The sequence below is a fragment of the Mesoplodon mirus genome (assembly GCF_964341445.2).
Source record: "Mesoplodon mirus genome assembly, chromosome: 3".
Taxonomy (NCBI): Eukaryota; Metazoa; Chordata; class Mammalia; order Artiodactyla; family Ziphiidae; genus Mesoplodon; species Mesoplodon mirus.
In genome coordinates, this window is record NC_138978.1 from 123,380,027 (window position 1) to 123,488,509 (window position 108,483).

A 108,483-nucleotide genomic window follows, 5' to 3' on the forward strand; every position below is an offset into this window, starting at 1 on the left:
ATCAATATTCAAGGAAGACATTTAAAATAAAATGAGGGCTTCCCTGGTGGCGCAGTGGTTGAGGGTCAGCCTGCCGATGGAGGGGACACGGGTTCGTGCTCTGTTCCAGGAAGATCCCACATGGCGCGGAGAGGCTAGGCCCGTGAGCCACGGCCGCTGAGCCTGCGTGTCCGGAGCCTATGCTCCACAACGGGAGAGGCCACAACAGTGAGAGGTCCGCGTACCGCAAAAAAGTAATAATAATAAAAAATAAAATGAGTATTTCAAAGACATCCTCAGCTCCAGTGAATTCAGTGGAGAATTTTTTCCAAATACCTCAAAGAACATTCTTATATTATTTCAACTGTACTACAATGTAGAAGAAAATTTTGTATGGCCCAGCCTATTTAATGAGACAAATACAGTTTTGATAGAATTTAATCAAATAAAAACAAATGTATATATTTGCTTATATATACATTTGTTTATATATATATATAACTTTATTACCAAATAGTGAAATTCAAGGACGGTATACTATACAGAAAACTAACCATGAATATTCACTAGAAAAAATGATTACAGAATCATTTCAAAAGATGTTAGAAGGTTATCAGTAAAATTTAACATTTATTCCTGATTAAAATGTTGGAGGAAAAAGCATATAGGAAACTGTAATCATGTTCAGAGAAGCAAGGAAGGGATGCATAAGTCTAGGAAACAATGATAACAACAACTATAACAAAAGCAATAGCAGCAACATTTGAAACCTTGGACAAGAAGTTTGTATTTATATGGTCTAAATAAAGAGACAAACTGGAAGAAATAGTAACATATTTTTTTGGTACAGGACATGATTAAATACCTAAAAAATCCACGGAAGTCAACCAAAACAAAGCAACAGCAGCAACAACAACAAAAAGTCCTAGAAGTAATGAGTTCAGAGTTACAGGGTACAAGATATCGATTTAAAAAAAATCAAATTTAGCCCTAAATATTAGAAAATACAGTACAAAGTGCTTTTATTTACAACAGAACCAGAGCAAATTATACTCAAGATTTAGTGCGTGTGACGTATGGTACTTATTAAAGAAGATTAAAAGCACAATGAGGACTTCCCTGGTGGTCCAGTGGTTAAGACTATGCAGTCCCCATGCAGGGGGCCCGGGTTCAATCCCTGGTCAGGAAACTAGATCCCGCAGGCCACAATTAAAGATCCCATGTGCCGCAAGGAAGATCCTGCACGAGGCAACGAAGATCCCACGTGCCACAACTAAAGATCCCACGTGCCACAACTAAAAAAGATCCCAAGTGCTGCAACTAAGACCTGGCACACCTAAATAAATAAATAAAATTAAAATATTAGGAAAAAAAAAAGCACAATGAGAGTACTAAAAAAAAATACATGGAGGGCTTCCCTGGTGACACAGTGGTTGAGAGTCCGCCTGCCGATGCAGGGGACATGGGTTCGTGCCCCAGGCCGGGAAGATCCCACATGCCGCTGAGCAGCTGGGCCCGTGAGCCATGGCCGCTGAGCCTGCACGTCCAGAGCCTGTTCTCTGCAACGGGAGAGGCCACAACAGTGAGAGGCCTACGTACCACAAAACAAACAAACAAACAAACAAAAACAAACAAACAAAAGAATACATGGAGAGCTAAACTTAACTGCTGTTTGGGAAGACAGAATGTAGTAAAGATAAAAATAAGTTGCTATAAAGAGCCAATCCAGCATCAATTAAAAGCCTCATTGTATTTTTATAAAACATGACATGTTGGTTGTGACATTCTGCAGCAAGTGTGATCAGGCAAGAATATCAGAGTTTTTTATAAGTGATTATGAAGCAAATGAGTAGATAACTGTGATGCTAGCATATTTACCCTAATAGGTTTTAAAACATAGCAGACCAAAATGATGGGTATCAAACCTTATAACATTAAGATACAGCCTGAAAATTCATCATTCAACTTATTTTTAGGAGCTATTTGTGGATGAACCACTCTGTGCTATTCTAAGGGCTGGGTGTAAAGCCGTGAATAAGCCAGAAAAGGTCCCCACTGTCATGGAGAAACAGACAAGAAGTCAACAGATAAATGGGCAGGATAATTTCAGAGGGTAAAAAGTGCAGTCAAGCCAACGAGTGATGGATTGAGGGCTGCGTGTGAGAGTGGCTATTTTGGATTTAGCAATTAAAGAAGGCCTCTCTGAAGAGGTAGACTTTTGAGCTAAGAACTGTGGAACAGAACGGGGTTTCCAAAAATAATTTCACTTGATTTTATGTCAATAAAGTTGCCTTGAGGGATCTCCTATGTTCAAGGCTGGGCTAAATGCTGTTGTCACATAGATGATACATAGAGTAACTTAACAATTTTAACTTTAATTTTAACCTTGCTCTTAGGGATTTTATGATCTACATTAAACACAAAGGCTGGGAGAAAATATTTGTAATGTATATGACAAGGCATTGGAACCCCTTCAAACACATCAATAAGGAAAAGAAAACAATGGAAAATTGGGCAAATGATAAGAATAACAATTCAGAAAAAGGAAAATGAACTCCAGAAAGCCAATAAATATAAGAAAAAAATGCTACCTGGACAATACAGAAATGCAAATTAAAACTGTAAGATACCAAATTTCACCAATTATAATAGGAAAAATGAAAACGGTCAAGGTCATCCAATATAATCAAAGGTGTGGGGAGTGGACATTTTTGCATCTTGTTGCTGGGATATGGATAAGAAGACCTCTTTTGAAGAGCAATTTGGTAGAACATTTTAAGATTTTAAATAAGAGTATCTTATGATTCAGCAACAGGAATCGATTCTACACAAATTGAAGCTCAAGGGCCGAAAGGTACTATATATAAGGATGCCACTGCAGCAGTGTTTTCAGTGGTTGAAAAAAAAAACAGAAAATATCCTGTAAATCCATCCATAGTGAGAATAATTGAATAGACCGCCGTCAATACAGAATATGGCATGCCTTGTGGCCATTAAAAAGCAAATCTTTACATAAATGAAAGGGGAGTTGAATGACGCTGTAAAAGGTAAGACTGTACCTCCTTATAGATACTATTGGTATAAATGTAGAAAAAAGACTGGAAGGATACCCAGCACACTGCCAAAAGCAGTAACATCAGTGGTGGGGAATCTGAGTCTGGGGGGAGAGAAAGTGGGACTTTCCATTTTTATTTGGTACACTTTTAATAGAGAAGAAAAATCTTATCCAATCTATTAAAGAAACAGACTATTATTTGTCCCAGCTGGGAAGAGAAAATTTCTATTTCTGAATACTGAAGGAGGGTTACATCAGCACCAAGATGGATGTTTTCTGATCCAGTCATATTTTTTAAAAGCATGCCAAGCCAAAATGCAATTAAATAAATACCCAAAAATAGAAAGGGAAAATGTATGTTGACATGCATAACTGAAAAAAATGTGTAAATTATAGAAATATACAGCTGCTTCAGATCCTTTTACAGAAGGAGGGAGAGTATAATTTACACGTAAAACATATAAAGTTAATACAGTCAAACCACTTACTGAGATGTCAAAGAAGGTTAATGGAAGAGAGAAATATGTCATACTAAAGTGAGGAAATTCAGGGTTATTACATGAAAAGCGTATTTTTACTCTCACTGAGAAGAGCTGCACATTAAGCTGCAAGTAAGACTTATAATATTTAATTCAAGCTATATATTGAGCACATACTATATAAGTCAGACATCGTGTTTTACATGGAGCACCCTCCTTTAATCCTTACTTTTGCCACCTTACAATGTAGATGGTATCCCCCTTTACCAATGAAGAAAGAGAGGCACAGAGAGGTTAGGTAACTTGCCCAAAGCCACACAGCCAGTAAGCAGAGGAGTCAGGACCCAAAACCCAGGACAGATTCAAAAGTCAAAGATCTGACCTATTCTGCTATCTGATCTCCTACAACCAAAAACTCAAAGTCAATGTCTGTGGGAAGGGCACCTCAGCAAAAGCACACACACACACAGACTGCCTGCTTTATTTTTTGAGTCAGCTATCTAGGGTACCTCTGAGTCTCGGAAGTCAGCAGGACCAGACTGGGACTTTGTTCTAGCCTTGTCATCAGACTGCAGTTCTCTCTGTGGCAGAAACTTCTCCAATCATTCTCAAACCCAGAGACTGAGACTTGTGGATTCTCAGTTAGAACTTTCCTGAGGCCTTTGTGACAACAGGCCTGGTTGTTGCGTTGGTGCTGGAGGGAGCTCCCAGCATGCCCTGAAGCCCACCGCACTTGCCCCCTGCTTAGGGCCCTGCAGCATCTTCATCACTTGGCACGTAGTACTCTCCACACTTCATTTCCTCGACTCCCTCTCTTCACCCCTCTCCTTCCTGTACCTCAGGCCCCAGGCTCCTCTCATCCCTCCGTGCCCTCCTTCCTGACACCTCCTCCTCCCCCATCAAGGGCTTCACTGCTGCCGCCCGCCCACCCTCCCTCTCTCTCTCCTTCAGTCCTCCCCCCGCCTCAGCCATTCTTCCTCTCACTCCTCTCCCCCTCCTTCCTACTGATTCCCTCACACCCCTCACTCTCTTTGCTTTCTTCCCACCAGTTGATCTGGGGCAGCCATATCCAGGGAAAGCCATGGTGCTTGGAGGGAGAAAAGGGACCGTGACACCTCATGAGCAGAATCCAAGCCCAAGACCTAAGGGTACTAAAATGAGTAAAAGAAAGATGAAGAGGGAAAAAAACGAGAGAGATGGAGGACCTGAAGAAGGAAGTGGTCATGGTAAGAACACCCGAAATGGGTGCTGACAAATTGCCCTCCAAAAACCTCTCTCAACCCTCAGGCTTCTAACATCTCACCTTGAAAACTGATCACACAGGCCAGTGCCACGTCTCTTCCCCAAAATGTTTCCCCTAGAAATGATGCATCACCACCTGTCCCTCAACCCGGGCCACCTCTCTTCCCCAAAATGTTTCCCCTAGAAATGATGCATCACCCCCTGTCCCTCAATGACTCTACTGTCCCCTCAGGATGATCACAAATTAACCTTGGATGAGCTGAGCACCAAATATTCTGTGGACCTAACCAAGGTGAGTGAAGGAACTCCCTGAGGGAGGCAGAGGGTCTCCATTCACGACCTTGAGGCTGCCAGGACAAAAGCAGGGCTAGAAATCTAGCCCCTAAATTCAAGGTCAATTCTCTTACCCTTAACCTGCGCCCAGCCAAGGACACACACTCAGAAAAAGATGAAATGCTAACTACCCAAAGAGAGTTCAGGATTAGATGAGAGAATGAGGATGGGTTAGGGCAGCACTTCTCAAACCTTTGTCCTCGGGACCCATCAAGGACCCCAAATCGCTTTTGCTTATATGGGTTACATCTACTTACATTTATCATATTAGAAATTAAAATTGAGAAAATTAAAAAGTATTTCCTAACTCATTTATAAACAACCATTATATAGTAGTACAGATAATATTTTTATGACAAATAACTATGTTTTTCAAAACAAAAAGATATTAGTGGCATTTTACATTTTTGCAAATCTTTTTAATGTCTAGCTTTTTAATAGACGACAGCTAGATTCTCATATATTTTCAGCATTAACGTTATTGTGCTATCATGTGCCCTGTAGCCTTGGGAAAATTCTACAGTATACTTAAGAGAATGAAAGTGACAAAGACAAACAATTTAGTATTATCTGGAAAATTGTTTGACCTTGTGGACCCCGCCTGAAAGGGTCTCAGGACCCCATGGGTCCCCAGACTACACTTTGAGAACTGCTGGTTCAACAGCAAAATCATTTATTACTGCTTTTATCACTATTACTGCTGCTTCTGCTACTATAACCACTAATACAATGACCACAAATAAACTTCAATAAAAGCTCTCAAAATGTAAGTTCCTCTTAGCTCTAGAATTTCTTCATTGGAGGGGCTTGGGATGGCCATCTGGTAACCAAGGAGGCGCATGGGAGACTGTTCCGGTTTTTATTAAAATTGCATGTTTTTCCAGGGGAGGTTGGGGAGTGGCTGATGGGAATTAAGGAGTGTTTTGGGTTTTTTTTTTTACTATCCTCTGGTAGGTTCTACTCTCATTTTCACTAAGAGGAAAAAGCACACAAGCTTATGCACAAGGCTAGAGTGAGGATCTACACATTCATGTTGGATTTAGTTGGTATTTTTTCCTATTTCTAAGTTAAAGAGTCAAAGTGTGGAGGTCCATATGTTATCAACATTATGTATTGTATCTCATCATTCCATCAGCCTGGCACACTATATTATAAATCGTTTATATGTATCTCATTAGAGTTGGCGCTCCATAACGGTAGGGATCATTCTTACTCGCTTTGGCACCCTACCACAGTACAAGGCCCAGGATAGGTGTTCAAAAGATTTGTGAGTCAACCCATAAACTAAAAATTCTTCCTATGTAAAGAGGCTAAATGAGATACTTCTATAATGCAAATTTTAGAATCCCACTTATGTAGGAAGAACTTCCAGGATGACCTTCAGAGAACTAGTCTCTAGACCAGTCTCTATACTTATCCTAGCACAATAAATGGCAGACTTGAGTTTTGAAGCCAGGTTTTCCTTTGTTATAGTTGCTTTTCTTTTCATGGTTCTCCATCCATTCCTATTTCTTTTCCACACAGGGCCATAGCCCTGAAGAGGCACAGGAAATCCTGGCTTGAGATGGACCCAATACACTTAGCCCACCCCCTACTGCTCCAGAATGGGTTAAATTCTGTAAACAACTGTTTGGTGGCTTTTCCCTCCTACTGTGGACTGGTGCCAGTCTCTGCTTTGTGGCCTATGGCATCCAGTTATATTTCCATGAGGACCCTACCAAAGATAATGTGAGTCTGTTCAACTACTACTGCCAAGCCCAGTGTCTGCTTAGCCCTCGATACTCTTCTGCTCAGCAGCCTAGCACTCCTGAAGTCCTCTGGCCCAAATCCCTATACTCCCAGGATTTTCTAAGGACGCTTTTGTCCTTCCTGGTTTCCCTCTTATCTAGATAGCTCCTGATTCAGCTCCCTGAGATATAACGTTCCCCCCAGAAACTTGCTGTCCTTTGATTATCTTCCCAACTGGTCATCAAAGCACTTTGCTGTCCATTCTCTTTCATAGAATTTTAATCTCTTCCTATCCTTCCTCTCCATCTCCCTCAATAGCCACACTCGACCCCATGAATAGCCTTCCTGGAGAGGAAGATATAGGCTTTCTCAGGCCTGGGATTTTGCTGGCCCCTCACTGTAGCTCCGGGTTCCTTAACAAGGAAGCCCAGAGAACTGGGCCAGTCTCAGACTCTTCTCAGCCCCTGTGCTCTCCCAGCGAGTCCCATGGTTTCTTCCACCTGGAAAAACAGCTGTTACCCTTGAAAGCTGACTTTCTGAGGATGAAGAGGAAGAAAAGAACCTACTGATGAGCCCTTTGTTTCCCAACCCTCAGCTGTACCTCGGCATTGTACTAACAGTCATGGTCATCATCACCGGCTGCTTCTCCTATTATCAGGAGGCCAAGAGCTCCAAGATCATGGAATCTTTTAAGAACATGGTACCTCAGGTAAAATTCACGTGGAAGGATATAGTGGGAGGATGTGTAGAATGTAGCCAAATACATGATTTGTATGTCCCCTGTAGAATTATTTCCTACAGTGAGTGAACTGAGTGAGGCTGGTAATGAGGGTGACATTCACTTAGGTTTTACTTTATCAGGCCTTAAAAGTACTCTGAGAAAAACACAATAACATCCATGAAGTGGTCTGGTCTGGAATGCATGATCTGAATCCAATGAGCATAATCTGAAACCCCAAATCTTTTGGGGTTCTATTCCAAAAAGGGGGGGTGGGGCAAAGGGAGGGTGGATTCTTCAAATGTTGATGGCCTTAAAGACAAAGAACAGTGATGGAGTGATCCAGATTAAAGGAGGCTAAAGAGACATGACAGCTAAATGTAATCTCTGACTCTAGACCAAATCCTATGCTGGAGCAGAAAATAATGCTGTAAAAGATATATTGGGTCAATTGACAAAACTGGAATGCAGACAGCAGGTGAAAGTATTGTGTCAATGTGTAATTTACTGAATTTGATAACTGTATTATGGTTATTTAATATCTTAATTCTTGGGAAATGCACATTGAAGTATGTACAATAAAAGATCATGATGTATGTAACTTGCCCTCAAATAGTTCAGGAAAAGATGTATTTACATACACACATATATAGAGACAGGGAACAAATGACAAAGCAAATGGGGTAAAATGCTAACAGATGAATCTGGGTACAGGTTATATGGGTATTCTTGGTACAATTTTTATTCTTGCAACTCTTTTGAAAGTTTAGATTATCTTCAAATAAAACTTTTCTAAAGAACCTGGAAATAATATGACAGTAGAAGGGGGTGCCTAGGCACAGGGCTTGAAAACTTGGAAAGGGATAGGCTCCAAAGTTTCCCAATGACACGATCATGTTCTAGCATTATAGCCCAGGAGCTTCTTCTCCCTTTGGTGTCAACATAACTTAATTCCTTCCTTGGGTAAGAGTTCAGTGGGAAACGTTTTGGTAGAATGAAGTAGGAGTTTGGAGACTATCAGTTTTTGCTGCTAAACAAGCCACCTCAAAACATAGTGGCTCAAAACAATGAACACAGTATTTCTCACAATTCTATGGCTGGGCTGTTCTTCTGATCTGGGCTGACCTTGGCTGGTGCTCGGTGGCCTTGGAAGACTTCATTCAGGTGTCTGGGGCCTCAGCTGAGATGTCATGGACAGCTGGGGCCTCTCTCCTTATCATCTTTCTCCCTCCAGGAGGGTAGCTTGAGCACATTCAATATGGTGGCAGAGGGCAAACCCCAGTGTGCAAGCACTTTCTATGCGCCTGCTTGCACTACATTTGCTAATGTCCTATGGGCCAAAGCAAGCCAACAGCCAAGCCTAAGTGTAGGAATGGAAAGATAGACCTCATAATTTAGTGAGAGGAACATCAAAGGGCCCTGTAGACAGCGATAGTAAGAATTTGCAATGTACCCAAGAGACCTTCGAGAATGATGTGGTGAGTGACAATGTAAGAAAAGGGAATCAGAGGGAAAGAGACCAGGAACTGGATGAGGGGAGCAAAAAGCTTTGGAAATGACCCTACACTATCTTCCCACAGCAAGCTCTAGTAATCCGAGGTGGAGAGAAGATTCAGATCCCTGTACAAGACATGGTGGTAGGAGACCTGGTAGAACTGAAGCGGGGAGACCGGATCCCTGCTGACATCCGGCTTATCTCTTCACAAGGATGTAAGGTGAGGGGATGTGAAACGCTATGGAAGGGGGCCAAATATGGTCTTAGAGCACTGCAGTGACCTGGACTCAGTTCAAAAAAATATGATCTTATTGTTCAGAACCTTGAGAAGTCACAAGTGCAGATTTGAGGTTACAGTGATGTGTAAGTTTATGCTTCTCTCTGTATGTCAATAATGATGATGTTGGTGCTTTTGTTCTATGACCTGTCCTCTCTCCCGTCCCAGATGGACAACTCATCCTTGACAGGAGAGTCAGAGCCCCAATCCCGTTCCTCTGATTTCACCAATGAGAACCCTCTGGAGACCCAAAATATCTGCTTCTTCTCCACCAACTGTGTGGAAGGTGAATATCACATCATAAGTAGCCTAGATTCAAAAGCAAAGATTGAAACAAAGATTTCCAGACCTCTCTGTCTTCTAAGGGCAGTAGGGAAGGTAACAGCCAGTAAATAGTCTATATTCTTCATCCCTCATGAGCTATACAAGCTTTGATGAAAGGTCAAAGCCATCATTTCCACATTTGTACACTGATGATACTAAAAGTCACTACTCCATAGATTTTTATGTGGGTTAAAGGAGATAATACATAATAAAATGCTTAGCGCAAGACCTAACACACTGTAAGTGCCCTATAATTGTAGCTATTTTTATTCTATCTAGTGAATGGACTATGCTCTATGAGCTGAAAATAGCACAGAAGGGAGGAAAATTATTCAGTTCTGCTAGGTCACTCTTCTCCTGAAGTAAGCCCTAACTTCTCACTATCCCAAGAGAGGGTACTGGCATTGGAAATCTGAGTTACCAGAGGTGCCACTCACACCTTTGGCTTTGTTCTTAGAATCTAGGGCATCCTTGAACTGGGAGGCAGTTCTGGCCAAAGTGGTACCAATTGGCTCAATATCATTATGTCAACCTCTCCTTCATCCTTTCTGCTTAAGAAGGCCTGCAAAACTCTCTGGAACACACATGAAAACCATCATTTATGCTTAAGAATAAATATTTGGGTGTCTAAGAAATACCTATTCACGGGCTTCCCTGGTGGCGCAGTGGTTGAGAGTCCGCCTGCCGATGCAGGGGACGCAGGTTCGTGCCCCGGTCCGGGAAGATCCCACATGCCGCGGAGCGGCTGCACCCATGAGCCTGCGCGTCCGGAGCCTGTGCTCTGCAACGGGAGAGGCCACAACAGTGAGAGGCCCGTGTACAGCCAAAAAAAAAAAAGAAAAAAAGAAATAGCTATTCTTTAATTGAATGCCTAGTACGTGTCAAGTGCCACCGAAATCTCTGATTCTAACAAGACTATACAACAGATATTATTCCTATTTTACACATGAAAGACCAAGGTTCAAAGAAATTAAATGCAGCATCCAAGAGCACAACTCAACAAAAAAGAGGAGGGTCAAGGATTCTAATGTAGGTCTGTCTCCAAAGCCCATGCTCTTTCCACAGAACCTCCCCTGGAATAAAGCTTGCTAATGACCCCTCTGGTAATAAAATTATTTAATTTGGAAATAGCTTAAAGGAGTAGAGTGCCATTAAGACTGAAGAAGAATCCAACTAGAAAATAAAGTATATATTTAAAAAAATTTTTTTAACTTGATTGAACAGAAAGATGCAAGTTAGCAAGCCTCCTCCAAAAACATGAGATTCCTATTATTAAATTTGAGGAAGAAATTTGCTCAGATTTGTCCTTCCAAAGTAGGCTTTTCATCAACAAATTATATGCTTCAAATAACAGGGAAAGTGGATGATGGAATTCCATCTAAGAAACAAGGATCTGACTAGAATAGAGAAGACTTTAATAGGAGACTAGAAGGACCCAAGATGTGACCAAGAAGGTGGAGCTAGGTTGAAGGAGCTCTTGACTGTTCAACTGAGGAATCCCTGTGCAATCTGCAAACAGGTAGCATCACTTTAACCTTTATCCTAGTCCCTTGCCTCTCTGCTTTCATCACTGTGGCCCTTGATGGGGCTGCTGGTACAAACATCTCTCTTTGGGTTCTCATGTATCTTCATGCGGGGTAGGGGGAGATGGTAAGCTATTTCTCTGGCATTGCATAGAAGGCGTAGGGAGTCAGTCTAGCCTGGAATATGGGAGGCTTGGCCTTCTTAACCTTCTCCAAGGTTGACATCAACCTTCCCCCTCTCTAGACACATTGGGATTAGTTATTAAATCCTGTCCCTCCAAGCATGGGGAAACTATAACAGAAGGAAGAAAAATGAAGAACTAGATTAAACCATGGCACAAAATGACTATAAGTGACACCATACCCTAACCACCCCTACCCCCTGCCAAAATAAACCCTCTCAGCACCTCTCAATTATTTTAGTATCCTCCTGCTCATCTGCAGAGTGCCTCATACTGTGAGGCGTTCCAGAACCACTCTTCACATAGCAGTGACCTCACTCGTCTGCTGTCGGTCGGAGCAGAACCTGCTCTCAGACTCATAATGCTGAAGGTGACCTTGAAAATGGACTGGCCGCTCCATGCTATGATGTTCGTGGGAGCTGCCAGATTAGAGCTACCCTGCAAGGCATGTGTGTGATTTTCTAGCCATCCTTCTGGAGACCTTAAATTCATCTAAATGGAGAAAAAAGAGAAACAAATATTTGAGTGCCTACTATGTGCCCCACCCTGTTCTAGGCTCTTTTAAAAACATTTAATTCTCACAGCTTTGTAGATGCTTTTACCCCATTTTAAAGATGAGGAAACCTGAGTCTCAGAGAGTTTAAGTAACATGCCCCAGGGTGAACAGCTAAGTACATTGGAAGTTGAACTTCTAGCCCTGAGTCCTTCTGATTTGAAAATAAGTGCTATTTCTATAATATGTTGCTTTTCTGGGTGATTCTGACTGTAACTTTAATGGTAGGAATTTCAGCCATCGTGGTAAAGCAGGAAGAATTATTTTGAGCAAAGAACCTTGTGGGGCCCCTCATTTCAAGCTACAGCCTGGGTGTGTCAAGTTCCCCTTGATTCAGGGGCCATGTTATGGCCTGTGCCACCCAGCAGGGGGCAGACTGGCTCCAGCCAGCAAAACAGGGAAGAGGCTCGGTCAGAGCAGAGTTTCTCAGCTTCCACACTACTGACAATTGTACCGCGTTGTTCTTCGTGGTAGCGGGAGAGGAGGGCTGTCCTGTGAGTTGCAGGATGCCTGGCAGCATCCCTGCTCTCTGCCCGCTAGGTGCCAGTAGCAACCTCAGTCGTGACAACCAAATATGCCTCCAGACCTTGCCAAATGTCTCCTGGGGATGGGGGCGGCAAATTGAGTAGCCCTGGGTTAGAGGATGGGGAGATATTGGAACATAGGATTCTAGCAGAAGGGTAACCACTATTCCTGGGGCTCGAGAAGCTCTTCAGCTGCTGAGGACAAAATAAGAAACATATAGGCAATGGAAGAGATTTAGACTACGCGTAACAAAGACCTTCTTGACAGTGAAGGCAATTAGGCAATAAAATTGGGTATCTCTGGAGAACTGTGAAACCTCTTCAGAGATTTTTCAGATGAGGAGACCTTCACTTGCATAAGCGAAATGTAAAGACAGTAGAACATTATGACCTCTCAGAGGACCTTGAGTTTCCACCTTGTTTTTGACTGTTGACAGTTTTCTCTTTGTGGGAACCAAACCTAACAGCCTTTCCAATTCAGACTTCCCCCTTCATCCACAGGGCCAGCCCGAGGCATCATGATTGCCACAGGGGACTCCACGGTGATGGGCCAAATTGCCTCGCTGACCAAGGTGGAGTGTGGCCCCAGGGCAGACAAACAACCCCAAGGAAATGAAATCACTAGTACCTCTTTCGTGGCTGAACCTCTCCAGTGCAGAGTACTCTGATGCGTATACAAATGTCAAATCACTGAGCTCCCAAGTTACACTGACTTCCTTCGCCCCTATTTTCTGGTGCCTTCTCTCTTTAATGAGAAAAGAAGTGAGTTACGATGCAGAAAGCATAGATTATCAATCACGGGGAGTGAGTTCCAGTCCTGGGTGTACTGGCTGGTGAATCTGGCCAACTCACTGCACTCTGGACCTCAATTTATTCATCAGTTCATAGAAGAAGATTAATTTAGGATTATAGAATCTTACTGGAAAGGACTTCAAAGCCCATATAAATTCAACCTTTCAACCAATGCCGAATACCCTGTATAAAATCTGTAGGAGATGATGATGATTTCTAGTCATGGGAAGCCCACCCCTTTTTATCTGACCTCATTTCATTGTTGGATTGTTCTAGTTAGATTTCATTATGTTGAGCAGACATATGGTTCCCTGTTTGGTCCCAGTCTTCCCATCTGAAGAAATACAAAACAAGTCAATTCTCTCTCTTCTACAAACCTACCCTTTAGATCTTTGACAGTAGCCATTATGTCCCCTCAAACTCTCCAGGGGAGAGGTCGTATAATCCCTTTTCCTTTAGCCCTTCTTCCTGTGGCACGATCTTCAGACCCCTTGTCTTGCTGATCACCTGTTTGGGGTATGCTCTCTTTTATCAATACCCTTCTTAAAATGGAAATGAGAATAATACGCAGGGTGTGGTTAGACTAGCACAAAAACATCAGTACTCATGATATTATGTAAATAAATAATAACTCCATGATTAGAATTCTGTACATAACCGCAGCCTAAGAATTCATTCATTTTTAAAATAACCTTGCCCCACATCTGACTTTCACTGGATTTATGGTCAACAAAAATCTTTTGGTTTAAGTGACTTCTCAAGTCATTTTCAGCGCTGCAACAGTCCTTCTCAGGTTCATCATTCTCTCCTCCCCATTCCTTTTTTAAACTACTGGTACAACCCTTCTCCACACAGAGCATCTTATACCACAGTCAAAGGTTAGCTCTCACCGTGGTCCCTGGAAAGACTGGACTTGAGAAAGAAGTGTGGCTTGAACTTGAATGGAGAAGAGGCTGCAGAATAGAAAAGATGAAAGGATCGAGGGGGAGAGGAATATTCCAGGAGGAATAGGAGATCATTCTCTATGATACCCTGGTAAAGGAAAGCACTCTTCTTTTGAAATTCTGCCATAAAGTACAAACCGAAATCACTTTCCTAATTTCCTTTCCCATAGCTACAGATGGGGTTTCTAAAGACTAGGTGGTAACAAAAGGGAAATAAATATGAGAAATTAGAAGAGCAGTAAAAGCGATCAGATTTCCAAAAACACAAAGCGCTGTGAGCAGCCAAGCTCTCCTCTCCGTTTCCCCTCTCCCCTGGTCACGGCCTTAGGTGTGTCTGACCCCGACAGCCAAGCGCATGGCTCGGAAGAACTGCTTGGTGAAGAACCTGGAGGCGGTGGAGACGCTGGGCTCCACCTCCACCATCTGCTCCGACAAGACGGGCACCCTCACCCAGAACCGCATGACCGTCGCCCACATGTGGTTCGACAGGACCATCTGTGAGGCCGACACCAGCGAAGAACAGACTGGTGACTAGTGGCGTTGGTGGTCGGAGAGTGGAAGGATGTGGGGAATGTGATGAGTAGCTGAGAGGGCGTGGTGAGTCCAGACAGCAAGAAGGTAGCTGAAAAGAGAGAGGAGAGCAGGGAGGTGTGGAGGAGATGAAACGTTGTCTCTGAGAAGCATCTGGGCGCAGAAGGGGTGTGAATAAACTCCTGCTTTAAGCTCTCCTATCCCTGCTGACTGTTCTGTTCTCTCTCCCTAGGGAATTCATTTGCCAAGGGCTCTGATACCTGGTTTATCCTGGCCCGCATCGCTGGCCTCTGCAACCGGGCTGATTTTAAAGCTAATCAGGAGTACCTTCCCATAGCTAAGGTGTCAGGCCCAAGGGAGTAAAGGGTACCTCGGTGTTCAGGGTATAACCTGCCCTCTCCCCTCAATATCTCGTTCCTGACCCTCGGTGATGCCCCCAGCACCCCTCCCCATTCTGTTCCTTTCCTTGACACCGCCGGCAAGCCCAGGTGCCTTGTCTCTCGGACTCATTATACCAACCCCATCCCCGCAGCGGGCAACAGCAGGGGATGCTTCTGAGTCAGCCCTCCTCAAGTACATCGAGCAGTCTTACAGCTCTGTGAAGGAGATGAGAGAGAAAAGCCCCAAGGAGGCAGAAATTCCCTTTAATTCTACCAACAAGTACCAGGCACAGAACCGACAAAGGTAGGAAAATAGCAGTGGGGGATGGGCTTGTCATCTGGGGAAACGAGAGCTTTGCCTTTGCCTTTATGTCTGAGCTGTAGAACAGATACAGTGGATAATCAGCACCCCAATTAGGAGGAAGGGTCACCTTAAGGGAAAGTGGCAAACAGGTAAATGCAGGCATAGGTGATAAAGGAAGAGGCATTCAGTCGTAAGCAGACTTGAGGCTACGCCACTTGTGCAGAGAGCAAGTCATAAAGTGCTCTCTGAAATGTCCATAGGCAGCAAAGGCTGGCAGGGGAAAGTCACTTTAAAGGCCAGCTGGGGAAAGTCACGTTAAAGGCATCTCCGCGGCAGCTGTGAAATTTGCTTCTGCAGAATATGTTGGATTTGCCAGTCACTTCCCTGAGGCATCTTATCTCACTAGTCATCAAATATTTCTTTTCATTCCGTGCCTGCAGTTCTAGCAGCTGCCATCAGGTAGGCAGTCAGGGCTTTCCAGAGTGTTTGCGAAGCTGTTTTCCCAGGGCCATTTTGTCCATGATCCAGGGAGGACTGACAAGGGAAGGAAAAATTGCTGAGGGAGGGACAGTGGTGGCCCTGACAGTAAAATCCATGTGGGATTTTACTGGGACAAGAAACCCAGTACTTCCCTCCCACGTGAGAACCCTGGCACACTTTGAGGAAAGTGTGGAAAGGAGGGAATGGTGGCATCACCATGATGGGAGCTCTAGCAGCTAAGCTTTGACTCATATGGGACAATCATGATTTACTTAGGGTAGTGGAATTCTCCAAATTCATGTACTGCCCTAAAGGTCAGACATCAGGTGTGGGTAACAGAGAAGAAAGTCAACTCCCAAAAGTCAGCTTTGGTTTTGTGTCTTAAAAAACACATAATAGTGCTCACTTCAGCAGCACATACACTAAGACTAGAACAATACAGAGAAGATCATCATGGCCCCCCCATGACAGGCAAATTCATGAGGCGGTCCATACTTTTATATTTGAAAGTTGCTTAAGAGAATAGATCTTAAAAGTTTTTGTCACAAGAAAAAACAATTTTTGTAACTAAAAAAAAAATGCCATAACAGGGCTTCCCTGGCTGCGCAGTGGTTGAGAGTCCGCCTGCCGATGCAGGGGACGCGGGTTCGTGCCCAGGTCTGGGAGGATCCCACATGCCGTGGAGCGGCTGGGCCCGTGAGCCATGGCCGCTGAGCCTGCGCGTCCCGAGCCTGTGCTCCGCAACGGGAGAGGCCACAACAGTGAGAGGCCCGCATACCGCCAAAAAAATAAATAAATAAAAGCCATAACAAAATAACAAAAGCTATATAGATCTTTTTAAACCAAATTATCTATATTTTCACCCTGAATGCTGAACGAGTAAAAGTTAAAGAAACAGATCCATAGTTTTTTGTCTCATCTGACTTTTCATCAGTGTAATAAGATAGGTCCCCTAGGCCCAAACTGCAAACTTATTTCCACTTTTTCCTGACATTTAGTGACCTCACTAACCAGACAGGAATTTTGTGCTTGGCAGGGCCCAATTAAAGCCTTCGACTGGAAAGAATTAGGTACCTCTCCTTCCACAAGATTCAAAATAAAATAAAACATACCCATGACATTTGATGGGACGTCCAACAAAATAGCAACCTTTCCCCCAAATGACAACGTTAGTGCCTTTTCTGAGCTACCGAATATCAAGTTCGAACAGCAAAATCCTTCTCTGTACCAAGTGTGCTCGGCCAGCCTGCAAGCTACCCAGCTCTGGCGGGGCTTGCTTGGGGGGTCCAAGAAAACACCTCTGGCTCCTTTTGCTCCGTACCCAAGAACAACTTGCCTTAGTCAGCTTGTTCTTGGGACAGTCAGAGGCTCCGGTCTGCAAGGGACATCTTAGCCTGGCGGTCGTTTGCAAGGCCTGGTCTCTTTCCGTCTCTGAGATCAAAATGAAAGGAAGAAGTTTCTCTGTTCTGATATTTCCAGATTTCTCCCATCTTTTTCACCTGTAATTTTCTATCAAGATGTGATGTTTCTGTGCTCAAATTACTAGCTTAAGCAGGTCTTGCTGTCATCTCTGAGAATTTCCAATAAATAGTCAACAAATAGGGATTTTTTTGTTGTTGTTTTTTTGCGGTACACGGGCCTCTCACTGTTGTGGCCTCTCCCGTTGAGGAGCACAGGCTCCGGACGCGCAGGCTCAGCGGCCATGGCTCACGGGCCCAGCTGCTCCGCAGCATGTGGGATCTTCCCAGACCGGGGCACGAACCCGTGTCCCCTGCATCGGCAGGCAGACTCTCAACCACTGCGCCACCAGGGAAGCCCAACAAATAGGTTTTAAGTGCTCAGAAAATTTTTTTTAAAAATTTTTACAGCTTTCTGCTTACATGAGTTAAGGTTTTCCCTCTTAACGGCTTAAGCATATTTTAAATATAACAGTTTGGGGCAAGTTTCCAAAGAAGCCATTTTAACCACATTTTACACCCAGGTTTCCCACCCGGCTTCTCCTTGGGCCAGTACAGTCTGGTCCCCTCAGTACCACAAGCTCAATTCCTCTCAATGTGCTGATTTTGTTACCCAACAGGCTACGTAGCAGGAATTTCCTGTCGATCATAAGAGGAAACCCAGAGACAGTTCCTTTTCCCAGATCAGAGATCACAGGATAATGAAAAATGAAACTGATCTTATTTCTCTGTCCTCAAGTTGTCTCCTCAGGTTCTCTTCCTGACTACGCCCTCCCCTCCCCAGCTGAGCCACAGGGACCCCCAACTCACACCGTCGAGCCCCTCTCAGGGGCCGTGCCATGTTTCCAGGAGACATGGGGCTAGAACGACTAACCAGTTTTTGCTCTGTGCTTCACAGTTTTCGATATATTCTATTTTTTCTTTTTTTTTTGGTTTTGAGACGTGTTCTGTTTATTGGAAAAAAAATTCATAAACACAAAATAACAGTACATTCAACATATAAACAAAATTCTTAAAGATGTGATTATACAAATTCTACTGGCAACACTTGGAAAACAGTTTATTCATCAGTCCCAAAAATGAACATAAAAATATAAGAAGCAACCACAGTTCAGTGTCAAACTAAACAAGTCAGAATGCTTAAAGAGTTTGGTAACTCAAAGTGAATAGATAACTTTAGTCTTTTGGGAAAAAATAAAAGACAGCATTAATAGAAACAAAGCAACGATCATAAATTTTAAGTAGACTTCATCACTAAATATGTGATGACAGAGTTAACAAAGAACTTAGAGCATAGGATGGTTAAGAGAGCATGTTCTAAAGTGAGTCTATTTGAGTTCTTTCCTTGACAGCCTCTACTTCCTAGCTGTGTGATTCTGGACACAGCTTAACCTTAATTTTGTCATCTACAAAATAAAGAAATTGATAGTACTACTACAGGGTAGTAGCTGAGAGGATTAAATGACAATTCATGTAAAGCACTTGGAACAGTGGCTGGCACATAGTAAGTGCTCAATAAGTGTTGTTATTACTATTCATCCTAATCCTGTCCTTCAGGCTCAAACAACCATGGTAAAGAACTGTCAGTGTTTTTCAATATATTCTTTACAAATATTATCTTTCTTTTATAAAAACCCAATGAAGTGGGCAACGTAGAACCTTTTACATTTTATCAAAGGAGCTAAAGTTTGGAGAGGTTAAGTGGACTGACCTGAGGTCATAAAGCTAAGAAAGCATTCCTGCTGGCCCTAGAGCACAGGTGGGGTTTTTTTTGTTTGTTTGTTTGTTTTGTGGTACGTGGGCCTCTCACTGCTGCGGCCTCTCCCATTGCAGAGCACAGGCTCCAGACGCGCAGGCTCAGCGGCCATGGCTCACGGGCCCAGCCGCTCCGCGGCATGTGGGATCTTCCCAGACTGGGGCACGAACCCGTGTCCCTTGCATTGGCAGGCGGACTCTCAGCCGCTGCGCCACCAGGGAAGCCCTAGCACAGGTGTTTGACTCTAAGTTTTCTTTCCTGTCTTCTCTGCTGTCTCTGTGGCCCCCTGACTTCTGCTTCTAGCTACCCAGGCAGAGAGGAAGCAGGGAGGGGAGAGTGCCTGGGCTGCCCTTAACGCCAGTCTGGCTGAGAAGATAACAGATTCCTGTGCAAATAATACCAGGCTGGAGGTTCCTGCAAGGGAGGAGGGGTGGGCTCAACCAAAGGTCGGATTTTGCTGGAGGGAGGGGGGCTGCGCTGGTTTAGGGGACAAAGGAAATGGAGGTATGACAGAGCTTGCCTGTTGGCTTTACCCTCAGAAAACTTACCCTTGCTTCTTTGCCCCAAACCTCGCTCTCTCCTCCTATTCTTCTCCTCTCCCTAGATGTCCATCCACCTTCGGGAGGACGGCTCCCAGACCCACGTACTGATGATGAAGGGGACGCCTGAGAGGATCTTGGAGTTTTGCTCTACTTACCTTCTGATAGGGCAGGAGTACCCAATGGATGATGAAATGAAGAAAGCCTTCCAGAATGCCTACTTGGAACCGGGAGGTCTGGGGGAACGCGTGCTAGGTGAGGGGGCTGCGGGAGAAGCCTTTGAAGAGTGGCATCAAAACAGTCATTATTGGGCTTCCCTGGTGGCGCAGTGGTTGAGAGTTCGCCTGCCGTTACAGGGGACACGGGTTTGTGTCCCGGTCTGGGAAGATCCCACATGCCGCGGAGTGGCTAGGCCCATGAGCCATGGCAGCTGAGTCTGCGCGTCCGGAGCCTGTGCTCTGCAACGGGAGAGGCCACAACAGTGAGAGGCCTGCGTACCAAAAAAAACAAAAAACAAAAAAAAAAACAGTCATTATTTGTGGGGTGAAAAATCTAGGAGGTTGGGGCGAGCAGGATAGAGACATAGACAGTGGAATGACTACTGGTCCTTTCTTCTGTCTCTCTCTAGGGTTCTGCTTCTTGAATCTGCCGAACACTTACTCCAAGGGATTCAAGTTTAACACTGATGAAATCAATTTTCCCATGGATAACCTTTATTTTGTGGGGCTCATCTCCATGATTGACCCTCCCCGAGCTGCCTGATGCCGTGGGCAAGTGTCGGAGTGCCAGGATTAAGGTAAACACTGGAGCATCCCAGATGCCCCTCACTTGTCATAAACTGGATCAACAGTAGAAAACCTCGGACAGAGTAGGTTCTTGGTTTAACTGAACTGATTTCTCCTCCTGAGCTTATGAGTTGCAGTCTTAGGAGAGAACTTAATAGTAAGTGTCCTCTGTAGTTAGAATCCTGCCTTGCATTGAACATTAGAATCACCAGGGGATGAACACAACATCATAGATCAACTATACTTCAATAAAATTAAAAAATAAAATGGGATCACCAGGGGAGCTTTAAAAATCTGATGTCTTGGCCATACTCCAGACCCTTTCAATTAGAAATGCTCAGGGTGGAGCCCAGGCATCTGTATTTTTAAAAACTTTCCTAGAGATTCTGATGTGCAGACAAATTTGAGAACCATCACCCTAGGACAGTGCTTCTCAAACGAATGTGCATGTGAATCGCCTGGGGGTTTTGTTGGAATGCAAATCCTAATTCAGTAGGACTAGGACACCCCAAGATTCTGCATTTGTAACACACTCCCAGCTGATGCCATTGCGGCTGGTCTGCAGGCCACACTAGGAGTGGCAAAGTGGTAGAAGGTGTCCTATAAATGTACTGCTGGATGGGTTGTAAAAAGGGTGAGGCCAAGAGGGCTGGGGGCCTGGAGCAGGCACTAGTGAGAATGAGAGATTGAGAGCTGGGGCCCCTCAACGGATCTGACTCAGGGTGAGAAGCTGCCCTAACAGGTGTACGTCCAGGAGTAAAAGCTAGAAACCAAAACGAAGTGGTTCAAGAGTAAAACGCAGCTGCAGAACAAACCTAGAGATGGGAATTCCTCTTTAATCAGGGTGGGCTTTGGACTTCATGGGATAGCAGCAGTAAAATTCCTCTAATTCTGAGATGCTCTGTATCCCACATTTCAAATTCTAAGACTCCTGTACATCTTCATAGATTAGGTATTGTCACCTTCCCGGCTCATACTTGATATTCTGGGAATATCTGGGAGGGCAGGTTGGAGGGAGTTGGGCTAGAAGTATTTAAGGAGAACTGGATGCTATCTGTTAGAGATGGCTTCATCTTGACCTTTAACTGTTGGCAGTTTGTCTTGGAGCAGCCTGGGCTGCACTAAGTACAATGATTCGTCACTACAGTGGGAACCAAGGAATAGGATATTATTCTGAGTGAATTCCCTAATTACTACAAGATGTTTGGGGTGGTACAGTTCTTTGCGGAGACAGCATTATTATAACACGTCTGCATAGGATAGCCACGTATCTTGATACTCCTCCGTGGTTCTATAAGCTACCACGTCATACATACTGTGGGAGATAAATGCAGAAGGGGTTCATTTGCATTTTCTCAGCTTTGAGGTGGGCTGCCAGCATGAGGAATAAAATTGTGGTTATTATTGTGCATTGTGTTATTGCTGTGCACATAATAACACAGTCTAAAATTCACCTCACCTGGGAATTTATGGATCTCTTTAGCAAGAAGAAGAGTTACAATTGTGCCTACTGTGGGGGGGAGGCCCAACCAGGAGACAAAGAGGTGATTTGAGCCAGGTGGCCTGCCAGAGCAGGACACGGTCACGGCCTGAGGCAGAACGAGCTGTGATAGGTAACCATCTGAATAAGATTGCGGCTGGCCTGGAGCTGACACCTGAAGCAGGAGGCCTGGTGCTTTCTGGGCCAGACCTTGTTCTGGGCACAGGTTTACATTTTAATTTCTTACTTCTTCTGGACCTGAAGCTGACAGGAATTTGGCAGACTTGGTGAGGAATTTTGAATCACACCCTTTTCCCTCTAAGGAAATGTAAGACGAACACATGAGGCCATCCTTCAAGGTGGACAAAATGTAATGGTTATACAGGGGGTTTTCCCATAGGGGAGACCCTTCCAAGGTCAACTCCAAAATGGTGTTGATGCCAAGCTAATGGATATGATGAGGCTGCTGAAAGAGGCTGGTTAACGGCTGCATGGCAGCAAAGTTTTTACAATTGACGGTGGGACTGGTATTTCTCAGAGCCACGTGTTCAGACCTTTGGAATAAACTTAATTTTACAAAACTAAAATAAGGGACTTCCCTGGCAGTCCAGGGGTTAAGACCACCCTTCCAGTGCAGGGGGCGCAGGTTTGATCCCTGGTTGGGGAACTAAGAGCCCACATGCTGCCTGGCGTGGCCAAAAAAAAAAAACAACAACAAAAAACTAAAACAAAATGATGCCATCCTCTTTGCCACTACCTGAGGCCCTTAGTAGTATGAAGATACTTGGCCCCTGCTATGAACGCAGCCCCCTCTAAGAACTGCAGCTGAGCCATGAGGGCCTACAGAATGGTCACCAACACTGGACCGTTTCTCTCAGATGGGTCTGATCTGGGGGAAGAGAGTCCAAGGGAACAAGAGGGCAGCTGGCAAGACTGCGTGGGAACACCAGAGGTACAGCCAGCACCGAGAAGTTGGAAATGAAATTCTTTTAGTACTTGACAAATTCCAGAAACCACTAGATGTTCTTTACTTCAAAGGGAGCCATTCTTTGTAGAACTGCGCTTCTATTGTATGTATGCATCTCAATGTTCTGTGAAATTGTGTCCTAGGAACTCACTCTTGGGGTGACTGACTTTGTTTTTATTTCTCCAGCCTGGCATGGAGGTGATACTTCCAGAAACTACTGCAGATCGGCCCATCTGAGTGGTCAAGCTGGGCTAGCTACCACACATGTCCTACAGGTCATTATTGATGAACCAGTAGGAAACGTTCAGGGCACTGTAAGCCTGGAAAGGCATCACTGAGGGCTCAATCTGAACCACCTCTGGAATCTTCTAATCTTCTGTGCAGTTCCCTCTCAGATCCTCACCAGTTACCTCGTGCCCCACAGGCCGAACTTGGTGAGGCCCCAGTGCCCCACAACCAAGCCAGGGCACTTGAAACCAATGGTGTGGGTAACTGCTCACAGCACACCTTTCCTGAGTCTCTGGTGATCCCAGATTAGTTAGCACTCCTTCCAGCAAGCCCGCTGTGCCAGTGTGGAATGAGGAGGGCTCATGGGAAAACTCCTTCAAAGCTTATTTCCACGCTCTGGAAGTAAACAGACTGACCTTTCCAGGACCTCTGTTCTTAGTTCAGCCACAGTCAGATAGTTTCCTTCTCCCTCCCACCAGAGCCTGAGAATTACGTGCTTGGAGGGCACTTGGGAACCATGGGCAGTGGTTCCCAGGAAGCGATCTTTCCTTCATTCTGTAATTGCTTGTTGATGGATTACTATGTGCTAGGAATTATGCTATGGCTGGAAACTTAACGAGGAATCATAGGCACGGCCCCACTCTCTCCAGCAGGGGAGAGAGACAGACAAGCCATCACACAGAGATGTGAGGAGGACTAAATGAACAGAAGGCTAGAAGAGCACAGAGCATGAGCACCTGATCTTTGGGGAGGAAAGGGACAGGACTAGGGCTGACCCCAGGTATCCAGAAAAGGGCTGGAATCCAGGGGCACGAGGAGACAGTGGGAAAAAGAGAGGTAGACTGAGGATCGAGATGAATGAGGGCCTAGATGAAATTTTGCTAGGCAGATGGATTATTCCAAATGCTCCTTTATTACCATTGTTCTGTGGGTAGGTGTTTCTGTCTTAAAGAGGCAGAATATCTTCTGGAGCAATTAAATGAAATTCTGAATACAGTAAATACACCCAAATCCCTGATTTATTCCTGGGAAAACTAGAGCTCAAATTATCCTATGTTTTATGTTCTGATGGCCCTGACCCACTCCCATGGGTTGAAGCCACCGTAGCAAGATTTTTGATTGACAGCACAAGTTCTTGGGAATGAGCTACTTAAACCCCTGTGGAATGATAGCAGTGATCTGTTAGTTCTTAGAGAGAGAGGTGAAGGACCCGGGACCTCCCTGAAGATGATTCTGCTCCTTTTCCCTCCCCTTCCAACCAAGGTGATTATGGTAACAGGGGATCATCCCATTACAGCCAAGGCCATTGCCAAGGGTGTGGGCATCATATCAGAAGGCACCGAGACAGCAGAGGACATTGCTGCCCGGTTCAAGATCCCTGTCAGCCAGGTCAATGCCAGGTGAGATCCCTGAAAGGACTCAGATCTGCCATTTTTTCCCTCCATCCTTAGCCTGCCCCACCCACTAACATTTTCAGAGGTTCTTTCTATAGGTAGGATGTGCAGAGTTTACTTACTGCAAAGTAAAACATAATAGGAAAATGACCAAGCAACTATGTCGGTGGGTTTTCCGATGAAGGTGGGACAAAGAAGGAGGTAGAGAAGAGGGAGGAGGAGGCGGGAGAGGAGGGAAGGAATGCAATGTGCCAATCTGGGGACAGTGCGTGGCTGGGGACAAGTGAGGAGATGGGGTTGAAAGGAGAAACAAGGAGGTTAAAGCAAAGATGGCTTAGAGGGCACCAGTACACCTGGTGAATTCTCAACACTCTGAACTAGTCTTTTGAAATTCCTCTCCCTCAGGGATGTCAAAGCCATTGTAGTGCATGGCTCAGAACTAAAAAATATGAACTCAGAGCAGCTTGATGAGATCCTCCAAAACCACACTGAGATCGTGTTTGCTCAGACCTCCCCCCAGCAGAAGCTCATCATTGTAGAGGGATGTCAGAGGCTGGTAAGGGAGACCAAGGAGGCTTGGAGAATCTGGAGGGAACCACATGGCACAGCCCAGCCCCAAACCAAGCATAGGAATGTGTGGGCTGGGCTAGAGGAGGCTCCAGAGAGCATCCCATCATGAACCCCTGAGACAGGCATCCATTTGGGGGCTCCCTGTGAGTTTTGCTATCTCAGGACGTGCGGGAGAAGGAAGGGCCAAGAGGCCTAAACCAAGCATGATTACATCAAGAAACAAGGGATGATGGAATCAAACTGACCTTTGGGATGGGTCCTCAATCTGACACAATAATTATTTCACTCTCTCTGTGCTTCACCCAGGGAGCCATTGTGGCGGTGGCAGGCGACTGGGTGAACGACTCCCCCGTGCTGAAGGAGGCGGACATCGGCATTGCCATGGGCAATGCTGGCTCTGATGTGTCTAAGCAGGCAGCTGACATAATCCTGCTGGACAACAAATTTGCCTCCATCGTCATGGGTGTGGAGGAGGGTGAGGAAGCAGGGTGCCCAGGGTAGGGTGAGGAAGCAGGTGCCCAGGTTGGTAGGTACCAACTCTCACCTGCTCAGACTCAGGTGAGAGTTGGGGTACATTATTCACATTCCCTTTGCCCATCCTCCAACCTCCTGTACAGACTGGGAGAAGTCACTGTAAGTCAAAATTTTTCAAATTAGATTCAGCTGGTACTTAGCACATCACTCTCTGGAGCCCTTATGAGATTGGAGGAAAGTCCAGATTTTCTAGGGAGAGTGGGGCTCTAGTGCAGCACAGCATTGTTTTTCTTCTCTCATGGGGATTCAAGTGGGTCTACAGTAAGTTTCAGGGTATAGCTATACCGTGAGACTACTCTGTACTCCACAACCTCAGGAGGACTTTCTAGCAACCTGTTGTCTGAATGATGTTGACATATCAAGATCAGCTGGAGCCTGATCTATGCAGTGACTGCATGAGCTAAACTAAGCCCCCTCTTTCCCAGAGACAATACCCACTAGCGTACAGGAGAACCCCAGAATTCTGCTTCCCAGGCTCCCTGATTTCTGATTTCTGCCTGGAGCTATGTTATGAAAATCTATGACAATCCACATAATAGTAATAGTTAACATTTTATTTAGACTTTGTATGATCCTCAGTAGTTTATATCCACTCAATTCAATGAACTTTCTGAGTATCAACTATGTACCAGGCACTAGTCTTGATCCTGGGGATACTATAATTGGGAATAAAAACACACATCCCTGCCCTTGTGTAACTTAATTTCCAGTGGAGACAGACAGACAATAAAGTAAACTGAACAGTATAATACAAGAAGACAAGTGCAACGGAAAAAAATGAGTAAAGCAGGGAGTGGAAGGAGAGATGACAATATTAGAAAAGGTTGTCAGGGAAGGACTCAAGCCATCTTGCAAGGCAGGAGGAATGAAGGTGAGGGGTGCCCAAGATCACAAGCTAGTTATGGCAGAAAATGGAATTAGAACCCAAGCCCAGGCTCTTTCCACTTCAGACTTTTATTTAAATTGAAGTATAGTTGACTTACAATGTTCTGTTGGTTTCTGGTGTGTAACAAAGTGATTCAGATACAGATAGATAGATACATACATATATATGTATGCACATATATATACACATATATTCTTTTTCATATTATAGTATATTACAAGATATTGAATATAGTTTTCTCTGCTATACAGTAGGACTTTGTTGTTTATCTATTTTACATACAGTAGTTTGTATCTGCTAATCCCAAACTCCTAATTTATCTCTTCCCTGTCTCTCCCTTTTCCCCTTTGGTAACCCTAAATTTGTTTTCTATGTCTGTGAGTCTGCTTCTGTTTTGTAAATAAGTTTATTTGTGTCATGTTTTAGGTTCCACATATAAGCAATATCATATGATATTTGTCTTTCTCTGTCTGACTTACTTCACTTAGTATGATAACTTCTAGGTCCATCCATGTTACTGTGAATCAGCCTTAATCTTCTAATGGCTTTTATATTGGCATTCTCACACATATCTAAGTATTAACAGGCCCCACCCTGCTTAATTTTCAGAGGTCAGATGATAGTAGCCATGTTGAACCCAAGAACAAAGAGTATACAGATATGGCATGTTAATAAATCACGGCTCTAATTACGAGTCACACAATTTAGAAACAAAACTGGGGCTGCCAAGGCCTAAGACCTTCGGACCCTTTCATGGACTGTGACACTGCTTTGTAGTGGTCTCTCTGTCCAGGAGCTGGTTTGTGGGAGACGTGATGTCTCTGTGCTTCTCACAGAAGGTTGACCATCCTTCCCAGGCCGCCTGATCTTTGACAACCTGAAGAAATCCATCGCCTATACCCTGACCAGCAACATCCCTGAGCTCACCCCCTTCCTGCTGTTCATCATCCTCGGTATCCCACTGCCTCTGGGCACCATAACCATCCTCTGCATTGACCTGGGCACTGACATGGTGAGGACTAAGCTGGGATCTAGCTCATGGAACTCCTGTGAAACAGACTGAGGAGTAGGAAAAAGCTGTGTCCGGGGAGAGGGGCAGAGCTCGAGTTACTTCTGAGTTTCCTTCTGAACTGTGTGTTCCCTGTCGCTTCCACCCTCCATCCTCCAGGTCCCTGCTATCTCCTTGGCTTATGAGTCGGCTGAAAGTGACATCATGAAGAGGGCTCCACAGAATCCAAAGACTGATAAGCTGGTGAATGACCGTCTCACTGGCATGGCCTACGGACAGGCTGGTGTGGCCAGAGGAATGAGGGGTGAAGGGAGCGGGGAGCGGCTGCACCAGCGTGGCCACTGGACCAATCTTGGCTTGGAAGTCAGGGAGATATTTTCTTAACAACAAACTGTGCTGGGCCCTGGGACACAAAAAAACATTGATCTCTGATCTACCCTTGACTTAAGAGTCTAGTCAAAAAGGAGCAAAAGTACATAAAATGATGGCAAGTTGTTCTCCAAGTGCCAAATGAGTATAGATAGGACATACTGCAGGAGTACAAAGCAAGAGGACTCACCAATCTTGAGGACAGTTGGAGAGGTCTTATGGAGGAAACAGGACTTAAACTTGGTGCTGGAAGATAGGGCTTAGACTAGTAAATGGATGGTCTGGTGTGGGGGACCAGAGGATACCTGATTGTTGAAGAGTGAATAAACCAGTTTGGTGGAGTGCTTATTCCTGATAAAGAAGTAGTGGAAAATGAGGCTGTGGACACAGGTAGCATTTATAGCAGGGCCAGCTTTGAAAGACGTTTGAGAGCCATTAGAGGTCTTTGTTCTTGAGTTCCTAAATACGATAGGGGTACAGGAAAGAGATGGGGACAGAGGAGACAATCCTAATATCTAGAGATGGAAACACATAGGAAAAAAGCACAGATTTAGGATCCATACCTATGTTTGAATCCCAATTTCACAACCTGTATGACCCTGGACAATGATTGAGTCTTTTTCGTGCTTCAGTTTTCCCACTTATGAAATGTAAATGATAGTTCAGAATTGTTGTAAGAATCAATGTCCACTGGTCCCTACACAGTGCACAGATCTGCGGTCAGTAGGCAAACATTAACGTCAGCCATAGCCGTGGTCCAGGCATGAGGTGGTGGAGGTTTTGACCAAGGGAGAGACAAGGGGCAGATGGGAGAGATGCGACGGGATGAGAGGACTGATGAGTGCCCTGGTGTCAGAAAGAATGGACAGGGAGGAGTCCAGCACTCACTCAGTGGGGAGAGGGAACAAATCCCCTCTAAGGTCCTTTCCAGTTTTAAGCTTATATGATAAAAAGATGACTCTAGATTACAGCTTAGAAAGAAATGTCAGAGTTTGGAGACAAGTCCTACAGAGATGGTGGGATCAGATCATTAATGGCATGAATCTTCAGCAATACAGCTCAGACACACATCAACCCTGCTAGAAGCAAGCCCCAGGCAGCACCCCTTCCATGGTCTGCCTTTTGAGATCCTTCTCTGAATCAGGTTCCCCTGACATGAGACTCTATCACTCACAGGGATAATTCAGGCTCTGGCAGGATTCTTCACCTACTTTGTGATCTTGGCTGAGAATGGTTTTAAACCTATTGATCTGCTGGGCATCCGCATCAGCTGGGAAAATCGATACCTCAATGACCTGGAGGACAGCTATGGACAACAGTGGGTGAGTAAAAGGTAGGGTAGTAGATTGTGACCAGTAAGAGTGAAGAAGTAATGAGGAAGAGTGAGTGTAGCAAGTTTTTGCAGAGTAGGAGAATGGAGGCACCAGGCAGACAGAGATGATCCTCATCTTCAGTCCTACAGGAGCTTTCTAACATTTGTCCTCAGTCTCCAATCACATCAGCAAATATGCTTCTCTTTGTTTACGATGACTTCATTTCCATTCATTCTTACTGTCTGTTGTCTGTCCTTATCTTCCTGGGTCTTTTTGGCTTCCTTGGACCTGGAAGTCTACTTTGTCAATCAACTTTTTGGAGCTGATTTCTGGTTTTCCAGGTTCTAATCATCATTGTCCCAGAAATGAGTGCTGGGTCCACTTTCTCCTGTTATGCTCCTTTTCCATGGGTAGTCAAAGAGTATGATTTTAAATCTGAAAATGTATTTTCTTTGTATATCTCTTCGTTGTTCTTCTAAACTTTTCAAACTTAGAGGATGCGTCTCTGTATTAGTCATTCCTAACACCCAAGATGAATAAGGTCCAAACCGAAGCCCTCCAACCAACAATATTTGCTTAAGAATTTTAGTGAGTATGCTTGTTTGCATCTGTGAACGCCCATCCCAATTTCTAAGACAGTGGGAGATGTGACGCCAATTTTTGCTAATATCATAGGACCATAGAGTTCACACAGTCTACAGAGGACATTATGGTCTATTGGAAAGATTTAGTGACTTGCTTAAAGTCCCACAATGAATCCCTATAACAGTTGGACTAGAAATCTGGACTGATTCCTGCCCGGCACTTTCCCACTTCACCATGATGTCTCCAAACCAAGATAACTGCAGGTCTCTCAAAAATATGTTAAAATCGGGGCTGTTGGAACATTGCCCCTCATACACAGTAGGCTTCCACTATCTGAGCCTCATGAGACCAACAGATGTCAATGTTCCCAGCTACCAACACTGCTCCAGGGTCCAAAGATGCCCAGAGTCCTCATTGCTATTTACCTTGTCAACATCTCCTCAGACCTCGGATCAAGACCCTTGTTAGTTTTATATCTTGATACCATCTCCCTGCTATCAAGATGAAGCTTGACACATGTTTATTTACAATAAATTAAAGATAATTAATTTGAATTAACATCAAATTACATCAGTGACGTCTTGAGATATTCCAAAATGGGTTGAGAACAATTGCCCTGTGGAATAAAGGCCATAAGGCAAGGTCTCTGCCTCTTCCACTGCTGTAATCTTCAGATAATCGAGTATATAGCTGCCCACCCAGGAAGTACCCTACGTACTGCTAGATAGCTCCTTATCTTCTAAATACCTCTAGCAGTAATTCCATTAATCACCATTCTTTCATTCATTCATTCAGCAAGTATATGTTGAGCATCTTCTATGCACTGGGTACTGTTTTGTCCCTGGAATATAGTAGTGAACAAATTTGGCCAAGTTACTGCTCTCATGGAGCTTATATTCTAGTTAGGGGCACAGAGTGGGAGGGGAGAAAGATAATAGCCAAATATATAACATATTGGGTCCATGGATTTTAAGTCCAAGTCCAAGAAGTGTTGGAATTGGGATACTAGAGTAGGTGAGATGGAAAGATAAAGACAGTGATCAGAGAGAAAAGAGGTGCTTGAAATTAAAATCACAGAAAAATTGTGGCTATTGGAAAAGACAATGTCTGGAGTTTAACCATGGAAGTTAGCAGCCGGGTGGGGAGTAGAGGATACAGTTGGAGGAGAAGATCAAGACGGTGAGACCATGGTACGGGGAGGATCATCAACATGTATATTTAAACCTCCCAAACCGAGGACACAGCAGTTAGAGTGATGGTGAGTCAGGAGCTAAAATTTTCAAGTGATGTTGGGAGTGGCTCAGTTTTGGTAGCTGGCTGCAGGGGATAGTGGTGGTATGATCTGATGCACAGAAATGTGCTGACAGGTCTCATTCTAAATTCAGTGCTTGGCTCATCGATTTCCAGCCTTTGTTTTCTAATTGTTTAGGGCTCTATATTTCCCTCCAAGTACAACATTGACCACATCCCATGAGGGTCTATCTGTAGTATCTCATTATTGTTTAGTCTTACATATTTTCAAATTCTTTATTCGATCTACAAGTTATTTATAAACATGCTGTTTTATTTTTTTTTAATGGGCTTTTTTTTTTTTCTCCAGTCTAGTTTAGATGCTCCTCTCCTGTGTTTCCATAGCCCTCTGTGATCTCCCTCTTGTAACCTACCTACTGTGCTGGCATAGCATATTTATCTTCCCCACTGGACTCTAAGCTCCTTCTGTGTAAAATGTGAATGAAAGAATGAACAAATGGATGAGTGAATGCCTCCCATCTGGTACCACTCTTCGGGTATCCCTTTCCCCTCTGCATGCAGATTCCCCTCTGGCCCCATCTTCCTTACCTTTTTCCTCTGACCCTGTTTTCCTCTTGAAGTCCACCTTCTTCCCTTACACCACCCTTCTTCTTAGTAAATATTTATTGAGCCATAGTACCTGCCATTCACTGAATGAAGCATGGGGAGAGGAGACACAGAGATAAGTAAGACGAGGTGCTTGCCCTTGAGGGGCTCTCAGTCAGGGAAGGCAAACATATAAACAACTCACAATTACAACATGGAAAGTGCTAAGACAGAGATACATGTGAAGGGCTGCAGGAATCTAAATAGGGGACCTATCTCAGCCTTGGGGTCCGGGGAGGCAGGAGAAGGAAGAAGCCTTTGAGGCATATTTGAATCCCTCCTGACACTGATGGCTCCCCTCTGCCCGCCCTCCCCCAGACCTATGAGCAGTGTAAGGTGTTGGAGTTCACATGCCAAACGGCCTTCTTTGTCAGCATCGTGGTTGTGCAGTGGGCTGACCTCATCATCTGCAAGACCCGCAGAAACTGTCTTCCAGCAGGGCATGACGTGAGCACCGCCCACCGGCCCCAACACTCTCCCAAACTGCACCCCTAACTCTCCTTCCCGGCCTCCAACACACCCTTAAACATTTCCTCTCAGAAACAAGATCCTAATATTTGGGATCCTGGAGGAGACGTCCTGGCTGCTTTTCTGTCCTACACTCCAGGCATGGACGTGGCCCTGCGAATGTACCCACTCAAGTGAGTAAGGGGAGGGGTGCAAGGCAGGGTGTCTCTGGGCACAGGAAGAGCACATGGGAGGAGGCATGTTTGAGCAAGGAATTCAAGAGGGGAGCAGGCTCCACTCAGTGATGTAGAGAGAACTGCCTGTGCTCCCAGAAGGGCATCTTATCCGGGGAGGAATTAGGGACTGTACCAAGTGATCGCAACCCACTAGACATGCAAACTTAGCAGATTTGCCAGTGCTTAACAGAGTGGTACCTTTTCTATGATAATGCGTGGTATAGCTGTCCCAGGCTACACATTGCTTGGAGCTGGTGTAATCATAAAACAGCCTAATCTATGCATGGCTAACTCTGCTGTACTTCTGCAAATCCATTTTAATGTTCATATAGGTGGGTGGGCACACTGAAATTCTTATTGTCTGGTACCTTGTTTGGTTCAAGTCCCAAGTTTTTGTTTCTTTGTGTTTTTACATTAGTATATGCTTGTGAAACTTTTCCATTTAACATTTTTATAAAGAAAAAAGCAAAACTCCCATTTCATTCCCACTCCTCCCCCACCCTGCATTGGTAACCTCTATTAATAATTTAGTGTGTAGTCTTCCAACTGATTTTCTATGTGTTTACACACTTTGCTCACCTTTCTGTCCCTTGCAGTGTTCTACACAATGCTTTGTATTCTGTAGCTTTCTGTCCCTTGCAGTGCTTTACACAATGCTTTGTATTCTGTAGCTGCTCAATTAATGTTTAATAAAAGACATTGGCACTGCCCTTAGATACTGACAATTCCAGGTTTGAATTTTGGCTGTACTGTGTATTATTCTATGACCTTGGACAAGCTGGCAACCTCTCTGAGCCTCAGCTTCAACTGCAAAGTCTCGATAACACACACCTGGCAGATTGTTCTGATAATTACAGGTAGAAATGCATATAATACATGAAGCACGACATTTGGGTCCCGGTGGGCACCTTGTTAATAGTAGCTCAGTTGTTGCTGCTATTAATGTCAACATATAAATGATAGTAAACGTGGTTGAGCATTAACTGTGCTCCCAAACACTCTTGTACGTACCTTGACCATAAAACTCATCACCTAATACTGTGATTATTTATTTTGTGTGTTTATCTAACCTCTTTTCCCTGATTGCTTGAGCTTCTTGAGATCAAAGACCATCGTGTCATCATGTTTATTTCCCCAGGACCTAGCACATACACAGAGTAGACATGATAATTGTTGTTGAATGAATGCATGGCTGTATGTCCGTAACTGTTTATATTGGTTGAGGGGTGTGTGTGTGTGTGTGTAATGAACCATGGCCTAGGCCTGCCCTGTCCAATATGGTAGCCACCATCTTTATGCAACTGTTGAGCTCTTGAAATATGGCTAGTGAGACTGAGAAATTGAATTTATAACTTTAGTTGACTGAATGTTAAAAACTAAACCAGTGTCAAATATTTTTCAATTAAATACAACTTTATTGTTTTGGTTAGACTACATTTTCCTTTAACCACTGAAAATTTAGTGTCTGAGTTGAGATACACTGTCAGTGTAAAATGCTCACTGGGTTTCGAGGACTCGGGATAAAAAGAAGAATGTAAAATAACTCATTAATTATGTTTATATTGATTACATGTTGAAGCAATAATATTTGGGGTTAAATAAAATATTAAAATTAATTGCACTTTTTTCTTTTTACTTATTTTCATGTGCCTACTAGAAAATATTAACTAGCACATGTGGCTCACAGTATACTTTTTTTAAAATAAATTTATTTATTTTATTTATTTATTTTTGGCCGTGTTGGGTCTTCACTGCTGGGCGCGGGCTTTCTCTAGTTGCAGCGAGTGGGGGCTACTCTCCGTTGCGGTGCATGGGCTTCTCATTGTGGTGGCTTCTCTTGTTGTGGAGCACAGGCTCTAGGCATGCGGGCTTCAGTATTTGTGGCATGTGGGCTCAGTATTTGTGGCACGTGGGCTCTAGAGAGCAGGCTCAGTAGTTGTGGCGCAGGGGCTTAGTTGCTCCACGGCATGTGGGACCCTCCTGGACCAGGGCTCGAACCCGTGTCCCCTGCATTGGCAGGCGGATTCTTAACCACTGCGCCACCAAGGAAGCCCTCACAGTATATTTCTATCGGACAATGCTGCTCTAAGCCATCTCTCTATCATCCAAGGGACAAATGTGGTCCTGATTCAAGCCCTCCCCAGAGTCCATCTTCCTGGTCTATAGAAGAGATTCAGGAAGAAAAAGATTTCCTCATCTTTGCAATATAGAACAGTGTATATATTCCCTGGCAAGATATACCCCACATCTAGTCTCAGACCCATCCTGCTTGGAGTTTGTGGGTGCAAGGTCTAGAGAACCCAGAAAGCAAAGGAAGTCTCCCTCAGAGACTCCACAAAAGCTGGTAGACAATCTCTGTGAACACTGCATGTACCTCTAACACGGCATTTATCCCTTTCTGTTCTCACTGGCTTTTTATGCTCCTGTCTTGGCCCCTCCGCCCTCACTCCCCAGGCTCTGACCTCCTCAAAGGTAGGGATCAACCTCCCACACAACAAACCAAACACTCGATTCCCAGGCGCTGTTCTCTGCACCTGCCTTTCACTGGCCCCTCTATCTCCGCCCCCGCTGACCAGCTTTTGCTCTCTTCAGGATAACCTGGTGGCTCTGTGCCACTCCCTACAGCGTCCTCATCTTTGTCTATCATGAAATCAGAAAACTCATCATCCGTCGTCACCCTGGCGGTAAAGCTCCCCTGCACCCTGGCCTGAGAGTCTGCCAGCGTCCTGACCAGCTGCCCCACTCCCCCTGGTTCCTCCAGGCCCACTGCCCTTCTCCCCAGCTCACTGCCCAGCCTGTGCTGTGCCTGGATCCTGCCTTCTAGTCCTTGACCCCAGCACGCTGCTCCTTCTAACCCTCAGGGCCCTGCCTTCCACCCTCAAGCCTCCCACCTTGTCCTGGCTCACCCTTCTGTTTTTCTCCCCTTGAGGCCTTCCCCAGTTCACTCTGGTCTCTTCTCTTCCACAGGCTGGCTGGAGAAGGAGACCTACTACTAAACTCAACAGAGGAAGATCTTCACATGACATCAGGGTGTCCTGAGCGCCAGGTGGGGGAGGGTTGGGGTAATGAGTTTGGGAAAACATCTGAGAGTGCACATTAGTTGGGGCAGGGAGAGGCCAGGAGGAAGAACCTTGGATGAGAGAGACAGGTGATCCTAGGGCTGGGTTGAGGGCACCATGGATAGGAGATGAGGTGGGTTGAGGGGAGCCCAGCCTGCATCTGACTGGAGCCCAGCAGGGGGCTCAGTAGCCAGTCAAGAGAGTAAATGTTTGCAACAGCCCTTAGCTCCTGGATGTGTCGCATCTGATGTTTGGAGAATGGGGATTACTGTGACACTCTCTCCCTAGGTCTTCATGGGAGCCAGGCAGGGGAAGTCTTTCAGGGACCAGAGTCAAGGCTGAGAAGGGATCAGAATCAAGCATCCTTGCCCCTTGAGGGCTACCCCCTCAAAGTCACTCTCCAACCCGACAGAGAACAAGGACAGGACAAGTCCTGGGATCAGAGAAACAGAGGAGGTGAGAGAGGAGCAGGGGAGCCACACCTCACAGAGGGGCCACAGCGCCCGCTCAGGTCCTCAGATCAACGTACAGACTCATAGACTTTTCGTGCTAGACCTTATTTCATCATGAAGAACCTGAGGTGCAGAGAGGTTAAATGACTTGGAAGGGGCCACGTGGTGAGTGGTGAATGTGGGGCCGCTGCCCTGCCTCTGAGGAAGGGATTGGTGTTCCCGTAGCCCCAGTCATTAGGGCATCTCGACCCCATGCCAGCCCTCAGCTGTTTTCTCTGGCGTAACCTTGAAATAGAGGCTGGAACGACGCTGAATGGATCCCTGTAGCCTTTACTCTAGGCAAAGCACCCGCCCCCTCATGCCCCAGCTCCACACAGGTGATGGATGTTCCCCAAAGCCTGGCCTCCGAGCCTGGGCCCAGCACTTGCTGCGTCTCAGGCACGTGAGGAGTCCCCGGGAGACTTTCTCTCCTGCCCACCCTTGGTGGCAAGCTCTTCCTTCCTCTTCACCCACTCGCTGGCTTTTGCCCTGTGAGCTGGTCCACTTTACCCTGTGGATCGGTTCGCTCTCAGGCTTCTTTTAGAGGAGAGGGTTGGCTGTGCCGAACAGCATACAGAGAGAGAAATGCTGAGAAAAGCTGGTGGAAATCGTAGACTGTCACCAAAAACAAAGCACATGTGTTAGGTGACTGCACATTCTGTCTGGCGGTAGACAAAGGCCTTACTCACACCATCCATTAATCCATACAACCAATACATTCTTACCACCCCACCCGGTTTTATAGATGAGGAAACCAAGGTCTGTCTGATGGCAGAACTTGTGCCCTCAACCACTTTTCAGGCTAGTCTTATGATGAAGGCTGGGCCAAAAATATACCAATGCAAAAGAAGAAAAATAGGATAGTGATAGAGGAAGGGCTGTGGACGAGTCTGGAGGATGAGAGGCCATGGACTAGCAAAGGGAAGGCTGTCATAAGGTACACCAGCCACTCTCCCCCTACATCGGGCCCTCCTCAGAGGTCTCTCTCCCACCTGCTCCCCTCCCTCCTCCAACACAAGGTCTCCTAGGGACAGGGCTGTATCAGTCTGGGGTCCTTCCCCGATGCTGACAGGGCTGAACCAGAGCCCGGAAGACGGAGGGGCCAGGGTGTGTGTGAGTGAGTTTGGGTGGGGGAGCATGGAGGGGCCAGCTCCTCAAGTTTCAGTAGCAGGAGCTTTGGGTGTCTGGTGGGTTAAAAATACAGAGGCCCCAACTTAGGGTCATTTGATATCGGTGGCTGAGCCTGAAGGCAGGGGCCTAGAGGGAAGGATTTGAATAGAAAGTATAGAGAAAGTATGGGAGAGGAGGAGAGGGAGGAGGGGACGGGTGCAGCTGCTGGAAGGGATCCGGGTGGCTCTGGAGAGCCAGGGCCAAGGAGAGGGAGGAGGATGGGATGAAACAGCCTGGTAGCTGCAGAAGCAGAGAGGGAATGGGGCAGGCCTGGGTCACCGTTTTGTCCCATCTCACACCCTGGGGGTACGAGAGGTCAGATTCAGGATGGAACGAGTCTAAGGTCCCAATGTCTCTGTCCCAGTGTTCCCCCCTCCTCCAGAGCGCAGCAGAAGGAGAAGCTGGGGCTGAACGTCATCTAGGTCATATAGGTACGGGCGGGTCCACCTGTCTCTCCTGCTGTCTTTGCTCTGGTCATGGGGCTGTGGGCACGTTGGTCACTCCCTTGAGATGGGTTCTGAGGTCTCTCCAGCTCCAGCATGCCCTGCCTAGCTACCTCTGGCCTCTCCTGCGCCAATGACAGCTGTCTCTCTTGGACCCACTCCTGCCACGTTCTTGAGATTTTCCCTGGCCTTCCTTGCTTAGCCGTGTAAGGTCTGCCCTGTGGGAGTGCGGAAAGGTCATTCCTCTAACATAACTTCATGGTGCAAAACACCCGCTGCGCCTCCAACATCGGAGACACCTCAGGGTGGGCATGGGGGCTTCTGACTTTGATCTAGCCTCTCTCTGGTCTCCCTCGTGCCTCTGCTTACCTGTGCGTGAGCCCTGGAGGGCCATGAAGAGGGTCCTTGAAGGTACCCAGAGCTGAGCCCATCCACTCCGCCCTCACCCCCAAGCTGGGATCCAGGAAGTTCGAGCCCCTCTGCACCGGCTCTGCTTTGGCTCTCAATGCACAGAATTAAGCAGCATCCTTGGTTCAGGGCACAGGGCCCCACCTCTTCATGTTTCCCATTGTTAATTTTTTCCCCTACCGTTGATACCTGATCCTTTTTGTCTTGTCAAAGACGTAGGAATGAACAGTCACAATTCGCTCTCCTTGGAATCATTCAGCCAGGGGAATCCTCCTTCCCACTGTGCCCTAGAAAACCAGTCCCGTAGGATCCGAGTAGAGAGTACAAGCAGGAGTCAGCAGCCCAACGACTTTCTCCTTCTCCTCTCGGGTCTGTGGGCAGAGAAGCCCCAGATGCGCATCTCCAAGGATGGACGTGGGCCAGCACTTCACGCCCCACGCCCCGTCCTTCCTCTGCATACTCCAGTTAGGAGTGTTGAGTGAAGCAAAGGAAACCGGCTGGAGCTGAGCCAGGGCGCCAGTCCTGGACTCGGCTCCATCTTTTATTCAGAGAATGACCTCATCCTTGGTCTTGGTTCTTTAAAGGGAAGTGCAGGGGGTCTCTTTCCTGCAGCCTGGATTGCATTTGTACTCCCCCCACTTCCTCCACGGGATCAAAGAAACGGACTCGACCTAGAGGAGAGTCCCAGCTTTTAGGACTTAGAGGCAATACCACATTTGCCCCCCTTTTTACAAATGGACGACAAATTTAACCTCTGACCCAGAATACCTCCTCCTCCTCTGCGGCCCCATTTCCCTCTCTCTGAGTACCCTTGCCCTCGCTCCACTCTCCCTAATTACCCCCAAGCCTCCCCTCCCCCAGCCCCAGCTTCATTTACCTCCGACTCATCTGGTCTTATTTTTAGCCCCAGCTTTTTCCTTTCTTAATATGGCGATGAGCTCCTAGGCTGGTGTGGGCACAGGGGCCGAGGAGCCCTGGACATTGGGGGGGTGGGGGAGGGGAGGAGGCTCTGGGAGCCTGGGTGAGAGGTGTTGGAGGTAGGAGGATCCTGGCCCTCACGGGGCCGTCCTGGCCTCAGGAGGTTATCCGTCTCTCCTGCCAATCCTGGAGACATATTTAGACAGGACCAGGTGGGGGCCGAGGGGTGCCAACCTCAAGGGCAGCTCCGGTTCCCTCCCCGCCCCCTGTTCCTAGCCCTCCCCCTGACCCTGTTTCTCTTGGCTCTGTCGGCAGTTTCTCCAGGACCTAGCAGTGTCCTCTGTCCACTGCTCTGGGCCATTCCCCACCCCACCCCCATCGTGAGCCCCTAACTCAGGATTTGGGACCCAGGGGCCTCTCCCTACCCCAGCTAACCTCTTCTGGACCGGGAGAGCCGACCCAGATCCCACTACCTCCATGGATGCTGCAGACAGGACGGGGGCCAGAGCTGTGCCCGGCCCGCGGCTGGCACTGCTGTTGCTGCTCGTGCTAGGGACACCCAAGTCAGGGGTGCAGGGGGAGGACGGGCTGGAGTTCCCCGAGTATGATGGTGTGGACCGTGTGGTCAATGTCAACGCAAAGAACTACAAGAACGTGTTCAAGAAGTACGAGGTGCTGGCACTGCTCTACCACGAACCCCCCGAGGACGACAAGGCCTCACAAAGACAGTTTGAGATGGAGGAGCTGATCCTGGAGGTGAGTGGCGGGCTCCGCAGGCCTGCAGAGCAGCCCAGTCCCTCTCTGCACCCCTCTATCCTGCAACTCCATGTAGATCTTTAAGAGTGGGATCTGGGCGTGAGGGGCAGGGTAGCAGGACCCTGTCTCAACCAACAGGACCAACAGGACCCAAGTGGCATATGACCTGAGCCAGAAGAGAAACAGAGATTCAGGAACCCCCAAAGTACCACCGTAGTCAGGCAATTTAAGGAGGGAGGGGGTTGCTGCAGGGGGAATCTCTCCTCCATGCTAGAGGTTTGGCTAGGACTGGGGTGACCCTGGAAGGGGGGCAAAAAAGGAAAAGAGAGGTTCTTCAGGGGAAGGTGAAGAACTGCAGTACACCCCCAAATCTACTTTCCTAACCAAAACGTACCCTCTCTCCATACACTTCAGGGGCTGCGCCCCAAAGAGATCCAAACTGAGTATAAATTTAAATGTTATTGACATTTTACTTGCATGTCATTGATTTAATGGCTAAAGGTTTAATAGAGCCCACCATGCCTCCCACTGGCCTCTCAGTCCCCTCCCCCTGCCATCTGCCCCTATTGGATCAAGCTGGGCACCCCGATTGGAAAATTCTTGTGTTTGGAGGAGGCTTCACCATGCCTTCCCCAACGTGTCTTTGTGGGAAGATTCTCCTCACCCCCAAGCTGAGCTGGGGCACAAAGGAGAGAGAGAGCCTATTGTTACAAGAAAAAAGCCCATGTTTGGAGATGACTGGAAAATGTGGTCACACAGCCCTCCAGGAGCCGGGATGTGTTGGAGTCTCCTTGTCCAAGCTGCTGCAGCCCCTCCTCAAGTTTGGCAGGATGGAGAGGCCCCAGCTTGCCCAGAGCTTGGAGTATTTCAGGGCAAGACACCAGGACTGTAGGTTCTCATTTCTGTGTGCCCCTGCCGGGTGCTGGAACCCGCCGCCTGATTAATGAGCTGAGTATTTTTATCCTGAGCGCTCAGCATCCCTGGCCATCCACCTGTCCCACCCTCCTGAGAATCCGAGCGCCCCGAGTCTGTGTTAGGTGGGGAAAAGCTGCGAACCATGCCCGAGGCAGAGTGCATCAGGGTTGAGAGCCCCGCTGGGAGGCCCATGAGGACAGGGACCTAGGGTGTGACTCTCCATAGCCTAAGGACAGCCTGAAGTAGAGAGTGAAAGGGAAAGTCCCACCCCATTGAGGAAAACCAGGCCTATTTCATCTCTAATCTCTTTGTCAGTCTCTCTGCCTCAAGAGTGACCAGTGGGGGCCACGGTGACCTCTACTCTCAGCTCTCTGGCTCTCGCTGCTCCTCAGCAACATGGACAGAGCCCCACGCCCCCCACCCTCTTGCCCTCCAAAATTCTCCCCATTGGGACTCACTCAGAAGAACCCCAGGGACGTGTAACATCACCCCCACACTGAGCGTGGTCTTTGATCAGTATGAAGTACAGGGCTCAGCTCCGAAGGAGGAAAGAGCCTCAGTCATCCTGAAGCTAGACCCCTCAGCATCCCTAAGGAACCTGGAAGTACATGCACAGTGCCTTAAAGTTCAACAGAATAAGCACATTGTAAATGAGCAACAGGTGTTCAGGAATTAAAATTGGACCACAGACCAAAAGGGTGGATGGGGGGGCGTGGTAGGGAAAGTGGAGATATCCTGCATCCTAGCACCGTGTCAAGGTTAACTTATATTCCCTGCATCCCAAATGACCCAGCTCGAAAGCATGAGACCGGGAATAGTGGTTACTAAGAATTCCAGAGGCTGATATTAACCCTAACTCTCCCTTCAGTTAGCAGCCCAAGTCCTAGAAGACAAGGGTGTTGGCTTCGGGATGGTGGACTCTGAGAAGGACGCGGCTGTAGCCAAGAAACTAGGTAAGGGAGGGGTGGGAAGAGCAGGGAGGGGAAGGTGACCGGTGAGAAAATACTGAAATTTGGAGGGTTATGGCTGGGGGTTCCAGCCTCTCCTTTATTCCTTATAGAGACCCATGCTCAAATCCCAGAAAGAGGAGAAGGTGGCCTTCTTTATACCTACCCAAAAAAAGGGGCTAGGTTCTGGAGGAAAGGGGGAATCAGGGAACACAAGTGGGGCTGGAGAGACCTCTGCAAACTCCTCTTCCAACCCCTCCGCCTCCAGAGCCGTGGGCTGGGTATTACAGCACCAACCACCAGGGGGCAGCCCAGGCCTGAGACTGGACTCCGGAAGTGGATGGGGGAGGGGTGGCCAGTAATGAAGTCATCTGGTCAGTAATAGCTGAAGGTTAAAGTGCTGGATTGGGAATCAGCAACTAGAGTCTTCAGAGGAGGTAACAGGAAGATCTGTCTCTGGTTATGGCAGGCAGAGAAAGGGGGGAGACATCTTGCTAGGACCTATATCTCCCTACGTCCTCCCCTAGCATTCCCACCTGACGCCAGCTTCCCCCTGGAGAGCCCCTGGGGCCAGACTAGCCACCTAGGCTAAATCCAGGGGTACAGACACCGGGGATGGAGGGGCTGAGAGGCAGTGGGCAGGGTCGGGGACAGGGCAAGATGTGTGGTCTAGTGAAGGATTATGGAATGGGCTGCAACCCTGGATTTGGACCCTTGGACCTGTGGGAAGGTTGCAATCATGGCACACCTCTGGCTCACTCCCTAGGACTAATTGAAGAGGACAGCATTTATGTATTCAAGGAAGATGAAGTCATTGAGTATGATGGCGAGTTTTCTGCTGACACCCTGGTGGAGTTTCTGCTTGATGTGAGGACTCCGCTGGACCTAATAGCCTTGCTTTAAGACCTCACACCCTTCCGACCAACTGCAGCCTCACACACACACACACACACACACACACACACACACACACACACACACGGCAACAGAGAGCCCCTTCCTCCCCGTTTCCCATCCCTCTTTTCCCTGATCCCTCTCCTTGCCTCTACCACTGAGTTCAGAAACTCACTCTCTTCCTTCAATGTCCTTGCTCTTCCAGGTCCTAGACGACCCTGTGGAATTCATTGAGGGTGAACGAGAGCTGCAGGCATTTGAGAATATCGAAGATGAGAACAAACTCATTGGCTACTTCAAGAGCAAAGACTCAGAGCGTGGGTAACCCTCAGACTCCACTGTCCCCTCCGCTGGTCCCCCACTTCACCTATCCTCCTACCTCCCCACTTCACCCGCTGGCTCAGCATCCCTACCTCCTCACTCCTCTTGCCATGGTGGGTCCATCGACTGCTCTGATCTCCCTGCACTCTGCGGGTTTCACAGACAGGCACCAAGGCATTCCCCTACCCCCACCCCACCACTGTATGTAACCACTCTCAGAGGACTAGAGGGGGTGAGTCTCAGAATGAACCCCACCTGCCGAAGAAGAATTGGGGAATGACAGAGGGGGGATGGTTCCCTGGCAGACCCTGGTTTCCCCAGAGACTGACTCTGCATTCCCCCCTCAGATTACAAAGCCTACGAGGAAGCAGCGGAGGAGTTTCATCCCTACATCCCCTTCTTCGCCACCTTCGACAGCAAGGTTCTCCTCCCTGCTGCTGCACTGGGTCTCCCTCACTCCCCTCAGCTGCCCTCCAGCCCCCTCTCCCAGAATCAATGGGGGACCTCCTCCCTCCCTACACATCAGTACTCCCCAACCCCACCCCTCCTCGGGCCTCCCCCATCCCACAGATTTTAAATTATCTAACCCACCCCTCTCTCATCTTCAACCAAAGCCCAGAGAAGTTAAGACACTTGTCCAGTGTCACAGAGGCAGTGACAAGGGCCCAGGTTGTCTCACTCCCTGCCTGACATCTTCTCCCCCATAATACTTCTTCTCACCATGACCCCATGTCCCCTGCCCCACTCCCCCATCCCCTCCCCGAAAAGGTGGCAAAGAAGCTGACCCTGAAGCTGAACGAGATCGATTTCTACGAGGCCTTCACAGAAGAGCCTGTGACCATCCCGGACAAGCCCAATAGCGAAGAGGAGATTGTCAACTTCGTGGAGGAGCACAGGAGGTGGGGAGCAGGGGCAACCCTCTGAGCAGGGTAGGCTCCTCCCCAGGCTAGAACACGTGTCTGTGACATGGGCTAGGGGAATCTCAGCCAACCAGGAGGCGGGTCTCTCCTAGAGATGAATACACTTCTGGTATCAGTTCTTATTGATATACTGACCATTTTGCACAATATTTTGCACCCCAGAACTTAGCCCAGAGCCTGGAGCACACATAGAAGGTGCTCCATGAATGTGTACGGTTCATTGTGATGTTGACCGAGACCAGTGTTGAGTGCCTGTGGTCTGCCAGGAACTCCGAGGTGCTCTCTCTCTTATTATATGTAATCCTTTTAACAACCTCAGTTAAAAAGAGTCCACAAGTAGTGTCAGAACTGGATTCTAATCCAGATTTGGCCTGTGTTCTTTCTCATACATTACCTACACCAGTGGTTCTCAACAGGGGTGGAGGGAGTGGCGAGGGAGGGGGAGGATTTTGTCTTCCAGCGGGTTATTTGGCAATGGCTGGAGACATTTTTGGTTGGAGAGAGAGCTACTGGTATTTAGTGGGTAGAGGCCAGGGATGCTGCTAAATATCCTACAATGCACAGGACAGCTCTCCCACAATGAAGAATTATCTGGCCCCAAATATCACTAGTGCTGAGGTTGAGAAACCCTGCCCTGCATTCACACATAATTCTCTTCCTTCACAGTACTCCACAACTGGAAATACCCATTCATCAGTGCAAACACTACTTCTCTTACTCTCTCCCACTAGATTATGGTCCGCTTCATCAGGGCAGGAATGTTTGCCTTGTCCAACTCTGTCTACACAGCACACAGCACCTAGCATAATGTTGAGAACATCTCCAACACTCAGTGTTATTGAATGAATGAGTGAATGAAAGAATGAATGAATGAACACCCAAATGTCCAGTCCTTTCTCCCGAAAGTCTCTCTTCCAGTCCCCTTGCCCACGCTTCTCTCTCCTACCTGCTTTAACCATGCAATTATCTGGGCCTGGTGCCCAGAGCTTAGACTTTGCCAGATGGCTTTGTTCAGGGCTGCAAGCTGTCTACGCCCTAGGCATGACCCTGTGGCAGCCTCTGCTATGGGGACCCTCTGGAGCCAAGGGTGTCCTTCTTGCCCACTGAGTAGTGACTTTCTTTCTCTTCTAGATCAACCCTGAGGAAACTGAAGCCTGAGAGTATGTATGAGACCTGGGTGAGTGTCCCAGATGGGGCCCAGGCCCTCGCAGGAGCATGGGAAAACTCAAGTCCTAGAAACATCCAACGCTGCTGCTCCTCATGTCTTGCTTATAGGAAAGACAGTGCACCACAAAGGTGGAGGGTTTCTGTTCTGAAGAACATGTCAGGAGTTGGGGGACACACATAACTTGATGACGATGACAAGGGAGGAGCTCTAAGCTCTGGGGCTGAAGGGTTTGCCAGCGGAGGTGTGGGGACCCTGGAGTGGAAGGGGGCAGTGTACTTGGAAAAGGGTCACCACCACAAGAATACACCTGCTCCAGAAGGTGGATTTCCACAAAAGTTAGGTCCAAGGTAGATCTAGGGCCTGTTCTGGGCTCTCTAACTTCAATGAGTATAGCTAAGGTCTCCCCTCCCTGCCCCGCACAGGAGGACGATCTGGATGGAATCCATATTGTGGCCTTTGCAGAGGAAGCTGATCCTGGTGAGGGAGGAATACTGGATTGGATTTGGGGCAGTGGCGGGGGCATTGGTGAGAGAGGGAGATGGGGTATTTATCAGAGCATAGGCTTTTAACACATAAGACGGGTTTTTTTAGAGCACAGTTTACAAGCAGCCTGGGGCTAGACATGCGGAGTTGTGGGAGGCGGGAAAAGAGAGCTGGACTCCTGTTTCCTCTGTGCCCCACCGTGCACTTATCACCTGTGTTCCCTCCAAGATGGCTATGAGTTCTTAGAGATTCTCAAGGCTGTGGCCCAAGATAACACTGAAAATCCTGACCTGAGCATCATCTGGATTGACCCTGATGACTTCCCCCTGGTAAGAGATATCACTCAGGCACTGCTGTCCGAGGCAGGGCACATCCCAAGGTGGAGCCTGTTTCAGAGTTCCTATCCCCACCTCCTAGTGGAGGAGCCTGTCGCATGCTCAGGGGCACTGAGCACATCCTGAGAAAGGGGACACAGGATGATGGGAAGTGTGGGAACAACAGGATTCCCAGAGCAGAGGCTGAGCAGATAGCTCATGTGCCCAGGGCTGGCTCCTTCTAGAGAAAACCAGAGTTTGGGGGAGCAGAAGGGCACATTAACCCTGCATGTGGGTGTCCACAATCACAGAATCAAAGCACAGAAATTCCACGTCTCAGGGCACGGCTCTGTTCCCAGCTGAATCCCCAACACCTAACACTCTTCGTTCAGGATCAGAACAAGGTTTCCTATCAAGTTTTCCTCGGAAAGGAGGGACCAATGTCCCCAGCTGACCCTCTTGATACTTTCCTTTTGGGATATCTACGCTTTAACTGCTTATTTCTACCCATTCCCTTCAGGCACTATAGCTGGACCTATCCACCAATCTACGGTGGGTTCAGTGCCCTCCCCCTACCCCTGGCTGACCCTCACACTCACACTCACCCTCCTGGACTCAGGTGCTCCTAGCCTCCATTACGTTGCCATATGTGGTCTCTCCACAGCTGGTTCCATACTGGGAGAAGACGTTTAACATCGACCTGTCAGCCCCACAAATAGGAGTCGTCAATGTTACTGATGTGAGTTTCCTTCCCTCATCCCCGGTTGACCCCCAACTCTCCTTCCCAACATAGCTAGTCCTCCTCTGCTCTGCTAACTAGGAATTGAGCCCTCCCCACAGGAGTTAGACATGCCCAGTCTAATGGCTGGAAAGAGGGAGAGATTCCTGCCCTGAACACACCCCTGCCTCTACCTGTTGGAACTGACTGCTCGTCCTCCAAAGCCCAGTTGAAATCCTCTCTTCTCCATGAAGTCTTTCCAGATCTCCCATTTGGAATTGTTCCCTCCTTGGCACTCCCAGAGCCCATGTGGCACTGAGAACATGACTTTTATATGGCTATTTATGTATCATGTCTGTCTCTTCCAGTAGACTTTGAGCTTTTTGAGGGCAGAAATCTTCTCATTCACACACAGATAGGCTTCAAAAATATTTGTTGAGTTGAATAAGTCACAGCCTGCTTTCATATAATTCTCAGTCTAACTGAGGAGGTAGGTATTCTGTTAACTACCAGGCCAAATCTGATAAACTCTATAATAGAGATACCAATAAAACACCAGGAAGGCACAGAAATCAAAGTGACTTCTGCTTGAGAATCAGAGAGGGTTTAAAAGGGGTAGAGTTTAAAGTGGAGATTGTTGTAAATCAGGCTATACCTCAATTTTAAAATATAAAAAATTAATTAAAGCTAAACAATTAAAAAAAAATTAAAACACACTGGAGATTTGTACTGTGTATAAGAGTTCTACAAGTGAAAATTATATGAGTCATTTCCAAACTGATGGAAAAGTTAGTGCAAAAGGTCAAAAAGTAGGAAAATGAATATCAGATTTGGGAAAGGGCAAGTCGTTTCTTACGGCTTGAGAGTCTAGAGATCTCTGAGGATGGTGCTAGAAAAGCAGGTATTGGAAAGTCTTGAATGCTAAAGAGTTGCTGACTTTATTCTCCAGGCTATGAAGAGCCACCAGTGGTTTTGCATTAAGGGCATGATAGAGAGGTCTGTTTTAGGAAGCTCAGCATGGCAAGAGCTTGTAAGAAAGACTGAAGGGAGAAGGTCTATTTGCTGATCCAGCAATTCTTTCTACTCCCACTGTCACTATTCCAACCTAGACCCCCACCTGGACAGTTTTCCTGCCCAGTGACAGATGAAGAGAAGGGACAGAGGATGTACAGAGTCCAGTGAGTGGGAGGACAGGTCTAAAGACCTGAATCGGGCTTAGTTCTGATGCCTTGTCTGTGCCATGTCCTAGGCGGACAGCATATGGATGGAGATGGATGATGAAGAGGACCTGCCTTCTACTGAGGAGCTGGAGGACTGGCTGGAGGATGTACTGGAGGGCGAGATCAACACAGAGGATGATGACGATGATGACGATGATGACTAGTTGCTGTGGCAGCCATCCCCTAGCCCCACCTGCTGTCCTCCTGCCCGCTCCTCCTTCCCTGTCCTTCCCTGAGCTCCTCCAGGGACACTAGGTCATTCTCTGCCATGGGGCCCATTGGGGTCTCTATGCTGTGTGCTGAGATTCAAGGAGCTACTTTTCCCCACACACCAGCCCAGCTATCTCATCTGACTTCTGTTTCCTGTCCCACCATGTCCCTGTATCTATTATTTGTTTCTTCCATCACTCCCTACATGCTTTCTTGTGACTTCCCTCTTGCCATATCTATGGGCCCCCATCTCTCTACTGCTCCCTCCAGCTGAGCACACTCTTCCCCCACTCTCTCAAGTCTTCTATCCTTCTGACTGTCCTGTCCCTGGCCAGGGGGACGGGAGGGTACTGTGTTTGGGGCTATATCTTAGCAATCTCTTGTTAATGTACTTGGGTCAAATGAGAGACCTCAATAAAGGATCTGGAGCAACATGAGCAAGTGTCTGCTGATGAGGTCTCACCCCTAGGGCAGGAGGGAGGCAGCCAGAGGATGGGGGAATTAAGGTGTGGGTACCTTGTTAGGGGACTGTGATAGCAGGGGGGTGGGGCTCCTCCCTCCAGGCAGTTATCCCAGAGAAGCTTGGATTATTTATCTGCTGAAAGTCAAAAAGGCTTTTCTGAACACATGGTGTTTGTCCAGCACCACTGTCAGGCTTTGGGAGAACAGAGAGTGCTGGGCCTGTCCCTGCTCTCTAGCGGATTAGTCAAGACACTGGGAAGTCAAGACAAGCACAATGAAGAACTGAAGAAAAATACAAAGCAATATGTAATTAAGTGATTATGTGCTGCTTGATAGCACCCTCCCTTGCAGCTCTTATTTGAATGGCAAGACTGAGTCCAAAAAACACTTCCTTGGTGCGGCCTGCCCAGAGGTGGCCCCTCCAGCAGCTCCCTCCTCTGGGGTCCCACTGCACTCTCTCTGTCCACCTCTATTCTAGTACTAGCTCTTCATTTACATGTCTGTCATCCCCACCAGACTGTGAGCCCCTTGAAGGCAGGACCCCAGGCTTTTTCTCTGTGTCCACAGGGCCTGGCACACCAAAAGTAGTCCCTAATAAATGTTTGTTAAAAGAAGGAACAAATGAATAGAATGGCCTCAGAAGAGAGAGATGAGAGTGGGCTTTGACGGCTTCATAAAGGAAGTGAGCATTTTCTAGGCCTTAAGTGGGATTTGATTAGGGCAAAGGAGTTGGGGAGGAGACATTTCAAGTAGTGAAAACATCAAAAGCATTGCCAGAATGCGTGTGCCATTTTGGGGCACAGAGTAGACCAAAGAGACAAGAAGAGAGGTTCAAGTGGTGGCCACGAGGTTGGGTGGGCATCCGGGGCTAGGTCGCAGAGGTGTTTGGATTTAGTCCTGTGAGCTGGGGAGGAAGGGCAACGTTTAATCTGGCAGTGATGAGCAGGATGGATGGAGGGAAGGAAGCTGACGGAGATACCAGAGGCAGGGAGTCCAACTCTTATCAGACAGTTATAATAATCTGGTGGAGGTGGGAGAACATGGATCAGAGTGGTGGCCATGGGAATGCAGAGGAGGCTCTGAGCTTTGTTCAAAGGGCATCCCCCAGACCTAAGCCTGCTGGCGATCTTGGCAGGAAGGACCCACATTCTCTCCAGCACAGGCCCAGGCTGGGGTAAGTGTAAAGCAGTCAGGAGTAGGCGGGGGGAGGAACCAAACAACTGAACAAGCCCGTAACTAACAGATGTTACAGCTTTCATGGATTGGGTATAAACGTGTTGCTGGACAACTTAGAGGATCTCTGAGTATGGAAGAATGAGACCTGAGGTGAGAGAAGTTTTCACCCTCCACAGTCAAATCCAGGAAGTCTTCCTGGAATTGGTGGCAGGAGTATAGAGTAGAAACCACGTATTCATCCAACTTGCACCCATTTAATAAATGTTTAATACACAGTACGGGCACTGGGCCAATACAAAAATATTATGGAACTTAACTCTCTAGCATAGGTCAGTGGAAGGCCCCAGGCTAAATAATAGCTCCCATGTTTTAACCACCCATCTGTGCCAGTCACTAGAGACTTAACAATTTCTAAAACTCAGAAGAACACAGTGAGATAGGCATCAGTGTCCCCGTCTTGCCCTTAATGAGGCTCAGAGGCATAACCTGCCTAAGAAAGGAGCGGAGTCAGCATGAAGCCCAAATCCCCTGTACCTGAAAGACCTGGACCTTTCACTGACTGTAGATAAGTCATTCAGCTTCTCTGAGTCTCAGAGATGGGTCAACAAAATGAGTTTTGGCCCTACCACTCAGAACAAATAAGATATATGCAAAGGCAAATTATGAGGGTGTGTTGCTATCAAAGGGGCAGTGACATGGCACACTGGGGGAAGAGGATGGCGAAAGCAAAGAGAAGGGCTGTGAAATCCAAAGCAGCAGCAGTCTGAGCCTCTTCTAGGGGCAGTGTAGACTCAAGAAAGGATGGGCTCACCTGAGGCTTCCTGAGGGGTCTCTGCCAGGCTGGAACTGAAGAGAAGCCGGGGCATTCCTGCAGGTGGCACAGACACCGATGGGGCTCAGACCTTGTCCCTGGGCCAGGCTCTGCCAGAGTTGAGGGGAGACCTCTTAGGTTGGAGATGATAATAGATCATCTTCTTCCTTCCCTCTTTCAGTCTGGCTGAGAATCTGGGGGAGGAAAGTCCCTGGGGTAGAAGGGAAGTGAGAGAGGCCATGCTGGGCCTGGGCAGCGGGGCAGGGCTAGGAGACAGAACTGAGCGTGGCTCGGCAAGTTGTCTATATTTGCATGCTGAGCTCACTGCTGCTCTTTTTCTCCCCAGAAATAAAATTACATCATGGTGGGGGGAAGGCGGGAGGGTGGTATATTTGGGAAAGGTGAGAGGAACACAAGGGGCCAGCTGGCATCATCCTGCAGAGAGAAGATCTGTGGCTCCAGAGCAGGCGAAGGAGGCCCCCATTTTGCTTCTTGCCCCTACTCCTTCCTCCTCCCCCACCTTCCAAGGTGGATAAATCTGAGCAGTCTTTTACTACGGCTCCCCTGACCCATAAGGGGAAGAGGTTTTTACAAATACTGAGTCAAGCATCGAAGAGGATCAAGAGGCCAAACGACTTCCAAACCCTTAAACCCTAACTTACTCTTTGCCTCCCAGGGTCCCAGCCACTGTGGTCACCGAAAGGTCGTAAGGGGAGGAGTGTGTCCCTTTGGGAAGAATTAAATCTGAGAATTGGGGTTCGCTGTTTAGGGGAGGAGGCGGCGTCGCTACTCGAGCCCTCCCGCACTTCTGCCCCCGTCCCAGGAGTCTTCCAGAACCCCAGCCCCCTGCTGCCTCCCCTCCCCCCCTCTCCCGCCGCTCCCCGCCCCCCGCCCCTCCCCGGCTCTGACATCACGGGCCAGCCGGGTGGGGTGAGGCGGCGCTGGGCTCGGGCTCTGGCTCCGCGGGCGGAAGAGGCGGCGGCGGCAGCAGAAGCGGCGGCGGCGGCGGCGGGAGCCGAGGAGGAGGTTCCGGACGCTGCTCAGGAACCGGGGACGCCGGAGTGCCCGCTCCCCGAGCGCTCAGCCCCGGAGGCGGTGAGAGGGCCGAGAGGGGACGTGTCGCGGGGAGGGGCAGATTTGGGGGTCTGGGCTTGGAGGGGCGTCGATCCGGGACGCCTGGGGACAGATGCGGAGCGTGGGGGCCCCGGAGGGGTCCGCTCCGTGTCAGGCCCCACGGGCTCCGTCTCTGTCGGTGCGCTCCGAGCGCGGTGTGTGCTGGAGGCGGCGTGGCTCCGGCCGCCCGTTCCATTCTGACCAGCAGTTTGGGAGTCGGACCGGGGCCTGGGATTAGGATGGAGCCTGCTTCCCGCCCAGCCGGCTCGGCCGGGCCATCTCCCGCCCCTCCCTCCCGTTCTCTGGCTTTGGACTCGCCTCGGCTGGCGGTCTCCCGGCCCAGCCCTGCCTCAGTTCCGCCGGCAGCCGCCCCTGCTCCGAGGGCTCAAACCAGCGGCTGGCACCACGTGCCCTCACCCAGTCCTCTGCACCGGGGGTAGAGGTGGGATTGTCGAAGGCTTGTCCAGAGGGAAGGAGTCGGGAGCTGGGGGGTGTACAGGAGAGAAGTAGCTAACGTAAAGCCCCTAATTAATTTCATATAATCTGTGTCAAAACTGACAGGGACACACACACCTACAAGAGACACGCCAGCACACACGGTGACACACACCCATGTGACTCTTACACACATCGACTGCACACAGCAAATCACAAAGGGCCCTGCACTACGCATCCAAGCCCCCACCTCACTCCCACTGTCTCCATGTGCAAGTCTCCTGGCAGAATATCAGTCTAACAGGACAGCTGAGTGGGGGCCACCGTCCCCAAGTCCACCCTGATTTTCTGGGCATCTTCTCCCAGCCCTGGGCTTCAGATCGCCCCTCTTTAAAACAGTGAGAAAACATGGTAGAAAATCCTGGTCTCAATCCAGGACAGGGAGACAGGATCTTGAGAGTGAGTGAGCCTGGTGCTTTGAAACTGGGTGAGTAGTGAGGGTAGGGGTTGCTGGTGGCCTCTCTTGCTGGGTCCAGTTGAAGCTTAGGGTGCTAGGAGTGGCTGGCTTCTGGGCATCTGAGTGGCCAAGGGATGGAGGGGGGATGGAAGAAAGGGAGAGAGAGAAAAAGAAAGAATGAGTATGAGTCAGCCAAGGATGGAGGCCCAAGTCAGAGAGAGAGAATGAGGGGAATGTGTGTGAGAGGCAGACAGACATCAAGAGAGGGACACAGAGGGACAGAGATACAGTCAGGGAATGGGGAGGGGAAGGAAGTGAGAGTCAGAGATGGTCAGATGAGTGGGGAGAGTGCTGGGGAATGGATGACAGAGGCTCAGAAATTAGGGAGGACGAGAGCAGGATGGTGGTGAGACCACTGGGAGTTAGGGGAAACATGCTGAATATGTGTGTTTTGTTTCCCTATGTGTCTGGCCTCCAGGCTGTCGGAGTGATTAGCTTTAATTGCTCTTCCCTTTGTGGTTAAACACTCCGTTGGGGAAATTGCCAGAGATGCCCTAGGCTGCCAGCTGCCCTGGTTGCCTAGTTCCTCACTTCCCTGACACCTGTGCCCATCATGTGTGCATGTGTGTCATGCATGAAGAAGAGGACCAGAGTCACACCCTGGCATGCCATCCCCTCACTCTCTCACACAGAGCCTCCACCACAGTGCAATGGTGGACATCACCAACCTGTACGCAGCCAACCAATCCAGGCCCTTCCCCACTAAACTTACTCTATCTCTTTATAGCAGGGACACTCACTCCTTCCTAGTATACCTAGTATAGTAGCTCTGACTACTGAAATGGGGATACCAAGTCACAGAACCCAGGAGTCCTAAGTATTCTTGGCTACCACCAGGTGGACAGGATGAAAGCCCATTGAAAGGAAAGGAGAAAAGAGAGACTGAAAGACTAGGGAAAGAGGTAATAGATGAGGAAGAGATAGAGAGATGGGAGAGAAACAGAAGGAGGAAGAGAGAGAATCAGATGAGTAGAGAGCAGTAGAGGCCCCATTCCCTCTCCTCTGCCTGGCCTGATCCAATGCCAGGTATCTTCTGATGCTCTCATCCTGGGTCCGATCCTTCTTCTCTTGACTAAGGGCTTAAAGCTTAACCCTGTTTTTGTAGCCAGGGGTAACCCATTTTGCTTCTTGGACTGAACATTTTGAGGTCCAGTGTCCTATCCCACCCCCTCATTCCCAGGCTGACTCTGGAGCCTTAGAACCCTCTTCTTCCTACTTTACAGAAATAAAGGCATCCTCCCCCCACCCTCCCCCCAAAAAGCTCTATAGAAGCTATGGGAAGAAGTCAGTTGAGTATGATAGTAAAGGATAATTAGGGACGAACTACAGGACTGCTTGAATTTGGGGCCCAGATAAAATTTAAAGTAGGAACCCTGCTCTCTCCCTTCCCAGCCCTCTGCTTTGCTGTGATTACCACCCTCCCACCCCAAACCCCAGGCAACAAGACTGACAGACTCGAGTGCCTACAGGCTGCCTCCTGCCCACTGCAGGGATCTCCAGGTCCTTGCAGTTCCCCTCAGCCTTAGGCAGCTGCAGCCGATGTGAGGGAGGGAGGAATAGCACCTCCTAATCCTCAGGCTTCGTAAATTACTGAGGATTTGGAACCAAATGCTAGGGAGAGGATAATCATAAATTAATGTCCAAATGCACAGAAATTCTTCTGGTGCTACCACGTCCTCCACAGGTGGTTATCCCGTTTTGCTAGGCTCTCCAAGTGTTCCCAGGGCCCGCCCCTTCCTCCCCCAGGGCCCGTGGAGCACCCACCTGTCATGCTCCCAACTACTACCCCAGAAGGTCAGAATATAATCCTTACCTCCTGCCCCTCTTCCTCAGCATCCTCAGTTGGTTTGACTTTTGTCAGGGCCCCACCTGGGGCCAGCTCGGAAGGAGAGGGAGGAAGGAAGGAAGGTGTGAGGAAGCGGTGAGCAGAGCACAGAATGATCTGGGAGGGAAGGGGACGGACTTCCTGGCAGCCTCAGCCCCGGTTCCCGGTTCCTGCCCAAGTATCCTGTCCCAAGAGTGGCCTCCGCCCAGGCTGCCTGGTGTTCCCTGGGCAGCCTCTGCACTGTTCCAGAGATCAGGAGGACTCTTTAGAGCTATGAGGGCAGGAGACTTCTCTATAGGCCCTATGGAATTCTAAATCTTGGGTGAGAAAAGCAACATGGAGGGTGAAGGAGCCAAGCTTCTGCCAAGCCCCACCTACCATGGCCAGACTACAACTGGACAATGGTTGACCAGGGAAGCTTGAGAACCAAGTAAGGGAATTTCCTCCAAACTCCCCTGCCCTTGCCCCTGCCGCCACACCCAGGTCTGGGCAAACGGGATCTCTCCAGGGAGGCAGGACACGAGGCCGCCTTTCCCTGCTCCCTTACCGGGCCTTTCTCCTATCCCTTCTGTCTCCTCTTGCTCACCACTCCCCACATCCCTCCTATCCAGTGGTGTCATTGTCCTGACAACTGAATGGGGGGGGCACCCAGAACTGAGGTTGCCATGGTAACCACTGAGCTGAGGCTGCAGCCTTCTCATCGTGGACTCTGTGCTCCCTGTGCCCCTCCCCCACCAAGGATTCCTCATTTGCAGCCTCAGTCTCTTTCCCTCTCCCAACACCAGTTCTCTTCCTCCATTCTCTAGGCTCCCCTTACCCTTCCTCTTTTCTCTGGATGTGAGCCTGTGATTGTCTGCCTTCTTACACATACTCTCAGCTGGTCAGACACATACACACAGACCACATACACTCAAGCGCTGGCACATACACACCCATTACCAGAACATCCAAACACACCCACAGATACCAGCACTGCCTCCTCCCTGTACCTGTGCCCACACCCAGGGATCAGCATCCATACAGAGGATTCTGGCACATACACATTCCCACCCCCATTTCTCTTAGGGGCCTCCTCGTATCTGTTTCACTCTCACAGAAAGCTCCTACTCACCGCCCCCAGCCTTTGTGGGTGGGTGTCTAATACACATTAATCCCTTCCCGCCCACCTCCCCTGTAAGTCTGTGTTTTCAATTCAGAGTCCTAAATCTTAACTCCTCCCAGGAGATACACACACACACACACACACACTCTCCTCCCACAGGAACTCTGTATTTACAAACTCTTCTTCTATGTGAAAGCAGGGCACTATGGTCCTAAAGTCTCTCTCATTTTCCAGCTAAGGGCTTGGTTGCAGGGTCTCCTCGGCTGGGGCAGCCTTCTTGAGGGCATCTTGCCTCCTTCCCATGCTGCCCTTTTCTCTTCAGCTCTCTTCACGCCCCACCTCCATTATTATCCCCATCTCTGAACCCTGTCCCCATCATTCCCCTTGTCTACATCCCCCCCCTTTTCTGTCCTTGGATTATGGGGGGGGGGGGCCGAGCTCCAGAGCCTGCTGCTGTGACCTAGATTTCAAGGCGAGACGGTTCCTGGTGCTGACAGTCAGAGAGCATTGTTTCTGGCCCAGCCTGGTAGGGCCACCGCTGGGCCCTCTGTCTGGTTGCACCTGGGTGTGCAAGTGAGCATGTGTATAAGTGCCTGTTTCTTGTGGCGCTCATGCTGGCCCTGCTGCCTGGCTTATTGTGTGTTTGTGTCACAGTGCCTGCCACCAAGGGAGGCTTGTTTGTTCTGGTCCAAGTAGGGGGCTGGGAATGGGGCCTCCTGGGTACATGCTTCTCTCCCTCAGTTTCCCTGCATGTAGGTGGAAATAAGGAATACGGGGTGTGTCAACTAGTCCCTTTCTGCTATATTCCCAGCCCATTGTTGGGGTAATTTGTGGGCAGTCTGTCAAGTACAAGGTCATCTAGCTCCTTGCCCCACCCCTTTGTCTAGCCACAGAGTGTTTATGCCATAATTTACTTTTTAAAATGCTTTATTTTTCCAATTATAAAAGAAATATATAGTCATTGTGGGGGAAAAAAGCCCCTTTTTAAAACTCACCACTAGAGTTTCACATTTTATCAAATCCAGAAAGTTCTTTCTAAGGTCTGACCTTCTTTCTTCCTGTCTTAGCCACAGTTCCTATCTTAGTGGAAGGAGGGCCTTGAGTGTCCTCTCCCTTTTCACCTAAAAATCTTCATAGAAGAGGAATGTGGTGAAGGCCTAGATGAGATCCAGCCTTCCCCAGCCCCTTGTGGGAGGTCACGCTGAAGGTAGTGCCAGTCGGATGTTGATGCAAGCAGAAGTGGCGGCCCCCTTCCTGCCAGACTTTCCCAAAGCTGCATCTGAACCCCTTCTCCCTGCCACCCAGCCAGCCTGGGAACTGGGCAGGGGGCCAGAGCCAGCCGCTTGGTATTCTTGGGCGCGGGGGCTGTAGGCATAGCACAAAGGCTAGGAGAAAGGGCTGTGTAGAGGCCCAGCAGCAATCAAGGGAGAAAATGGGCTCCGCAAAGGTGGGGGTAGCCTATTGCTTCACCCTCCCCACCCCCATCCCGAGACCTAATGACTGAATACAGGGCTGAGCATGGAGGGGCCAGGGGACAATTTGACCAGGCAACTAGGCATCTATCCAAAATGAGTCATTAGTGGGGTGGTGGGGAGTTGAAGTGAGGGACCCCCTTTGCTTCTGGGAAAGAATGGAAGCTAGAACATGAGCTCCAATCAACCTCCCCCAGCCCCTTCTCTTTAGCTTCTCACTGCCACAGCAAGCCTCTCCCTGGTCGTCGTTTTGGTGTGTTTTGTTTTGTTTGACAGGGGGAGGGGTTGCAGGTGGGTGGGGCGATTCTGGGGGGGACTTGGAGACAGCGGGTGAGAAAGTCGGGAGCAGGTTGCTATGGTAACCGCCTCCTCAGTCGGGGAGCTGTTGCCAGGGTTACTGTTAGAGGGGGGGAAAAGGAAGAAAAAAGATGTTGGGGAGAAGGAGGTGTGACTTTTCACTCTAGACTCCAGCCTGGCCCCTAGCTTCCCAGTTTCTTCCTGTCTACTCCTACCTCCCTTAGGTCTTCCTTTTCTCCCTCCAGTCCTAGCCTCCCCAACCTCTGTGTTCCAGGCACTTGCCTGGTAGGGTAGAGGAGAGGTGGGTAGGGCCAGTGAGTGAACCAAACCGTGAACCTCAAGCTCAGCCTCCTCTCCCTTTGTTCCCCGCAACGCCAGTCATGGCCGAGTACGGGACCCTCCTCCAGGACCTGACCAACAACATCACCCTTGAAGATCTGGAACAGCTCAAGTCAGCCTGCAAGGAGGACATCCCCAGTGAGAAGAGCGAGGAGATCACTACTGGCAGTGCCTGGTTTAGCTTCCTGGAGAGCCACAACAAGCTGGACAAAGGTGGGGGAGGGGGACACAGGCATCCTACCATCAGCCGTTCAGGCTCAGTTCATTCAGCAAATAGAAATGAGCTCAGAGCTCCTATACAAAGTGCACTCCTTTCTGACAAGGCAGGATAAGAGGGGTGCTCTCAGAGTAGAGGGGCTCTAGGGCAGTGGTCTTTACATTCTTCACGGTGCCCTTCTCAGTAAAAATATTCAGCAAAAAATGCTACTCAGATCCTACTGTGCTATAATCATATATATAATAAAACATTAAAATAGAACTTAAAAGTGATGATAAAACTTAAAACCACAAATTCTAACATTTTCTTATTCACTTTTAGAGACCATTGCTCTGGAAAGGGCTGTGGGGAGGAACTGGTATTTAAGATGGCCCTGAAGGGCAAGTGGGATTTCAAAGGCAGGATCCAAAGGAGGACATGCTAGGCAGAGGAACATAGTATGTTTAGAAGTGGCTGGAAAGGTAAGTTAAGACTGTGTTGTGGAGGGCCTTGAGTGACAGGGCATTTGATAGGTGAGGTGAGTGACCTGAAGGTGCTTCAGAGATACTAATCTGTAGCATGGAATGAAGGGAGGGAGGCTGAAGGAGGACACGCCACACTTCGGACAGGGGTCCCTAGCGGTCCTGTTAGGAACCGGCCGCACAGCAAGAGCTGAGGAGTGGGCGCGAGTGAGCGAAGCTTCATCTACTGCTCGCTCCCCATTGCTCGAATTACAGCTTGAACCATCCCACGCACCGCCCCCCGCCACCCTGCCCATTGAAAAATTGTCTTCCACGAAACCGGTCCCCGGTGCTAAAAAGGTTGGGGACCGCTGACTTAGGGGACTGCTGCAGTAGAGGGGAGGAGCCAGGCAAGAAGGCATCTGCAATCTCCTAGAACTGGCCAACCCATGGACATCATCCCTCTGGTCATGTCTGTGCCTTCTCATTCAGAATTGCCCTTCTCACTAGGCCCAGAATCTCTCCTGGGTTGTCTACAGATCCCACCCTTCTGGTCCCACATGTGCTGCTGGGAAATTCTGATGCTTGGAGGAAAAGTGAAAGAGGGACAGGGTGGATGTTGGGTATTTGGAAGCCTGGTTAATTTTTCTATTCTCCCGTCCACTCAATGTGGAACCTGGTGTTTAACCTAATTCCCTCATTCTAAATCTGTAATCTAGAAACTTCACTCATCAGTGACCTGCCCTTCCTGGGGATAGTTCTCTGTACTGTTTTTTGGTGCTTTAGCTTTCTTTTCCTGGCTTAGTTGCCCCTCTTCTTCCAGTGTTGCCTCCTCCAGTAACCAATGTGAGCAACTCAGTCTTGGTTTCTGAAGCCTAATCCAGCAGTGTAGGGGAAGCTGACCTCTACAGCCTAGCTCTGACCCTCAGTCTCCTGCCTTCCTCCAGACAACCTCTCTTATATCGAGCACATCTTTGAGATCTCCCGCCGTCCTGACCTACTCACTATGGTGGTGGACTACAGAACCCGTGTTCTGAAGATCTCTGAGGAAGATGAGCTGGACACCAAGCTAACCCGTATCCCCAGTGCCAAGAAGTACAAAGGTAAGAGGCCATGCCTTTAATATGTACCTCTGCCCTTCCCGTGGATTGTCTGTGAATACTTTAATTCTGGGGGAACAGAGGCTCATGATCAGTTAGCCTGCCTGCGGCCTCCCATGACTTCTGCCCCTGGACACATCCCTTTTTGCCCCCAGACATTATCCGGCAGCCCTCTGAGGAAGAGATCATCAAATTGGCTCCTCCACCGAAGAAAGCCTGAGCAAGGCGGAGGAAGAGGAAGAAGGTTGGACCTTCATCAGACCATTCTCTTCCCCCATCCTCCAGGGGAGGGGGCAAGGGCACCCCCCCATCTACCCACTTACTAACCTGGTCCTAACCCCCTTACTGTGCGCGTGTGTGTGCGTGTGCGCACGCTCTGGCTGTCTGTCTATGTGTCTAGCTCATCTAGTTCCTCCTCCTTGTGAGGGGATGGGGGTCAGGGGCTGGGGGTGGGGGAGCTCAGTTTCCCCACTCTAGGGGGAGCTGGGGGCTATTTCTATGCAAATAGAAATAGGCACATTCCTCCTACTTCCCTTTCCTCCACTCATCCCCCACCTCTCTAAAGTGTGGGAGCAGAAAAGGGCCTGTATTTTCCTACAATGAGGCGGCGAGGTAGGAGTGAGGCATGGGAGAGGTGGGTGAATCTAATGAAAAGCAGTGAGAGGGAAGATGAAGAGGCTACTCAACCCCCACCTGGAAGGGGCAAAGAAAAGCCAGAGTTTGTGTTTGTACCCCAAAGCTGGACTGGCTGAGGAGTTCAGTTTCCAGTAGTTCCTCAGGTTGGAGGGCCTGGGCACCAGCAGGTCCCTTTTTGCTCCCCTCTCATGGGCCTACGGTGGGTATGAGCCAGTGACCTAAAGAGAGAGGATCACTGGATCCTTCCCTGGCCCCAAAGTTCAAACCCCATGGAGAACCCAGCATCAGATACCCCCCACCCACCTCTACTCTGGAGAGACTGTGCTGGGAACATGCCCCATCACTGAGCCTGAGTGGGGATGAAGGCAGAGAGGAGTTCCCTGTTCCACTCCTTTATTCCTACTCAGACTGTTGCACAGGAGTCCCCTGAACCTGGGGAGGTTGGGGAATCGAGATCCTTAGGTTTTAACTCCAATCCTGCTCCCACTTAACAGAGTCCCAACGTGGTTATCGCAGGCAACCTTCCCTCTCTCCATGATCTAGAACCCCCTCTCCCCCAAGCCAGAAAGAAGGGAAGAAGCTAACTACAGTATTTTCCGTTGCACTGATCCCCAATTCAGTCCAGGAGGGGACTCGGTAACCCCTCTCCCTCAATATCCTGGCACCTTGGGCTTGTGAACGCCTCCTAGCCAAATCACTAGAGTACAGTGACCCCAGCCTCCTGCCTGTCCCAAGATAGCCATCCCCACCCTGACCGTGCTAACTGTGTGTACATATATATTCTACATATATGTATATTAAACCCGCACTGCCATGTCTGCCCTTTTTTGTGGTGTCTGGCATTAACTTATTGTCTAGGCCAGGACGGGGGTGGAAGGGGAATGCCACAGTGAAGGGAGTGGCAGAGTCAAATTGCTACATAGTCAAAACAAAAAAAACTTTTTTAAACTAAATTCACATGCAATCTCAAGAGGCTATTTAGAGAAAGTTTAAGCTAGGAGCTTCTAGGATGTGGGAGCAAAACTTTAGTGGAGGGGAGAGCTGGCTACTGGAAGAGGGAAGAAGCCAGACTGGTTGGAGAGCACCCTCTAATCCTAGCCTAGCCCAGCCCAACCTGTCCCCTCTGGCCACTGCTGCGGACACCTGCCTTAACACATACACCTCGAGTACTCCACAGTTTTGCCTTAAAGGACCTTCCCAAGTTTCCCCAGTCCTGTCTGGCTTCTCCCTCAAGGAGAGAGAGATACTTGTAGAATTGGGAGGGGGGAAATGAGCAGGAATTATCCTTCCAAGCCAGGATATGTTATGTGAGAACAAGTCTGAGAGAGAAAGGGGGTGGAGGGAGGGAATATATAAAGAGCCTTCCTTTGAAGAGAGAAGAGGATGAGATGGGAGAAGGGAGACAGGGTCATTTTCAGCGGAGTCTAGCAATTTCTCTGTAAGGCAAAATAATCTAAAAAGACTAACCTGCCCTCCCGCCCCCTATACTGCTGTGAGATTGCCCCTATCCTGTGCTCCTCTGTCTGCAGTGTGCACGGCCTTGTTCTAACCCTGGAATAAAGGTGATTGATTGTACTGTACCTAACTGATTCTAAATTTGTGTGAATGACCGGGATTTTTAAGCCTTTGGATGACTGGGGAGGGAGAGCAAAATTTACCCCCAAATCCTTAACTGCAGCCTGGAACAGAGGCCAGGAAAATACCCCTAGCAGGATCTCTACCCTCTCTCATTTTCTACGTATCACTGAACTGTGGGGCCTATTCCACTTATACAGTCTCCCACTGGAGCCCAACCACTGGAAACATGGATATCCCAGACTGGACTTCCTAAAACTGTAATAAGACCAGGGCCAGGCACCTATACTGAAAGGAACAAAAATAGCCCATCATGAATGAATGGCTCACATATCACACACACAGCAGCAGTCAGGGGAAAAAAAAAAAAAAAAAAAAAGGCTTTACTGAGAGAAAATACACAACAAATTCCAGAGTGCATGGTTTCAGCCCACTCCTTCACCCCACCAGCAATAAGAACACAGACCACTCACAGTCACCACACATTCACTACCTCAGGGAGGAAGTATAGCAGCTAACATCTGGTCTGCGAGCTGCTAGGAAAAGGGGCAGGAGGAAGGAGTATCTGAGAATTCCACCCTTTCACTCCTCCCTTCCTTCCTGGCCTGTTCTAGTAGAATCTGACTGTCCCAGGATGCAGAATTCCTGCTTGGGGGCAAAGAAATAGCAGCAAAAGCAGTTAAGGGCAAGAATTCAACTGGGACTTTCATAATTAGTGACCAGTGATACAATAGGTGTCTGAGCCCCATCCACCTTACTCAATCCTTAGATTAATGACTTGTCCTCCAGTCCCAAGATAGGAAAAGGGGGACAAGGTATAAAGTCAAACCGAGGAGGTCTTTCCCTATACTCTTCCATTAGGAAGGGAGTTGGTGTGGAGTTGGATAGTTTAAAGAATCAAGCAGCTAAAGGTAAGAGTGAGTGTTTCTTCTGTCACACACAGTATTAGGAGAGACGGTCTGCAGTCGCAGAACCCTTCCTGAAGTCACAGTTCAGTCAAGTTTTGAAGATGAGCCAGTCTCTGGTTAGCAGAGCCATCCTGGGAACCTCCACAAGACTTAAGCAGAGGTAGGATATCTGGAGCAAAGAGATGAAGGGGGCTTCCCAACCCTGAAACCATGGTAGGAAAGCAGGAAAGGGCGGAATTCAGGATCCTTCCATTCTTGAGCCTCCTAAAACATAAGGGTTAATCTCCCTAATCTCCAGTAGCCATGCACAGAGGGTAGGCTGACCCCAGGTGATACCTCCACATCATTACTCTCACTCACTCTGTCCTGTAAGTCCCTTTATTGCAGTCATAGAGAATATATAGGTATTTAAACTTCAACAATAATTTTAACGTGATACATCCAATTTTGACTTGCTTTTTAATATATTTATAGATATAAAATTAGGCCTCTAACAGTGATAGGGACAGGGAGATTGCTGCCACCAAACAACTTTTTTTTTTTTTTTTTTTTTTTTTTAAGTAACAGAAGAGGTAACCACCTTCCTGTTCTTCCACTTCTGTCCCTCCTCCCACCTCCCCCCAACCTCCCTCACCAGACCTACTGAGGGAGTGATGGGATGAAGAGAAGAGAGTGAAGGATACATAATCAAGTGCAAAACACTGTGATAAGTACAGAGAATGAATGGGGTGGAAAAGAAAGTGAAGAGTGTGGGATGGTTAGGGGCTCTAAGGACTCCCCAGAAAAACACGATCCTGGGATGGGGTTGGTTGCTCAGGGGGAAGAAGAATGCAACTGTCATAGAATTTTAAAAAATAAAGAAAAGTCAAAAACCTAAACCAAAGAGAGAGTGGCATTTCTACCACCCCCAGTCTGGCCCCTTGGTACTGAACAGCCAGTTATCCCCCCACCCCCCACCCAAGAAACAAGGGAGATCAAAGAAAAGGAAACCCCATTTCCTACCCCAAACCAGTTAACAAAATAGGCTCCCCCCTCCCCCAAAAAAAAGGCTTTGGGGAGAGGCCATTTCTGCCGAGTCCTATGCACCTCTCCATGGAACCCCATTCCAGGGCTCAATTCCCACTTCTAGATACTCTGTAGGTTTGCTCCCCTCTGGCTTGTCCTCCTGGGATGTCTTTTTTTTTTCTTTTTTTTCTTTCTTTTTTTTTTTTTTCTTTAAATCTAAAGCAAAAAAGTCCAAAGTGCGTTTCTGCTGAATGTTAGAGCCTGGGACAGGAAAGGGCTGCCCAGGCAGGATCGGGTTGGCAGCCCCAGCCTGCCCCTCCTGGGTACGAGGCCTCAGGATGGCATGCACTGCACCCGGTCAGGGCCCTCCTCCTCGTCCGATGTATCTGAGGAGCTGGGAGACTCATCCGAGTCTGCGTCTGTGGCCCCAACCCCAGGTTCTCGCCAGCGCTGTAGGATGGGAAAGGCTTATTAGTAATTTCCCTGGAACAAGGACAAGCCTGTTAGATCTTAGCTATAATTTACATGCTCTAGGCCAGGGGTCGGCAGAATTTTTCTTAAAGGGCCAGACAGTAAATATTTTAGACTCATGGGCTGTATCTCTGTCACAACTATTCCACTCTGCTGTTATAGCATGAAAGCAGCCAGACAACACATAAATGAATGGGTGTGGCTGTAGTCTAATAAAACTTTATTTACAAAAAGCAGGCACTTGCCCAAACTGCCACAGTTTGCTAACCCCTGCCCTAGGCCTCTTCTGGCACAAGAGAAAACACAGAAGACACCTGAGACGACTTATTTCTTCTCCACTCCTTCCCCACCCCTCATGCCTTTGCCTTTTTGAAGACAGCCCTGTGCATGCGTGGCGATGGAGAACACAAAGCAGACACCACCTATTTCTGCTGCTGGCTCTTCCAAGGCTACAGCAAAGCCCTGATGGGGATGGGGAATAATGGACAGGAAACCCAACTAACTCCACCTGATTCCTCCTAAAGCAGTGAGAAGTATGCCCCGGAACATTTTACCCTCTTGAGAGGGTCACTGCCCTTGGGAGCTCACTTCCCACTCCAGCTTACCCGGTGATGGCGTCTTTGTCTCAGGTGATGCATGAGGAACCAGAGCATGTGGCTATCAAATAGGTCGGTGTGGTGTAAGCTATCTTCATCCCGTTCCCGCTTGTTCTTCTTAATCACCTGGAACCAAAAAGGGTTGGGGAAGTGGGTAATGAATAGGAACCCTGGACCTGATCAGAAAAGACTGGTGTTCTAGCCCAGTAAAATCTTCCCTTAGAAACTACTGAGCTGGAGTATAGCTGGATTCGATTCAGAAAGGATGCCCCAGGTTCATCCACTGAGAAGATGGATGATTCTTCCTAAGGATGTCCCCTCTACCATGAACTAGATGCACTTCAAAGCTGCACCCTGGGCCCCTGGACTGGGACTGTTCCTAGAGAGGCAATGACAGGAATGTGGGGGAGAGTGTTACAGCAGTGCCTTTAAAGAACTGTACAGCAGGTTATTCCTTCCTATGACAATGAAAACTCCTAACAGTATGCGGATAAGCAGAAAGAAGAAATCTATAGTCAGCTACTTACATCCTTTAACCCTGTAAGTTCAGTGGAAGTTTCAGCTGTGGGTGCCCAGATCTTGACATCATGGTCTAGGCCACTGGTTGCCAGCACAGGTAGGTGGGGGTGGGGCTCAAGACAGTTTACCTGGTCAGGAGTAAAGGAAAACATAGGCTCAGGGGTATGTGGCAATACGGTTTAAAACCCACTACTCACCTTGAACCAAACAACTGTCCTTGATAAAAGTTAAGACAGCTGCTGGGAAGACAGGCCCACCCATCATAAGCCTAGGCCAAAGGGCCCTCGGGGTAACACTGGACACAGACTGGGTATAAGACCAGGCCTATCTCTCACTTCCTAGGTTTAGGTAGGGGTGGCCTCATCCTCAGACATAGCTCTAGGGGTGGGCGGGTGACTGGCCAAGCATACTGCTGGCTTCACAAAAAGGCAGTGAGGTTCAGATGACCTCACTCTCTCCAGCTTCCAAAGCTCCAACTTGCCCCAGTCTGGAAAAAAACATCTCAGTGGCTTTCACCAAGTGGCAAATACATTTTAAAAATGAAGAAAGCAGCAGCTGCTGCTGAGCCCCCAGAGGAGACTCAGAGAACAATTACATTCCACTGTTTACAAGAACTGGAAGAAGGCATAGGCTGGGAAGAGGCTGAGCCTGAAGAGTAGTAGGGTAGTGGAGACACATATCTGCTTGAGAACCCTGCACACCCCAGGAGACAGCATTCTGCTGCCTGCCATGAAAGCACAACAGGCTCAGCTATAGGACAGCACGGTACAGTGAGTCAGCTTCCTGGGGCACCCACAGCCTCAAGCTCAGCCACCCTCTGGATATATTCACTGAGCAGGAGGAATGAACTACAGCAGCCGAGGCGAAGATCTTCTGGCTTAGGCAGCCTCCTTCTTTCCAAAGGCACCCATGCCCCCTGCTGTCTGACTTGGAAACATCAGCCTTCCTGGCAGAGCAGGGCAGCTACCACCCCCACCGGTAGAGCTGGTCCCAGATCTAGCTGCTAAAGCATTTTTGGGCTTTTAGTCAGATGAGGAATAGATGGCAAAAGCATCCAGAAGGAAGAAGGTGTGGTCCTAGCCACTCCTCACCTCACCCCACCCCACCCCGTCTTGCAGCTGCAGTACAGTCCAAGGAAACAACCCCTGGCAAACAGCCTCTTAGTTCTCTCTGGACCAACCTTCTCTGCCTCGCCTGCACATGCAGAGAACAGCTGATGGGAAGCCAGGGTCACCATGGAAAATAAAACTGACATACAGACTTCCAATCTTCTTTGTCTTCCATTTTACAAATAAATTCTCAGAAAACACTGAAGCTAAGTCTGAGTCTAAGAGTAAAGCAGAAATCACATTTCCCTTCTTTCTTCTTTTATTCCACATACCAGCTCATTACAAAGTTTATATTTGGGCTCTTTTAGGCAGTGTGGAAGAGGTTCCAGCATCTGGAGCAGAGGTGGCACTGGAGAGAAAAACTCCACTGCCAGAAAATATTATCAAAAGATATGTGACCACTTAACACATACAAACTTGAACTCGTTCACCCATCTCCAGATAAGCCCTTGCTACCCTTCTAAACTCTGACCTAGCTGTGCTTGACAAATCAGCAAAATAAAAAGGCACAGGGGAGAAATTCCTTGGAACTTAAGACTAAGGACAAAGCCAATGGCAAGAGAGTAAGTTACATATAGTACCTGAGTTGGAGCTTGCAGGGGAAGCCAACAGAGAGCTTCTGGGCCAGAATACCTGGTCACTTCACCCGACCTGTCTGCATGCCAGGACTTATCCTGTCAGTAATGCCTGAGCAGAGAAAAGAGCTCTGGCCTTAGACGACTGGGCTGAGGGATGCAGGGGATGGGATAAAGGAGCAAAGTGCTTTTGGGAGACTAAGGATTGACATCATCCCCCACCCTTGCCCCGAATGCAAACAATGAGAGGACTAGAGTTTGAGCCAAAAACAGAATCGAGAGACCCGGGCAAGGTGGATGAGAATTTCAAAGATCCCTTCTGGTTCTAATAGTCTACTTAATGATATAGTCTGCATTCAGGCTGGCGCTGGTGACCCCACTGCTTGGAGGTTAGCACAAAAAATCAGAAGGAGCCAAGTGAGGACCACATAGATCATTCAGCTTACACAGAGGCAACAAGCCAGGAATCTCGCTGCAGAGTGCAGTCTTTATACCTCTTGTTCTAGTACCTCACTCTTATGACCACTAAAACTCAGGCCTGGGGTCCACCCATCCCACACAAATGCCCTCCCAACCTGAGCACCTGGATTAATCATCAAACCCTGACACTGGCTAAGCTAAAAGGAGATTGGCCTGTAGAGTGATTCTGGACCACAGACAAGTGCTGGCCTGGGGGAGGGCATTCAGCCCTGCATCTCTCTAGAATGGAATGCAAGACAATAGGTTATGATCAATAAAAGATTCACTGGCCCCTTTTGACTTTCTTATGACTACATGCCTACTGCAGAATTCTCACTAAGACTCCAGTGTTTTGGGTTTGTTCACTACAGATGATAGAAGAAGACCTATGGAAAAGTAGGAAATGAAGCAGGCAACAGTGAGACACACCTTCAAGTTCCAGACTCTTCTCCACTTATATTCAAGCCATAGAAGCTTTGGGTCTATACTGGTCCCAGGTCCGCAAAATTTAGAGGAAACCAGAAGAAAGTCTGAAATAGCCTCACACCAGGACAAGAGACACACAAGAAGAAATCCCAACTGCAATGAACCATTCTAAACTCTAAAACCGCTCTGGATAAACCTCATCAAGAGATGGCTGGGTTCTTTGTAGCTCCCCACAGCTTAGGAGGAATGAAAAGGAAGAGAGAATAAGCATCTCAGCCATCCCTTAGAAGCTCTTAACAAGACTATCTTGGGTAGTCAGTAAAATGCAGTTGCCCAAACTGCCTCTTTCTTATCTTCTGCAGTCTGAAAACCTTGTAATAGAAAGCTACTGAATCCTTCTTGACTCTAGGTCTCAAAAAAGAAAAAACAAAAAAATTTATGGTTAGCTAGATACATCCTAAGAGCTGACCACCTTTCACTACCCAACTCACGATCCTCAGGCTTCCTTTTTGCCCTGTCTCTATGGAGGCTGTCTGTAGAACTCAAAGGACAGGCAGACTATGATATGATCGTGGGTTGTATATCAGTCAAACAACAACAACAAAAATGGTCACGGCGGGGGAGCATGTTTCTCTCTCCCTATACATGCATATATATTATGTGTGTTTGTATCAATATACAGACCATATTCTGATTTTCCCAACTGTCAGAAAAAATGCTCCTTCTAGCTTGTATCCGCTAATCCAGGATCTATTCAAGATCACTACTTAGCTACCTACTACAGTGTGTAGGATGGTGTGCCCTGAACGCTAATGCTTTTGTTTTGGAAAAGGTCCATGCCTAAAGATACCTCACTCAGGCCAGAGGTTCTTCCCTAAAATCCCTTTCTCCTCTTAATAAACCGTGCTGTAGAGGAGCAGAAGACAGGAAAGGGAAGAAAATATTCCATTAAAACCTCAGCACCCCCAGACTATACTGTCTTTTTATTTAGCTGGCTAGACCTCTAAGACGTGGTATTACATTGTCAGAGTGAGAATTCAGTGGCCCTGCTAAAGCCTACCTTAATGACTGGAGAGAGCAGGGAGCCAGCCAGCCCAGCACACCATACTCACCACGCCTCCCTTGTCCCCCTCCATGAACTGAATGATCTGGCAGGATGATTTCTCCCAGAGGAAGATGTGCCCGCAGTCACTACCGCTCACCACAAACTCACTCTTGGGGCCATAGAAATTGACGCCTTTTACTGAAATGACAAATGAAGGAATAAACCACATGAGAGTTGGCATCAGGCCGACATATATTTACCTCACAGGAAATTTAGTTATTCACAAATCTAAATCAGCTAAGAGCCAAAGAATTTCTTTCACTTTCACAAAACAAATCAAGGGATTATGCATGTATAATAGACAGAATAAGAATCACACCAGTTCCAGAGACTATTTATATTCTCCTAAAGAGATCCATAGAGCTGAGGAGTTTGCAGTCCTTAGCAACAGCCTCAGTCTCATTAGTTTGCATCCTACGGAGCAACCATAGGCCTCACTAACGCTTCACCTGTCCCAACCTGAATGGCCCCAGCTCTGCCCACTCCTAGGCAGCACTGTCTTATGCCCTAGGGTTATCTTTGGTACGTATGCTTCACTGGTACCTTGTCAATGCTTCCTGGGTCATTAGGTGAGCTAAGACTGATGAAGGTATATGCCACAATTGCCTATAAGAAGCACCTGAACTGTGCTTGTTACCAAGACTCTGAACAACAGGGCTCCACCCCCTGAAATTAGTAAGAGAAGCCAGGAGTCCCAACTGCTACGTCCAGTTCCATACCAATCATGAGACTGGAACACTTTCTTCTGTATGCCCAAGGACTAAGATCCAAGTACAGGTTTTTCCCTCTCCTCTCACCAGCTCAAGAGAAAAAGGAAAACTAACTGCTCTCCCCAGTCAACATTATGGCAGACATCTGATAGGAGCATTAATAACAACAAAGAGCAGTGATTCCAACTTTTCTGTACATTAGAATCAAAGGGAGCTTTTTAAAAATCCTAATCAACGTGCACCCCACACCAATTAAGTCAGAATGGATGGGTATGGAAGCCAGGCTTCAGTATCTTTAAAGGATTGTCAGGTGACTTCATTGTACAGCAAAGTTTGGGAACCACAGACAGAAGAAAAAAGGCCAATCGTCACTGCAAACTTGGGTGAGGTGCTATCACCATTTCTCCTCTTCTGCCTCACTCAAAAGAATTATTTCCTCCTCTTCCCTGTAAGTACAAACTCACCCCCCTATTTTAGGCAATTCAGTACCACTAACTAAGGAGGGCTTTCGCAAACTCCCTAATAAGTCTTTTAATCCTGAAGCTACCTGAAATCATAAGAAAAATATAGTCAGTCGAGTCTCCTTACACCCAAACCAAGTAACATCACTGTAGTGGTGAGAAATGCTCCTGAGCCCTCTCTCCTCTAGCACAGGAGGGCCTATGAAAACTCCAGCCCAATTAAGCTTGTTGTCACTTGGTGACAGATGGCCTACTCCTTTAGGTAGCTCTTATTTGCACAACCTGCATGAGATACTGTGGCTCTTCAAACCAACAGACTTGGGGTACAGAAACCTAGAAAGACAGTCTCACCTGTGGCGTTATTTCTGTGGCCCTTATATCTCTTAATATACTGGGCCCCATCACTGTGAGAGGAGTTGAAGAGGTAAATGTCTTCATCATTGTAACTGGCCAGGAGCTCTGCCAAGAACAAGCACACAGCAGTGAAGGCAAAGGCTGAAAAAAGCTAGGACCAGGAGTTGGGGGTTGGGGTGGGGCTTCTTGCCAGTAGTGCCCCCTCCTAATACCCAGGTATAGCACCCATCTTACTCAGTTGGAACAGCAGGCAATTCAGGTGTGTAGGGTAGACTAGGAACACGCTGCCAACCCAGGGGTAGCAGAATGCTCAGGAAGATCATACCCATTAATTCAGGAATGAGTCAAAGGCATAAGAACCTGCTCAACCAAATAGCCTGGGCTTTAGGACAAGCCCTGCCAAATATCATCTGCAGCATTCTGCAAGCGCCTGGCATCTCCAAGGGTCATCTGCTGCATCCTCCCGCTGTGTGCTCACCATCAGCAACTACTCCCCAGCTGCTCCACTCGGAGCTATAGCACAGTGGTGAGCACTGGAGGGCACATGCCTCACTGGCTCAGCAGCTCCCTAGACAGAGGGGGCATGCCAGCCTAGGAGCTGGGCCCTGCTCACGTACCTGTGCCGTCGTGGCTGTACACAAGACAGGTGATGTTTGCTTTGGACTCACTGTTCACCTGCAATAAGGAGCAGATACTGACTGATGCCCCACCCCCCCATTTGTTATACCATCTTCAGGAAACAGGTTTTCCTTCAAACTCCCCTATATCTTCTCCCAGAGATAGATAGATAGAGATAGAGACAGAGAGAGAGAAAAAGAGAGAGGGAGGGAGAGGGAGAGAGAGGAAGATAGACAGAGAGATAGAGACAGGAGTACAACTGATGAAACTTGACCACCTCGGGGGGAGAGGTCTTTCTACTGGTTGTCTTCTGTGTGCTAGCCATTTTATATATATATTATCTCATTAGGCCGTACCATCATGGTACAAGGCAGTTATCTGTATCTCTATTTTGTCAATAAGAAAACTGAGGCTAACAGAGGTAAGGTGACTGCCCAAGATCACAAGACTGGTAAGTGGTAGAGCCAGGATTCAAATCCAGGTGTCTGACTCCGAAGTCCAAGCTCTTCCCACCATACCAACAAGTTTGGGGGCAGGCTTGGGGTTGAGTCAGGGAAGCCTGGAGCCACTGGCCCTTCATGAATCTTACCAGGTGATGAGGGCAGAATTTCTTGAGTACTCCATTGTTTTCATTCTCATCAATTTTCCTCTGGTCATAAATCCTACGGTGGAAGAAGCAATGAAAATGTCAAAATTTACAAACATCCCTTGAAAAGTTGCAATTCGATGTAGTGGCAGGAACACCAGTCAGCTGGATGTCAGGAAAGATAAAGGACATTCCCCAATTAAGCTTCTGGCTCAGGTTCTTCCTCAAAAATCTTCTCCCACCCCTCTTCCAAACCAAAACTCTTATCCAGGTACTTCTCATTTCAAGTAGTAATTCTAAATTATATTATTTTGAAGTGGCTTATCTCTTCTCTCAGCTTTTATATCATTTACTGTTTATCTGCACTGAAATAACATTATTATAGAGCCTTTTGCATGTATGTTGCCTCCCCAATACAGTTTATTACTCATGGGCAGAGACCATGCTTTATGTAAGTCAGTGGGTCTTGAATCCCTTTTCGAAATTTTATTTGGCTAGTTCTTCCCACAACTATTACAAACCAACACCTATATCTCAAGACTCACTCTCTCCTTCCTTCATTCTCATCAAGCATCAAACTACCTTCACCTTCCTCATCTTTCCAATCCAAACTTTAATCATTTGTGCAACTATTTATGACACATGGATTAGGTGCCAAGTATTATGCCAGGTGCTAGAAGTATAGTGAGGAACAAGACAGATCTAGTCCCTGTCTTCACCCATCAGTCTCCTCCAATCTCAGTCTCATCCCTCCACAGCTGCTCTTGATCTCATCCCTCCAAGGACCTTGCTTGATTGATTAGTCCATTTCTCACTGATTAGTCCTCTTCCTCACCATTGTCTGCCCATTTCTAAAAATCCTTCCACTGACCTTTCCTACTCTGGCTTTTTCTGTCCTTCCCCCCTGTAGTAGAATTACTGAAAAGAGCAATTTGCATTCAACATTTTCACTCCCTCACCTCCTATTCATTTCTCGTTCCATTCTAATCTAGCTTTGGCCTTCAACTCACTACTGAAACTTCTCTGGCTAAAGTCATCAGTAATCTAACTGCCAATACCAACAAGATACTTTTTTAGGTCTTTCTCTCTTGTCTTGACATTGTTCATTACTCCTTCCCTGAAACACTTTCTTTCCTTGATGTCCAACCACTCTTTAATGTTGTTCATGGGCCTGTCTTTGTCTACCCCTTAAATGCTGTATGTTCCTCAAAGGTCTGGTCTTAAGTTCTCCTCTGACTCTACATAAGGAAATTTTAAAACCTAGAGTTCAAGTATGTGTGAATGCCCAGAAACTGTGCTTATGTGTATTTTTCCTGGGAGAAGGGATCATGGTTCTCCTTATATTCTCAAAGAGGCCAGAGACTCAAAAGGAAGGAAGAATTCTGCTCTATACTTTCTTTTGGTAATCAAATTCCATTAACACTTTACCACCTATATGTGGATATGTCTCTTAAATCTGTGTCTCCAGCCCACACTTGTTCTGAGTGAGCTCTAGATTTATATCCACATGCCAAATGAATGTTGTAATGGAATGCCCAAAAGTAAAATCATTCTCCTTTTTAAGCTAAGATCATTCTAGACCTACCCTTTCCCCCAAATCTTTGTTAATGGCACCATCCTAAATTCAGGTGGCCAAACCAGAAATCAGGTCCTTTCTCTATGTATCTAGTTTCTTTCCTGTCAATTTGACTTCCTGGGTATATTTCTTGACTATATCTGTTTCTCCACCCTTAGGCATTTTTTGCCTACATTATTTATAGTAACCTTCTGATTTCTTTGCTCATACTATCACCAGAATTATGTCTAAAATGAAAAATTTAATGTAAATTCCCTGCTTAAATCTCTTCAGAGATTTTGTACTTTCTACTAAATAAAGTCCAGACTACTTAGTATGGCTGCCTACCACTTCTCAAAGATCCTATGCATTATACAGAAAACAAAAAAACTATGCTTCCTTGAACATACCATGTCACATCTTGTTATCCTAATTCTACACATATTGTTCCCTCTACCTGAAATACTTCCCATTTGTCTTTAATATTTCCTCTGTGAGAAAGAACAGCATAGTGAAATGGTTTCCACCATATTTAAGGCATCTAAACTGAGTTCAGATACTATGCTACTTACTAGATGAGCAATACTGGGTAAGTTACTTAATATTTTTAATCAGTATATATATCTGCTTCTCCTGAATCCTCCTTGAAGGCAGAAACTATGTCTAGTCAAGTGTGTACCTAGCACACAACAAATGCTCAGTAAATGCTGGATGAATAAACGAACGAATCAAGTATTCTCCATAATCCATTAATATCTTGCATAAATAGACTATCCAGGAAATGTTTTTTAAATGAACCAATAAAAAAAGAAGACAAATAGGAGACTGCTGTACTACCATTACTACTCTTCAGCAAATATAGCAGCTGATAATCAGATTTTTTCCCTCTAAACTAAGTCCAAATCAACAGCTCTCAAATGTCACTAAGACATCATTATCTTCCCAAGTCATCAAATTAGTAAAAAATTTTAAATATCTTGTTGTATGGACCATTCCGTGTTCCTCTGTATCCAATGCTCTTCTTTATGAGGAAATCCTTACCTACCCTCCCCTTTCTTCCATAAGTATTTATTAAGAACCTACTATATTCTAGATATGATGCTTGAGACTAGGGGTTGGCAAACTTTTTTTAAAAATTTATTTATTTTATTTAATTTTTGGCTGCGTTGGGTCTTCGTTGCTGTGCGTGGGCTTTCTCTAGTTGCGGCGAGTGGGGGCTACTCTTCGTTGTGGTGCGTGGGCTTCTCACTGTGGTGGCCTCTCTTGTTGGGGAGCACGGGCTCTAGGCACACAGGCTTCAGTAGTTGTGGTGCACAGGCTTAGCTGCTCTGTGGCATGTGGGATCTTCCTGGACTAGGGCTTGAACCCGTGTCCCCTGCAATGGCAAGTGGATTCTTAACCACTGTGCCACCAGGGAAGCCCCAAACTTTTTCTTAAATGGCAAGGCAGTAAATATTTTAAGCTGGCAGGCCATCCAGTCTCTATCACAGTTTCCAAACTCTGCCACTGTAGCATGCCATGGATATATGTGAACAAATGGCTATGGCTGTGTTCTAATAAAGCTTTATTTACAAAAACAGTGTAGACTGCCAAGCCCTGTGCTAGACAGTGGTGATACAAAGATAAATACAAAAAAATTCCCTTATTATCTGCGCACAGGACAGGACCTTGACATTAAAAAAAAATTTTTTTTTAATTTTTAAGACTATTTTCTTAAAGCAGTTTTAGGTTTACAACAAAACTGAGAGGGCAGTATAGAGGTTTTTCATACACTCCCTACCCCCACACATGTATAGCCCCTCCCATTATCAAAATCACTCATCAAAACGGTAGTTTTTTTTTTTTTTTTTAACCAAGGATGAACCTACACTGACATATGATAATCACTCAAAGTCTACAGTTCACCTGAGGGTTCACTCTTGTACATTCTACAGGTTTGGACAAATGTATAATGATGTATATCCATCATTATAATATCATAGAGTACTTTCATTGCCCTAAAAATCCTCTGTCCTCTGCCTATTCATCTCTCTTGCCCCACCCCACCCCTGGCTACCACTGACCTTTTTCTTATTTCCAGTTTTGCCTTTTCCAGAATGTCATACTGTTGGAATCATACAGCATGTAGCCTTTTCAGATTGGCTGACCGGCTTTTTTTTTTTTCACTTAGTAATATGCATTTAAGGTTCTTCCATGTCTTTTCATGACTTGATAGCTCTTTTCTTTTTAGTGCTGAATAATATTCCATTGTCTGGATATACCACCATTTATTTATCCATTCACATACTGAAGAACACCTTGGTTGCTTCCAAGTTTTGGCAGTTATGAATAAAGCTGCTATAAACATCCACGTACAGGTTTCTGTGTGGACATAACTTTTCAACTCCTTTGGGTAAATACCAGGAGCTTGACTGCTGGATTGTATTGTACCAGTGTGTTTAGTTTTGGAGAAACCGTCAAATTGTCTTCTAAAGTGGCTGTATCATTTTGCATTCCCACTAGCAATGTATGAGAGTTCCTGTTGCTCCACAGTACTCACCAGCATTTCGTGCTGTCAGTGTCCTGGATTTTAGCCACTCTAATAGATGTGTAGTGGTATCTCACTGTTGTTTTAATATGCATTTTCCTGATGACATATAATGTGGATCATCTTTTCATACACTTGTCATCTGTGTATCTTCTTCAGTGAGGTGTCTGTTAAGGTCTTTGGCCCACTTTTTAATTGGGTTGTTTTCTTGTTGCTGAGTTTTAAGAGTTCTTTGTATATGTTGCATAACAGTCTTTCATCAGATGTGCCTTTTGCAAGCATTTTCTCCCAGTCTGTGGCTTATCTTCTAATTCTCTTGAAAGATAGTGTCTTTCACAGAGCAGAAGGTTTTAATTTTAATGAAGTCTAACCTATCAACTATTTCTTTCATGGATGTCTTTGATGTTGTATCTAAAAAGGCATCACCGAGGGACTTCCCTGGTGGCCCAGGGGTTAAGAATCCGCCTGCCAATGCAGGGGACACGGGTTCAATCCCTGGTCTGGGAAGATCCCACATGCCATGGAGTAGCTAAGCCCGTGTGCCCCAACTACTGAGCCTGTGCTCTAGAGCCCACGAGCCACAACTACTGAGCCTGCGTGCCACAACTACTGAAGCCCAGGCGCCTAGAGCCCGTGCTCCACAACAAGAGAAGTCACGGCGATGAGAAGCCCATGCACCACAACGAAGACCCAACCCAGCCAAAAATAAATAAATAAAATAAATTTAAAAAATGATAATAAAAAATAAATAAAATAAAAAGGCATCACCGTACCCAAGGTCTTCTAGGTTTTCTCCTATGTTATCTTCTGGAGTTTTATAGTTTTGGGCTTTACTTTCAGGTCTATGATCCATTTTAAGTTAACTTTTGTGAACTGTGTAAGGTCTATGTCTAGATTCAGTTTTTACATGTGGATGTCCAGTTCTTTCAGCACCATATATTGAAGAGACTATCTTTTCTCCATTTTACCTTTGTTTCCTTGTCAAAAATAACTTGACTGGGGGCTTCCCTGGTGGCGCAGTGGTTGAGAGTCCGCCTGCTGATGCAGGGGACATGGGTTCGTGCCCCGGTCCGGGAAGATCCCACATGCCATGGAGTGGCTGGGACCATGAGCCATGGCCGCTGAGCCTGCACATCCAGAGCCTGTGCTCCGCAACGGGAGAGGCCACAACAGTGAGAGGCCCGCGTACCGCAAAAAAAAAAAAAAAAAAAAAGATAACTTGACTGTATTTATGGGGGTCTGTTTCTGGGCTCTCTATTCTGTTCTTTTGATCTATTTGTCTATTTCACCAATACAATGCTGTCTGAATTACTGTAGCTTTAGAGTATTGATAGGTCTTGAAGTTGGGTAGTATCAGGCTTCCAGCTTTGTTCTTCTCTCTCAATACTGTGTTGGATATCCTGGATCTTTTGTCTCTCCACACAAACTTTAAGAATCAGTTTGTCGATATCCATAAAATAACTTGCTGGAATTTTTATTGGGATTGCACTGAATCAACAGATCAAGTTGGGAAGAACTGACATCTCCACATTATTGAGTCTTCCTATACCCTGGACATTTTAAATCAAATAAAGAATGGTTTCAGCACTGTCTCAACACCCTTACTGCATTTCTCTCCACAGGCCTCCAGGTGTCCACTAATTTGTTACCTTAAGCCTCTCTCTTCCCTCCTCACCTCCTCTTCCCCTAACTTGCCTTTAATCTAGTGTTCTCTCAATGTTGCTGATAAAGATAGGGGAGCAAAGTGACTATCCATTGACTGTGTTTTGTAAACCAGGGCCTATACCAAATCCTTTAGCAATAAATTTACATGTCAACCAATCACACTGCCAAATCTATCACCACAGGATTCACTCATCTGATACATTCTCCTTTTCTTCACTCCTATAAATTCTTAAACCAACCTAAACAGGATTTAGTGGCAGAAACTCAAATCTATACCACCCTCCACTTGCTTACCTTTTTTCTTTCTCCCTGCCCATCCCCCCTTTTTGGTCATATTCCAAAAAGCATGACTCTCTTAGATGCTCCTTCACAATCCTAGACTAAAATTCAGTATTTATGATGTGAAAGCCTTGAGGATGAGTAAGCTATTTCTCTGTATTCCCCTAAAGGAATTCCTTCAGGCTAGTGAAAGCTAATGGTGTTATGATATAAAATATTCAGCAAAAATATTTTCAAATTTGTACTGGCAGGTGAGCCTAAAGTTCTTTCAAAGAAAGAAACAGAAAAGAGGAATTCCAAAACATTCAACTGGCTGAACTGAAGAGGTGCCAGAGAAATTGAGGATGACCAGAGAAGAGCTAGGGTGTGGAAGGGCCATCTGCTCATAGGCGATCAGTATGCCTCAAAATCTACACGTGCTTCTGTCATGTAAACAGCCTATCACATGCTAAGAATTTGGCATGTACAAAGGGATAAAGGATACTGAGGCTGATAAGAAATAGAAGATCTGAGTATTTCTCCTTGTGATGAAATGCTAAAACTAATTTCCAGCCCCACTCTCACCCTGAGAAAGTATTAGCGTTGGATAAAAGCATTATCAATTGCAGTTCTCAATACAGCCAATGCCTCCACTCTCCTCCAAACATCAAGGTCCTAGTGGTTGAATTATCTAGAGACGCAGACTTTTCTATGAATCCAGAGCTCTAAGCAGGAAATGCAAATTTAAAAATTCAGTAAATGCTTGATTTGGAGGAGGTAGCACCTGCAAGTTCTGACAACTACAACCCCTTTTTGGATCAACAGCTTATCTTAAAAAAAAAAACTACTGCTGGGCTTCCCTGGTGGCGCAGTGGTTGGGAGTCCGCCTGCCGACGCAGGGGACATGGGTTCGTGCCCTGGTTCAGGAGGATCCCACATGCCGCGGAGCGGCTCGGCCCGTGACCCATGGCCGCTGAGCCTGCGCGTCCAGAGCCTGTGCTCCGCAACGGGAGAGGCCACAACAGTGAGGCCCGCGTACCGCAAAAAAAAAAAACAAAAACAAAAAAAACTACTGCTAAACATATTCTATCGGTCAACAGAGGAAAGGAATTTAGAAGGCAAGGGAAACAGGGGAAGAAGAAGAGAGCAACAAAGTTGCCCAGTTCTCTTGTGGCAGGATTCTTCAACAAGTTAAGATCATCTCTCAGGTTATTTCTAAAAATTTAGTCCAATCCCTGTGATTATTAATAAAATTAATTACAGAATACAGTTATAAAAATATCCTCTTATTTAAAAAGGAAGATGGGACTTCCCTGGTGGCACAGTGGTTAAGAATCCGCCTGCCAATGCAGGGGACACAGGTTCGAGCCCTGGTCTGGGAAGATCCCACATGCTGCAGAGCAACCAAGCCCATGCGCCACGACTACTGAGCCTGCGCTCTAGAGCCCGCAAGCCACAACTACTGAAGCCCGCATGCTTAGAGCCCGTCCTCCCCAACAAGAGAAGCCACTGCAATGAGAAGCACACGCACCAAAACAAAGAGTAGCCCCTGCTCTCTGCAGCTAGAGAAAGCCCGTGTGCAGCAACAAAGACCCAACGCAGCCAGAAATAAATAAATAAAATAAATTTATAAATAAATAAAATAAATAAAAAGGAAGATAATGCTTTTCATCCAGCATCAGGAAAAGCATAAAGTCATTCATTCTTCTAGTGATCCTTTCCTTCCTCCCTTTCAAACTGATGATCTGTCAACCAAAGAAATATACTTAAAAATAGGCCAATTGTATCATCAAAAAATCTACGAACAATAAATGCTGGAGAGGGTGTGGAGAAAAGGGAACACTCTTGCACTGCTGGTGGGAATGTGAATTGGTACAGCCACTATGGAGAACAGTACGGAGGTTCCTTAAAAAACTAAAAATAGAACTACCATACGACCCAGAAATCCCACTACTGGGCATATACCCTGAGAAAACCATAATTCAAAAAGAGACATGTACCAAAATGTTCATTGCAGCTCTATTCACAATAGCCCGGAGATGGAAACAACCTAAGTGTCCATCATCGGATGAATGGATAAAGAAGATGTGGCACATATATACAATGGAATATTATTCAGCCATAAAAAGAAACGAAATTGAGTTATTTGTAGTGAGGTGGATGGACCTAGAGTCTGTCATACAGAATGAAGTAAGTCAGGAAGAGAAAAACAAATACCGTATGCTTACACATACATATGGAATCTAAAAAAAAAAAAAATGGTTCTGATGAACCTGGTGGGGGCAGGACACGAATAAAGATGTAGACGTAGAGAATGGACTTGAGGACACTGGGAGGAGGGGGAAGGGTAAGCTGGGACGAAGTGAGAGAGTAGCACTGACATATACACACGACCAAATGTAAAATAGAAAGCTAATGGGAAGCAGCTGCATAGCACAGGGAGATCAGTTCAGTGCTTTGTGACCACCTAGAGGGGTGGGATGGGGCAGGGGAGGGAGATGCAAGAGGGAAGGGATACGGGGATATATGTATGCATATAGCTGATTCACTTTGTTATACAGCAGAAACTAACACAACACTGTAAAGCAATTATACTCCAGTAAAGATGTTAAAAAAAAAAATAGGCCAATTGGATAGGGATGGGATATAATTGTGACAAAGGGCCAGAAGGAAACTAACTGCTACACATGGCGACTGAATCCATGAACTCTGTTCTCCTTAGGATATATCTCAATAGACAGTGTTACAAGAAATGTTCATAGTAACAAAGATATCACTAAAGATAAAGAAAAGTGGTTCAGGATACTGGGAGCCAAAAACCTGAAGTTCACAATGAGTACTCCCAAGTCAAATTATTTCTGTATCTGAAACCAGCATTCAAAATTTCTAGTACGTGTTAATTTACATATGAAAAATGGTGGAAAATATTTACTAAGAGAGCACTTGCTAGTAAACCTGGGTTTATGCCTAGCTGCTATGTGGAGAACTTGGTCAATTCATCAAACTTCTTTAGAACTTGATAATATCTATAACATGTTAAGCCATCCCTCAGAGATTGCTGCTACATTAGAGAACAGAATATGTCAGAGGAAGTTTAAACTCTTTGGAAGATGGCAAAAAATTAAAGATGGTGGTTAATGAACTCCTATGCAGTTCATAGCTTTCCATAAGGGACAGCTGGTAGTACACAATACATCACAGTCTCAAACTCAAAGACACAAAAGAGCCACAGACTCACCTTACAAACTGATCTCGTCCACCCACTGCAAACTGGTGGGTATTGGCAGGATTCACATAGATTGTATACAGCCCCACCTTCTTCTCCTTTTCTTTTGTCACCACCAGTTTCCTTCAAGAGTAGAAAGGTATATAAGTTATATTCTCCAAAAGATCCAGATAGTCAGGGCAAGTGAGAATAGAGACAGTAATGCACACACAGCTAATAAGAAACCAAACAGATTCTCACTTGGAAAGAAAGAAAGAAGTGGTTTTGTTTGTTCATACATTGGAACAAGAAAAAAAACCCAAAACCCACCACAATATATATTTACTAAATGCTACTTTGGAGATGGAAAAAACACGTAGTAATTTTCTGGTGTTCTTCAAGGAGTATAAATTAAAGGTGTATGAAAGTATTGCTCCTCAGTAGCCTTAGCTTGAGTCCAATATGATGACAACCAATCATTAAAGAGACAATACTACCCACATCTTCCCATCCTTTACTTGTAAGTACATCTTCCCAACCATCTGGGAGCAGGGAGTGAGGGGAGGATGAATCACAGAAACAGTGGACAGAAAAGACCTTAAGGGGGACTTCCCTGGTGGTCCATTGGTTAAGACTCCGTGCTCCCAATGCAGGGGCCCGGGTTCGATCCCTGGTCAGGGAACTAGATCCCGCAGGCATGCCACAACTAAGGAGTCAGCATGCCACAATTAAAAAGTCCAAACGCTGCAACGAAGATCCCACGTGCTGCAACTAAGACCCTGTACAGCCAAAACAAATAAAAATTAAAAAATAAACATTAAAAAAAAAAAGGGAAAAGATCTTAAGGTCAGAATCTATCTCCCAGATTCCAGAGAAATGTCATTTAAAACCCAGCTTTAAAAATGCACGATGAAAAACAACAAGCAACGGTTAATACAAAGGAAAACAGTATTAGTCTTCCCTTATTTGAAACAAATTAGGAGCAGAGATTCTTGTCAAGACAGCTGTTTTTAATGCTGAAAAATTATTTCTAAATTATTCTTCTGGTTGTACCACAAAAAAAGGTGATTCTTAGGAGGGCATGGGACCCCGAGGAAACCTTTAAAATTTCAGAGTTTTAGCCAGAAGATTTTGGCCAAAGAGCCATAATTTTGTCCCACCTTAAGGGTGGCCCTATGAATACTCCTCCCAGATTGAAGCGTTCAACCTGTCAAATATGACATCATAAAGATTAGTAAATTTATAGGAAAAGGAAGACAGGCAAGGAAGGGACTGGGCTTTAGCTTGCTTGCTTTTTTTTTTTTTTTTTTCCTACTGCTGAATAATATTCCATTATCTGGATATACCACAGTATATCCATTCACCTACTGAAGTACATCTTGGTTGCTTCCAAGTTTTGGCTATTATGAATAACAGCTTTCATTTTTGATTCTAAGCTTTTGCTAATTTCTGGTGCTTACAGAAAATGAAAGAACTATAACTATGACAATAAGTTTCTTTGTAAATGATGTTAGCATCCTCTCTGAATGGTCAAAGTCACTCCATCTTAGACTGCTCTAGGCAAAGGAGAAATTTAATTTTAAAATCTCTGCAGCCTTCCATTAAAAGAATAGTGTACAAAGGTCATTAAAAATAAATGTCATTAGGGAAAACACAAATACACACATACCCAAAACATAAGGCAGAAAACAAGTCAAAAAAGAGTTTCAGGAACAAAACTAGCAATGGAGAAGAGGCAGCTCTAATTGGGCTTTAGATATGGAAGAGCAATAGGAGCAGCTGCTGCTCTTTTTCAGAGAAACATCTCATTTCCTCAGCAATTTGGATTTTTAGGAGGAGAGGGTCAGACAAACATAACAGTTATCATGCAGAAGCAAAATGAAGAAAGTGAGGGGATAGATTATGAAGTACTGGCTCCACTGTCATCTAATCCTGACAAAGAACTCAATCTTCTATGCCTCCATTTATTCACCTAAAACAAACAATTCTCTCTCCTAATGCATAAATGCACAGAGCACCTTGAGCCCTGTGGGGAAACTGCAGAGGTGCTATAAAAATGATTGATAATGGCAGCAGGAAAAAAAAAAGTTTTGACACCAGAGCAAGGCAGCACACAAAGCCATATGAAACAAATTTACCAAATTCTGCCTTAAAATTTGCAGTTTTTAGCGAGCTGGTACGTTCCAGGAAAAAGGGAAAAACAATTACAGATCAAACCAACGGATTCCTCTGAAGAATATCTCAAACTAGCTTCCGCTGGCTAAATGAATATCCCACCCACAGCTCCAAATCCAACTCCTCCTATGATGTTAGCCAATATCACCAGCTTCCAGAGACTCAGCTATTATGTACATACAAAAGAAAAATTCCCCTATGCCAACTTCACACAAAAAATGCCTCTGATATAAGCAGATGTTCAGACACCAGCTTAACACATACGGATACACATTCTAGCCATGACTTTCACATTCAGTCCTCTCACCTCATTCTAGCCTTCCACTAATTCAACCCCTAAAGTAAAAACTTTCTTAAGGCCAGAATCTGGACCTCCTCCTACTCTAAGTTTCTCCTATGTTCCCCCTTTTAGTTTCTATCCCACCTATTACTGCTTGCACCTAGATACAGTGATCAACTCTCAGCCAGATTTTCTGCTTACATCTTTTCATTACACATTCAATAATCTGCCAGTCATTTACTCTGCCCATTACTTGAAACAGATTCCCAATTTCTTGTGGCTTAACAGTAGTTTTCCTCTGAACCTGATCCATAGGATCTCATTCAGCTTCACAACACTCTACCAGAGCAGACCAAACAAACTCATATCATTTTCTCCATCTTTGCCCTTCCATTCCCCTCTGGAAAACTTGCTAATGTTCCATTATCATCACAGAATCATGGAACTTGAGAACTGAAAATAACAAACATCATTCAGTTTAAGAGATTAAATGATTTTTCTCAAAGCTATATAACTGCAGGCTAGTACTAGAAGGCAGATCCCTTGTCACCCAGGCCTGTTCCCTTTCCAGGAGAAATCCATTCATTATCTCTCAATCTTCATCCTCTTAAGTTTTATATAAATAACCAGTATATCCTTTCCACAAGCCAAAAACATTTCCATCCTTTAACCACTATTTTAAATTCTTCACTTTCTAGACAACTTTTTGTATACTTCTCTCTCTAAAAATAAAAGTCTAATAATAATCAGCCTTAAGATTATATTCCCTATATTAACTTATATTTTACTTGTATGCTATGTAAATTAGTGACACCCCTTACTCAATATTGGTACTGACATGTAAGATTTAAGATAATTTTTAAGGGGGGAGAGTTCTGAAAAGTTGAAATCTTGAGTTCTTCCTCACTTTGTGATCCTAGAATAAACTTCCAGAATGGCATAAAAAAAAAAAATAAAGATAGTTTTTAAGATTAACAATACAGTAAATAATGTAGATTATCTATCAACTAGGTAGTCGTTAAACAAACTGGTACACCAATGCTATGACACAGATGTCACGGTTAAAAATGAGGTAGGCCATAGGGACTTCCTTGGCAGTCCATGGTTAAGACATTGCCTTCCAACGCAGGGGGCATGGGTTCAATCCCTGGTCAGGGAGCTAAGATCCCACATGCCTCTTGGCCAAAAAACCAAAACATAAAACAGAAGCAATTGCAACAAATTCAATAAAGACTTTAAAAATGGTCCACATAAAAATAAATAAAATGTTTAAAAAGAAAAAATTGGGCAGGCCTTTTTGCTCTGACGTAGAAAGCTCTCCAAAATACATCATAATGTGAAAAAAGTAAATTGCAGGAACATATGTAAGTTTATATACACGTACAATTACCCCATGTTGGAGGGAAAAGTGTACATGTATATAGTAAGATACATAAATATATACAAAAAGGATTGAAAAGGTATTCAAAGTTTTTAACAATGGTTATCGATAGCTAGAAAAGTGGGGGGCAGGGGAGGTATACATGAGGGAACATTTACATTTTGTCCATATACTTCATTATTTGAGCTTTTAAAACAAGATATATTTGTTCATTATAAGAGCAATAAAAATGAAAAAAGGAAACTGAAATAATTAGTAGCTACAATTCAATAAGTTCCAACCATGGTGCCAGACACTATGCTGAGGTATCAAACACATTTATCAATAATCCTCACAGAAACCAGAAAAAGAGAGGATGAGACTGACTGATTATACCCATAGTGAGGCTGAAGAAACTTAAGTTCAGAAAGGTTATACAGGTCATTACTAGTAGTGCCCAAGTTGAGATTTGATCTAGGTCTGCGTGGATCCAAATAAGATGCTATGCTCTTTCTACGATATCACACAGCTAAAAGGGGATATAATTTACCTGAGTCTCCGATTCATGTAAAAGTGAGCTGTGATATGATAGAGTTCTACTATAGCTACCAATATTTTTGTTCAAGAATTATCATTTAATTTTTACATTTCTACACAAAATTGAAGTGAAAACTACATAGGAGCATATCTCTAAGTTGCTAGGAACATGCTTCTTGTGGGGAAGTTGAGTGGCACCCAAGTGAATGGAGAGTGGAAGATCATCCAGTTATTAAAGCCCACATATAATAAGATAACTGAACCCTGCTTTAGAAATGAAGATAGGCGAATAGTATTTTACTGCTGAGAAAGAGACAACAACAAAGAAGTAAGGAATTCCCCTAAACTCATCTGTTTCTTATCATAAATACAAAGGAACCATTCTGATGGACCAGAGAGTTGAGCATTACCTAGGATACATGCAATATTTTCAAAGCCAAGAAATCCAATTCTGTAAAAATACTATTGCTATACTTACGAAGCTGGCCGGTCTTGTCTGAGGTCAATGGTGAAGACAACTGCATCTTCACCTGCAGATAGGAACGTACAGGGAGAGTCTGGTTCCAGGGCCAACTGAAGGAGAAAAAAGGGAAAGGATGAGGTTTCTAAAGATTAAAATTAGAGGTTGTCTAACTCATTCCTTTATCTTTACGAAGGGCTGCATTTAAAATGTCTCAGCAAGAGAAACATCTGCCTTTTTTGTTGTAAAATCCCAGGAAAGAAGATAATTTAATAAGCCCATTCTCTCTTGCTGTGTGAATTATTCACAGTTTGTTTATCCTATACAAGTCAAAGCACAGGTGATTTGCTATTTTAATTAAGTCTCCAAGGGATCTGAACAGTGATACCAAAGGAAAACACTGCCATTAGAGCTCATCCTCAAAATCAATTCCACACTCTCAGGTGGGGAGAGAAATGGCACCCAAGTTTCATTCCCTACAGCTTAGTTCTAAAAGTTAGTTATCTAGTGGGTTGGAGGTAGTCTTAAGAATCAAAGAAATAGGTAATTTTCGTATTTCTTGAGCCATGGGCGAGGAAAGCATACTCCAGGTCCACCTACATATTTGCTTAGGGTTTGTAAAAAAAAAAAAAAAAAAGAGGACCATCCTCTTTCCACGGCATGGAAGAAAACAGTGCCTACTCTGAGACCAAGCAGTTCTTGGCTCCTCACTGGCTGCCATCATGATTATTTGGCCTATATTTCCAGCTCTAAATAGGGCTTCCAGAAATAGTACTGTTTATGCACTGAGAGTTGTGAGCAGAAAAGCTGGAGCTCTCACATATGAAAAGCCAACAGCTAGCACCTTAGAGCTGTTAAAATGTTCTAAATACAATAGGAGTAAATTTTAAAGGTTTGGAAGGCACAGGAGACCTCAAGGATCTCCAAACCAACCATGGCTCAGCTTAGGAGTTAAATATTATCAGGTGAATGTTGCATGTCCAAGATCTAGAAATCTCTCAAATACTTGCCTTCTGAGAAGTTTACTGTGGCTGCTTTTTCTCCCATCTTACCCACAAATCCTAGGACTGAAAGAAGTGATGGAGGTGACCACAACAAAGGGGACACAATGGACAGAGATACTGGAGGGCTTTGGCTGAGATCCACAGAGGAGCTGAACTGCACAACCTTTGGGGCAAGGGCTTACTTACCTTGTGGGATGCTCCCTTGTGCTGGGCCACACGCTTTGTATTCTTGCAGCACTGTGTAGCAGACAACTCTGCTACCCGAACCTGCCCATCACGGGCACACATGGCCAGGGTGGAATCGCCACTGTTAGGAAGGAACTTGGCCTGGGATGTTAAGAATAAAAAAAGGGACAAGAGAAATTTAAGAGGTGAATTTGAGAGGGGAAAACATGATGACAACCCCAAATCATCTGCTTTTGCTACACAACAGCTGGAAACTTAGACCTCCTGCTCTATACAGTTGGCTCAAGTCCAATTTCTTCCAAGGGTTAAAGGAGAGGAAAAGAAAAAATTTCTGATATGAGAGGATTTCTGTTGATTTTGGAAGGCTGAACTGGTATGAGTGCTCAGGTAAACTAGGACTATACCCAGTAAGAAAGAAAGGTAAGGGAAAAAGGAGAAAATCTTCCTTGATTCAGGAAGTAAACATAAACTTGCTACAAAGAAAAAGGAAACTAGAAGGGATATTGGGGAAGGAAAGAGAACATGCTTAGGGATAAATGGCTAGTACCATATGATGGATGGGGCTGGTAAGTAAAACTTCCAGAGAATAACAATATTAACAGTATTTATCAAACGTTTATTAAGTACCAGGCATGGTTCTAACTGCTTAGCTTCTACTGTTATTTAATCCTCATAACCCTGTATGTTATTAGCCCTATACAATAGGTAAATAAACTGAAGACAGAGGTTAAATAAACTTGCCCAAGATCACACAGCTAGTTAAGGGGTTGGACCAAGATTTAAACTCAACTAGACTGGTTCAAGAGCCTCTGCTCTTGTATTATAACGCCTCCTAGCATGGCATTTAGTGCCTTCCTGATGATTTCCAAGCATCCTTCCTATTATAATGAGGCTTCTAACAGTCTCTGTGCTCAATGAAACAAAAGGGTGCCATGAGTCTTTCAGTGTATTTAACTCCTCTAAGTCATTATGGGAGCCAAGGAAGGACCGAGTCCTGATATCTAATTCCTACCACAACTCACTATCACTCCTACTCCAGGCAGCAGCTCAGGTTTGTCTAACTCGTGCCTGATTTTCTCAGTTGCCAATCTGCTCCCTCGCCTCACCTGGAAGACATTGCTTTTGTGGCCGCTCTCAAAGTCCAATACTGGCTGTCGCCGCACCCAGTCCCAAACCACCACTTTCAGGTCATCGCTGCCACTGGCCAGCCAGGTGCCGCGCTGGTTAAAGTGCAGGGTATTAACACAACCAGTATGGCCCTCAAGCCCATGCTGCAGGCGGAAACGCTGCACAAAGACTCTTGCCCCACAAGCCTCGTACACAAAGCGGGCACTTGAACCCAGCTCCCGCTCCCGAAGGGCAGGAAGGGCTTGCCAGCGAGGTCGGGGCAGGACTGACGTCTCCGAGGACACCCAGTCCTCCAGGGCCCGCTCATCATCTGATGAGTCCTGGTCACGGTTGGCCCGCTTGCGCTGTACACGACGACGAGGATGCTCTTCTTCCTCCTCTTCTTCCTCCTCTTCTTCCTCTGAGCGGTCATGGACTTGGTTTTCATCATTGATGGAGTAATGGCCAGTGTCCTCCATGCTGTCAGAGTCCTTGTCTTCACCTGAGCTCTCTGTATCTGTGCCTCGACTTTCTGTGCTGGTGCGGTTGGGGCCACCATCATCCCCGGTCAAGCTCAAGCTCAGGTCTGAGGCCTCCACTTCAATGCCTGAGGATGTCTCCCTCCCCTCCTCAGCACCAGACATCTCCTCTGGACTGCTAGACAGGCTTCCTGCATGTTAGTGAGGAATAGGTAGGTGAGGGGGAAAAATAAGGAAATAAGATGGTGAGCAAAAGGATTCCCACTCCTTAGTCTAAAAAATCATCACACCAAAAGACCCAGAAACCAACTTTGGTCAAAATGTTTTCATTACATATGCTTATAAACAGTACCTTCTGAGACGGAATCTTGAAAAGATTAAAACCAAAGTCACACACAAATAAAGAACTGCAGGACAACCAAAGATTATAATAAATTCTCAAGAAGCAAAGCATTGGCAGATTTTATAAAAGTATGCCTGATACAACTACCTTAGGCTCTATTTTGCTAGATGGGCATCCATTAGTTATAACACATAATGAAGCTGAACATAAGAAAAAAGAACAGCCATCCCTGGGCTTCCCTGGTGGCACAGTGGTTAAGAATCCGCCTGCCAATGCAGGGGACACAGGTTAAAGCCCTGGTCCAGGAAGATCCCACATGCCGCGTAGCAACTAAGCCCTTGTGCCACAAGTACTGAGCCTGCGCTCCAGAGCCCACGAGCCACAACTACAAGCCCGCACGCTGCAACTACTGAAGCCCGTGTGCCTAGAGCCCATGCTCTGCAACGAGAAGCCACCCAATGAGAAGCCCGTGTGCCACAACGAACAGCAGCCCCTGCTTGCCACAACTAGAGAAAAGCCCGCACACAGCAACAAAGACCCAATGCAGCCAAAAATAAAAATAAATAAATTTAAAAAAAAGAACGGCCACCCCCAGGAAGAGTTGGACTATTTACCACTTCGAGAAAGCACCACTACCTCCCACCTCTTAAACCCTACAGTTTCTTCCCCCGAGGTTTTAAAATCCACTAAGAATCCAGAAGGAAGTGCAAGGGACAAGTGGAAATTGTGACCATTTGAATGGCTTCTTGCTCTCTTTTTTGCTGATAAATGTATTCTGCCTTACTTCCATTAATTTAATAATTGTAATACTAGTTTTAGATATAGGAATTCTAGTGAGACAAAGTTTTAACAGGAAGCATAAATAAAATTGATAAAAAGCAGGGCTACTACAGCAGGACCTGAAAAGAAAAGTTCATATTCTAGGTCTGCCATATTGGTAGTTATAAAATAACTGGGTCACTTTGAGCAATATAATCCCCAAAATTAGATACTGAATTCTCCTATCTAACAGCCAAATCATATTCTAGTGAGCACTCTGGCAATGTTCTAGGGTCAAAAGGACCACAACTTCCAAACTAAGGTCAAGATGTAAAGAAAGGAAGGGGGTGAATAAGGATTTTAAACCTGCTCCTGGCCTCCTTTCCTCAGATGACAATAAATTTTATCTTGCCAGAAGTAAAGGCTATTAGGTAGGAAAGGCTGACCAGCTATGTGTGACTGATATAAGCTATTCAACTCCAATATCACATTGATGTTTAAGGATTCAAAATGGGAATATCTTCTTGCTTAGTCATCTGAATTAGAGCAGTAATTTCTGAAGATCTTTGAAGCAATGGAACTTCTTTTCAATGAACTCTTAGGCAAAGCCCAATAAAGAAAACAGATAAACAATACACACACTTTTGGTTCAAGCAGTGACAGAAGGTTGGGAGACACACAAACAGTTCTTTTCAAAAAGCACCTCAACTAAGAGCACAGTGTGAAAACGACTAGGAACTGGAAGAAAAAGGGGGAAAGTGCAGCAATTTGCTCCCAGGAACTACATTTGCTGAGGCTGCTGTATATGCTGAGAAAGATTAATAATTGTGGTTTTTGAAATGAAATTGGGTTTGAGATTGGGAGTGGTGAGAAGGGATAAAATGTCACACCCATCACTTCTGTGAAGAAGAAAAAAAAATGAAACATCAAAACTCCTAGCATTTATTGTTAAAATTAAGATGACTTTGGGGGCCTTACCACATTAAGATAAGGGCCAGAGCATATCACAAGCTCAGCAAGAGGACACTAACAGTCAATGACCAAGATAATAGCTACGGGTTGGCAAATTTTTCCTGTAAAGGGCCAGATAATAAAAAGTTTAGGCTTCTAAACTTTGGACCATATGGATGTATGGCACAACTACTCAACTCCACTGCTGTAGCACAAAAGTAACCATAAATACTATGTAAATAAATGCAGCATGACTGAGTTCCAGTAAACTACAAAAACAGCAGCCCGCAGGCCTGGGGATTTAGCCTGCAGGCCATAATTTGCCAATCCCTGATCTAGCTAATGGCCAAACTCCAAATCAATTGTATACCTCCAACCCCTCTAGAATCCTGTGCCTTTCAACTAAGCCCAGTGAAAAATCTGAATCACTCTCCTTTACAGAAGATAAATGAACACCAGTGGTAAGAAAAGAACAAAGGGACAGTAAAACAGCATGCTGAAAATCTCCCTTTCCCTTACTCACTTCATTGCTCTACCAAACACGTCAACTAGAATTTAGACGATAATCTTAACCTACAAGGTGCTGAGGAATGCTGAACACTATGCTGCCCAACTATATCCATTTGAAGGACCTTCTCTAGTTTGGAAGTTGGCTCAGAGTGGATGCACTGGTCAAATAACCCAGGTAGTAGCTATACTCTACCAGAATCATGATATTCTGCCTTCAAATCTGCCGTAGACCCAGTGATTTAATACTTGGTAGCACTGGTGGAAGGAAGGAAAGGAAGCAGGGAGGGAGGGAGGGAGGGAGGAAGGGAGGGAAGGAGGGAAAGAAAGAAAGGAAGAAAGGAAGGAAAGGAAAAAAAGAAAGAAAGAGAAGAAAAGAAAAAGAAAGAAAAAAGCCCCAATTGCAGCTATTTATAACTTCATCTCTTACCTAATATCTCTACTGAACTATGATCTACCATGAAAAGAGACCTCTCCTTATAACTGGGGAGCCTTGCCTTCCCAACAACTCCCTTGGTTCCACCACCAATTGGATCTTCTTTTTCTCCTTTATTAACAGCATCTCTTAGGTTTCGTCCACCCTTACAAAATTCCAAACCACTTGACCTCTTAGAGGGACAACTCTATTATTGATCTTCTGAAAACAATCAGATAAAAGCTGAAGGAGCAAAAGTACCAGGTAGTCCAAGGTGTTTCCTGTGTAGTTTCCTACACTCAAAACAACACAGGAAGAGTTCATTCTTAGGAAAGATTTCCTTCCCTCCGCTAAAATTCAGGTCTCCACTCTCTTTGCGGGAGAAGAACCTCAGTCGATAGCAAAAATAGCTTCACCTTCATTATGGCCCCTTACCATTAGCTAAGTCTGTTTTGCCATCTGTGCTGCTCCCTTTGCTGGACATCTTGAATGATGTTTACTGCAGCCAGCCTGGATCGAGAAGAGTAAGAAAATGAAACAATTAGGAAGCAATCTGGGAAAGATGATAAAAGGCACCAGGAGATTTAACAATGTACAGCCTTTGTCATTTTTACAAAATTGATTTTTTTGTGTGTTCTCAGCAGGACTTCTCAGCTGCTGAAAATTATGCCAGATATTATCCCCCCATGTCTAAATTCCATAAAGAGACATATCTTTGGGAGGCTAACTGCCATCTCTTCTCACTGAGTAACTGGCAGTGATTTTTCAGATGGGAAAGGAGGAGCTGAAATAAATCCTGGAACAGCAGGTCTATATCAAGTTACATGTATTGCAAGCAAGCAGAGTCTTAACTCAATACAAAAAGCTAGCTTCAGCACTACCCTCTAAGGCAAAAAGCTTCAGTTGTAAATAATCGTCGTATGTATCCACAAACTCTATGAAACACTTGTCTTCACAACATGAAGAGGAAGGTCAGACTCTGAATATCATTTCACACACAGAACAGCAGAGGCAGAAGAAACTGAGCTCTTGGCATAACAGCCTGAGCTTTATGGTCATTCAGATGCTTAGCTTCAGACATACAGGCACAGATATTAACTAAGGATTATAAGAAGCAGAGTCAAATTAGAACTCAGGAGTATCCTACCCCTAAAAAAGAACCTAAAAGGTTTTTTCTTCCCTTTTATGACTAGTAAGTCAGTCACCAAGTGAAAAGCTGGAGAAGAAAGTGCAACATTTCCATTAAAACCATCTCAGTCCATTTCATAAAATGGCAAACACTATTTCACCTAGTTCCACCAACTTTCACCAGGTTTGTCTGTTTAGCAAAGCCCTAACTAGGAGTCGGGGTACCTAGCTTTATTCCTTTTATACCACTATAATACAGTCATTATTTTTTCAGGGCCTCACTCCCACCTCAAGCAAAGTCCAAAGAGCAAAGAATAATATTATTCAGACCAGAAATTTGTTAAGCCCTTTCAGTGCCTTGGACAAAAGGCACTGAAAAGACAAAGTATGATTATGACTCCACTCCTTGTACCCAGGCACACTGGCCTCTAATCTTTCAACAGTCCTTTCATTCCCGTAACAATTATCCCAGAAGCAGCTCCATCCTTATCTTTACCCCCTTCTCCCCTCTACAAAAATCCAAGTTGCTTCAAAAAAAATTTTTTTAAAGTTTCCTCTGCCAAGAGACAGCTGCCCAAAGCTTGCTCACATTAGGCCAGGGTGGGGGAGTAGAAATAATGCAAGAGCAGGACTGAGGCTGAGTTTGAGGGGGGAACACCTGGAAGGGTGATGATGAAAGACAATGCCAACAAAAAACAGATTTGTGAAGCCACATAAAGAAAACAGTGAAGAGCTGTTTGCAGAGCAGGCTGTTTTCCTCCTCCTACTTCAATGATGTATTTTTGTACAGCATTCCTCACACAACACTTGTTTTTTTCCTCTCAGTAGTCCCTGTTTATATTCTTTAGTAGCTCAGCAATATCTTCTTCCTCACCTAGGGCTTAAATTAATTACATTAACTGCAAAAGTTCTATGAAGCAGGGAAAACAACTGTACTACTTTAAGATTAAAAACTAAGGTCATAGGCATACCTTATGGTCAACTGAGAAGAGAACTGATGTTTTCTCACCTCCAGAATCAAAACTGTCAACCACACCATACTTCCCATCTCACTGTTATCCACTCCTAGCGAAGAAGTATTGAGCAGCTCCAGAGACCCCTTCTCAAAGCTGAATCTCATCAACTTCTACAGAAGCCCAGACTGCCTGAACTTTAGACTCATAGTGGCTCTAGAAAACACATTTGCTGGGCAGGAGGCGCCAAATGCCTAATGCTTACCTAGCTCTGAGAACCACTTCTCAGAAAAGGAGAGCCATGAGGTTGAACCTATACCCAGAGGTTGTAAAGCTCATCTTCTGGGAAATTGGTTTAAGGTTCTTGCAAAAAGCGATCTTTTCTTTGAGGAAAAAAGTTGACAGAATTTATTCCTAAATTCAGAAACAGAACAAAACCTGTGAATGCTTACGTCAACTCTGTTTAATCACCAAGCTGATAGGCAGAGAGCTTCTAAAAGTCACATTTTAGGGGCCACAGAGTTTAGTAAAATTAGTGCTAGGCTGAAAATTGGAAGTCCAGGGTTCTAGTACTAGCTAAGTTATTAACAAACTTTGTGATGTGACCTTGGATGTGCTACTTAATCTTCTCTGGGCTTCATTTTCTTCTTTTGTAAAACAGTATTAGTAATTCCAGAGATGGTACAGTTAAGCAAAATTTTATGTTAAAACTTCTGCAGAAGGACACTCTTAGAGCAGTGATCTCAAAACTGATTATGAACTTCTATCAGTGAAAACTTTGAGCATGAACCCACATTTAATCAATTCACATTAAATATTAAGCTTGATTTTTCTAGAAAAAACTTAAAATTTCAACATTCCCTCCCTATACACCACTGGATCATCTTCCATATCCCTTGGAGTACATACATCCCCATTTTGGGGGACCACGTCTCTAAAAAGCCAAGAAACGTCGATGACATTGATAAAATACAATTACTTTGGGGATGAGTTGTTATCGTATAAATGTCTGTCAAAATGAAGAAACTTAAAACCATCTCAATTCTGGGGTAGAAATTAGAGTAAGTGCCCAAATTAAAGCAGGCTAAGGTGCTATGACTGTGCCCTAGGTCTTAATTAAGTATAGGAGTCACTCTAGAATTTCTTCCATCACCAAAGAATACAACCTTATTTTATAATCTGAGGTAGGGACCATATCTGACCCAAACTTAAATTACCTTCTTCACTCTTTAATGCACTCCATTCCCAACAAATCCACTGTTTTTACCTTGATCAATTTCCATGTAAAATCCAGTCCAGAGCAAACCAATCTGAGCTTGGAAGAGCTGATGAGCTCACTGCCCCAGGTAGCTGGGGGAGTTTAATTAGATTAGCTCTACTGCCTGTACTCTAAAAATAACCATAACCCCTGCCAAAGTGAAGGTTAAAGAGTAAACTATTGGAGGATGGGGAAAAAAGACCCAGGTGTCATTTTAATTTCTATCTAAGAATTCCAGTGACCTAGATTCCTCCTGTCTTAATAAGAAAAAGGCCTTAAATTTTAAACCAAATACGTGACAAAATATTAACTAAAAATCAAGCAGAGGGGGAGTTACAACACGATGTAAGAGTACTTTGTGGAGGAGGCACCAAACATCCCTTATTTAAAACCAGTGGGGCTGCTTTCTTATCCTAATATTGATGAAAGATTTATACAAGAAACCAGGTATACTAGAACAACAGGACATCCAAATTTAAAAAAAAACTCGACTTGGACATTGTACAATATACAAAAAGTAACTCAAAATGGATCATAGACCTAAATGTAAAAGCTAAAACAATACAACTTCCAGAAGAAAAACAAAATAGATAATCTTTGTGACATCACGTTAGGCAAATATTTCTTGTTTTTTTGGCCATACCGTGAGGCATGTGGGATCTTAAGTCCCTTGACCAGGAAATGAACACGCGCCCCCGGCATTGGAAGTACAGAGTCTTAACCACTGGACCACCGGGGAAGTCCCCTAGGCAAGTATTTCTTAAGATATAATGCAAAAAAGCACAAACCATGAAAGAAGCAATTAATTAACTGGACATATCAAAATTAAAAATCTAGTCTTCAAGAGACATTTAAAAAAACGAAAAGACAAGCAATGAACTAGAAGAAAATATCTGCAAAAGACATATTTGAGGGCTTCCCTGGTGGCGCAGTGGTTGAGAGTCCGCCTGCCGATGCAGGGGACACGGGTTCGTGCCCTGGTCTGGGAAGATCCCACATGCCGCGGAGCGCCTGGGACCGTGAGCCATGGCCGCTGAGCCTGCACGTCCGGAGCCTGTGTTCCGCGACGGGAGAGGCCACAACAGTGAGAGGCCCGCGTAGCGCAAAAAAAAAAAAAAAAAAAAAAAAAAACATATTTGACAGCAATCGGAATATATTTAAAATCTCTCACAACTAAATAACAATCACTTGAAAAAGATGATCAGCATTATTAGTCATTAGGAAAATAGAACTTAAAAACCACAATGAGAATCCTCTACACACCTATTAGAAGTTAAAACTTTTTTAATAATAATAATGAAAGTTTACTTTATCAAGTGCTAACAAGGAGTAGAGCAACGAATGTCTCACACACTGCTCAGAGGAAGGTAAAACGGTAGCTAGTCACTTCGGAAAACAGTTCGGCAGCTTTTTTTTAATAAAGTTAAACATACACTTACCATACAACCCAGGAATCCTACCCAGGTATGTACTCAAGAAAAATGAAACTATATATCCACCTAAAAATCTAAATGTAAATGTTTTAGTGGCTTTACTTAGATCCATCAAAAACTAAAAACAAGTGGTTTTCAGCCAGGTCATGGCTAAAAAAATTGTGGTCCATCACACAATGAACTACTGACACATACAGCAACACGAATGGATCGCAAATGTGTTATGCTAAGTGAAAGAAGCAAAACTCAAACAGCTACATAGTATGACTCCATTTGTAGAATGTTCCAGAAAAGATAAACTATAGGGACAGAGAGCAAATCAGTCATTGCTGGGATTTGGGGAAAAGGAACTAACTACAGTCATGAGAAAACTTTCTGGAATGATTAAAATGTTCTATGCCTCCATCACGGTGGTGTTACATGACTATGCATTTGTTAGAATCCAAAGAATGGGTCAGTGAAACAAAAGGTAAATTTTACTGTATGTAAATTATCAATCAATCAATCAATCAATCTGGCCAGAAAAGAGAATGAGAGAGTGGGGGGAGGGGCAGAGAGAATCATGCAAAGTGTTAAATGACGGATACAACCCAACAATTAAAAATACTAGATTCTCAAGCCTGTGACTATTAATAGAAGTTAGCTAACACTGGTCAATAGGCCACAATAAATGAGAGCAAAATGTCCAGTCTTCTTGCTTGAAAATTAAAATGTGGAAGAATTTTTGCTGCAAACAAAGCTGCCTTATCAGAACCACATTAAAGGCAAGATGAATCCTGAACTCATAAAAAGTCTTCAACCCTACTGTCTAGGTGACAACTAAGAATATCAGAACCTTAAGGTAGTCCAAAGTAGTTCTAACGGTTGTACTATTAATTTGTATACATATGCTTTTTATTTTTATTTTTAAAATTTCTCTCAAGTTCATTTTAACTCCTTTGGACTCTAGGGTCTATGGAAACTGGTATGATAACTCTACCTTACCTCAGGTTCAATGGAAACATCAACTTGTAAATAATATTTCTGTCCTTGATCCCTTTACTAAGACCTGAACTCATGCTTAGTGAGTTCCCTTGAGTTACATAATCTCAGCATTCTCTTGGGTCAGTCCAGCTGGGTCAGTCCAGCTGCCTCGTTTGGCATGTCTCATTCTGCAAGTGAAGTGCCCAACTCTCTTACACAGACACCCATGTTTAAATGAGACAAGGTTTCAGAATTTCCTCTTAAAGTGAAAGGTGATGGTAGAAACTACTTCAATTATTAGTAAGACATATCTGAGAGCCACACAATCCCTGGTTCCTCTTGGGAGGACAGATGTCCCACACCACTCATGACTGAACAGCTGTTCAGGGTTGATCTCCATCCAAAGTACAAATTTGCTTTTCAGTCTTAGGTCCCACAGTCCATCTGGAATCAACCAGTCCTATTTTTCTCCAGCCCCAGTTTTTGCTTTTAAGCTGAAATGGCTCAATTTAAATTCATTCTCCTTACCTTACTGTTTTTCTACTTCACAATAAACACTTCTCCAAGCCAACTTTCCCAACTCCTGCTGCCAGCCCCACTCTAATAGTACAGTGTTTATTAATCAGACAGAGAACTTCAGACACTGAATTCAAAGGATGACCCCAAGGAAACTGAAATTCATACTACATGAACGTGTTTACAGGGGGGCAGGCCTTTAGTTCTGGGCTACTCTCTATTAAAGTACTCGGAGGAGTTAAATATACTACACTGTCTCCTCTGGTAAGCGGGACAGAGGAGCAGAAACGATAAAGGTTTCTGAATCAGGGAAATTAATCTCTATTCCTATCTTGCAGAAGATGTAACAGCACTGGGTAACCCAACTGTACAGCAGCTCTAGCCGCCCTTTTTAATCTAAATTATAGGCCTCTGGCACCACCCAGTGGCCCATTTGTACAGAGACATGCTAGCAATGCAACAGTGTACAAGGCAATACAGGATCTACAAATATAACTAAGGCAGTCATAATACCTTCTGTAGCCAATAAGCAATTAGAAAAACAGGTATTCAACTATGATACAAGAGACACAAGTGTCAGTACCATTTAAAAAAAAAAAAGGAATTTCCTAGCAGTTCAGTGGTTAGGACTCAGCTCTTTCACTCCCATGGCCCGGGTTCAATCCCTAGTCAGGGAGCTAAGATACTGAAAGCCAAGTGGCGTAGCCAAAAAAGCAAAAAAAAAAAGAAAACATGAACAGAATGTTGTTGTAGTTCAACAGAGTAAAGGATTATGCTTAGTCAGGGAGAAAGGAAAAGCTTCCATGGAGAAATTAGCTTTTAAACTGGACTTTGAATGAAGGAGAGGATTTCAATGGGTAGAACTGAGGAAGCTGTTCCATCAGGAACACCATGAGAAAAGACATGGAAGATGAAAAACCTGATTATGTTCAACAAAATACATGAGTAGTCTGGCTTGGCTAGATGCTGGGGTACAGTTCATTAGTTAAGAAGTACAGTAGGGCTTCCCTGGTGGCGCAGTGGTTGAGAGTCCGCCTGCCGATGCAGGGGACGCGGGTTCGTGCCCCGGTCCGGGAAGATCCCACATGCCGCAGAGCGGCTGGGCCCGTGAGCCATGGCCACTGGGCCTGTGCGTGCGGAGCCTGTGCTCCGCAATGGGAGAGGCCACAGCAGTAGAAGGTGTGTGTGTGCGTGTGTGTGTGCGTGTGTGTGTGTGTGTGTGTTCAGGAAGATTTTGTTAAGGATAATAAGATGGACTGAAATGTACAGTTGCCAAAGTTAAGAAGCAATGAGACCCTGTCTTAGGCTGATGGCAGAGGAAATTAAAAGAATGGGGTCAACGTGTGAAACACTGTAGAGGCAGAATTGATAGAATTTGGCTCAATGAGCAGTAACAAAGCTCAAAAAAGACAAGTTTGAGTCTGGGTGCACAGAGGAAATCAAGTACCATAAACGAGAGACTGGCATGTGGGGGGAAGAGAGGAATTTGATTTTGATTATGTTTAAAATCCAGGTTGACATGTCAGGAAAGTAAGTTGAAAATCAATGTATGTCTGAAATCTGAGAAATAAATTAGGGCCAGAGATACAGGCTTGAGAATTATTTGTACAGATAAGCTTCAAAATCAAATCCCTTGTAAATTATACCTCACTAAAAAAACAAAACAAATAAATTAAGGACTCAAGAAAGGAAAAAAATCTTGGGGAATACCTACCCTTGGAAAAAAGAAAGAAGAGGGAGAGAAATGCTCAGGGAAGTTGAAAGAGTAACAGTTTTAAATGACCTGGAAGTCAAGAGACGAAAAGGTTTCAAGAAAGTGGGGATGGTTCTTGTTTCAGATGCTACAGAGTACAGAAAGGTGCAAACTGAGAAAAGGCTGTAAGACTCAGAACTGCTTTTCCATGGAATGACCTCAGGAATTGAGTGGAATGCTGGTTTTCTCCCTATTCAAGTATCATAAAATAAAAGGATTCAGCTATCTCTTCAGTTAAGTCCATTAAAATTATTTCCATAAAAAATTTATTAGGCTACCAATTAATCATAACCTGAGACCCATGTTTAAACAATTCAAAAATGTGTTCATTCATATTGTCATTTGGACAGACCTTTTATACTTTAAATACACTTTTTTAAGAAGTACTGATGGACTTCCCTGGTGGCACAGTGGTTAAGAATCCGCCTGCCAATGCAGGGAATACGGGTTTGAGCCCCAGTCCAGGAAGATCCCACATGCCACAACTAAGCCCATTCACCACAACTACTGAGCCCGTATGCCACAACTACTGAAGCCTGCGTGCCTAGAGCCCATGCTCTGCAACAAGAGAAGCCACCGCAATGAGAAGCCTGTGCACCACAACGAAGAGTAGCCCCCGCTTGCCGCAACTAGAGAAAGCCCACGCGCAGCAACAAACACCCAACACAGCCAAAAATAAACAATAAATTAATTTTTAAAAAAAGTACTGAACTCTACCTTTCAGCTCAATTTGCTTCATCACTTGGCATTGAAGAGCCCTGTTTTTTTTGTTTGCTTGTTGGTTTGTTTTGCGGTACACGGGCCTCTCACTGCTGTGGCCTCTCCCGTTGTGGAGCACAGGCTCCGGACGCGCAGGCTCAGCGGCCATGGCTCACGGGCCCAGCCGCTCCGCGGCATGTGGGATCCTCCCAGACCGGGGCATGAACCTGTGTCCCCTGCATCGGCAGGCGGACTCTCAACCACTGGGCCACCAGGGAAGCCCTAGCCCTGGTTTTTAAAGACAGCATATGGTATAATGGAAAGAAAAGGGCTTTGGTGTCCGTCAGACCTCAGTTTGAATTCTACTTCAACCATCTACCCTTGAGTTTGTTTCTTCTTTTGTAAAATGGGACAATATCATAACCCTGAAGGAGCTGGTTTAGAGGATTAAACACAACATTTGCAACTGGCTGTCTGTACGTGATAGGCATTTATATTATTCTTCTAGCTTCTCATCTCTGATTCCAGACTGCATTTCCCAGAGAAGCCTGGGCTTCTTCATCACTCAACAACGATCCTCCAAACATTGTACACAAATCAACACATAGTTCCAAGTCTATGAAATCTGCTTACCTACTCTCACCGGCCTTTTAAAGAATTCAGAGAACTCTGTTAATACCTTCTTTTGAGCACATTCATGTTCTATGAACTAGCGTAAAGCAATATACACAGGAGCCCACAGCATAAGTCTCTTTAAGTCTTCTGCCTTTCTAAGGTTCAGAAGATAGCCAAGATGAGAACTTCAAAGCAATCATCACAAATGATGATGAGGAAGGTAAGAAGTTCTACATCAACTATACTACAAACAAGGAACTCTGTTCCTCCATTGGATGAATGCCTTCTCTTCCTGTTGGTAATACCAAATGCCCTGTGTTTATAGTTTATTGGCTTTAATTCTACTAACAGTATTTCAGAGTATGTTAGGAATGCACTAAGTGCTATCTCTAGCAACAGAGCTAAGGAATGTTTTATAATAACATTTAAGCACATTCATCTCAATTTAAATCATTTTAAGGAAAACCCATTTCTTAGGAAATTTCATTGTGTTTCCACTATGAAATGATTTATATTTACATCAGAATCCAGTCCCCATTACCAGTTTTTGCCATTCACATTTCAAATTTTTCTTAAATTGTCTGAAAGGACACTACAGAGATAAAAGGTTACAACTTACGATAAAACAATAAAGAAAGAGAGGCTAAAAACATCAAGAAGTGCCCTCCTATCTGCACGAGACTAGAGGACAGAGTATAATGTGGGTCCTAAGTAAGGTTAAAAACATACCTGATAATGTGGCAATGCTTAAAGTGCACCAGAGGAATATAGCCTCTTGGCTACCACTAGAGGTAAATCCTATAATAGCTTTCCAGATGGCTAACAAGAAAAAAAAAAAAAAAAAAAGACATGTGAGGCAAGCATGGATGCTTCACATTAGAACTTGCCCAGACGTCCTTAAATAGTATCCTCAGAGGCTAAGAGCAAATATCTAACCTCTCAGATAAAATGATGAAAATTTTTGCAATAACCCAATCCATTTAGACACACTACGTTTCATTAATAAGATGCCATCTTTGTCAAATTAATCATTCACTATCCCCTGTTTGCAAGCTCAGGGCAGCCTTAATTCATTAGTTTATCTTTGGCATACACATTCCTTGGGTTAAGGCAGTACTTGAGAAACTGGGCTTCTGGCCCAGAAACTACGTCCTGTAGAGGTAGAGATAAAGACTGCTATAAAGAAGTGACCAATTCATAAAATGTATCACATTCTAATTTTTAAAGACCTTTCAAGGACTTTCTTCTCATTCCAAGAATAACTGAATCAGTAAACAAGAACAGGTAGCCCCTTTTTCTGACCAATTTTAACAGTGATGAAGTTTCTTGGGTATACTCACAGAAATGAAAGATGAAAAGTTTTCAGTATTACTGTAAAGCTAATCTAAAATCACCAGCATTTGGCTCTGAAACTAAGATATACATAGTCACTACTTCCATGACTGTTGCTGATTCAATTCTTTCAGTTGCCTGGGTTCCAAATGGCTGAGGGTAAATAACAGATTACCTTGGCTCACTGATGATCTGCTTTAAAACAAACAAAAAAATTCAATCTTAAAAACTAACTCTAGGGCTTCCCTGGTGGCGCAGTGGTTGAGAGTCTGCCTGCCTATGGAGGGGACACGGGTTCGTGCCCCAGTCCGGGAAGATCCCACATGCGGCGGAGCAGCTGGGCCCGTGAGCCATGGCCGCTGAGCCTGCGCGTCCGGAACCTGTGCTCCGCAATGGGAGAGGCCACAGCAGTGAGAGTTACCGGGAAAAAAACAACAACAACAACAAAAAACTAACTCTAACACCAATATGATGTAATAAAAAGCTGTTTGGATAACTCTGTCTTTTATAATCTGGACTCTTCCTAGAAAATGTTTAGAATAACTTTTCTACAGTAGAAATAATCCAGAAATAAATCTATCTACTGAAAACAAAGGTCAACCCGTCACTTCATGATTTTTAAAGCCTGTAACTCACCTGACAGAATACAGGACCTAGACCGTGAAACTCTGAAGATCTCAGTCTCCCACAACAGGGCATACTTCTATAGAATATCTTCTACTGGAGTCCGTTTGCTTTTGAAATGCCAGTATTATTTTAAACTGGCAACAAAAAGACATTTCTTTTAGCTTTCTCTGAAGACAAGCTTCTGTCTTAGGTTGATCCTAGTCAAAACTAAGGATCATAGCACTGAGACTGATTCTTATACATTTAACAGGCTGCTGAATAAAATGCCCTGTCAGGTTGGTGGTAGGAACTAAGGTCATAAGCATACCTAGCCTCCCACTGCAGCCACAGTAGGAAATACTTTAGTAAGGTGCAACAATTCTTATGCAACACCGTGAAATATAAAATATCTTCAGAAATATAAGAATTTTACAGTTGTGGTCTAAAGACTAAAAATATTGATTCACTGTATACACAGGTATCACCTGGAGCATAAAATGTGAAGCCCTTCTTGGGAGTGGTGATGGTGGGAGTGGGTTCTTACCCAGCACATACAGTAATAAGGAACAGTCAAAGTTATGCCTCTTTCAACATACTGCCTTTTCTCCTCCCACACCCACTCTCACCCTGCTGAACACAGAACTCTAGACCTCATAAATAACACACATAATAAAATGCACCTCACTATCCTCCACCCCAAGAGTCTTTACCTTTGAACAGAGAGAATTTAGACCCTAGATGGTGGTAATGAAAGTTGGTCAACTCTAAGTTGATCACTGGCCTGAATGAACACAGTTGCTTTCATAGCAATGTTATCAACACTTTCTTAATTCAGGTGCCCTTACCTCCCTCAAAAAGATGTGAAAGAAAAACCAACAAGAGGTTAAAAACTTTTTGTCTGTGCTGTCATATTATTAAGATGGTCCAGCTGGGGAGATGAAATAAAAAACTCTGCATTCCTAACTCCCTAGACCAGATTTACTTCAGAAAGAAAGGAGACCTTTTCATGGTCTAGTTCTTTGATTAGCTATTGATGAGGACCACTGCAGAGCCCAACAGCTTGGAAAAAAAATGTATTCCTTCTATGGCAAAAAGGAAAAGGCATAAGAGGTAGCTGGAGCTGAGGTGGTGAACAACACTGAAGCTGGAAGGAAAGGAATTACAATCCTTAGGTCAACTCTGATTAGGTGAGCTAAAAGAGAGACCAAGAGGTAGGAGCAAAGAACAAAGGAGACTTATTGATGTTTAATTTAAGAATGCATTTAGAAATATACATACATCAACATCTAAATTCCTGCTGTCCTCTGGTCTTGAACTCCCACCAGACTAAACTGAATCATGTTCAGAAGACAACCCTAGGTGGGCACCTACAAAGAACACATCTAAGCTGACCAATTGAAAATGAATCTGAAGGGCTTCCCTGGTGGCGCAGTGGTTATTAAGAAGATCCCTGGTCCGGGAAGATCCCAAATCCCGCGCACCACAACTACTGAGCCTGCGTTCTAGAGCCCACGTGCCACAACTACTGAAGCCATCGCACCTAGAGCCCATGCTCTGCAACAAGAGAAGCCACTGCGATGAGAAGCCCATGCACCACAACAAAGAGTAGCCCCCGCTCGCCACAACTAAAGAAAGCCCGCACACAGTGACAAAGACCCAACATAGCCAAAAATAAAAATTAATCAATTAATTTTAAAAAAATGAATCTGAAAAATTAACCAGAAAAACGTGTTCAAAAGCAAAATGCAAAGAAGTGTAAACTAACGTATAACTTATTCAAAGCTATATCAATGATGTACAAAGAAAAGAGAAAATAGTTTTTTTAGTGTCCATCTTGGGCTAGGCATAATGTAAGACCTTTATATAAGCTTCCTCATACAATACTGACAATGACCCTAGGACATAAGCAGTATTATCCCGCTTTTACGAATGTGGAAATTAAGACTCAGAAAAGTTGAAGTAACTTGCCCAAGGTCACATGGCTGATAAATCTTAGTACAGTATTTAAACCCAGACCTACCCAGTTCTAAAGACTGTATTTTCCCCTTTTTATCTTATTGATACACATACATACTGCCAATAATAATCTTATTCTAGTTCATAGTGAGCAATTTCTAATCAGAACACTGTGTGGAATAAAACTCACCAATGTCACACTCAACCTCTTCCTACTACAAATCATAAAGATATTAAGAATCAGCCAGGCCTACCTTCCAGAGCCACTCAGCTATTCTGTCACAGCCTATGAAACTCAACCACAGCACTATTCTCTGCTACCAGAAATCCAACACCCTTACAAAAATTACATTTACAATTACAAGTATGTCCTAACTCCCTCTGTGGCACTGGCCCCTGCTGCTGAATGCACAGGATGATTCCTCTGCTAACCAAGAATTCTTCAGACCAGATATAAAAGAGCACCACTACTTTTTTTTTTTTACCCAAAATTTATCACTGTGTCCTGAAAAGTTGGAATTCTGAGGTGGATTGGACTCAGTCACCAACTAAAGGCAGCACCGCTCATCACTCACTAGCTTTTAGTTAAAAGCAGCTAAATATTCTCCATAGCAAGAAATGACAATCTAAAGTCCTGAGAGGCAGAGACTTGATTTGACAAAACGCTAAACAGAACTCAGGCAAAGTAGTTCCCAGCTTTTAACAGTGTAAGAAACACGATCCGCACAAAGGCAAAACACAAGGCAAATGAATAAAGAAAGAGGGAGATACATTCACTTCTAGGCTTAACTGTAGTCATGTGAAGATATACAGCAATAGTTTAGGACAGAAAGTCAAGAGGCGCAGAGCCAATTAAACTCGTAAAAGTAATTTAACCAGAGCTGGAACAAAGCCAAGAACAATACCCGACTCTTTGGGAAACTGTGGTAGGAATTTTATGACTAGTGGTCAGCACTTGAGCACCAGGGTAGGGTCTGTCTTGCACTCAGGAATTTAAATGCCTTCAACTCCTACTCACCTTTCCTCCTTTATCACTGAAGTAGGGCCAGGTTGAGCTCCTGAGAAAATAGGTCTGTAGATTCACTGAAGAACTGAGAAAAGTTAAAGTTTAAATGGCAAAGGTGTCTCTTCTACTAAACATAATAAAAAATATTTATTAATACATGTTAGTATTTTTTAGACCTCCTCAGAACTATTTAGAACCACCGTAATTTATCTAATTCTGACTACTGAACAAATTACTTATACTGTTACAGAAATTAAAGGAACCAGGCAAGTAATCTACCAGCTCCACTAAAACGTAGAAGTCATTTAAAAGGAAAACCTGAATCTTTTCAACGCTAACCCCTAACCAAACCTCTCAACAAGAAGCCACAGAGCAGGGGGGAAATCCCGGAGAGAACGTGATAGCGCTAATGCCGGTTTGTTTACAGAGACTCCAGCAACAATCATATGAGTCAGAAACTCAAGCCACCAGATGCTTTCCAACTAACAGGGACCAAATGGGACCGTTCTACGGTGTCCTGAAAGATTTAGGGGTGAGGGGAGGCAGGCTACGAGAATTACATTACAAAAGGTACAGGAACAGACAGCAACAACTGACTGCGGGGTAATCTTGGACCTCGGCCTTCCGTACAAGGTGCTGGGCCCGAGAACTCGGGATGGGGGAGGGGGCACACTGCGCGGTGGTCCTGAGGTGACGGGGAAACGCAGGGGAAGCCGCGTCCCCCAATCTAAAGGGGAGAAAAGCGCACACAAATGGGTCACCCGACGAGGCAAAGACGTCCCTGTAGATTGCGGGGCAGGCTCCTGGGGTCATCCCTGGGGCTGACCTGAGGGAAATACAGCCAATCCTCCCGGCGGTGACTCAGGTCAGGGGAAGAAGCCCTGAGCCCTGGGAGGTTGGGAAAGGAGTCAAACCTATCTTGAAGAGGAGTGGGCCAGGGGAGAGGGGGGCAGGCCAAGCCGGAACGAGACACGGACCGGGTAGGTCAAGGGGGGGGTGTCCGGCTGGGGCAGTTACAAGCACGGGAGCCGGCGAGGCTCAGCAGCCCGCTTCCTGTCTTGGGTCATCCTTCTGCCAGAGGCTGCTCCGACTGCTCCACGCCCAGCCGCCCCGTCCACTGCCGCCACCACCGCCGCCGCCATCTTACACTGGCCAGCGGCCGCCACCACCACCGCCTCCGCTCTCTGCGCTTGCGCCTGCGCCGCCACACTTTCCGGCCCCGTTTGCGACGATGTGCTGGAGAAGACTGGGGGAAGAGCGGTCGCGCGAGCTCTCCGCTCCGAACCCTCCTCGAAGGACGCATAGGGGGCGGGGCTTAAGACCGACGGAAAACGGAGCGAGGGGCGCGTGCGCAATACTGAGGAGGCAAAGAAGTTGTTTTCGCGGTGATTCGGGCAGCTGACTTTGATGCTGAAAAGAAATACGAATTAGACGTCTCCCGGAATTGTGGTGAAAATCAGCTTCATTTCTAAGCGGCTGGCAGGCAACCTCCTGGGCGACCTCCAATTTTGCCCTGTTTTTTTATACTGAGAACAAGCAGTTCTCTCCAGAAGATTTCTTCTGAAAACCCCATTTCCTTTGGGGTTGACCTTGTTAAGTGGTTTCTATACCCACGAGAGCCATTTACCCCCGAGACCTCCATTTTCCTTTTTTTTTTTTTTTTTTTTTTTTTTTGCGGTACGCGGGCCTCACTGTTGTGGCCTCTCCCGTTGCGGAGCACAGGCTCCGGACGCGCAGGCTCAGCGGCCATGGCTCACGGGCTCAGCCGCTCCGCGGCATGTGGGATCTTCCCGGACCGGGGCACGAACCCGTGTCCCCTGCCTCGGCAGGCGGACTCTCAACCACTGCGCCACCAGGGAAGCCCATTTTCCCATTTTTGAATAAGGGATTCAGAAGCCTGAGGTGCAGCTAAGCTGTTCAGGAGGTTCTTTCTCTGAAGGGGAGTAGTGTGTTGAAGTTGCCCAAGAATTGGACGGGGTATGTACACTCTGCCTCGTTCTGACACCTGAAGGAAGAGTGCAGAAAGCCCCTGAAAAGGTTACTCCCAGCTGCCAGGCCAGGGGGTTTCTAACCAGTAGGCCAGGGTGAAAGGCTCCTTGTCACCTCCTCTACCGCTACCATCCTATTATAAGTCATTATATATTACCTAGACTATTGCAATAGACGCCTAGCTGGTTTGTGTACTTCCATTATTGCCCTGCTAGTTAAATAAAGGCAGCCAGAGTGACCTTTTAAAATGTAAGCCAGGTCATATTATTGCCTGCTCAGAACCTCCAAAAGCTTCCCATCACACAGTAAAAATCAAAATGATCAAAAGGGCCTCCAAGGAAGGCCCTACATGATGTGGCACCTATTTCTCTGATTTCATTTTCTCCCATAATACCTGGCTCTGCTCTAGCCCTTTTGGCCTTCTTGTCACTCCAACCAAAGCATGGACAGTCCCAGGGCTTTTGCACTTGTTCCCTCTTCTTGAAATGTTCATCTACCATATCTTTACTAGACTTGTTCTGTCCACTTAATCAGGTATCTACCCAAATGCTACTTCCTCAGAGACACAGCTCTTAACTATTCCAACTAAAATTGTACACTGCCATCTCTCTCTGTTCTCTCACTCTGCATTTTTTCATACCATTTTTTACCTATAACATTTAACCTATAATTATATATTTGTAATCTAACAATACTATTAGAATATAAGCTCTATAAGGGCAGGGGCTATGTGTCTTTTTTCATCTTTTTAACCCCAGCACCTAGAGGGCTAGGACACAAAGTTAACTATCTATTGCCCTACCATTCTATTCATTCTTTGATTTACTCCATCAACAACTATTGGATTCCTGCTACGTGTAAGGCCCTCTTCTAGGTACTGAGGCTGCAGCAGTGAACAAAACAAACCAAGATTCCTGCATTCATGGAACTTATTTATTTGCACAAGGGTTGGGAGTGTAGGGGGAGGAGAGGGGTACACAGACAATATTAAATTATGAAGATTGCTGTAAAGGAAAATAAAGCAGGGTAAAAGTGGGTAACCTGAGTAGGTGTGCTCTTCTACATACGGGGTTCAGGGAAGGCCCCTCTGCTGAGGTGACATTTAAATAGAGATTTGAAATGAGAGAGTAAGTCATACACACTAGGGGAAGAATCTTCCAGGTAGAGGAAATAGTAAGGTAAAAAGACTTGAAGGTTGAGTGTATGGTGTATTCAAAGAACAGCAAGAAAGCTAATGTGGCAAAGGAGCAGGTAGGAAATTAGTTTGGAGAAACACAATGGGAGCCAGATCACTTACGGAGTTATAGACCGAGAAGGGGACTTTGGATTTTATCCTAAGTGTACTAGAAAGCCATGGAGGGTTTTGAGTAAGAGTGACATGATCTGATTTATAAATGAAGAGATTCATTCTGGTTGATTCTTTGAGAACTACCGG

The 108,483-nt window shown here is 45.6% G+C and overlaps 4 protein-coding genes across 7 annotated transcripts; 3 read left to right on the plus strand and 1 right to left on the minus strand.

Moving 5' to 3' along the window:
* Nucleotides 1-4,594: 4,594 nt before the first annotated feature.
* On the plus strand, nt 4,595-35,290 carry LOC309799228 (sodium/potassium-transporting ATPase subunit alpha-4-like; the record flags this gene model as incomplete). The annotated part of the gene is given in 27 exon segments (XM_082612209.1): nt 4,595-4,692; nt 4,694-4,739; nt 4,988-5,047; nt 6,613-6,648; nt 6,652-6,816; nt 7,412-7,525; nt 9,115-9,249; nt 9,475-9,592; nt 12,914-12,984; nt 14,477-14,675; nt 14,912-15,021; nt 15,212-15,346; nt 19,661-19,850; nt 20,224-20,350; nt 20,352-20,391; nt 24,319-24,455; nt 24,855-25,005; nt 25,326-25,494; nt 27,297-27,451; nt 27,608-27,731; nt 28,994-29,139; nt 31,930-32,036; nt 32,038-32,058; nt 32,152-32,186; nt 32,189-32,252; nt 34,887-34,978; nt 35,262-35,290. Coding segments are annotated over 27 exon segments (2,874 nt in total).
* Nucleotides 35,291-39,239: 3,949 nt separating this feature from the next.
* On the plus strand, nt 39,240-48,072 carry CASQ1 (calsequestrin 1). Its single transcript, XM_082616616.1, has 11 exons — nt 39,240-39,539; nt 41,323-41,407; nt 42,168-42,268; nt 42,501-42,612; nt 42,964-43,037; nt 43,385-43,515; nt 44,668-44,713; nt 45,127-45,181; nt 45,416-45,516; nt 46,166-46,240; nt 47,469-48,072. Exons 1-11 carry the CDS (start codon nt 39,261-39,263, stop codon nt 47,601-47,603), a joined length of 1,194 nt encoding a protein of 397 aa, XP_082472742.1. The 5' UTR covers nt 39,240-39,260; the 3' UTR covers nt 47,604-48,072.
* A 2,995-nt stretch (nt 48,073-51,067) lies between these two features.
* On the plus strand, nt 51,068-61,171 carry PEA15 (proliferation and apoptosis adaptor protein 15). The gene is made up of 4 exons (XM_082616226.1): nt 51,068-51,193; nt 57,238-57,411; nt 58,803-58,958; nt 59,111-61,171. Exons 2-4 carry the CDS (start codon nt 57,240-57,242, stop codon nt 59,173-59,175), a joined length of 393 nt encoding a protein of 130 aa, XP_082472352.1. The 5' UTR covers nt 51,068-51,193; nt 57,238-57,239; the 3' UTR covers nt 59,176-61,171.
* Nucleotides 60,895-106,346, minus strand: DCAF8 (DDB1 and CUL4 associated factor 8). Of its 4 annotated transcripts, none has more exons than XM_082616223.1 (14): nt 106,207-106,346; nt 105,072-105,144; nt 91,277-91,351; nt 87,387-88,057; nt 86,281-86,421; nt 85,109-85,203; nt 80,312-80,422; nt 71,072-71,144; nt 70,482-70,539; nt 69,862-69,969; nt 68,347-68,477; nt 64,674-64,793; nt 64,156-64,272; nt 60,895-63,529 (listed from the first exon to the last, which is right to left on the minus strand). In XM_082616223.1, the coding sequence occupies exons 3-14, from the start codon at nt 91,323-91,325 to the stop codon at nt 63,413-63,415; spliced, it is 1,791 nt and encodes a 596-aa protein (XP_082472349.1). In that variant the 5' UTR covers nt 91,326-91,351; nt 105,072-105,144; nt 106,207-106,346; the 3' UTR covers nt 60,895-63,412. The 4 variants fall into 4 exon arrangements, with proteins under 4 accessions (XP_082472349.1, XP_082472348.1, XP_082472350.1 ...); XM_082616222.1 differs by lacking the exon at nt 106,207-106,346 and adding an exon at nt 106,037-106,200; XM_082616224.1 differs by lacking the exon at nt 105,072-105,144.
* Between the last annotated feature and the right edge of the window lie 2,137 nt (nt 106,347-108,483).

Excerpts from the sequence above, each read along its gene's own strand:
- CASQ1 (XM_082616616.1), top strand. The coding sequence starts at position 39,261 with ATGGATGCTGCAGACAGGACGGGGGCCAGAGCTGTGCCCGGCCCGCGG. Across the intron at positions 43,516-44,667 it reads TTCGTGGAGGAGCACAGGAG|ATCAACCCTGAGGAAACTGA; the intron begins GTGGGGAGCAGG and ends TTTCTCTTCTAG. Across the intron at positions 45,517-46,165 it reads ACCCTGATGACTTCCCCCTG|CTGGTTCCATACTGGGAGAA; the intron begins GTAAGAGATATC and ends GTCTCTCCACAG.
- PEA15 (XM_082616226.1), top strand. The coding sequence starts at position 57,240 with ATGGCCGAGTACGGGACCCTCCTCCAGGACCTGACCAACAACATCACC. Across the intron at positions 57,412-58,802 it reads CCACAACAAGCTGGACAAAG|ACAACCTCTCTTATATCGAG; the intron begins GTGGGGGAGGGG and ends GCCTTCCTCCAG. Across the intron at positions 58,959-59,110 it reads CAGTGCCAAGAAGTACAAAG|ACATTATCCGGCAGCCCTCT; the intron begins GTAAGAGGCCAT and ends TTTTGCCCCCAG.
- DCAF8 (XM_082616224.1), bottom strand. The coding sequence starts at position 91,325 with ATGTCCAGCAAAGGGAGCAGCACAGATGGCAAAACAGACTTAGCTAAT. Across the intron at positions 69,970-70,481 it reads GTACAGCCACGACGGCACAG|AGCTCCTGGCCAGTTACAAT; the intron begins GTACGTGAGCAG and ends TGTTCTTGGCAG. Across the intron at positions 64,273-64,673 it reads AACTTACAGGGTTAAAGGAT|GTGATTAAGAAGAACAAGCG; the intron begins GTAAGTAGCTGA and ends TTTTGGTTCCAG.